Here is a 144,179-nt window from a genome sequence, read left to right as displayed (position 1 = left end):
AACTGCTCAATCAAAAGTATGGTTTAACTCTGTTAGCTGAATGCTCAGATCAGAAAGAAGTTTCACAGAATGCTTCTGTGTAGTTTATATTTGAATATATTCCTTTTTCCACTACTACTCTCTTAGCGCTCCAAATGTCCAGTTGCATTTTCTACAGAAAGAGTGTTCAGATCTGCTCAATCAAAAGTATGGTTTAACTCTGTTAGCTGAATGCACAGATCAGAAAGAAGTTTCACAGAATGATTCTGTGTAGTTTATATTTGGAGACATTCCTTTTTCTACTATTACCCTCTTAGCGCTCCGAATCTCCACTTCCATTTTCTACAGAAAGAGTGTTTCAGAACGGCTCAATCAAAACTAAGGTTCAACTCTTTTAGTTGAACAAACAGAACAGAAAGAAGTTTCACACAATTCTTCTGTGTAGTTTTTATTTGTAGACATTCCTTTTCCCAATATAGGCTTCTTAGCGCTCAGAATGTCCAATTGCAGTTTCTACAGAAAGAGTGTTTCAGAACGGCTCAATAAAAAGTAAGGTTCAACTCTGTTAGTTGAATGCACAGAACAGAAAGAAGTTTCATACAATGCTTCTGTGTAGTTTATATTTGAACATATTCTTTTTTCCACTATTACCCACTTAGCGCTACGAATGTCCAGTTGCATTTTCTACAGACAGAGTGTTTCAAAACTGCTCAATCAAAAGTATGGTTTAACTCTGTTATCTGAATGCTCAGATCAGAAAGAAGTTTCACAGAATGCTTCTGTGTAGTTTATATTTGAATATATTCCTTTTTCCACTACTACGCTCTTAGCGCTCCAAATGTCCAGTTGCATTTTCTACAGAAAGAGTGTTCAGATCTGCTCAATCAAAAGTATGGTTTAACTCTGTTAGCTGAATGCACAGATCAGAAAGAAGTTTCACCGAATGATTCTGTGTAGTTTATATTTGAAGACATTCCTTTTTCCACTATTACCCTCTTAGCGCTCCGAATCTCCACTTGCATTTTCTACAAAAAGAGAGTTTCATAACTGCTCAATCAAAAATATGTTTTATCTATGTTAACTGAATTTACAGATCAGAAATAAGTTTCACAGAATGCATCTGTGTAGTTTTTATTTGAAGATATTCTTTTTCCCAATGTAGGCCTCTTAGCGCTTAGCATGTCCAATTGCAGTTTCTACAGAAAGAGTGTTTCAGAACGGCTCAATCAAAAGTAAGGTTCAACTCTGTTAGTTGAATGCACAGAAAAGAAAGAAGTTTCACAGAATGCTACTGTGTAGTTTATATTTGCATATATTCCTTTTTCCACTATTACCCTCTTAGCGCTCCAAATGTCCACTTGCATTTTCTACAGAAAGAGTGTTCAGAACTGCGCAATCAAAAGTATGGTTTAACTCTGTTAGCTTAATGAACATATCAGAAATAAGTTTCACACAATGCTTCTGTGTAGTTTTTATTTGAAGATATTATTTTTCCCAATATAGGCCTCTTAGCGCTCAGAATGTCCAATTGCAGTTTCTACAGAAAGAGTGTTTCAGAAAGGCTCAATCAAAAGTAAGGTTCAACTCTGTTAGTTGAATGCACAGAACAGAAAGAAGTTTCATACAATGCTTCTGTGTAGTTTATATTTGAACATATTCTTTTTTCCACTATTACCCCTTAGCGCTACGAATGTCCGGTTGCATTTTCTACAGACAGAGTGTTTCAAAACTGCTCAATCAAAAGTATGGTTTAACTCTGTTAGCTGAATGCTCAGATCAGAAAGAAGTTTCACAGAATGCTTCTGTGTAGTTTATATTTGAATATATTCCTTTTTCCACTACTACTCTCTTAGCGCTCCAAATGTCCAGTTGCATTTTCTACAGAAAGAGTGTTCAGATCTGCTCAATCAAAAGTATGGTTTAACTCTGTTAGCTGAATGCACAGATCAGAAAGAAGTTTCACAGAATGATTCTGTGTAGTTTATATTTGGAGACATTCCTTTTTCCACTATTACCCTCTTAGCGCTCCGAATCTCCACTTGCATTTTCTACAGAAAGAGTGTTTCAGAACGGCTCAATCAAAACTAAGGTTCAACCCTTTTAGTTGAACAAACAGAACAGAAAGAAGTTTCACACAATTCTTCTGTGTAGTTTTTATTTGTAGACATTCCTTTTCCTAATATAGGCTTCTTAGCGCTCAGAATGTCCAATTGCAGTTTCTAGAGAAAGAGTGTTTCAGAACGGCTCAATCAAAAGTAAGGTTCAACTCTGTTAGTTGAATGCACAGAACAGAAAGTAGTTTCATACAATGCTTCTGTGTAGTTTATATTTGAACATATTCTTTTTTCCACTATTACCCACTTAGCGCTACGAATGTCCAGTTGCATTTTCTACACACAGAGTGTTTCAAAACAGCTCAATCAAAAGTATGGTTTAACTCTGTTATCTGAATGCTCAGATCAGAAAGAAGTTTCACAGAATGCTTCTGTGTAGTTTATATTTGAATATATTACTTTTTCCACTACTACGCTCTTAGCGCTCCAAATGTCCAGTTGCATTTTCTACAGAAAGAGTGTTCAGATCTGCTCAATCAAAAGTATGGTTTAACTCTGTTAGCTGAATGCACAGATCAGAAAGAAGTTTCACCGAATGATTCTGTGTAGTTTATATTTGAAGGCATTCCTTTTTCCACTATTACCCTCTTAGCGCTCCGAATCTTCACTTGCATTTTCTACAAAAAGAGTGTTTCATAACTGCTCAATCAAAAATATGTTTTATCTCTGTTAACTGAATTTACAGATCAGAAATAAGTTTCACAGAATGCATCTGTGTAGTTTTTATTTGAAGATATTCTTTTTCCCAATGTAGGCCTCTTAGCGCTTAGCATGTCCAATTGCAGTTTCTACAGAAAGAGTGTTTCAGAACGGCTCAATCAAAAGTAAGGTTCAACTCTGTTAGTTGAATGCACAGAAAAGAAAGAAGTTTCACAGAATGCTACTGTGTAGTTTATATTTGCATATATTCCTTTTTCCACTATTACCCTCTTAGCGCTCCGAATGTCCACTTGCATTTTCTACAGAAAGAGTGTTCAGAACTGCGTAATCAAAAGTATGGTTTAACTCTGTTAGCTTAATGAACATATCAGAAATAAGTTTCACACAATGCTTCTGTGTAGTTTTTATTTGAAGATATTATTTTTCCCAATATAGGCCTCTTAGCGCTCAGAATGTCCAATTGCATTTTCTACAGAAAGAGTGTTTCAGAAAGGCTCAATCAAAAGTAAGGTTCAACTCTGTTAGTTGAATGCACAGAACAGAAAGAAGTTTCATACAATGCTTCTGTGTAGTTTATATTTGAACATATTCTTTTTTCCACTATTACCCACTTAGCGCTACGAATGTCCGGTTGCATTTTCTACAGACAGAGTGTTTCAAAACTGCTCAATCAAAAGTATGGTTTAACTCTGTTAGCTGAATGCTCAGATCAGAAAGAAGTTTCACAGAATGCTTCTGTGTAGTTTATATTTGAATATATTCCTTTTTCCACTACTACTCTCTTAGCGCTCCAAATGTCCAGTTGCATTTTCTACAGAAAGAGTGTTCAGATCTGCTCAATCAAAAGTATGGTTTAACTCTGTTAGCTGAATGCACAGATCAGAAAGAAGTTTCACCGAATGATTCTGTGTAGTTTATATTTGAAGACATTCCTTTTTCCACTACTACCCTCTTAGCGCTCCGAATCTCCACTTGCATTTTCTACAAAAAGAGTGTTTCATAACTGCTCAATCAAAAATATGTTTTATCTCTGTTAACTGAATTTACAGATCACAAATAAGTTTCACAGAATGCATCTGTGTAGTTTTTATTTGAAGATATTCTTTTTCCCAATGTAGGCCTCTTAGCGCTTAGCATGTCCAATTGCAGTTTCTACAGAAAGAGTGTTTCAGAACGGCTCAATCAAAAGTAAGGTTCAACTCTGTTAGTTGAATGCACAGAAAAGAAAGAAGTTTCACAGAATGCTACTGTGTAGTTTATATTTGCATATATTCCTTTTTCCACTATTACCCTCTTAGCGCTCCGAATGTCCACTTGCATTTTCTACAGAAAGAGTGTTCAGAACTGCGCAATCAAAAGTATGGTTTAACTCTGTTAGCTTAATGAACATATCAGAAATAAGTTTCACAAAATGCTTCTGTGTAGTTTTTATTTGAAGATATTATTTTTCCCAATATAGGCCTCTTAGCGCTCAGAATGTCCAATTGCAGTTTCTACAGAAAGAGTGTTTCAGAAAGGCTCAATCAAAAGTAAGGTTCAACTCTGTTAGTTGAATGCACAGAACAGAAAGAAGTTTCATACAATGCTTCTGTGTAGTTTATATTTGAACATATTCTTTTTTCCACTATTACCCACTTAGCGCTACGAATGTCCGGTTGCATTTTCTACAGACAGAGTGTTTCAAAACTGCTCAATCAAAAGTATGGTTTAACTCTGTTAGCTGAATGCTCAGATCAGAAAGAAGTTTCACAGAATGCTTCTGTGTAGTTTATATTTGAATATATTCCTTTTTCCACTACTACTCTCTTAGCGCTCCAAATGTCCAGTTGCATTTTCTACAGAAAGAGTGTTCAGATCTGCTCAATCAAAAGTATGGTTTAACTCTGTTAGCTGAATGCACAGATCAGAAAGAAGTTTCACAGAATGATTCTGTGTAGTTTATATTTGGAGACATTCTTTTTCCACTATTACCCTCTTAGCGCTCCGAATCTCCACATGCATTTTCTACAGAAAGAGTGTTTCAGAACGGCTCAATCAAAACTAAGGTTCAACTCTTTTAGTTGAACACACAGAACAGAAAGAAGTTTCACACAATTCTTCTGTGTAGTTTTTATTTGTAGACATTCCTTTTCCCAATATAGGCTTCTTAGCGCTCAGAATGTCCAATTGCAGTTTCTACAGAAAGAGTGTTTCAGAACGGCTCAATCAAAAGTAAGGTTCAACTCTGTTAGTTGAATGCACAGAACAGAAAGAAGTTTCATACAATGCTTCTGTGTAGTTTATATTTGAACATATTATTTTTTCCACTATTACCCACTTAGCGCTACGAATGTCCAGTTGCATTTTCAACAGACAGAGTGTTTCAAAACTGCTCAATCAAAAGTATGGTTTAACTCTGTTAGCTGAATGCTGAGATCAGAAAGAAGTTTCACAGAATGCTTCTGTGTAGTTTATATTTGAATATGTTCCTTATCCACTACTACACTCTTAGAGCTCCAAATGTCCAGTTGCATTTTCTACAGAAAGAGTGTTCAGATCTGCTCAATCAAAAGTATGGTTTAACTCTGTTAGCTGAATGCACAGATCAGAAAGAAGTTTCACCGAATGATTCTGTGTAGTTTATATTTGAAGACATTCCTTTTTCCACTATTACCCACTTAGCGCTCCGAATCTCCACTTGCATTTTCTACAAAAAGAGTGTTTCATAACTGCTCAATCAAAAATATGTTTTATCTCTGTTAACTGAATTTACAGATCACAAATAAGTTTCACAGAATGCATCTGTGTAGTTTTTATTTGAAGATATTCTTTTTCCCAATGTTGGCCTCTTAGCGCTTAGCATGTCCAATTGCAGTTTCTACAGAAAGAGTGTTTCAGAACGGCTCAATCAAAAGTAAGGTTCAACTCTGTTAGTTGAATGCACAGAACAGAAAGAATTTTCACTGAATGCTACTGTGTAGTTTATATTTGAATATATTCCTTTTTCCACTATTACCCTCTTAGCGCTCCGAATGTCCACTTGCATTTTCTACAGAAAGAGTGTTCAGAACTGCGCAATCAAAAGTATGGTTTAACCCTGTTAGCTTAATGAACATATCAGAAATAAGTTTCACACAATGCTTCTGTGTAGTTTTTATTTGAAGATATTATTCTTCCCAATATAGGCCTCTTAGCGCTCAGAATGTCCAATTGCAGTTTCTACAGAAAGAGTGTTTCAGAAAGGCTCAATCAAAAGTAAGGTTCAACTCTGTTAGTTGAATGCACAGAACAGAAAGAAGTTTCATACAATGCTTCTGTGTAGTTTATATTTGAACATATTCTTTTTTCCACTATTACCCACTTAGCGCTACGAATGTCCAGTTGCATTTTCTACAGACAGAGTGTTTCAAAACTGCTCAATCAAAAGTATGGTTTAACTCTGTTAGCTGAATGCTCAGATCAGAAAGAAGTTTCACAGAATGCTTCTGTGTAGTTTATATTTGAATATATTCCTTTTTCCACTACTACGCTCTTAGCGCTCCAAATGTCCAGTTGCATTTTCTACAGAAAGATTGTTCAGATCTGCTCAATCAAAAGTATGGTTTAACTCTGTTAGCTGAATGCACAGATCAGAAAAAGTTTCACCGAATGATTCTGTGTAGTTTATATTTGAAGACATTCCTTTTTCCACTATTACCCTCTTAGCGCTCCGAATCTCCACTTGCATTTTCTACAAAAAGAGAGTTTCATAACTGCTCAATCAAAAATATGTTTTATCTATGTTAACTGAATTTACAGATCAGAAATAAGTTTCACAGAATGCATCTGTGTAGTTTTTATTTGAAGATATTCTTTTTCCCAATGTAGGCCTCTTAGCGCTTAGCATGTCCAATTGCAGTTTCTACAGAAAGAGTGTTTCAGAACGGCTCAATCAAAAGTAAGGTTCAACTCTGTTAGTTGAATGCACAGAAAAGAAAGAAGTTTCACAGAATGCTACTGTGTAGTTTATATTTGCATATATTCCTTTTTCCACTATTACCCTCTTAGCGCTCCGAATGTCCACTTGCATTTTCTACAGAAAGAGTGTTCAGAACTGCGCAATCAAAAGTATGGTTTAACTCTGTTAGCTTAATGAACATATCAGAAATAAGTTTCACGCAATGCTTCTGTGTAGTTTTTTTTTGAAGATATTATATTTCCCAATATAGGCCTCTTAGCGCTCAGAATGTCCAATTGCAGTTTCTACAGAAAGAGTGTTTCAGAAAGGCTCAATCAAAAGTAAGGTTCAACTCTGTTAGTTGAATGCACAGAACAGAAAGAAGTTTCATACAATGCTTCTGTGTAGTTTATATTTGAACATATTCTTTTTTCCACTATTACCCACTTAGCGCTACGAATATCCGGTTGCATTTTCTACAGACAGAGTGTTTCAAAACTGCTCAATCAAAAGTATGGTTTAACTCTGTTTGCTGAATGCTCAGATCAGAAAGAAGTTTCACAGAATGCTTCTGTGTAGTTTATATTTGAATATATTCCTTTTTCCACTACTACTCTCTTAGCGCTCCAAATGTCCAGTTGCATTTTCAACAGAAAGAGTGTTCAGATCTGCTCAATCAAAAGTATGGTTTAACTCTGTTAGCTGAATGCACAGATCAGAAAGAAGTTTCACAGAATGATTCTGTGTAGTTTATATTTGGAGACATTCCTTTTTCCACTATTACCCCCTTAGCGCTCCGAATCTCCACTTGCATTTTCTACAAAAAGAGTGTTTCATAACTGCTCAATCAAAAATATGTTTTTTCTCTGTTAACTGAATTTACAGATCAGAAATAAGTTTCACAGAATGCATCTGTGTAGTTTTTATTTGAAGATATTCTTTTTCCCAATGTAGGCCTCTTAGCGCTTAGCATGTCCAATTGCAGTTTCTACAGAAAGAGTGTTTCAGAACGGCTCAATCAAAAGTAAGGTTCAACTCTGTTAGTTGAATGCACAGAACAGAAAGAATTTTCACTGAATGCTACTGTGTAGTTTATATTTGAATATATTCCTTTTTCCACTATTACCCTCTTAGCGCTCCGAATGTCCACTTGCATTTTCTACAGAAAGAGTGTTCAGAACTGCGCAATCAAAAGTATGGTTTAACCCTGTTAGCTTAATGAACATATCAGAAATAAGTTTCACACAATGCTTCTGTGTAGTTTTTATTTGAAGATATTATTCTTCCCAATATAGGCCTCTTAGAGCTCAGAATGTCCAATTGCAGTTTCTACAGAAAGAGTGTTTCAGAAAGGCTCAATCAAAAGTAAGGTTCAACTCTGTTAGTTGAATGCACAGAACAGAAAGAAGTTTCATACAATGCTTCTGTGTAGGTTATATTTGAACATATTCTTTTTTCCACTATTACCCACTTAGCGCTACGAATGTCCAGTTGCATTTTCTACAGACAGAGTGTTTCAAAACTGCTCAATCAAAAGTATGGTTTAACTCTGTTAGCTGAATGCTCAGATCAGAAAGAAGTTTCACAGAATGCTTCTGTGTAGTTTATATTTGAATATATTCCTTTTTCCACTACTACTCTCTTAGCGCTCCAAATGTCCAGTTGCATTTTCTACAGAAAGAGTGTTCAGATCTGCTCAATCAAAAGTATGGTTTAACTCTGTTAGCTGAATGCACAGATCAGAAAGAAGTTTCACAGAATGATTCTGTGTAGTTTATATTTGGAGACATTCCTTTTTCCACTATTACCCTCTTAGCGCTCTGAATCTCCACTTGCATTTTCTACAGAAAGAGTGTTTCAGAACGGCTCAATCAAAACTAAGGTTCAACTCTTTTAGTTGAACAAACAGAACAGAAAGAAGTTTCACACAATTCTTCTGTGTAGTTTTTATTTGTAGACATTCCTTTTCCCAATATAGGCCTCTTAGCGCTCAGAATGTCCAATTGCAGTTTCTACAGAAAGAGTGTTTCAGAACGGCTCAATCAAAAGTAAGGTTCAACTCTGTTAGTTGAATGCACAGAACAGAAAGAAGTTTCATACAATGCTTCTGTGTAGTTTCTATTTGAACATATTCTTTTTTCCACTATTACCCACTTAGCGCTACGAATGTCCAGTTGCATTTTCTACAGACAGAGTGTTTCAAAACTGCTCAATCAAAAGTATGGTTTAACTCTGTTATCTGAATGCTCAGATCAGAAAGAAGTTTCACAGAATGCTTCTGTGTAGTTTATATTTGAATATATTCCTTTTTCCACTACTACGCTCTTAGCGCTCCAAATGTCCAGTTGCATTTTCTACAGAAAGAGTGTTCAGATCTGCTCAATCAAAAGTATGGTTTAACTCTGTTAGCTGAATGCACAGATCAGAAAGAAGTTTCACCGAATGATTCTGTGTAGTTTATATTTGAAGACATTCCTGTTTCCACTATTACCCTCTTAGCGCTCCGAATCTCCACTTGCATTTTCTACAAAAAGAGTGTTTCATAACTGCTCAATCAAAAATATGTTTTATCTCTGTTAACTGAATTTACAGATCAGAAATAAGTTTCACAGAATGCATCTGTGTAGTTTTTATTTGAAGATATTCTTTTTCCCAATGTAGGCCTCTTAGCGCTTAGCATGTCCAATTGCAGTTTCTACAGAAAGAGTGTTTCAGAACGGCTCAATCAAAAGTAAGGTTCAACTCTGTTAGTTGAATGCACAGAAAAGAAAGAAGTTTCACAGAATGCTACTGTGTAGTTTATATTTGCATATATTCCTTTTTCCACTATTACCCTCTTAGCGCTCCGAATGTCCACTTGCATTTTCTACAGAAAGAGTGTTCAGAACTGCGCAATCAAAAGTATGGTTTAACTCTGTTAGCTTAATGAACATATCAGAAATAAGTTTCACACAATGCTTCTGTGTAGTTTTTATTTGAAGATATTATTTTTCCCAATATAGGCCTCTTAGCGCTCAGAATGTCCAGTTGCAGTTTCTACAGAAAGAGTGTTTCAGAAAGGCTCAATCAAAAGTAAGGTTCAACTCTGTTAGTTGAATGCACAGAACAGAAAGAAGTTTCATACAATGCTTCTGTGTAGTTTATATTTGAACATATTCTTTTTTCCACTATTACCCACTTAGCGCTACGAATGTCCGGTTGCATTTTCTACAGACAGAGTGTTTCAAAACTGCTCAATCAAATGTATGGTTTAACTCTGTTAGCTGAATGCTCAGATCAGAAAGAAGTTTCACAGAATGCTTCTGTGTAGTTTATATTTGAATATATTCCTTTTTCCACTACTACTCTCTTAGCGCTCCAAATGTCCAGTTGCATTTTCTACAGAAAGAGTGTTCAGATCTGCTCAATCAAAAGTATGGTTTAACTCTGTTAGCTGAATGCACAGATCAGAAAGAAGTTTCACAGAATGATTCTGTGTAGTTTATATTTGGAGACATTCCTTTTTCCACTATTACCCTCTTAGCGCTCCGAATCTCCACTTGCATTTTCTACAAAAAGAGTGTTTCATAACTGCTCAATCAAAAATATGTTTTTTCTCTGTTAACTGAATTTACAGATCAGAAATAAGTTTCACAGAATGCATCTGTGTAGTTTTTATTTGAAGATATTCTTTTTCCCAATGTAGGCCTCTTAGCGCTTAGCATGTCCAATTGCAGTTTCTACAGAAAGAGTGTTTCAGAACGGCTCAATCAAAAGTAAGGTTCAACTCTGTTAGTTGAATGCACAGAACAGAAAGAATTTTCACTGAATGCTACTGTGTAGTTTATATTTGAATATATTCCTTTATCCACTATTACCCTCTTAGCGCTCCGAATGTCCACTTGCATTTTCTACAGAAAGAGTGTTCAGAACTGCGCAATCAAAAGTATGGTTTAACTCTGTTAGCTTAATGAACATATCAGAAATAAGTTTCACACAATGCTTCTGTGTAGTTTTTATTTTAAGATGTTATTTTTCCCAATATAGACCTCTTAGCGCTCAGAATGTCCAATTGCAGTTTCTACAGAAAGAGTGTTTCAGAAAGGCTCAATCAAAAGTAAGGTTCAACTCTGTTAGTTGAATGCACAGAACAGAAAGAAGTTTCATACAATGCTTCTGTGTAGTTTATATTTGAACATATTCTTTTTTCCACTATTACCCACTTAGCGCTACGAATGTCCAGTTGCATTTTCTACAGACAGAGTGTTTCAAAACTGCTCAATCAAAAGTATGGTTTAACTCTGTTAGCTGAATGCTCAGATCAGAATGAAGTTTCACAGAATGCTTCTGTGTAGTTTATATTTGAATATATTCCTTTTTCCACTACTACTCTCTTAGCGCTCCAAATGTCCAGTTGCATTTTCTACAGAAAGAGTGTTCAGATCTGCTCAATCAAAAGTATGGTTTAACTCTGTTAGCTGAATGCACAGATCAGAAAGAAGTTTCACAGAATGATTCTGTGTAGTTTATATTTAGAGACATTCCTTTTTCTACTATTACCCTCTTAGCGCTCCGAATCTCCACTTGCATTTTCTACAGAAAGAGTGTATCAGAACGGCTCAATCAAAACTAAGGTTCAACTCTTTTAGTTGAACACACAGAACAGAAAGAAGTTTCACACAATTCTTCTGTGTAGTTTTTATTTGTAGACATTCTTTTTCCCAATATAGGCCTCTTAGCGCTCAGAATGTCCAATTGCAGTTTCTACAGAAAGAGTGTTTCAGAACGGCTCAATCAAAAGTAAGGTTCAACTCTGTTAGTTGAATGCACAGAACAGAAAGAAGTTTCATACAATGCTTCTGTGTAGTTTATATTTGAACATATTCTTTTTTCCACTATTACCCACTTAGCGCTACGAATGTCCAGTTGCATTTTCTACAGACAGAGTGTTTCAAAACTGCTCAATCAAAAGTATGGTTTAACTCTGTTAGCTGAATGCTCAGATCAGAAAGAAGTTTCACAGAATGCTTCTGTGTAGTTTATATTTGAATATATTCCTTTTTCCACTACTACGCTCTTAGCGCTCCAAATGTCCAGTTGCATTTTCTACAGAAAGAGTGTTCAGATCTGCTCAATCAAAAGTATGGTTTAACTCTGTTAGCTGAATGCACAGATGAGAAAGAAGTTTCACCGAATGATTCTGTGTAGTTTATATTTGAAGACATTCCTTTTTCCACTATTACCCTCTTAGCGCTCCGAATCTCCACTTGCGTTTTCTACAAAAAGAGTGTTTCATAACTGCTCAATCAAAAATATGTTTTATCTCTGTTAACTGAATTTACAGATCAGAAATAAGTTTCACAGAATGCATCTGTGTAGTTTTTATTTGAAGATATTCTTTTTCCCAATGTAGGCCTCTTAGCGCTTAGCATGTCCAATTGCAGTTTCTACAGAAAGAGTGTTTCAGAACGGCTCAATCAAAAGTAAGGTTCCACTCTGTTAGTTGAATGCACAGAACAGAAAGAATTTTCACTGAATGCTACTGTGTAGTTTATATTTGAATATATTCCTTTTTCCACTATTACCCTCTTAGCGCTCCGAATGTCCACTTGCATTTTCTACAGAAAGAGTGTTCAGAACTGCGCAATCAAAAGTATGGTTTAACTCTGTTAGCTTAATGAACATATCAGAAATAAGTTTCACACAATGCTTCTGTGTAGTTTTTATTTGAAGGTATTATTTTTCCCAATATAGGCCTCTTAGCGCTCAGAATGTCCAATTGCAGTTTCTACAGAAAGAGTGTTTCAGAAAGGCTCAATCAAAAGTAAGGTTCAACTCTGTTAGTTGAATGCACAGAACAGAAAGAAGTTTCATACAATGCTTCTGTGTAGTTTATATTTGAACATATTCTTTTTTCCACTATTACCCACTTAGCGCTACGAATGTCCAGTTGCATTTTCTACAGACAGAGTGTTTCAAAACTGCTCAATCAAAAGTATGGTTTAACTCTGTTAGCTGAATGCTCAGATCAGAAAGAAGTTTCACAGAATGCTTCTGTGTAGTTTATATTTGAATATATTCCTTTTTCCACTACTACTCTCTTAGCGCTCCAAATGTCCAGTTGCATTTTCTACAGAAAGAGTGTTCAGATCTGCTCAATCAAAAGTATGGTTTAACTCTGTTAGCTGAATGCACAGATCAGAAAGAAGTTTCACAGAATGATTCTGTGTAGTTTATATTTGGAGACATTCCTTTTTCCACTATTACCCTCTTAGCGCTCCGAATCTCCACATGCATTTTCTACAGAAAGAGTGTTTCAGAACGGCTCAATCAAAACTAAGGTTCAACTCTTTTAGTTGAACACACAGAACAGAAAGAAGTTTCACACAATTCTTCTGTGTAGTTTTTATTTGTAGACATTCCTTTTCCCAATATAGGCTTCTTAGCGCTCAGAATGTCCAATTGCAGTTTCTACAGAAAGAGTGTTTCAGAACGGCTCAATCAAAAGTAAGGTTCAACTCTGTTAGTTGAATGCACAGAACAGAAAGAAGTTTCATACAATGCTTCTGTGTAGTTTATATTTGAACATATTATTTTTTCCACTATTACCCACTTAGCGCTACGAATGTCCAGTTGCATTTTCAACAGACAGAGTGTTTCAAAACTGCTCAATCAAAAGTATGGTTTAACTCTGTTAGCTGAATGCTGAGATCAGAAAGAAGTTTCACAGAATGCTTCTGTGTAGTTTATATTTGAATATGTTCCTTATCCACTACTACACTCTTAGAGCTCCAAATGTCCAGTTGCATTTTCTACAGAAAGAGTGTTCAGATCTGCTCAATCAAAAGTATGGTTTAACTCTGTTAGCTGAATGCACAGATCAGAAAGAAGTTTCACCGAATGATTCTGTGTAGTTTATATTTGAAGACATTCCTTTTTCCACTATTACCCACTTAGCGCTCCGAATCTCCACTTGCATTTTCTACAAAAAGAGTGTTTCATAACTGCTCAATCAAAAATATGTTTTATCTCTGTTAACTGAATTTACAGATCACAAATAAGTTTCACAGAATGCATCTGTGTAGTTTTTATTTGAAGATATTCTTTTTCCCAATGTTGGCCTCTTAGCGCTTAGCATGTCCAATTGCAGTTTCTACAGAAAGAGTGTTTCAGAACGGCTCAATCAAAAGTAAGGTTCAACTCTGTTAGTTAAATGCACAGAACAGAAAGAATTTTCACTGAATGCTACTGTGCAGTTTATATTTGAATATATTCCTTTTTCCACTATTACCCTCTTAGCGCTCCGAATGTCCACTTGCATTTTCTACAGAAAGAGTGTTCAGAACTGCGCAATCAAAAGTATGGTTTAACTCTGTTAGCTTAATGAACATATCAGAAATAAGTTTCACACAATGCTTCTGTGTAGTTTTTATTTTAAGATGTTATTTTTCCCAATATAGACCTCTTAGCGCTCAGAATGTCCAATTGCAGTTTCTACAGAAAGAGTGTTTCAGAAAGGCTCAATCAAAAGTAAGGTTCAACTCTGTTAGTTGAATGCACAGAACAGAAAGAAGTTTCATACAATGCTTCTGTGTAGTTTATATTTGAACATATTCTTTTTTCCACTATTACCCACTTAGCGCTACGAATGTCCAGTTGCATTTTCTACAGACAGAGTGTTTCAAAACTGCTCAATCAAAAGTATGGTTTAACTCTGTTAGCTGAATGCTCAGATCAGAATGAAGTTTCACAGAATGCTTCTGTGTAGTTTATATTTGAATATATTCCTTTTTCCACTACTACTCTCTTAGCGCTCCAAATGTCCAGTTGCATTTTCTACAGAAAGAGTGTTCAGATCTGCTCAATCAAAAGTATGGTTTAACTCTGTTAGCTGAATGCACAGATCAGAAAGAAGTTTCACAGAATGATTCTGTGTAGTTTATATTTAGAGACATTCCTTTTTCTACTATTACCCTCTTAGCGCTCCGAATCTCCACTTGCATTTTCTACAGAAAGAGTGTATCAGAACGGCTCAATCAAAACTAAGGTTCAACTCTTTTAGTTGAACACACAGAACAGAAAGAAGTTTCACACAATTCTTCTGTGTAGTTTTTATTTGTAGACATTCTTTTTCCCAATATAGGCCTCTTAGCGCTCAGAATGTCCAATTGCAGTTTCTACAGAAAGAGTGTTTCAGAACGGCTCAATCAAAAGTAAGGTTCAACTCTGTTAGTTGAATGCACAGAACAGAAAGAAGTTTCATACAATGCTTCTGTGTAGTTTATATTTGAACATATTCTTTTTTCCACTATTACCCACTTAGCGCTACGAATGTCCAGTTGCATTTTCTACAGACAGAGTGTTTCAAAACTGCTCAATCAAAAGTATGGTTTAACTCTGTTAGCTGAATGCTCAGATCAGAAAGAAGTTTCACAGAATGCTTCTGTGTAGTTTATATTTGAATATATTCCTTTTTCCACTACTACGCTCTTAGCGCTCCAAATGTCCAGTTGCATTTTCTACAGAAAGAGTGTTCAGATCTGCTCAATCAAAAGTATGGTTTAACTCTGTTAGCTGAATGCACAGATGAGAAAGAAGTTTCACCGAATGATTCTGTGTAGTTTATATTTGAAGACATTCCTTTTTCCACTATTACCCTCTTAGCGCTCCGAATCTCCACTTGCGTTTTCTACAAAAAGAGTGTTTCATAACTGCTCAATCAAAAATATGTTTTATCTCTGTTAACTGAATTTACAGATCAGAAATAAGTTTCACAGAATGCATCTGTGTAGTTTTTATTTGAAGATATTCTTTTTCCCAATGTAGGCCTCTTAGCGCTTAGCATGTCCAATTGCAGTTTCTACAGAAAGAGTGTTTCAGAACGGCTCAATCAAAAGTAAGGTTCCACTCTGTTAGTTGAATGCACAGAACAGAAAGAATTTTCACTGAATGCTACTGTGTAGTTTATATTTGAATATATTCCTTTTTCCACTATTACCCTCTTAGCGCTCCGAATGTCCACTTGCATTTTCTACAGAAAGAGTGTTCAGAACTGCGCAATCAAAAGTATGGTTTAACTCTGTTAGCTTAATGAACATATCAGAAATAAGTTTCACACAATGCTTCTGTGTAGTTTTTATTTGAAGGTATTATTTTTCCCAATATAGGCCTCTTAGCGCTCAGAATGTCCAATTGCAGTTTCTACAGAAAGAGTGTTTCAGAAAGGCTCAATCAAAAGTAAGGTTCAACTCTGTTAGTTGAATGCACAGAACAGAAAGAAGTTTCATACAATGCTTCTGTGTAGTTTATATTTGAACATATTCTTTTTTCCACTATTACCCACTTAGCGCTACGAATGTCCAGTTGCATTTTCTACAGACAGAGTGTTTCAAAACTGCTCAATCAAAAGTATGGTTTAACTCTGTTAGCTGAATGCTCAGATCAGAAAGAAGTTTCACAGAATGCTTCTGTGTAGTTTATATTTGAATATATTCCTTTTTCCACTACTACTCTCTTAGCGCTCCAAATGTCCAGTTGCATTTTCTACAGAAAGAGTGTTCAGATCTGCTCAATCAAAAGTATGGTTTAACTCTGTTAGCTGAATGCACAGATCAGAAAGAAGTTTCACAGAATGATTCTGTGTAGTTTATATTTGGAGACATTCCTTTTTCCACTATTACCCTCTTAGCGCTCCGAATCTCCACATGCATTTTCTACAGAAAGAGTGTTTCAGAACGGCTCAATCAAAACTAAGGTTCAACTCTTTTAGTTGAACACACAGAACAGAAAGAAGTTTCACACAATTCTTCTGTGTAGTTTTTATTTGTAGACATTCCTTTTCCCAATATAGGCTTCTTAGCGCTCAGAATGTCCAATTGCAGTTTCTACAGAAAGAGTGTTTCAGAACGGCTCAATCAAAAGTAAGGTTCAACTCTGTTAGTTGAATGCACAGAACAGAAAGAAGTTTCATACAATGCTTCTGTGTAGTTTATATTTGAACATATTATTTTTTCCACTATTACCCACTTAGCGCTACGAATGTCCAGTTGCATTTTCAACAGACAGAGTGTTTCAAAACTGCTCAATCAAAAGTATGGTTTAACTCTGTTAGCTGAATGCTGAGATCAGAAAGAAGTTTCACAGAATGCTTCTGTGTAGTTTATATTTGAATATGTTCCTTATCCACTACTACACTCTTAGAGCTCCAAATGTCCAGTTGCATTTTCTACAGAAAGAGTGTTCAGATCTGCTCAATCAAAAGTATGGTTTAACTCTGTTAGCTGAATGCACAGATCAGAAAGAAGTTTCACCGAATGATTCTGTGTAGTTTATATTTGAAGACATTCCTTTTTCCACTATTACCCACTTAGCGCTCCGAATCTCCACTTGCATTTTCTACAAAAAGAGTGTTTCATAACTGCTCAATCAAAAATATGTTTTATCTCTGTTAACTGAATTTACAGATCACAAATAAGTTTCACAGAATGCATCTGTGTAGTTTTTATTTGAAGATATTCTTTTTCCCAATGTTGGCCTCTTAGCGCTTAGCATGTCCAATTGCAGTTTCTACAGAAAGAGTGTTTCAGAACGGCTCAATCAAAAGTAAGGTTCAACTCTGTTAGTTAAATGCACAGAACAGAAAGAATTTTCACTGAATGCTACTGTGTAGTTTATATTTGAATATATTCCTTTTTCCACTATTACCCTCTTAGCGCTCCGAATGTCCACTTGCATTTTCTACAGAAAGAGTGTTCAGAACTGCGCAATCAAAAGTATGGTTTAACTCTGTTAGCTTAATGAACATATCAGAAATAAGTTTCACACAATGCTTCTGTGTAGTTTTTATTTTAAGATGTTATTTTTCCCAATATAGACCTCTTAGCGCTCAGAATGTCCAATTGCAGTTTCTACAGAAAGAGTGTTTCAGAAAGGCTCAATCAAAAGTAAGGTTCAACTCTGTTAGTTGAATGCACAGAACAGAAAGAAGTTTCATACAATGCTTCTGTGTAGTTTATATTTGAACATATTCTTTTTTCCACTATTACCCACTTAGCGCTACGAATGTCCAGTTGCATTTTCTACAGACAGAGTGTTTCAAAACTGCTCAATCAAAAGTATGGTTTAACTCTGTTAGCTGAATGCTCAGATCAGAATGAAGTTTCACAGAATGCTTCTGTGTAGTTTATATTTGAATATATTCCTTTTTCCACTACTACTCTCTTAGCGCTCCAAATGTCCAGTTGCATTTTCTACAGAAAGAGTGTTCAGATCTGCTCAATCAAAAGTATGGTTTAACTCTGTTAGCTGAATGCACAGATCAGAAAGAAGTTTCACAGAATGATTCTGTGTAGTTTATATTTAGAGACATTCCTTTTTCTACTATTACCCTCTTAGCGCTCCGAATCTCCACTTGCATTTTCTACAGAAAGAGTGTATCAGAACGGCTCAATCAAAACTAAGGTTCAACTCTTTTAGTTGAACACACAGAACAGAAAGAAGTTTCACACAATTCTTCTGTGTAGTTTTTATTTGTAGACATTCTTTTTCCCAATATAGGCCTCTTAGCGCTCAGAATGTCCAATTGCAGTTTCTACAGAAAGAGTGTTTCAGAACGGCTCAATCAAAAGTAAGGTTCAACTCTGTTAGTTGAATGCACAGAACAGAAAGAAGTTTCATACAATGCTTCTGTGTAGTTTATATTTGAACATATTCTTTTTTCCACTATTACCCACTTAGCGCTACGAATGTCCAGTTGCATTTTCTACAGACAGAGTGTTTCAAAACTGCTCAATCAAAAGTATGGTTTAACTCTGTTAGCTGAATGCTCAGATCAGAAAGAAGTTTCACAGAATGCTTCTGTGTAGTTTATATTTGAATATATTCCTTTTTCCACTACTACGCTCTTAGCGCTCCAAATGTCCAGTTGCATTTTCTACAGAAAGAGTGTTCAGATCTGCTCAATCAAAAGTATGGTTTAACTCTGTTAGCTGAATGCACAGATGAGAAAGAAGTTTCACCGAATGATTCTGTGTAGTTTATATTTGAAGACATTCCTTTTTCCACTATTACCCTCTTAGCGCTCCGAATCTCCACTTGCGTTTTCTACAAAAAGAGTGTTTCATAACTGCTCAATCAAAAATATGTTTTATCTCTGTTAACTGAATTTACAGATCAGAAATAAGTTTCACAGAATGCATCTGTGTAGTTTTTATTTGAAGATATTCTTTTTCCCAATGTAGGCCTCTTAGCGCTTAGCATGTCCAATTGCAGTTTCTACAGAAAGAGTGTTTCAGAACGGCTCAATCAAAAGTAAGGTTCCACTCTGTTAGTTGAATGCACAGAACAGAAAGAATTTTCACTGAATGCTACTGTGTAGTTTATATTTGAATATATTCCTTTTTCCACTATTACCCTCTTAGCGCTCCGAATGTCCACTTGCATTTTCTACAGAAAGAGTGTTCAGAACTGCGCAATCAAAAGTATGGTTTAACTCTGTTAGCTTAATGAACATATCAGAAATAAGTTTCACACAATGCTTCTGTGTAGTTTTTATTTGAAGGTATTATTTTTCCCAATATAGGCCTCTTAGCGCTCAGAATGTCCAATTGCAGTTTCTACAGAAAGAGTGTTTCAGAAAGGCTCAATCAAAAGTAAGGTTCAACTCTGTTAGTTGAATGCACAGAACAGAAAGAAGTTTCATACAATGCTTCTGTGTAGTTTATATTTGAACATATTCTTTTTTCCACTATTACCCACTTAGCGCTACGAATGTCCAGTTGCATTTTCTACAGACAGAGTGTTTCAAAACTGCTCAATCAAAAGTATGGTTTAACTCTGTTAGCTGAATGCTCAGATCAGAAAGAAGTTTCACAGAATGCTTCTGTGTAGTTTATATTTGAATATATTCCTTTTTCCACTACTACTCTCTTAGCGCTCCAAATGTCCAGTTGCATTTTCTACAGAAAGAGTGTTCAGATCTGCTCAATCAAAAGTATGGTTTAACTCTGTTAGCTGAATGCACAGATCAGAAAGAAGTTTCACAGAATGATTCTGTGTAGTTTATATTTGGAGACATTCCTTTTTCCACTATTACCCTCTTAGCGCTCCGAATCTCCACATGCATTTTCTACAGAAAGAGTGTTTCAGAACGGCTCAATCAAAACTAAGGTTCAACTCTTTTAGTTGAACACACAGAACAGAAAGAAGTTTCACACAATTCTTCTGTGTAGTTTTTATTTGTAGACATTCCTTTTCCCAATATAGGCTTCTTAGCGCTCAGAATGTCCAATTGCAGTTTCTACAGAAAGAGTGTTTCAGAACGGCTCAATCAAAAGTAAGGTTCAACTCTGTTAGTTGAATGCACAGAACAGAAAGAAGTTTCATACAATGCTTCTGTGTAGTTTATATTTGAACATATTATTTTTTCCACTATTACCCACTTAGCGCTACGAATGTCCAGTTGCATTTTCAACAGACAGAGTGTTTCAAAACTGCTCAATCAAAAGTATGGTTTAACTCTGTTAGCTGAATGCTGAGATCAGAAAGAAGTTTCACAGAATGCTTCTGTGTAGTTTATATTTGAATATGTTCCTTATCCACTACTACACTCTTAGAGCTCCAAATGTCCAGTTGCATTTTCTACAGAAAGAGTGTTCAGATCTGCTCAATCAAAAGTATGGTTTAACTCTGTTAGCTGAATGCACAGATCAGAAAGAAGTTTCACCGAATGATTCTGTGTAGTTTATATTTGAAGACATTCCTTTTTCCACTATTACCCACTTAGCGCTCCGAATCTCCACTTGCATTTTCTACAAAAAGAGTGTTTCATAACTGCTCAATCAAAAATATGTTTTATCTCTGTTAACTGAATTTACAGATCACAAATAAGTTTCACAGAATGCATCTGTGTAGTTTTTATTTGAAGATATTCTTTTTCCCAATGTTGGCCTCTTAGCGCTTAGCATGTCCAATTGCAGTTTCTACAGAAAGAGTGTTTCAGAACGGCTCAATCAAAAGTAAGGTTCAACTCTGTTAGTTAAATGCACAGAACAGAAAGAATTTTCACTGAATGCTACTGTGTAGTTTATATTTGAATATATTCCTTTTTCCACTATTACCCTCTTAGCGCTCCGAATGTCCACTTGCATTTTCTACAGAAAGAGTGTTCAGAACTGCGCAATCAAAAGTATGGTTTAACTCTGTTAGCTTAATGAACATATCAGAAATAAGTTTCACACAATGCTTCTGTGTAGTTTTTATTTTAAGATGTTATTTTTCCCAATATAGACCTCTTAGCGCTCAGAATGTCCAATTGCAGTTTCTACAGAAAGAGTGTTTCAGAAAGGCTCAATCAAAAGTAAGGTTCAACTCTGTTAGTTGAATGCACAGAACAGAAAGAAGTTTCATACAATGCTTCTGTGTAGTTTATATTTGAACATATTCTTTTTTCCACTATTACCCACTTAGCGCTACGAATGTCCAGTTGCATTTTCTACAGACAGAGTGTTTCAAAACTGCTCAATCAAAAGTATGGTTTAACTCTGTTAGCTGAATGCTCAGATCAGAATGAAGTTTCACAGAATGCTTCTGTGTAGTTTATATTTGAATATATTCCTTTTTCCACTACTACTCTCTTAGCGCTCCAAATGTCCAGTTGCATTTTCTACAGAAAGAGTGTTCAGATCTGCTCAATCAAAAGTATGGTTTAACTCTGTTAGCTGAATGCACAGATCAGAAAGAAGTTTCACAGAATGATTCTGTGTAGTTTATATTTAGAGACATTCCTTTTTCTACTATTACCCTCTTAGCGCTCCGAATCTCCACTTGCATTTTCTACAGAAAGAGTGTATCAGAACGGCTCAATCAAAACTAAGGTTCAACTCTTTTAGTTGAACACACAGAACAGAAAGAAGTTTCACACAATTCTTCTGTGTAGTTTTTATTTGTAGACATTCTTTTTCCCAATATAGGCCTCTTAGCGCTCAGAATGTCCAATTGCAGTTTCTACAGAAAGAGTGTTTCAGAACGGCTCAATCAAAAGTAAGGTTCAACTCTGTTAGTTGAATGCACAGAACAGAAAGAAGTTTCATACAATGCTTCTGTGTAGTTTATATTTGAACATATTCTTTTTTCCACTATTACCCACTTAGCGCTACGAATGTCCAGTTGCATTTTCAACAGACAGAGTGTTTCAAAACTGCTCAATCAAAAGTATGGTTTAACTCTGTTAGCTGAATGCTCAGATCAGAAAGAAGTTTCACAGAATGCTTCTGTGTAGTTTATATTTGAATATATTCCTTTTTCCACTACTACGCTCTTAGCGCTCCAAATGTCCAGTTGCATTTTCTACAGAAAGAGTGTTCAGATCTGCTCAATCAAAAGTATGGTTTAACTCTGTTAGCTGAATGCACAGATGAGAAAGAAGTTTCACCGAATGATTCTGTGTAGTTTATATTTGAAGACATTCCTTTTTCCACTATTACCCTCTTAGCGCTCCGAATCTCCACTTGCGTTTTCTACAAAAAGAGTGTTTCATAACTGCTCAATCAAAAATATGTTTTATCTCTGTTAACTGAATTTACAGATCAGAAATAAGTTTCACAGAATGCATCTGTGTAGTTTTTATTTGAAGATATTCTTTTTCCCAATGTAGGCCTCTTAGCGCTTAGCATGTCCAATTGCAGTTTCTACAGAAAGAGTGTTTCAGAACGGCTCAATCAAAAGTAAGGTTCCACTCTGTTAGTTGAATGCACAGAACAGAAAGAATTTTCACTGAATGCTACTGTGTAGTTTATATTTGAATATATTCCTTTTTCCACTATTACCCTCTTAGCGCTCCGAATGTCCACTTGCATTTTCTACAGAAAGAGTGTTCAGAACTGCGCAATCAAAAGTATGGTTTAACTCTGTTAGCTTAATGAACATATCAGAAATAAGTTTCACACAATGCTTCTGTGTAGTTTTTATTTGAAGGTATTATTTTTCCCAATATAGGCCTCTTAGCGCTCAGAATGTCCAATTGCAGTTTCTACAGAAAGAGTGTTTCAGAAAGGCTCAATCAAAAGTAAGGTTCAACTCTGTTAGTTGAATGCACAGAACAGAAAGAAGTTTCATACAATGCTTCTGTGTAGTTTATATTTGAACATATTCTTTTTTCCACTATTACCCACTTAGCGCTACGAATGTCCAGTTGCATTTTCTACAGACAGAGTGTTTCAAAACTGCTCAATCAAAAGTATGGTTTAACTCTGTTAGCTGAATGCTCAGATCAGAAAGAAGTTTCACAGAATGCTTCTGTGTAGTTTATATTTGAATATATTCCTTTTTCCACTACTACTCTCTTAGCGCTCCAAATGTCCAGTTGCATTTTCTACAGAAAGAGTGTTCAGATCTGCTCAATCAAAAGTATGGTTTAACTCTGTTAGCTGAATGCACAGATCAGAAAGAAGTTTCACAGAATGATTCTGTGTAGTTTATATTTGGAGACATTCCTTTTTCCACTATTACCCTCTTAGCGCTCCGAATCTCCACATGCATTTTCTACAGAAAGAGTGTTTCAAAACGGCTCAATCAAAACTAAGGTTCAACTCTTTTAGTTGAACACACAGAACAGAAAGAAGTTTCACACAATTCTTCTGTGTAGTTTTTATTTGTAGACATTCCTTTTCCCAATATAGGCTTCTTAGCGCTCAGAATGTCCAATTGCAGTTTCTACAGAAAGAGTGTTTCAGAACGGCTCAATCAAAAGTAAGGTTCAACTCTGTTAGTTGAATGCACAGAACAGAAAGAAGTTTCATACAATGCTTCTGTGTAGTTTATATTTGAACATATTATTTTTTCCACTATTACCCACTTAGCGCTACGAATGTCCAGTTGCATTTTCAACAGACAGAGTGTTTCAAAACTGCTCAATCAAAAGTATGGTTTAACTCTGTTAGCTGAATGCTGAGATCAGAAAGAAGTTTCACAGAATGCTTCTGTGTAGTTTATATTTGAATATGTTCCTTATCCACTACTACACTCTTAGAGCTCCAAATGTCCAGTTGCATTTTCTACAGAAAGAGTGTTCAGATCTGCTCAATCAAAAGTATGGTTTAACTCTGTTAGCTGAATGCACAGATGAGAAAGAAGTTTCACCGAATGATTCTGTGTAGTTTATATTTGAAGACATTCCTTTTTCCACTATTACCCTCTTAGCGCTCCGAATCTCCACTTGCGTTTTCTACAAAAAGAGTGTTTCATAACTGCTCAATCAAAAATATGTTTTATCTCTGTTAACTGAATTTACAGATCAGAAATAAGTTTCACAGAATGCATCTGTGTAGTTTTTATTTGAAGATATTCTTTTTCCCAATGTAGGCCTCTTAGCGCTTAGCATGTCCAATTGCAGTTTCTACAGAAAGAGTGTTTCAGAACGGCTCAATCAAAAGTAAGGTTCCACTCTGTTAGTTGAATGCACAGAACAGAAAGAATTTTCACTGAATGCTACTGTGTAGTTTATATTTGAATATATTCCTTTTTCCACTATTACCCTCTTAGCGCTCCGAATGTCCACTTGCATTTTCTACAGAAAGAGTGTTCAGAACTGCGCAATCAAAAGTATGGTTTAACTCTGTTAGCTTAATGAACATATCAGAAATAAGTTTCACACAATGCTTCTGTGTAGTTTTTATTTGAAGGTATTATTTTTCCCAATATAGGCCTCTTAGCGCTCAGAATGTCCAATTGCAGTTTCTACAGAAAGAGTGTTTCAGAAAGGCTCAATCAAAAGTAAGGTTCAACTCTGTTAGTTGAATGCACAGAACAGAAAGAAGTTTCATACAATGCTTCTGTGTAGTTTATATTTGAACATATTCTTTTTTCCACTATTACCCACTTAGCGCTACGAATGTCCAGTTGCATTTTCTACAGACAGAGTGTTTCAAAACTGCTCAATCAAAAGTATGGTTTAACTCTGTTAGCTGAATGCTCAGATCAGAAAGAAGTTTCACAGAATGCTTCTGTGTAGTTTATATTTGAATATATTCCTTTTTCCACTACTACTCTCTTAGCGCTCCAAATGTCCAGTTGCATTTTCTACAGAAAGAGTGTTCAGATCTGCTCAATCAAAAGTATGGTTTAACTCTGTTAGCTGAATGCACAGATCAGAAAGAAGTTTCACAGAATGATTCTGTGTAGTTTATATTTGGAGACATTCCTTTTTCCACTATTACCCTCTTAGCGCTCCGAATCTCCACATGCATTTTCTACAGAAAGAGTGTTTCAGAACGGCTCAATCAAAACTAAGGTTCAACTCTTTTAGTTGAACACACAGAACAGAAAGAAGTTTCACACAATTCTTCTGTGTAGTTTTTATTTGTAGACATTCCTTTTCCCAATATAGGCTTCTTAGCGCTCAGAATGTCCAATTGCAGTTTCTACAGAAAGAGTGTTTCAGAACGGCTCAATCAAAAGTAAGGTTCAACTCTGTTAGTTGAATGCACAGAACAGAAAGAAGTTTCATACAATGCTTCTGTGTAGTTTATATTTGAACATATTATTTTTTCCACTATTACCCACTTAGCGCTACGAATGTCCAGTTGCATTTTCAACAGACAGAGTGTTTCAAAACTGCTCAATCAAAAGTATGGTTTAACTCTGTTAGCTGAATGCTGAGATCAGAAAGAAGTTTCACAGAATGCTTCTGTGTAGTTTATATTTGAATATGTTCCGTATCCACTACTACACTCTTAGAGCTCCAAATGTCCAGTTGCATTTTCTACAGAAAGAGTGTTCAGATCTGCTCAATCAAAAGTATGGTTTAACTCTGTTAGCTGAATGCACAGATCAGAAAGAAGTTTCACCGAATGATTCTGTGTAGTTTATATTTGAAGACATTCCTTTTTCCACTATTACCCACTTAGCGCTCCGAATCTCCACTTGCATTTTCTACAAAAAGAGTGTTTCATAACTGCTCAATCAAAAATATGTTTTATCTCTGTTAACTGAATTTACAGATCACAAATAAGTTTCACAGAATGCATCTGTGTAGTTTTTATTTGAAGATATTCTTTTTCCCAATGTTGGCCTCTTAGCGCTTAGCATGTCCAATTGCAGTTTCTACAGAAAGAGTGTTTCAGAACGGCTCAATCAAAAGTAAGGTTCAACTCTGTTAGTTAAATGCACAGAACAGAAAGAATTTTCACTGAATGCTACTGTGTAGTTTATATTTGAATATATTCCTTTTTCCACTATTACCCTCTTAGCGCTCCGAATGTCCACTTGCATTTTCTACAGAAAGAGTGTTCAGAACTGCGCAATCAAAAGTATGGTTTAACTCTGTTAGCTTAATGAACATATCAGAAATAAGTTTCACACAATGCTTCTGTGTAGTTTTTATTTTAAGATGTTATTTTTCCCAATATAGACCTCTTAGCGCTCAGAATGTCCAATTGCAGTTTCTACAGAAAGAGTGTTTCAGAAAGGCTCAATCAAAAGTAAGGTTCAACTCTGTTAGTTGAATGCACAGAACAGAAAGAAGTTTCATACAATGCTTCTGTGTAGTTTATATTTGAACATATTCTTTTTTCCACTATTACCCACTTAGCGCTACGAATGTCCAGTTGCATTTTCTACAGACAGAGTGTTTCAAAACTGCTCAATCAAAAGTATGGTTTAACTCTGTTAGCTGAATGCTCAGATCAGAATGAAGTTTCACAGAATGCTTCTGTGTAGTTTATATTTGAATATATTCCTTTTTCCACTACTACTCTCTTAGCGCTCCAAATGTCCAGTTGCATTTTCTACAGAAAGAGTGTTCAGATCTGCTCAATCAAAAGTATGGTTTAACTCTGTTAGCTGAATGCACAGATCAGAAAGAAGTTTCACAGAATGATTCTGTGTAGTTTATATTTAGAGACATTCCTTTTTCTACTATTACCCTCTTAGCGCTCCGAATCTCCACTTGCATTTTCTACAGAAAGAGTGTATCAGAACGGCTCAATCAAAACTAAGGTTCAACTCTTTTAGTTGAACACACAGAACAGAAAGAAGTTTCACACAATTCTTCTGTGTAGTTTTTATTTGTAGACATTCTTTTTCCCAATATAGGCCTCTTAGCGCTCAGAATGTCCAATTGCAGTTTCTACAGAAAGAGTGTTTCAGAACGGCTCAATCAAAAGTAAGGTTCAACTCTGTTAGTTGAATGCACAGAACAGAAAGAAGTTTCATACAATGCTTCTGTGTAGTTTATATTTGAACATATTCTTTTTTCCACTATTACCCACTTAGCGCTACGAATGTCCAGTTGCATTTTCTACAGACAGAGTGTTTCAAAACTGCTCAATCAAAAGTATGGTTTAACTCTGTTAGCTGAATGCTCAGATCAGAAAGAAGTTTCACAGAATGCTTCTGTGTAGTTTATATTTGAATATATTCCTTTTTCCACTACTACGCTCTTAGCGCTCCAAATGTCCAGTTGCATTTTCTACAGAAAGAGTGTTCAGATCTGCTCAATCAAAAGTATGGTTTAACTCTGTTAGCTGAATGCACAGATGAGAAAGAAGTTTCACCGAATGATTCTGTGTAGTTTATATTTGAAGACATTCCTTTTTCCACTATTACCCTCTTAGCGCTCCGAATCTCCACTTGCGTTTTCTACAAAAAGAGTGTTTCATAACTGCTCAATCAAAAATATGTTTTATCTCTGTTAACTGAATTTACAGATCAGAAATAAGTTTCACAGAATGCATCTGTGTAGTTTTTATTTGAAGATATTCTTTTTCCCAATGTAGGCCTCTTAGCGCTTAGCATGTCCAATTGCAGTTTCTACAGAAAGAGTGTTTCAGAACGGCTCAATCAAAAGTAAGGTTCCACTCTGTTAGTTGAATGCACAGAACAGAAAGAATTTTCACTGAATGCTACTGTGTAGTTTATATTTGAATATATTCCTTTTTCCACTATTACCCTCTTAGCGCTCCGAATGTCCACTTGCATTTTCTACAGAAAGAGTGTTCAGAACTGCGCAATCAAAAGTATGGTTTAACTCTGTTAGCTTAATGAACATATCAGAAATAAGTTTCACACAATGCTTCTGTGTAGTTTTTATTTGAAGGTATTATTTTTCCCAATATAGGCCTCTTAGCGCTCAGAATGTCCAATTGCAGTTTCTACAGAAAGAGTGTTTCAGAAAGGCTCAATCAAAAGTAAGGTTCAACTCTGTTAGTTGAATGCACAGAACAGAAAGAAGTTTCATACAATGCTTCTGTGTAGTTTATATTTGAACATATTCTTTTTTCCACTATTACCCACTTAGCGCTACGAATGTCCAGTTGCATTTTCTACAGACAGAGTGTTTCAAAACTGCTCAATCAAAAGTATGGTTTAACTCTGTTAGCTGAATGCTCAGATCAGAAAGAAGTTTCACAGAATGCTTCTGTGTAGTTTATATTTGAATATATTCCTTTTTCCACTACTACTCTCTTAGCGCTCCAAATGTCCAGTTGCATTTTCTACAGAAAGAGTGTTCAGATCTGCTCAATCAAAAGTATGGTTTAACTCTGTTAGCTGAATGCACAGATCAGAAAGAAGTTTCACAGAATGATTCTGTGTAGTTTATATTTGGAGACATTCCTTTTTCCACTATTACCCTCTTAGCGCTCCGAATCTCCACATGCATTTTCTACAGAAAGAGTGTTTCAGAACGGCTCAATCAAAACTAAGGTTCAACTCTTTTAGTTGAACACACAGAACAGAAAGAAGTTTCACACAATTCTTCTGTGTAGTTTTTATTTGTAGACATTCCTTTTCCCAATATAGGCTTCTTAGCGCTCAGAATGTCCAATTGCAGTTTCTACAGAAAGAGTGTTTCAGAACGGCTCAATCAAAAGTAAGGTTCAACTCTGTTAGTTGAATGCACAGAACAGAAAGAAGTTTCATACAATGCTTCTGTGTAGTTTATATTTGAACATATTATTTTTTCCACTATTACCCACTTAGCGCTACGAATGTCCAGTTGCATTTTCAACAGACAGAGTGTTTCAAAACTGCTCAATCAAAAGTATGGTTTAACTCTGTTAGCTGAATGCTGAGATCAGAAAGAAGTTTCACAGAATGCTTCTGTGTAGTTTATATTTGAATATGTTCCTTATCCACTACTACACTCTTAGAGCTCCAAATGTCCAGTTGCATTTTCTACAGAAAGAGTGTTCAGATCTGCTCAATCAAAAGTATGGTTTAACTCTGTTAGCTGAATGCACAGATCAGAAAGAAGTTTCACCGAATGATTCTGTGTAGTTTATATTTGAAGACATTCCTTTTTCCACTATTACCCACTTAGCGCTCCGAATCTCCACTTGCATTTTCTACAAAAAGAGTGTTTCATAACTGCTCAATCAAAAATATGTTTTATCTCTGTTAACTGAATTTACAGATCACAAATAAGTTTCACAGAATGCATCTGTGTAGTTTTTATTTGAAGATATTCTTTTTCCCAATGTTGGCCTCTTAGCGCTTAGCATGTCCAATTGCAGTTTCTACAGAAAGAGTGTTTCAGAACGGCTCAATCAAAAGTAAGGTTCAACTCTGTTAGTTAAATGCACAGAACAGAAAGAATTTTCACTGAATGCTACTGTGTAGTTTATATTTGAATATATTCCTTTTTCCACTATTACCCTCTTAGCGCTCCGAATGTCCACTTGCATTTTCTACAGAAAGAGTGTTCAGAACTGCGCAATCAAAAGTATGGTTTAACTCTGTTAGCTTAATGAACATATCAGAAATAAGTTTCACACAATGCTTCTGTGTAGTTTTTATTTTAAGATGTTATTTTTCCCAATATAGACCTCTTAGCGCTCAGAATGTCCAATTGCAGTTTCTACAGAAAGAGTGTTTCAGAAAGGCTCAATCAAAAGTAAGGTTCAACTCTGTTAGTTGAATGCACAGAACAGAAAGAAGTTTCATACAATGCTTCTGTGTAGTTTATATTTGAACATATTCTTTTTTCCACTATTACCCACTTAGCGCTACGAATGTCCAGTTGCATTTTCTACAGACAGAGTGTTTCAAAACTGCTCAATCAAAAGTATGGTTTAACTCTGTTAGCTGAATGCTCAGATCAGAATGAAGTTTCACAGAATGCTTCTGTGTAGTTTATATTTGAATATATTCCTTTTTCCACTACTACTCTCTTAGCGCTCCAAATGTCCAGTTGCATTTTCTACAGAAAGAGTGTTCAGATCTGCTCAATCAAAAGTATGGTTTAACTCTGTTAGCTGAATGCACAGATCAGAAAGAAGTTTCACAGAATGATTCTGTGTAGTTTATATTTAGAGACATTCCTTTTTCTACTATTACCCTCTTAGCGCTCCGAATCTCCACTTGCATTTTCTACAGAAAGAGTGTATCAGAACGGCTCAATCAAAACTAAGGTTCAACTCTTTTAGTTGAACACACAGAACAGAAAGAAGTTTCACACAATTCTTCTGTGTAGTTTTTATTTGTAGACATTCTTTTTCCCAATATAGGCCTCTTAGCGCTCAGAATGTCCAATTGCAGTTTCTACAGAAAGAGTGTTTCAGAACGGCTCAATCAAAAGTAAGGTTCAACTCTGTTAGTTGAATGCACAGAACAGAAAGAAGTTTCATACAATGCTTCTGTGTAGTTTATATTTGAACATATTCTTTTTTCCACTATTACCCACTTAGCGCTACGAATGTCCAGTTGCATTTTCTACAGACAGAGTGTTTCAAAACTGCTCAATCAAAAGTATGGTTTAACTCTGTTAGCTGAATGCTCAGATCAGAAAGAAGTTTCACAGAATGCTTCTGTGTAGTTTATATTTGAATATATTCCTTTTTCCACTACTACGCTCTTAGCGCTCCAAATGTCCAGTTGCATTTTCTACAGAAAGAGTGTTCAGATCTGCTCAATCAAAAGTATGGTTTAACTCTGTTAGCTGAATGCACAGATGAGAAAGAAGTTTCACCGAATGATTCTGTGTAGTTTATATTTGAAGACATTCCTTTTTCCACTATTACCCTCTTAGCGCTCCGAATCTCCACTTGCGTTTTCTACAAAAAGAGTGTTTCATAACTGCTCAATCAAAAATATGTTTTATCTCTGTTAACTGAATTTACAGATCAGAAATAAGTTTCACAGAATGCATCTGTGTAGTTTTTATTTGAAGATATTCTTTTTCCCAATGTAGGCCTCTTAGCGCTTAGCATGTCCAATTGCAGTTTCTACAGAAAGAGTGTTTCAGAACGGCTCAATCAAAAGTAAGGTTCCACTCTGTTAGTTGAATGCACAGAACAGAAAGAATTTTCACTGAATGCTACTGTGTAGTTTATATTTGAATATATTCCTTTTTCCACTATTACCCTCTTAGCGCTCCGAATGTCCACTTGCATTTTCTACAGAAAGAGTGTTCAGAACTGCGCAATCAAAAGTATGGTTTAACTCTGTTAGCTTAATGAACATATCAGAAATAAGTTTCACACAATGCTTCTGTGTAGTTTTTATTTGAAGGTATTATTTTTCCCAATATAGGCCTCTTAGCGCTCAGAATGTCCAATTGCAGTTTCTACAGAAAGAGTGTTTCAGAAAGGCTCAATCAAAAGTAAGGTTCAACTCTGTTAGTTGAATGCACAGAACAGAAAGAAGTTTCATACAATGCTTCTGTGTAGTTTATATTTGAACATATTCTTTTTTCCACTATTACCCACTTAGCGCTACGAATGTCCAGTTGCATTTTCTACAGACAGAGTGTTTCAAAACTGCTCAATCAAAAGTATGGTTTATCTCTGTTAGCTGAATGCTCAGATCAGAAAGAAGTTTCACAGAATGCTTCTGTGTAGTTTATATTTGAATATATTCCTTTTTCCACTACTACTCTCTTAGCGCTCCAAATGTCCAGTTGCATTTTCTACAGAAAGAGTGTTCAGATCTGCTCAATCAAAAGTATGGTTTAACTCTGTTAGCTGAATGCACAGATCAGAAAGAAGTTTCACAGAATGATTCTGTGTAGTTTATATTTGGAGACATTCCTTTTTCCACTATTACCCTCTTAGCGCTCCGAATCTCCACATGCATTTTCTACAGAAAGAGTGTTTCAGAACGGCTCAATCAAAACTAAGGTTCAACTCTTTTAGTTGAACACACAGAACAGAAAGAAGTTTCACACAATTCTTCTGTGTAGTTTTTATTTGTAGACATTCCTTTTCCCAATATAGGCTTCTTAGCGCTCAGAATGTCCAATTGCAGTTTCTACAGAAAGAGTGTTTCAGAACGGCTCAATCAAAAGTAAGGTTCAACTCTGTTAGTTGAATGCACAGAACAGAAAGAAGTTTCATACAATGCTTCTGTGTAGTTTATATTTGAACATATTATTTTTTCCACTATTACCCACTTAGCGCTACGAATGTCCAGTTGCATTTTCAACAGACAGAGTGTTTCAAAACTGCTCAATCAAAAGTATGGTTTAACTCTGTTAGCTGAATGCTGAGATCAGAAAGAAGTTTCACAGAATGCTTCTGTGTAGTTTATATTTGAATATGTTCCTTATCCACTACTACACTCTTAGAGCTCCAAATGTCCAGTTGCATTTTCTACAGAAAGAGTGTTCAGATCTGCTCAATCAAAAGTATGGTTTAACTCTGTTAGCTGAATGCACAGATCAGAAAGAAGTTTCACCGAATGATTCTGTGTAGTTTATATTTGAAGACATTCCTTTTTCCACTATTACCCACTTAGCGCTCCGAATCTCCACTTGCATTTTCTACAAAAAGAGTGTTTCATAACTGCTCAATCAAAAATATGTTTTATCTCTGTTAACTGAATTTACAGATCACAAATAAGTTTCACAGAATGCATCTGTGTAGTTTTTATTTGAAGATATTCTTTTTCCCAATGTTGGCCTCTTAGCGCTTAGCATGTCCAATTGCAGTTTCTACAGAAAGAGTGTTTCAGAACGGCTCAATCAAAAGTAAGGTTCAACTCTGTTAGTTAAATGCACAGAACAGAAAGAATTTTCACTGAATGCTACTGTGTAGTTTATATTTGAATATATTCCTTTTTCCACTATTACCCTCTTAGCGCTCCGAATGTCCACTTGCATTTTCTACAGAAAGAGTGTTCAGAACTGCGCAATCAAAAGTATGGTTTAACTCTGTTAGCTTAATGAACATATCAGAAATAAGTTTCACACAATGCTTCTGTGTAGTTTTTATTTTAAGATGTTATTTTTCCCAATATAGACCTCTTAGCGCTCAGAATGTCCAATTGCAGTTTCTACAGAAAGAGTGTTTCAGAAAGGCTCAATCAAAAGTAAGGTTCAACTCTGTTAGTTGAATGCACAGAACAGAAAGAAGTTTCATACAATGCTTCTGTGTAGTTTATATTTGAACATATTCTTTTTTCCACTATTACCCACTTAGCGCTACGAATGTCCAGTTGCATTTTCTACAGACAGAGTGTTTCAAAACTGCTCAATCAAAAGTATGGTTTAACTCTGTTAGCTGAATGCTCAGATCAGAATGAAGTTTCACAGAATGCTTCTGTGTAGTTTATATTTGAATATATTCCTTTTTCCACTACTACTCTCTTAGCGCTCCAAATGTCCAGTTGCATTTTCTACAGAAAGAGTGTTCAGATCTGCTCAATCAAAAGTATGGTTTAACTCTGTTAGCTGAATGCACAGATCAGAAAGAAGTTTCACAGAATGATTCTGTGTAGTTTATATTTAGAGACATTCCTTTTTCTACTATTACCCTCTTAGCGCTCCGAATCTCCACTTGCATTTTCTACAGAAAGAGTGTATCAGAACGGCTCAATCAAAACTAAGGTTCAACTCTTTTAGTTGAACACACAGAACAGAAAGAAGTTTCACACAATTCTTCTGTGTAGTTTTTATTTGTAGACATTCTTTTTCCCAATATAGGCCTCTTAGCGCTCAGAATGTCCAATTGCAGTTTCTACAGAAAGAGTGTTTCAGAACGGCTCAATCAAAAGTAAGGTTCAACTCTGTTAGTTGAATGCACAGAACAGAAAGAAGTTTCATACAATGCTTCTGTGTAGTTTATATTTGAACATATTCTTTTTTCCACTATTACCCACTTAGCGCTACGAATGTCCAGTTGCATTTTCTACAGACAGAGTGTTTCAAAACTGCTCAATCAAAAGTATGGTTTAACTCTGTTAGCTGAATGCTCAGATCAGAAAGAAGTTTCACAGAATGCTTCTGTGTAGTTTATATTTGAATATATTCCTTTTTCCACTACTACGCTCTTAGCGCTCCAAATGTCCAGTTGCATTTTCTACAGAAAGAGTGTTCAGATCTGCTCAATCAAAAGTATGGTTTAACTCTGTTAGCTGAATGCACAGATGAGAAAGAAGTTTCACCGAATGATTCTGTGTAGTTTATATTTGAAGACATTCCTTTTTCCACTATTACCCTCTTAGCGCTCCGAATCTCCACTTGCGTTTTCTACAAAAAGAGTGTTTCATAACTGCTCAATCAAAAATATGTTTTATCTCTGTTAACTGAATTTACAGATCAGAAATAAGTTTCACAGAATGCATCTGTGTAGTTTTTATTTGAAGATATTCTTTTTCCCAATGTAGGCCTCTTAGCGCTTAGCATGTCCAATTGCAGTTTCTACAGAAAGAGTGTTTCAGAACGGCTCAATCAAAAGTAAGGTTCCACTCTGTTAGTTGAATGCACAGAACAGAAAGAATTTTCACTGAATGCTACTGTGTAGTTTATATTTGAATATATTCCTTTTTCCACTATTACCCTCTTAGCGCTCCGAATGTCCACTTGCATTTTCTACAGAAAGAGTGTTCAGAACTGCGCAATCAAAAGTATGGTTTAACTCTGTTAGCTTAATGAACATATCAGAAATAAGTTTCACACAATGCTTCTGTGTAGTTTTTATTTGAAGGTATTATTTTTCCCAATATAGGCCTCTTAGCGCTCAGAATGTCCAATTGCAGTTTCTACAGAAAGAGTGTTTCAGAAAGGCTCAATCAAAAGTAAGGTTCAACTCTGTTAGTTGAATGCACAGAACAGAAAGAAGTTTCATACAATGCTTCTGTGTAGTTTATATTTGAACATATTCTTTTTTCCACTATTACCCACTTAGCGCTACGAATGTCCAGTTGCATTTTCTACAGACAGAGTGTTTCAAAACTGCTCAATCAAAAGTATGGTTTAACTCTGTTAGCTGAATGCTCAGATCAGAAAGAAGTTTCACAGAATGCTTCTGTGTAGTTTATATTTGAATATATTCCTTTTTCCACTACTACTCTCTTAGCGCTCCAAATGTCCAGTTGCATTTTCTACAGAAAGAGTGTTCAGATCTGCTCAATCAAAAGTATGGTTTAACTCTGTTAGCTGAATGCACAGATCAGAAAGAAGTTTCACAGAATGATTCTGTGTAGTTTATATTTGGAGACATTCCTTTTTCCACTATTACCCTCTTAGCGCTCCGAATCTCCACATGCATTTTCTACAGAAAGAGTGTTTCAGAACGGCTCAATCAAAACTAAGGTTCAACTCTTTTAGTTGAACACACAGAACAGAAAGAAGTTTCACACAATTCTTCTGTGTAGTTTTTATTTGTAGACATTCCTTTTCCCAATATAGGCTTCTTAGCGCTCAGAATGTCCAATTGCAGTTTCTACAGAAAGAGTGTTTCAGAACGGCTCAATCAAAAGTAAGGTTCAACTCTGTTAGTTGAATGCACAGAACAGAAAGAAGTTTCATACAATGCTTCTGTGTAGTTTATATTTGAACATATTATTTTTTCCACTATTACCCACTTAGCGCTACGAATGTCCAGTTGCATTTTCAACAGACAGAGTGTTTCAAAACTGCTCAATCAAAAGTATGGTTTAACTCTGTTAGCTGAATGCTGAGATCAGAAAGAAGTTTCACAGAATGCTTCTGTGTAGTTTATATTTGAATATGTTCCGTATCCACTACTACACTCTTAGAGCTCCAAATGTCCAGTTGCATTTTCTACAGAAAGAGTGTTCAGATCTGCTCAATCAAAAGTATGGTTTAACTCTGTTAGCTGAATGCACAGATCAGAAAGAAGTTTCACCGAATGATTCTGTGTAGTTTATATTTGAAGACATTCCTTTTTCCACTATTACCCACTTAGCGCTCCGAATCTCCACTTGCATTTTCTACAAAAAGAGTGTTTCATAACTGCTCAATCAAAAATATGTTTTATCTCTGTTAACTGAATTTACAGATCACAAATAAGTTTCACAGAATGCATCTGTGTAGTTTTTATTTGAAGATATTCTTTTTCCCAATGTTGGCCTCTTAGCGCTTAGCATGTCCAATTGCAGTTTCTACAGAAAGAGTGTTTCAGAACGGCTCAATCAAAAGTAAGGTTCAACTCTGTTAGTTAAATGCACAGAACAGAAAGAATTTTCACTGAATGCTACTGTGTAGTTTATATTTGAATATATTCCTTTTTCCACTATTACCCTCTTAGCGCTCCGAATGTCCACTTGCATTTTCTACAGAAAGAGTGTTCAGAACTGCGCAATCAAAAGTATGGTTTAACTCTGTTAGCTTAATGAACATATCAGAAATAAGTTTCACACAATGCTTCTGTGTAGTTTTTATTTTAAGATGTTATTTTTCCCAATATAGACCTCTTAGCGCTCAGAATGTCCAATTGCAGTTTCTACAGAAAGAGTGTTTCAGAAAGGCTCAATCAAAAGTAAGGTTCAACTCTGTTAGTTGAATGCACAGAACAGAAAGAAGTTTCATACAATGCTTCTGTGTAGTTTATATTTGAACATATTCTTTTTTCCACTATTACCCACTTAGCGCTACGAATGTCCAGTTGCATTTTCTACAGACAGAGTGTTTCAAAACTGCTCAATCAAAAGTATGGTTTAACTCTGTTAGCTGAATGCTCAGATCAGAATGAAGTTTCACAGAATGCTTCTGTGTAGTTTATATTTGAATATATTCCTTTTTCCACTACTACTCTCTTAGCGCTCCAAATGTCCAGTTGCATTTTCTACAGAAAGAGTGTTCAGATCTGCTCAATCAAAAGTATGGTTTAACTCTGTTAGCTGAATGCACAGATCAGAAAGAAGTTTCACAGAATGATTCTGTGTAGTTTATATTTAGAGACATTCCTTTTTCTACTATTACCCTCTTAGCGCTCCGAATCTCCACTTGCATTTTCTACAGAAAGAGTGTATCAGAACGGCTCAATCAAAACTAAGGTTCAACTCTTTTAGTTGAACACACAGAACAGAAAGAAGTTTCACACAATTCTTCTGTGTAGTTTTTATTTGTAGACATTCTTTTTCCCAATATAGGCCTCTTAGCGCTCAGAATGTCCAATTGCAGTTTCTACAGAAAGAGTGTTTCAGAACGGCTCAATCAAAAGTAAGGTTCAACTCTGTTAGTTGAATGCACAGAACAGAAAGAAGTTTCATACAATGCTTCTGTGTAGTTTATATTTGAACATATTCTTTTTTCCACTATTACCCACTTAGCGCTACGAATGTCCAGTTGCATTTTCTACAGACAGAGTGTTTCAAAACTGCTCAATCAAAAGTATGGTTTAACTCTGTTAGCTGAATGCTCAGATCAGAAAGAAGTTTCACAGAATGCTTCTGTGTAGTTTATATTTGAATATATTCCTTTTTCCACTACTACGCTCTTAGCGCTCCAAATGTCCAGTTGCATTTTCTACAGAAAGAGTGTTCAGATCTGCTCAATCAAAAGTATGGTTTAACTCTGTTAGCTGAATGCACAGATGAGAAAGAAGTTTCACCGAATGATTCTGTGTAGTTTATATTTGAAGACATTCCTTTTTCCACTATTACCCTCTTAGCGCTCCGAATCTCCACTTGCGTTTTCTACAAAAAGAGTGTTTCATAACTGCTCAATCAAAAATATGTTTTATCTCTGTTAACTGAATTTACAGATCAGAAATAAGTTTCACAGAATGCATCTGTGTAGTTTTTATTTGAAGATATTCTTTTTCCCAATGTAGGCCTCTTAGCGCTTAGCATGTCCAATTGCAGTTTCTACAGAAAGAGTGTTTCAGAACGGCTCAATCAAAAGTAAGGTTCCACTCTGTTAGTTGAATGCACAGAACAGAAAGAATTTTCACTGAATGCTACTGTGTAGTTTATATTTGAATATATTCCTTTTTCCACTATTACCCTCTTAGCGCTCCGAATGTCCACTTGCATTTTCTACAGAAAGAGTGTTCAGAACTGCGCAATCAAAAGTATGGTTTAACTCTGTTAGCTTAATGAACATATCAGAAATAAGTTTCACACAATGCTTCTGTGTAGTTTTTATTTGAAGGTATTATTTTTCCCAATATAGGCCTCTTAGCGCTCAGAATGTCCAATTGCAGTTTCTACAGAAAGAGTGTTTCAGAAAGGCTCAATCAAAAGTAAGGTTCAACTCTGTTAGTTGAATGCACAGAACAGAAAGAAGTTTCATACAATGCTTCTGTGTAGTTTATATTTGAACATATTCTTTTTTCCACTATTACCCACTTAGCGCTACGAATGTCCAGTTGCATTTTCTACAGACAGAGTGTTTCAAAACTGCTCAATCAAAAGTATGGTTTAACTCTGTTAGCTGAATGCTCAGATCAGAAAGAAGTTTCACAGAATGCTTCTGTGTAGTTTATATTTGAATATATTCCTTTTTCCACTGCTACTCTCTTAGCGCTCCAAATGTCCAGTTGCATTTTCTACAGAAAGAGTGTTCAGATCTGCTCAATCAAAAGTATGGTTTAACTCTGTTAGCTGAATGCACAGATCAGAAAGAAGTTTCACAGAATGATTCTGTGTAGTTTATATTTGGAGACATTCCTTTTTCCACTATTACCCTCTTAGCGCTCCGAATCTCCACATGCATTTTCTACAGAAAGAGTGTTTCAGAACGGCTCAATCAAAACTAAGGTTCAACTCTTTTAGTTGAACACACAGAACAGAAAGAAGTTTCACACAATTCTTCTGTGTAGTTTTTATTTGTAGACATTCCTTTTCCCAATATAGGCTTCTTAGCGCTCAGAATGTCCAATTGCAGTTTCTACAGAAAGAGTGTTTCAGAACGGCTCAATCAAAAGTAAGGTTCAACTCTGTTAGTTGAATGCACAGAACAGAAAGAAGTTTCATACAATGCTTCTGTGTAGTTTATATTTGAACATATTATTTTTTCCACTATTACCCACTTAGCGCTACGAATGTCCAGTTGCATTTTCAACAGACAGAGTGTTTCAAAACTGCTCAATCAAAAGTATGGTTTAACTCTGTTAGCTGAATGCTGAGATCAGAAAGAAGTTTCACAGAATGCTTCTGTGTAGTTTATATTTGAATATGTTCCTTATCCACTACTACACTCTTAGAGCTCCAAATGTCCAGTTGCATTTTCTACAGAAAGAGTGTTCAGATCTGCTCAATCAAAAGTATGGTTTAACTCTGTTAGCTGAATGCACAGATCAGAAAGAAGTTTCACCGAATGATTCTGTGTAGTTTATATTTGAAGACATTCCTTTTTCCACTATTACCCACTTAGCGCTCCGAATCTCCACTTGCATTTTCTACAAAAAGAGTGTTTCATAACTGCTCAATCAAAAATATGTTTTATCTCTGTTAACTGAATTTACAGATCACAAATAAGTTTCACAGAATGCATCTGTGTAGTTTTTATTTGAAGATATTCTTTTTCCCAATGTTGGCCTCTTAGCGCTTAGCATGTCCAATTGCAGTTTCTACAGAAAGAGTGTTTCAGAACGGCTCAATCAAAAGTAAGGTTCAACTCTGTTAGTTAAATGCACAGAACAGAAAGAATTTTCACTGAATGCTACTGTGTAGTTTATATTTGAATATATTCCTTTTTCCACTATTACCCTCTTAGCGCTCCGAATGTCCACTTGCATTTTCTACAGAAAGAGTGTTCAGAACTGCGCAATCAAAAGTATGGTTTAACTCTGTTAGCTTAATGAACATATCAGAAATAAGTTTCACACAATGCTTCTGTGTAGTTTTTATTTTAAGATGTTATTTTTCCCAATATAGACCTCTTAGCGCTCAGAATGTCCAATTGCAGTTTCTACAGAAAGAGTGTTTCAGAAAGGCTCAATCAAAAGTAAGGTTCAACTCTGTTAGTTGAATGCACAGAACAGAAAGAAGTTTCATACAATGCTTCTGTGTAGTTTATATTTGAACATATTCTTTTTTCCACTATTACCCACTTAGCGCTACGAATGTCCAGTTGCATTTTCTACAGACAGAGTGTTTCAAAACTGCTCAATCAAAAGTATGGTTTAACTCTGTTAGCTGAATGCTCAGATCAGAATGAAGTTTCACAGAATGCTTCTGTGTAGTTTATATTTGAATATATTCCTTTTTCCACTACTACTCTCTTAGCGCTCCAAATGTCCAGTTGCATTTTCTACAGAAAGAGTGTTCAGATCTGCTCAATCAAAAGTATGGTTTAACTCTGTTAGCTGAATGCACAGATCAGAAAGAAGTTTCACAGAATGATTCTGTGTAGTTTATATTTAGAGACATTCCTTTTTCTACTATTACCCTCTTAGCGCTCCGAATCTCCACTTGCATTTTCTACAGAAAGAGTGTATCAGAACGGCTCAATCAAAACTAAGGTTCAACTCTTTTAGTTGAACACACAGAACAGAAAGAAGTTTCACACAATTCTTCTGTGTAGTTTTTATTTGTAGACATTCTTTTTCCCAATATAGGCCTCTTAGCGCTCAGAATGTCCAATTGCAGTTTCTACAGAAAGAGTGTTTCAGAACGGCTCAATCAAAAGTAAGGTTCAACTCTGTTAGTTGAATGCACAGAACAGAAAGAAGTTTCATACAATGCTTCTGTGTAGTTTATATTTGAACATATTCTTTTTTCCACTATTACCCACTTAGCGCTACGAATGTCCAGTTGCATTTTCTACAGACAGAGTGTTTCAAAACTGCTCAATCAAAAGTATGGTTTAACTCTGTTAGCTGAATGCTCAGATCAGAAAGAAGTTTCACAGAATGCTTCTGTGTAGTTTATATTTGAATATATTCCTTTTTCCACTACTACGCTCTTAGCGCTCCAAATGTCCAGTTGCATTTTCTACAGAAAGAGTGTTCAGATCTGCTCAATCAAAAGTATGGTTTAACTCTGTTAGCTGAATGCACAGATGAGAAAGAAGTTTCACCGAATGATTCTGTGTAGTTTATATTTGAAGACATTCCTTTTTCCACTATTACCCTCTTAGCGCTCCGAATCTCCACTTGCGTTTTCTACAAAAAGAGTGTTTCATAACTGCTCAATCAAAAATATGTTTTATCTCTGTTAACTGAATTTACAGATCAGAAATAAGTTTCACAGAATGCATCTGTGTAGTTTTTATTTGAAGATATTCTTTTTCCCAATGTAGGCCTCTTAGCGCTTAGCATGTCCAATTGCAGTTTCTACAGAAAGAGTGTTTCAGAACGGCTCAATCAAAAGTAAGGTTCCACTCTGTTAGTTGAATGCACAGAACAGAAAGAATTTTCACTGAATGCTACTGTGTAGTTTATATTTGAATATATTCCTTTTTCCACTATTACCCTCTTAGCGCTCCGAATGTCCACTTGCATTTTCTACAGAAAGAGTGTTCAGAACTGCGCAATCAAAAGTATGGTTTAACTCTGTTAGCTTAATGAACATATCAGAAATAAGTTTCACACAATGCTTCTGTGTAGTTTTTATTTGAAGGTATTATTTTTCCCAATATAGGCCTCTTAGCGCTCAGAATGTCCAATTGCAGTTTCTACAGAAAGAGTGTTTCAGAAAGGCTCAATCAAAAGTAAGGTTCAACTCTGTTAGTTGAATGCACAGAACAGAAAGAAGTTTCATACAATGCTTCTGTGTAGTTTATATTTGAACATATTCTTTTTTCCACTATTACCCACTTAGCGCTACGAATGTCCAGTTGCATTTTCTACAGACAGAGTGTTTCAAAACTGCTCAATCAAAAGTATGGTTTATCTCTGTTAGCTGAATGCTCAGATCAGAAAGAAGTTTCACAGAATGCTTCTGTGTAGTTTATATTTGAATATATTCCTTTTTCCACTACTACTCTCTTAGCGCTCCAAATGTCCAGTTGCATTTTCTACAGAAAGAGTGTTCAGATCTGCTCAATCAAAAGTATGGTTTAACTCTGTTAGCTGAATGCACAGATCAGAAAGAAGTTTCACAGAATGATTCTGTGTAGTTTATATTTGGAGACATTCCTTTTTCCACTATTACCCTCTTAGCGCTCCGAATCTCCACATGCATTTTCTACAGAAAGAGTGTTTCAGAACGGCTCAATCAAAACTAAGGTTCAACTCTTTTAGTTGAACACACAGAACAGAAAGAAGTTTCACACAATTCTTCTGTGTAGTTTTTATTTGTAGACATTCCTTTTCCCAATATAGGCTTCTTAGCGCTCAGAATGTCCAATTGCAGTTTCTACAGAAAGAGTGTTTCAGAACGGCTCAATCAAAAGTAAGGTTCAACTCTGTTAGTTGAATGCACAGAACAGAAAGAAGTTTCATACAATGCTTCTGTGTAGTTTATATTTGAACATATTATTTTTTCCACTATTACCCACTTAGCGCTACGAATGTCCAGTTGCATTTTCAACAGACAGAGTGTTTCAAAACTGCTCAATCAAAAGTATGGTTTAACTCTGTTAGCTGAATGCTGAGATCAGAAAGAAGTTTCACAGAATGCTTCTGTGTAGTTTATATTTGAATATGTTCCTTATCCACTACTACACTCTTAGAGCTCCAAATGTCCAGTTGCATTTTCTACAGAAAGAGTGTTCAGATCTGCTCAATCAAAAGTATGGTTTAACTCTGTTAGCTGAATGCACAGATCAGAAAGAAGTTTCACCGAATGATTCTGTGTAGTTTATATTTGAAGACATTCCTTTTTCCACTATTACCCACTTAGCGCTCCGAATCTCCACTTGCATTTTCTACAAAAAGAGTGTTTCATAACTGCTCAATCAAAAATATGTTTTATCTCTGTTAACTGAATTTACAGATCACAAATAAGTTTCACAGAATGCATCTGTGTAGTTTTTATTTGAAGATATTCTTTTTCCCAATGTTGGCCTCTTAGCGCTTAGCATGTCCAATTGCAGTTTCTACAGAAAGAGTGTTTCAGAACGGCTCAATCAAAAGTAAGGTTCAACTCTGTTAGTTAAATGCACAGAACAGAAAGAATTTTCACTGAATGCTACTGTGTAGTTTATATTTGAATATATTCCTTTTTCCACTATTACCCTCTTAGCGCTCCGAATGTCCACTTGCATTTTCTACAGAAAGAGTGTTCAGAACTGCGCAATCAAAAGTATGGTTTAACTCTGTTAGCTTAATGAACATATCAGAAATAAGTTTCACACAATGCTTCTGTGTAGTTTTTATTTTAAGATGTTATTTTTCCCAATATAGACCTCTTAGCGCTCAGAATGTCCAATTGCAGTTTCTACAGAAAGAGTGTTTCAGAAAGGCTCAATCAAAAGTAAGGTTCAACTCTGTTAGTTGAATGCACAGAACAGAAAGAAGTTTCATACAATGCTTCTGTGTAGTTTATATTTGAACATATTCTTTTTTCCACTATTACCCACTTAGCGCTACGAATGTCCAGTTGCATTTTCTACAGACAGAGTGTTTCAAAACTGCTCAATCAAAAGTATGGTTTAACTCTGTTAGCTGAATGCTCAGATCAGAATGAAGTTTCACAGAATGCTTCTGTGTAGTTTATATTTGAATATATTCCTTTTTCCACTACTACTCTCTTAGCGCTCCAAATGTCCAGTTGCATTTTCTACAGAAAGAGTGTTCAGATCTGCTCAATCAAAAGTATGGTTTAACTCTGTTAGCTGAATGCACAGATCAGAAAGAAGTTTCACAGAATGATTCTGTGTAGTTTATATTTAGAGACATTCCTTTTTCTACTATTACCCTCTTAGCGCTCCGAATCTCCACTTGCATTTTCTACAGAAAGAGTGTATCAGAACGGCTCAATCAAAACTAAGGTTCAACTCTTTTAGTTGAACACACAGAACAGAAAGAAGTTTCACACAATTCTTCTGTGTAGTTTTTATTTGTAGACATTCTTTTTCCCAATATAGGCCTCTTAGCGCTCAGAATGTCCAATTGCAGTTTCTACAGAAAGAGTGTTTCAGAACGGCTCAATCAAAAGTAAGGTTCAACTCTGTTAGTTGAATGCACAGAACAGAAAGAAGTTTCATACAATGCTTCTGTGTAGTTTATATTTGAACATATTCTTTTTTCCACTATTACCCACTTAGCGCTACGAATGTCCAGTTGCATTTTCTACAGACAGAGTGTTTCAAAACTGCTCAATCAAAAGTATGGTTTAACTCTGTTAGCTGAATGCTCAGATCAGAAAGAAGTTTCACAGAATGCTTCTGTGTAGTTTATATTTGAATATATTCCTTTTTCCACTACTACGCTCTTAGCGCTCCAAATGTCCAGTTGCATTTTCTACAGAAAGAGTGTTCAGATCTGCTCAATCAAAAGTATGGTTTAACTCTGTTAGCTGAATGCACAGATGAGAAAGAAGTTTCACCGAATGATTCTGTGTAGTTTATATTTGAAGACATTCCTTTTTCCACTATTACCCTCTTAGCGCTCCGAATCTCCACTTGCGTTTTCTACAAAAAGAGTGTTTCATAACTGCTCAATCAAAAATATGTTTTATCTCTGTTAACTGAATTTACAGATCAGAAATAAGTTTCACAGAATGCATCTGTGTAATTTTTATTTGAAGATATTCTTTTTCCCAATGTAGGCCTCTTAGCGCTTAGCATGTCCAATTGCAGTTTCTACAGAAAGAGTGTTTCAGAACGGCTCAATCAAAAGTAAGGTTCCACTCTGTTAGTTGAATGCACAGAACAGAAAGAATTTTCACTGAATGCTACTGTGTAGTTTATATTTGAATATATTCCTTTTTCCACTATTACCCTCTTAGCGCTCCGAATGTCCACTTGCATTTTCTACAGAAAGAGTGTTCAGAACTGCGCAATCAAAAGTATGGTTTAACTCTGTTAGCTTAATGAACATATCAGAAATAAGTTTCACACAATGCTTCTGTGTAGTTTTTATTTGAAGGTATTATTTTTCCCAATATAGGCCTCTTAGCGCTCAGAATGTCCAATTGCAGTTTCTACAGAAAGAGTGTTTCAGAAAGGCTCAATCAAAAGTAAGGTTCAACTCTGTTAGTTGAATGCACAGAACAGAAAGAAGTTTCATACAATGCTTCTGTGTAGTTTATATTTGAACATATTCTTTTTTCCACTATTACCCACTTAGCGCTACGAATGTCCAGTTGCATTTTCTACAGACAGAGTGTTTCAAAACTGCTCAATCAAAAGTATGGTTTAACTCTGTTAGCTGCATGCTCAGATCAGAAAGAAGTTTCACAGAATGCTTCTGTGTAGTTTATATTTGAATATATTCCTTTTTCCACTACTACTCTCTTAGCGCTCCAAATGTCCAGTTGCATTTTCTACAGAAAGAGTGTTCAGATCTGCTCAATCAAAAGTATGGTTTAACTCTGTTAGCTGAATGCACAGATCAGAAAGAAGTTTCACAGAATGATTCTGTGTAGTTTATATTTGGAGACATTCCTTTTTCCACTATTACCCTCTTAGCGCTCCAAATCTCCACATGCATTTTCTACAGAAAGAGTGTTTCAGAACGGCTCAATCAAAACTAAGGTTCAACTCTTTTAGTTGAACACACAGAACAGAAAGAAGTTTCACACAATTCTTCTGTGTAGTTTTTATTTGTAGACATTCCTTTTCCCAATATAGGCTTCTTAGCGCTCAGAATGTCCAATTGCAGTTTCTACAGAAAGAGTGTTTCAGAACGGCTCAATCAAAAGTAAGGTTCAACTCTGTTAGTTGAATGCACAGAACAGAAAGAAGTTTCATACAATGCTTCTGTGTAGTTTATATTTGAACATATTATTTTTTCCACTATTACCCACTTAGCGCTACGAATGTCCAGTTGCATTTTCAACAGACAGAGTGTTTCAAAACTGCTCAATCAAAAGTATGGTTTAACTCTGTTAGCTGAATGCTGAGATCAGAAAGAAGTTTCACAGAATGCTTCTGTGTAGTTTATATTTGAATATGTTCCTTATCCACTACTACACTCTTAGAGCTCCAAATGTCCAGTTGCATTTTCTACAGAAAGAGTGTTCAGATCTGCTCAATCAAAAGTATGGTTTAACTCTGTTAGCTGAATGCACAGATCAGAAAGAAGTTTCACCGAATGATTCTGTGTAGTTTATATTTGAAGACATTCCTTTTTCCACTATTACCCACTTAGCGCTCCGAATCTCCACTTGCATTTTCTACAAAAAGAGTGTTTCATAACTGCTCAATCAAAAATATGTTTTATCTCTGTTAACTGAATTTACAGATCACAAATAAGTTTCACAGAATGCATCTGTGTAGTTTTTATTTGAAGATATTCTTTTTCCCAATGTTGGCCTCTTAGCGCTTAGCATGTCCAATTGCAGTTTCTACAGAAAGAGTGTTTCAGAACGGCTCAATCAAAAGTAAGGTTCAACTCTGTTAGTTAAATGCACAGAACAGAAAGAATTTTCACTGAATGCTACTGTGTAGTTTATATTTGAATATATTCCTTTTTCCACTATTACCCTCTTAGCGCTCCGAATGTCCACTTGCATTTTCTACAGAAAGAGTGTTCAGAACTGCGCAATCAAAAGTATGGTTTAACTCTGTTAGCTTAATGAACATATCAGAAATAAGTTTCACACAATGCTTCTGTGTAGTTTTTATTTTAAGATGTTATTTTTCCCAATATAGACCTCTTAGCGCTCAGAATGTCCAATTGCAGTTTCTACAGAAAGAGTGTTTCAGAAAGGCTCAATCAAAAGTAAGGTTCAACTCTGTTAGTTGAATGCACAGAACAGAAAGAAGTTTCATACAATGCTTCTGTGTAGTTTATATTTGAACATATTCTTTTTTCCACTATTACCCACTTAGCGCTACGAATGTCCAGTTGCATTTTCTACAGACAGAGTGTTTCAAAACTGCTCAATCAAAAGTATGGTTTAACTCTGTTAGCTGAATGCTCAGATCAGAATGAAGTTTCACAGAATGCTTCTGTGTAGATTATATTTGAATATATTCCTTTTTCCACTACTACTCTCTTAGCGCTCCAAATGTCCAGTTGCATTTTCTACAGAAAGAGTGTTCAGATCTGCTCAATCAAAAGTATGGTTTAACTCTGTTAGCTGAATGCACAGATCAGAAAGAAGTTTCACAGAATGATTCTGTGTAGTTTATATTTAGAGACATTCCTTTTTCTACTATTACCCTCTTAGCGCTCCGAATCTCCACTTGCATTTTCTACAGAAAGAGTGTATCAGAACGGCTCAATCAAAACTAAGGTTCAACTCTTTTAGTTGAACACACAGAACAGAAAGAAGTTTCACACAATTCTTCTGTGTAGTTTTTATTTGTAGACATTCTTTTTCCCAATATAGGCCTCTTAGCGCTCAGAATGTCCAATTGCAGTTTCTACAGAAAGAGTGTTTCAGAACGGCTCAATCAAAAGTAAGGTTCAACTCTGTTAGTTGAATGCACAGAACAGAAAGAAGTTTCATACAATGCTTCTGTGTAGTTTATATTTGAACATATTCTTTTTTCCACTATTACCCACTTAGCGCTACGAATGTCCAGTTGCATTTTCTACAGACAGAGTGTTTCAAAACTGCTCAATCAAAAGTATGGTTTAACTCTGTTAGCTGAATGCTCAGATCAGAAAGAAGTTTCACAGAATGCTTCTGTGTAGTTTATATTTGAATATATTCCTTTTTCCACTACTACGCTCTTAGAGCTCCAAATGTCCAGTTGCATTTTCTACAGAAAGAGTGTTCAGATCTGCTCAATCAAAAGTATGGTTTAACTCTGTTAGCTGAATGCACAGATCAGAAAGAAGTTTCACCGAATGATTCTGTGTAGTTTATATTTGAAGACATTCCTTTTTCCACTATTACCCACTTAGCGCTCCGAATCTCCACTTGCATTTTCTACAAAAAGAGTGTTTCATAACTGCTCAATCAAAAATATGTTTTATCTCTGTTAACTGAATTTACAGATCACAAATAAGTTTCACAGAATGCATCTGTGTAGTTTTTATTTGAAGATATTCTTTTTCCCAATGTTGGCCTCTTAGCGCTTAGCATGTCCAATTGCAGTTTCTACAGAAAGAGTGTTTCAGAACGGCTCAATCAAAAGTAAGGTTCAACTCTGTTAGTTAAATGCACAGAACAGAAAGAATTTTCACTGAATGCTACTGTGTAGTTTATATTTGAATATATTCCTTTTTCCACTATTACCCTCTTAGCGCTCCGAATGTCCACTTGCATTTTCTACAGAAAGAGTGTTCAGAACTGCGCAATCAAAAGTATGGTTTAACTCTGTTAGCTTAATGAACATATCAGAAATAAGTTTCACACAATGCTTCTGTGTAGTTTTTATTTTAAGATGTTATTTTTCCCAATATAGACCTCTTAGCGCTCAGAATGTCCAATTGCAGTTTCTACAGAAAGAGTGTTTCAGAAAGGCTCAATCAAAAGTAAGGTTCAACTCTGTTAGTTGAATGCACAGAACAGAAAGAAGTTTCATACAATGCTTCTGTGTAGTTTATATTTGAACATATTCTTTTTTCCACTATTACCCACTTAGCGCTACGAATGTCCAGTTGCATTTTCTACAGACAGAGTGTTTCAAAACTGCTCAATCAAAAGTATGGTTTAACTCTGTTAGCTGAATGCTCAGATCAGAATGAAGTTTCACAGAATGCTTCTGTGTAGTTTATATTTGAATATATTCCTTTTTCCACTACTACTCTCTTAGCGCTCCAAATGTCCAGTTGCATTTTCTACAGAAAGAGTGTTCAGATCTGCTCAATCAAAAGTATGGTTTAACTCTGTTAGCTGAATGCACAGATCAGAAAGAAGTTTCACAGAATGATTCTGTGTAGTTTATATTTAGAGACATTCCTTTTTCTACTATTACCCTCTTAGCGCTCCGAATCTCCACTTGCATTTTCTACAGAAAGAGTGTATCAGAACGGCTCAATCAAAACTAAGGTTCAACTCTTTTAGTTGAACACACAGAACAGAAAGAAGTTTCACACAATTCTTCTGTGTAGTTTTTATTTGTAGACATTCTTTTTCCCAATATAGGCCTCTTAGCGCTCAGAATGTCCAATTGCAGTTTCTACAGAAAGAGTGTTTCAGAACGGCTCAATCAAAAGTAAGGTTCAACTCTGTTAGTTGAATGCACAGAACAGAAAGAAGTTTCATACAATGCTTCTGTGTAGTTTATATTTGAACATATTCTTTTTTCCACTATTACCCACTTAGCGCTACGAATGTCCAGTTGCATTTTCTACAGACAGAGTGTTTCAAAACTGCTCAATCAAAAGTATGGTTTAACTCTGTTAGCTGAATGCTCAGATCAGAAAGAAGTTTCACAGAATGCTTCTGTGTAGTTTATATTTGAATATATTCCTTTTTCCACTACTACGCTCTTAGCGCTCCAAATGTCCAGTTGCATTTTCTACAGAAAGAGTGTTCAGATCTGCTCAATCAAAAGTATGGTTTAACTCTGTTAGCTGAATGCACAGATGAGAAAGAAGTTTCACCGAATGATTCTGTGTAGTTTATATTTGAAGACATTCCTTTTTCCACTATTACCCTCTTAGCGCTCCGAATCTCCACTTGCGTTTTCTACAAAAAGAGTGTTTCATAACTGCTCAATCAAAAATATGTTTTATCTCTGTTAACTGAATTTACAGATCAGAAATAAGTTTCACAGAATGCATCTGTGTAGTTTTTATTTGAAGATATTCTTTTTCCCAATGTAGGCCTCTTAGCGCTTAGCATGTCCAATTGCAGTTTCTACAGAAAGAGTGTTTCAGAACGGCTCAATCAAAAGTAAGGTTCCACTCTGTTAGTTGAATGCACAGAACAGAAAGAATTTTCACTGAATGCTACTGTGTAGTTTATATTTGAATATATTCCTTTTTCCACTATTACCCTCTTAGCGCTCCGAATGTCCACTTGCATTTTCTACAGAAAGAGTGTTCAGAACTGCGCAATCAAAAGTATGGTTTAACTCTGTTAGCTTAATGAACATATCAGAAATAAGTTTCACACAATGCTTCTGTGTAGTTTTTATTTGAAGGTATTATTTTTCCCAATATAGGCCTCTTAGCGCTCAGAATGTCCAATTGCAGTTTCTACAGAAAGAGTGTTTCAGAAAGGCTCAATCAAAAGTAAGGTTCAACTCTGTTAGTTGAATGCACAGAACAGAAAGAAGTTTCATACAATGCTTCTGTGTAGTTTATATTTGAACATATTCTTTTTTCCACTATTACCCACTTAGCGCTACGAATGTCCAGTTGCATTTTCTACAGACAGAGTGTTTCAAAACTGCTCAATCAAAAGTATGGTTTAACTCTGTTAGCTGAATGCTCAGATCAGAAAGAAGTTTCACAGAATGCTTCTGTGTAGTTTATATTTGAATATATTCCTTTTTCCACTACTACTCTCTTAGCGCTCCAAATGTCCAGTTGCATTTTCTACAGAAAGAGTGTTCAGATCTGCTCAATCAAAAGTATGGTTTAACTCTGTTAGCTGAATGCACAGATCAGAAAGAAGTTTCACAGAATGATTCTGTGTAGTTTATATTTGGAGACATTCCTTTTTCCACTATTACCCTCTTAGCGCTCCGAATCTCCACATGCATTTTCTACAGAAAGAGTGTTTCAGAACGGCTCAATCAAAACTAAGGTTCAACTCTTTTAGTTGAACACACAGAACAGAAAGAAGTTTCACACAATTCTTCTGTGTAGTTTTTATTTGTAGACATTCCTTTTCCCAATATAGGCTTCTTAGCGCTCAGAATGTCCAATTGCAGTTTCTACAGAAAGAGTGTTTCAGAACGGCTCAATCAAAAGTAAGGTTCAACTCTGTTAGTTGAATGCACAGAACAGAAAGAAGTTTCATACAATGCTTCTGTGTAGTTTATATTTGAACATATTATTTTTTCCACTATTACCCACTTAGCGCTACGAATGTCCAGTTGCATTTTCAACAGACAGAGTGTTTCAAAACTGCTCAATCAAAAGTATGGTTTAACTCTGTTAGCTGAATGCTGAGATCAGAAAGAAGTTTCACAGAATGCTTCTGTGTAGTTTATATTTGAATATGTTCCTTATCCACTACTACACTCTTAGAGCTCCAAATGTCCAGTTGCATTTTCTACAGAAAGAGTGTTCAGATCTGCTCAATCAAAAGTATGGTTTAACTCTGTTAGCTGAATGCACAGATCAGAAAGAAGTTTCACCGAATGATTCTGTGTAGTTTATATTTGAAGACATTCCTTTTTCCACTATTACCCACTTAGCGCTCCGAATCTCCACTTGCATTTTCTACAAAAAGAGTGTTTCATAACTGCTCAATCAAAAATATGTTTTATCTCTGTTAACTGAATTTACAGATCACAAATAAGTTTCACAGAATGCATCTGTGTAGTTTTTATTTGAAGATATTCTTTTTCCCAATGTTGGCCTCTTAGCGCTTAGCATGTCCAATTGCAGTTTCTACAGAAAGAGTGTTTCAGAACGGCTCAATCAAAAGTAAGGTTCAACTCTGTTAGTTAAATGCACAGAACAGAAAGAATTTTCACTGAATGCTACTGTGTAGTTTATATTTGAATATATTCCTTTTTCCACTATTACCCTCTTAGCGCTCCGAATGTCCACTTGCATTTTCTACAGAAAGAGTGTTCAGAACTGCGCAATCAAAAGTATGGTTTAACTCTGTTAGCTTAATGAACATATCAGAAATAAGTTTCACACAATGCTTCTGTGTAGTTTTTATTTTAAGATGTTATTTTTCCCAATATAGACCTCTTAGCGCTCAGAATGTCCAATTGCAGTTTCTACAGAAAGAGTGTTTCAGAAAGGCTCAATCAAAAGTAAGGTTCAACTCTGTTAGTTGAATGCACAGAACAGAAAGAAGTTTCATACAATGCTTCTGTGTAGTTTATATTTGAACATATTCTTTTTTCCACTATTACCCACTTAGCGCTACGAATGTCCAGTTGCATTTTCTACAGACAGAGTGTTTCAAAACTGCTCAATCAAAAGTATGGTTTAACTCTGTTAGCTGAATGCTCAGATCAGAATGAAGTTTCACAGAATGCTTCTGTGTAGTTTATATTTGAATATATTCCTTTTTCCACTACTACTCTCTTAGCGCTCCAAATGTCCAGTTGCATTTTCTACAGAAAGAGTGTTCAGATCTGCTCAATCAAAAGTATGGTTTAACTCTGTTAGCTGAATGCACAGATCAGAAAGAAGTTTCACAGAATGATTCTGTGTAGTTTATATTTAGAGACATTCCTTTTTCTACTATTACCCTCTTAGCGCTCCGAATCTCCACTTGCATTTTCTACAGAAAGAGTGTATCAGAACGGCTCAATCAAAACTAAGGTTCAACTCTTTTAGTTGAACACACAGAACAGAAAGAAGTTTCACACAATTCTTCTGTGTAGTTTTTATTTGTAGACATTCTTTTTCCCAATATAGGCCTCTTAGCGCTCAGAATGTCCAATTGCAGTTTCTACAGAAAGAGTGTTTCAGAACGGCTCAATCAAAAGTAAGGTTCAACTCTGTTAGTTGAATGCACAGAACAGAAAGAAGTTTCATACAATGCTTCTGTGTAGTTTATATTTGAACATATTCTTTTTTCCACTATTACCCACTTAGCGCTACGAATGTCCAGTTGCATTTTCTACAGACAGAGTGTTTCAAAACTGCTCAATCAAAAGTATGGTTTAACTCTGTTAGCTGAATGCTCAGATCAGAAAGAAGTTTCACAGAATGCTTCTGTGTAGTTTATATTTGAATATATTCCTTTTTCCACTACTACGCTCTTAGCGCTCCAAATGTCCAGTTGCATTTTCTACAGAAAGAGTGTTCAGATCTGCTCAATCAAAAGTATGGTTTAACTCTGTTAGCTGAATGCACAGATGAGAAAGAAGTTTCACCGAATGATTCTGTGTAGTTTATATTTGAAGACATTCCTTTTTCCACTATTACCCTCTTAGCGCTCCGAATCTCCACTTGCGTTTTCTACAAAAAGAGTGTTTCATAACTGCTCAATCAAAAATATGTTTTATCTCTGTTAACTGAATTTACAGATCAGAAATAAGTTTCACAGAATGCATCTGTGTAGTTTTTATTTGAAGATATTCTTTTTCCCAATGTAGGCCTCTTAGCGCTTAGCATGTCCAATTGCAGTTTCTACAGAAAGAGTGTTTCAGAACGGCTCAATCAAAAGTAAGGTTCCACTCTGTTAGTTGAATGCACAGAACAGAAAGAATTTTCACTGAATGCTACTGTGTAGTTTATATTTGAATATATTCCTTTTTCCACTATTACCCTCTTAGCGCTCCGAATGTCCACTTGCATTTTCTACAGAAAGAGTGTTCAGAACTGCGCAATCAAAAGTATGGTTTAACTCTGTTAGCTTAATGAACATATCAGAAATAAGTTTCACACAATGCTTCTGTGTAGTTTTTATTTGAAGGTATTATTTTTCCCAATATAGGCCTCTTAGCGCTCAGAATGTCCAATTGCAGTTTCTACAGAAAGAGTGTTTCAGAAAGGCTCAATCAAAAGTAAGGTTCAACTCTGTTAGTTGAATGCACAGAACAGAAAGAAGTTTCATACAATGCTTCTGTGTAGTTTATATTTGAACATATTCTTTTTTCCACTATTACCCACTTAGCGCTACGAATGTCCAGTTGCATTTTCTACAGACAGAGTGTTTCAAAACTGCTCAATCAAAAGTATGGTTTAACTCTGTTAGCTGAATGCTCAGATCAGAAAGAAGTTTCACAGAATGCTTCTGTGTAGTTTATATTTGAATATATTCCTTTTTCCACTACTACTCTCTTAGCGCTCCAAATGTCCAGTTGCATTTTCTACAGAAAGAGTGTTCAGATCTGCTCAATCAAAAGTATGGTTTAACTCTGTTAGCTGAATGCACAGATCAGAAAGAAGTTTCACAGAATGATTCTGTGTAGTTTATATTTGGAGACATTCCTTTTTCCACTATTACCCTCTTAGCGCTCCGAATCTCCACATGCATTTTCTACAGAAAGAGTGTTTCAGAACGGCTCAATCAAAACTAAGGTTCAACTCTTTTAGTTGAACACACAGAACAGAAAGAAGTTTCACACAATTCTTCTGTGTAGTTTTTATTTGTAGACATTCCTTTTCCCAATATAGGCTTCTTAGCGCTCAGAATGTCCAATTGCAGTTTCTACAGAAAGAGTGTTTCAGAACGGCTCAATCAAAAGTAAGGTTCAACTCTGTTAGTTGAATGCACAGAACAGAAAGAAGTTTCATACAATGCTTCTGTGTAGTTTATATTTGAACATATTATTTTTTCCACTATTACCCACTTAGCGCTACGAATGTCCAGTTGCATTTTCAACAGACAGAGTGTTTCAAAACTGCTCAATCAAAAGTATGGTTTAACTCTGTTAGCTGAATGCTGAGATCAGAAAGAAGTTTCACAGAATGCTTCTGTGTAGTTTATATTTGAATATGTTCCGTATCCACTACTACACTCTTAGAGCTCCAAATGTCCAGTTGCATTTTCTACAGAAAGAGTGTTCAGATCTGCTCAATCAAAAGTATGGTTTAACTCTGTTAGCTGAATGCACAGATCAGAAAGAAGTTTCACCGAATGATTCTGTGTAGTTTATATTTGAAGACATTCCTTTTTCCACTATTACCCACTTAGCGCTCCGAATCTCCACTTGCATTTTCTACAAAAAGAGTGTTTCATAACTGCTCAATCAAAAATATGTTTTATCTCTGTTAACTGAATTTACAGATCACAAATAAGTTTCACAGAATGCATCTGTGTAGTTTTTATTTGAAGATATTCTTTTTCCCAATGTTGGCCTCTTAGCGCTTAGCATGTCCAATTGCAGTTTCTACAGAAAGAGTGTTTCAGAACGGCTCAATCAAAAGTAAGGTTCAACTCTGTTAGTTAAATGCACAGAACAGAAAGAATTTTCACTGAATGCTACTGTGTAGTTTATATTTGAATATATTCCTTTTTCCACTATTACCCTCTTAGCGCTCCGAATGTCCACTTGCATTTTCTACAGAAAGAGTGTTCAGAACTGCGCAATCAAAAGTATGGTTTAACTCTGTTAGCTTAATGAACATATCAGAAATAAGTTTCACACAATGCTTCTGTGTAGTTTTTATTTTAAGATGTTATTTTTCCCAATATAGACCTCTTAGCGCTCAGAATGTCCAATTGCAGTTTCTACAGAAAGAGTGTTTCAGAAAGGCTCAATCAAAAGTAAGGTTCAACTCTGTTAGTTGAATGCACAGAACAGAAAGAAGTTTCATACAATGCTTCTGTGTAGTTTATATTTGAACATATTCTTTTTTCCACTATTACCCACTTAGCGCTACGAATGTCCAGTTGCATTTTCTACAGACAGAGTGTTTCAAAACTGCTCAATCAAAAGTATGGTTTAACTCTGTTAGCTGAATGCTCAGATCAGAATGAAGTTTCACAGAATGCTTCTGTGTAGTTTATATTTGAATATATTCCTTTTTCCACTACTACTCTCTTAGCGCTCCAAATGTCCAGTTGCATTTTCTACAGAAAGAGTGTTCAGATCTGCTCAATCAAAAGTATGGTTTAACTCTGTTAGCTGAATGCACAGATCAGAAAGAAGTTTCACAGAATGATTCTGTGTAGTTTATATTTAGAGACATTCCTTTTTCTACTATTACCCTCTTAGCGCTCCGAATCTCCACTTGCATTTTCTACAGAAAGAGTGTATCAGAACGGCTCAATCAAAACTAAGGTTCAACTCTTTTAGTTGAACACACAGAACAGAAAGAAGTTTCACACAATTCTTCTGTGTAGTTTTTATTTGTAGACATTCTTTTTCCCAATATAGGCCTCTTAGCGCTCAGAATGTCCAATTGCAGTTTCTACAGAAAGAGTGTTTCAGAACGGCTCAATCAAAAGTAAGGTTCAACTCTGTTAGTTGAATGCACAGAACAGAAAGAAGTTTCATACAATGCTTCTGTGTAGTTTATATTTGAACATATTCTTTTTTCCACTATTACCCACTTAGCGCTACGAATGTCCAGTTGCATTTTCTACAGACAGAGTGTTTCAAAACTGCTCAATCAAAAGTATGGTTTAACTCTGTTAGCTGAATGCTCAGATCAGAAAGAAGTTTCACAGAATGCTTCTGTGTAGTTTATATTTGAATATATTCCTTTTTCCACTACTACGCTCTTAGCGCTCCAAATGTCCAGTTGCATTTTCTACAGAAAGAGTGTTCAGATCTGCTCAATCAAAAGTATGGTTTAACTCTGTTAGCTGAATGCACAGATGAGAAAGAAGTTTCACCGAATGATTCTGTGTAGTTTATATTTGAAGACATTCCTTTTTCCACTATTACCCTCTTAGCGCTCCGAATCTCCACTTGCGTTTTCTACAAAAAGAGTGTTTCATAACTGCTCAATCAAAAATATGTTTTATCTCTGTTAACTGAATTTACAGATCAGAAATAAGTTTCACAGAATGCATCTGTGTAGTTTTTATTTGAAGATATTCTTTTTCCCAATGTAGGCCTCTTAGCGCTTAGCATGTCCAATTGCAGTTTCTACAGAAAGAGTGTTTCAGAACGGCTCAATCAAAAGTAAGGTTCCACTCTGTTAGTTGAATGCACAGAACAGAAAGAATTTTCACTGAATGCTACTGTGTAGTTTATATTTGAATATATTCCTTTTTCCACTATTACCCTCTTAGCGCTCCGAATGTCCACTTGCATTTTCTACAGAAAGAGTGTTCAGAACTGCGCAATCAAAAGTATGGTTTAACTCTGTTAGCTTAATGAACATATCAGAAATAAGTTTCACACAATGCTTCTGTGTAGTTTTTATTTGAAGGTATTATTTTTCCCAATATAGGCCTCTTAGCGCTCAGAATGTCCAATTGCAGTTTCTACAGAAAGAGTGTTTCAGAAAGGCTCAATCAAAAGTAAGGTTCAACTCTGTTAGTTGAATGCACAGAACAGAAAGAAGTTTCATACAATGCTTCTGTGTAGTTTATATTTGAACATATTCTTTTTTCCACTATTACCCACTTAGCGCTACGAATGTCCAGTTGCATTTTCTACAGACAGAGTGTTTCAAAACTGCTCAATCAAAAGTATGGTTTAACTCTGTTAGCTGAATGCTCAGATCAGAAAGAAGTTTCACAGAATGCTTCTGTGTAGTTTATATTTGAATATATTCCTTTTTCCACTACTACTCTCTTAGCGCTCCAAATGTCCAGTTGCATTTTCTACAGAAAGAGTGTTCAGATCTGCTCAATCAAAAGTATGGTTTAACTCTGTTAGCTGAATGCACAGATCAGAAAGAAGTTTCACAGAATGATTCTGTGTAGTTTATATTTGGAGACATTCCTTTTTCCACTATTACCCTCTTAGCGCTCCGAATCTCCACATGCATTTTCTACAGAAAGAGTGTTTCAGAACGGCTCAATCAAAACTAAGGTTCAACTCTTTTAGTTGAACACACAGAACAGAAAGAAGTTTCACACAATTCTTCTGTGTAGTTTTTATTTGTAGACATTCCTTTTCCCAATATAGGCTTCTTAGCGCTCAGAATGTCCAATTGCAGTTTCTACAGAAAGAGTGTTTCAGAACGGCTCAATCAAAAGTAAGGTTCAACTCTGTTAGTTGAATGCACAGAACAGAAAGAAGTTTCATACAATGCTTCTGTGTAGTTTATATTTGAACATATTATTTTTTCCACTATTACCCACTTAGCGCTACGAATGTCCAGTTGCATTTTCAACAGACAGAGTGTTTCAAAACTGCTCAATCAAAAGTATGGTTTAACTCTGTTAGCTGAATGCTGAGATCAGAAAGAAGTTTCACAGAATGCTTCTGTGTAGTTTATATTTGAATATGTTCCTTATCCACTACTACACTCTTAGAGCTCCAAATGTCCAGTTGCATTTTCTACAGAAAGAGTGTTCAGATCTGCTCAATCAAAAGTATGGTTTAACTCTGTTAGCTGAATGCACAGATCAGAAAGAAGTTTCACCGAATGATTCTGTGTAGTTTATATTTGAAGACATTCCTTTTTCCACTATTACCCACTTAGCGCTCCGAATCTCCACTTGCATTTTCTACAAAAAGAGTGTTTCATAACTGCTCAATCAAAAATATGTTTTATCTCTGTTAACTGAATTTACAGATCACAAATAAGTTTCACAGAATGCATCTGTGTAGTTTTTATTTGAAGATATTCTTTTTCCCAATGTTGGCCTCTTAGCGCTTAGCATGTCCAATTGCAGTTTCTACAGAAAGAGTGTTTCAGAACGGCTCAATCAAAAGTAAGGTTCAACTCTGTTAGTTAAATGCACAGAACAGAAAGAATTTTCACTGAATGCTACTGTGTAGTTTATATTTGAATATATTCCTTTTTCCACTATTACCCTCTTAGCGCTCCGAATGTCCACTTGCATTTTCTACAGAAAGAGTGTTCAGAACTGCGCAATCAAAAGTATGGTTTAACTCTGTTAGCTTAATGAACATATCAGAAATAAGTTTCACACAATGCTTCTGTGTAGTTTTTATTTTAAGATGTTATTTTTCCCAATATAGACCTCTTAGCGCTCAGAATGTCCAATTGCAGTTTCTACAGAAAGAGTGTTTCAGAAAGGCTCAATCAAAAGTAAGGTTCAACTCTGTTAGTTGAATGCACAGAACAGAAAGAAGTTTCATACAATGCTTCTGTGTAGTTTATATTTGAACATATTCTTTTTTCCACTATTACCCACTTAGCGCTACGAATGTCCAGTTGCATTTTCTACAGACAGAGTGTTTCAAAACTGCTCAATCAAAAGTATGGTTTAACTCTGTTAGCTGAATGCTCAGATCAGAATGAAGTTTCACAGAATGCTTCTGTGTAGTTTATATTTGAATATATTCCTTTTTCCACTACTACTCTCTTAGCGCTCCAAATGTCCAGTTGCATTTTCTACAGAAAGAGTGTTCAGATCTGCTCAATCAAAAGTATGGTTTAACTCTGTTAGCTGAATGCACAGATCAGAAAGAAGTTTCACAGAATGATTCTGTGTAGTTTATATTTAGAGACATTCCTTTTTCTACTATTACCCTCTTAGCGCTCCGAATCTCCACTTGCATTTTCTACAGAAAGAGTGTATCAGAACGGCTCAATCAAAACTAAGGTTCAACTCTTTTAGTTGAACACACAGAACAGAAAGAAGTTTCACACAATTCTTCTGTGTAGTTTTTATTTGTAGACATTCTTTTTCCCAATATAGGCCTCTTAGCGCTCAGAATGTCCAATTGCAGTTTCTACAGAAAGAGTGTTTCAGAACGGCTCAATCAAAAGTAAGGTTCAACTCTGTTAGTTGAATGCACAGAACAGAAAGAAGTTTCATACAATGCTTCTGTGTAGTTTATATTTGAACATATTCTTTTTTCCACTACTACCCACTTAGCGCTACGAATGTCCAGTTGCATTTTCTACAGACAGAGTGTTTCAAAACTGCTCAATCAAAAGTATGGTTTAACTCTGTTAGCTGAATGCTCAGATCAGAAAGAAGTTTCACAGAATGCTTCTGTGTAGTTTATATTTGAATATATTCCTTTTTCCACTACTACGCTCTTAGCGCTCCAAATGTCCAGTTGCATTTTCTACAGAAAGAGTGTTCAGATCTGCTCAATCAAAAGTATGGTTTAACTCTGTTAGCTGAATGCACAGATGAGAAAGAAGTTTCACCGAATGATTCTGTGTAGTTTATATTTGAAGACATTCCTTTTTCCACTATTACCCTCTTAGCGCTCCGAATCTCCACTTGCGTTTTCTACAAAAAGAGTGTTTCATAACTGCTCAATCAAAAATATGTTTTATCTCTGTTAACTGAATTTACAGATCAGAAATAAGTTTCACAGAATGCATCTGTGTAGTTTTTATTTGAAGATATTCTTTTTCCCAATGTAGGCCTCTTAGCGCTTAGCATGTCCAATTGCAGTTTCTACAGAAAGAGTGTTTCAGAACGGCTCAATCAAAAGTAAGGTTCCACTCTGTTAGTTGAATGCACAGAACAGAAAGAATTTTCACTGAATGCTACTGTGTAGTTTATATTTGAATATATTCCTTTTTCCACTATTACCCTCTTAGCGCTCCGAATGTCCACTTGCATTTTCTACAGAAAGAGTGTTCAGAACTGCGCAATCAAAAGTATGGTTTAACTCTGTTAGCTTAATGAACATATCAGAAATAAGTTTCACACAATGCTTCTGTGTAGTTTTTATTTGAAGGTATTATTTTTCCCAATATAGGCCTCTTAGCGCTCAGAATGTCCAATTGCAGTTTCTACAGAAAGAGTGTTTCAGAAAGGCTCAATCAAAAGTAAGGTTCAACTCTGTTAGTTGAATGCACAGAACAGAAAGAAGTTTCATACAATGCTTCTGTGTAGTTTATATTTGAACATATTCTTTTTTCCACTATTACCCACTTAGCGCTACGAATGTCCAGTTGCATTTTCTACAGACAGAGTGTTTCAAAACTGCTCAATCAAAAGTATGGTTTAACTCTGTTAGCTGAATGCTCAGATCAGAAAGAAGTTTCACAGAATGCTTCTGTGTAGTTTATATTTGAATATATTCCTTTTTCCACTACTACTCTCTTAGCGCTCCAAATGTCCAGTTGCATTTTCTACAGAAAGAGTGTTCAGATCTGCTCAATCAAAAGTATGGTTTAACTCTGTTAGCTGAATGCACAGATCAGAAAGAAGTTTCACAGAATGATTCTGTGTAGTTTATATTTGGAGACATTCCTTTTTCCACTATTACCCTCTTAGCGCTCCGAATCTCCACATGCATTTTCTACAGAAAGAGTGTTTCAGAACGGCTCAATCAAAACTAAGGTTCAACTCTTTTAGTTGAACACACAGAACAGAAAGAAGTTTCACACAATTCTTCTGTGTAGTTTTTATTTGTAGACATTCCTTTTCCCAATATAGGCTTCTTAGCGCTCAGAATGTCCAATTGCAGTTTCTACAGAAAGAGTGTTTCAGAACGGCTCAATCAAAAGTAAGGTTCAACTCTGTTAGTTGAATGCACAGAACAGAAAGAAGTTTCATACAATGCTTCTGTGTAGTTTATATTTGAACATATTATTTTTTCCACTATTACCCACTTAGCGCTACGAATGTCCAGTTGCATTTTCAACAGACAGAGTGTTTCAAAACTGCTCAATCAAAAGTATGGTTTAACTCTGTTAGCTGAATGCTGAGATCAGAAAGAAGTTTCACAGAATGCTTCTGTGTAGTTTATATTTGAATATGTTCCTTATCCACTACTACACTCTTAGAGCTCCAAATGTCCAGTTGCATTTTCTACAGAAAGAGTGTTCAGATCTGCTCAATCAAAAGTATGGTTTAACTCTGTTAGCTGAATGCACAGATCAGAAAGAAGTTTCACCGAATGATTCTGTGTAGTTTATATTTGAAGACATTCCTTTTTCCACTATTACCCACTTAGCGCTCCGAATCTCCACTTGCATTTTCTACAAAAAGAGTGTTTCATAACTGCTCAATCAAAAATATGTTTTATCTCTGTTAACTGAATTTACAGATCACAAATAAGTTTCACAGAATGCATCTGTGTAGTTTTTATTTGAAGATATTCTTTTTCCCAATGTTGGCCTCTTAGCGCTTAGCATGTCCAATTGCAGTTTCTACAGAAAGAGTGTTTCAGAACGGCTCAATCAAAAGTAAGGTTCAACTCTGTTAGTTAAATGCACAGAACAGAAAGAATTTTCACTGAATGCTACTGTGTAGTTTATATTTGAATATATTCCTTTTTCCACTATTACCCTCTTAGCGCTCCGAATGTCCACTTGCATTTTCTACAGAAAGAGTGTTCAGAACTGCGCAATCAAAAGTATGGTTTAACTCTGTTAGCTTAATGAACATATCAGAAATAAGTTTCACACAATGCTTCTGTGTAGTTTTTATTTTAAGATGTTATTTTTCCCAATATAGACCTCTTAGCGCTCAGAATGTCCAATTGCAGTTTCTACAGAAAGAGTGTTTCAGAAAGGCTCAATCAAAAGTAAGGTTCAACTCTGTTAGTTGAATGCACAGAACAGAAAGAAGTTTCATACAATGCTTCTGTGTAGTTTATATTTGAACATATTCTTTTTTCCACTATTACCCACTTAGCGCTACGAATGTCCAGTTGCATTTTCTACAGACAGAGTGTTTCAAAACTGCTCAATCAAAAGTATGGTTTAACTCTGTTAGCTGAATGCTCAGATCAGAATGAAGTTTCACAGAATGCTTCTGTGTAGTTTATATTTGAATATATTCCTTTTTCCACTACTACTCTCTTAGCGCTCCAAATGTCCAGTTGCATTTTCTACAGAAAGAGTGTTCAGATCTGCTCAATCAAAAGTATGGTTTAACTCTGTTAGCTGAATGCACAGATCAGAAAGAAGTTTCACAGAATGATTCTGTGTAGTTTATATTTAGAGACATTCCTTTTTCTACTATTACCCTCTTAGCGCTCCGAATCTCCACTTGCATTTTCTACAGAAAGAGTGTATCAGAACGGCTCAATCAAAACTAAGGTTCAACTCTTTTAGTTGAACACACAGAACAGAAAGAAGTTTCACACAATTCTTCTGTGTAGTTTTTATTTGTAGACATTCTTTTTCCCAATATAGGCCTCTTAGCGCTCAGAATGTCCAATTGCAGTTTCTACAGAAAGAGTGTTTCAGAACGGCTCAATCAAAAGTAAGGTTCAACTCTGTTAGTTGAATGCACAGAACAGAAAGAAGTTTCATACAATGCTTCTGTGTAGTTTATATTTGAACATATTCTTTTTTCCACTATTACCCACTTAGCGCTACGAATGTCCAGTTGCATTTTCTACAGACAGAGTGTTTCAAAACTGCTCAATCAAAAGTATGGTTTAACTCTGTTAGCTGAATGCTCAGATCAGAAAGAAGTTTCACAGAATGCTTCTGTGTAGTTTATATTTGAATATATTCCTTTTTCCACTACTACGCTCTTAGCGCTCCAAATGTCCAGTTGCATTTTCTACAGAAAGAGTGTTCAGATCTGCTCAATCAAAAGTATGGTTTAACTCTGTTAGCTGAATGCACAGATGAGAAATAAGTTTCACCGAATGATTCTGTGTAGTTTATATTTGAAGACATTCCTTTTTCCACTATTACCCTCTTAGCGCTCCGAATCTCCACTTGCGTTTTCTACAAAAAGAGTGTTTCATAACTGCTCAATCAAAAATATGTTTTATCTCTGTTAACTGAATTTACAGATCAGAAATAAGTTTCACAGAATGCATCTGTGTAGTTTTTATTTGAAGATATTCTTTTTCCCAATGTAGGCCTCTTAGCGCTTAGCATGTCCAATTGCAGTTTCTACAGAAAGAGTGTTTCAGAACGGCTCAATCAAAAGTAAGGTTCCACTCTGTTAGTTGAATGCACAGAACAGAAAGAATTTTCACTGAATGCTACTGTGTAGTTTATATTTGAATATATTCCTTTTTCCACTATTACCCTCTTAGCGCTCCGAATGTCCACTTGCATTTTCTACAGAAAGAGTGTTCAGAACTGCGCAATCAAAAGTATGGTTTAACTCTGTTAGCTTAATGAACATATCAGAAATAAGTTTCACACAATGCTTCTGTGTAGTTTTTATTTGAAGGTATTATTTTTCCCAATATAGGCCTCTTAGCGCTCAGAATGTCCAATTGCAGTTTCTACAGAAAGAGTGTTTCAGAAAGGCTCAATCAAAAGTAAGGTTCAACTCTGTTAGTTGAATGCACAGAACAGAAAGAAGTTTCATACAATGCTTCTGTGTAGTTTATATTTGAACATATTCTTTTTTCCACTATTACCCACTTAGCGCTACGAATGTCCAGTTGCATTTTCTACAGACAGAGTGTTTCAAAACTGCTCAATCAAAAGTATGGTTTAACTCTGTTAGCTGAATGCTCAGATCAGAAAGAAGTTTCACAGAATGCTTCTGTGTAGTTTATATTTGAATATATTCCTTTTTCCACTACTACTCTCTTAGCGCTCCAAATGTCCAGTTGCATTTTCTACAGAAAGAGTGTTCAGATCTGCTCAATCAAAAGTATGGTTTAACTCTGTTAGCTGAATGCACAGATCAGAAAGAAGTTTCACAGAATGATTCTGTGTAGTTTATATTTGGAGACATTCCTTTTTCCACTATTACCCTCTTAGCGCTCCGAATCTCCACATGCATTTTCTACAGAAAGAGTGTTTCAGAACGGCTCAATCAAAACTAAGGTTCAACTCTTTTAGTTGAACACACAGAACAGAAAGAAGTTTCACACAATTCTTCTGTGTAGTTTTTATTTGTAGACATTCCTTTTCCCAATATAGGCTTCTTAGCGCTCAGAATGTCCAATTGCAGTTTCTACAGAAAGAGTGTTTCAGAACGGCTCAATCAAAAGTAAGGTTCAACTCTGTTAGTTGAATGCACAGAACAGAAAGAAGTTTCATACAATGCTTCTGTGTAGTTTATATTTGAACATATTATTTTTTCCACTATTACCCACTTAGCGCTACGAATGTCCAGTTGCATTTTCAACAGACAGAGTGTTTCAAAACTGCTCAATCAAAAGTATGGTTTAACTCTGTTAGCTGAATGCTGAGATCAGAAAGAAGTTTCACAGAATGCTTCTGTGTAGTTTATATTTGAATATGTTCCTTATCCACTACTACACTCTTAGAGCTCCAAATGTCCAGTTGCATTTTCTACAGAAAGAGTGTTCAGATCTGCTCAATCAAAAGTATGGTTTAACTCTGTTAGCTGAATGCACAGATCAGAAAGAAGTTTCACCGAATGATTCTGTGTAGTTTATATTTGAAGACATTCCTTTTTCCACTATTACCCACTTAGCGCTCCGAATCTCCACTTGCATTTTCTACAAAAAGAGTGTTTCATAACTGCTCAATCAAAAATATGTTTTATCTCTGTTAACTGAATTTACAGATCACAAATAAGTTTCACAGAATGCATCTGTGTAGTTTTTATTTGAAGATATTCTTTTTCCCAATGTTGGCCTCTTAGCGCTTAGCATGTCCAATTGCAGTTTCTACAGAAAGAGTGTTTCAGAACGGCTCAATCAAAAGTAAGGTTCAACTCTGTTAGTTAAATGCACAGAACAGAAAGAATTTTCACTGAATGCTACTGTGTAGTTTATATTTGAATATATTCCTTTTTCCACTATTACCCTCTTAGCGCTCCGAATGTCCACTTGCATTTTCTACAGAAAGAGTGTTCAGAACTGCGCAATCAAAAGTATGGTTTAACTCTGTTAGCTTAATGAACATATCAGAAATAAGTTTCACACAATGCTTCTGTGTAGTTTTTATTTTAAGATGTTATTTTTCCCAATATAGACCTCTTAGCGCTCAGAATGTCCAATTGCAGTTTCTACAGAAAGAGTGTTTCAGAAAGGCTCAATCAAAAGTAAGGTTCAACTCTGTTAGTTGAATGCACAGAACAGAAAGAAGTTTCATACAATGCTTCTGTGTAGTTTATATTTGAACATATTCTTTTTTCCACTATTACCCACTTAGCGCTACGAATGTCCAGTTGCATTTTCTACAGACAGAGTGTTTCAAAACTGCTCAATCAAAAGTATGGTTTAACTCTGTTAGCTGAATGCTCAGATCAGAATGAAGTTTCACAGAATGCTTCTGTGTAGTTTATATTTGAATATATTCCTTTTTCCACTACTACTCTCTTAGCGCTCCAAATGTCCAGTTGCATTTTCTACAGAAAGAGTGTTCAGATCTGCTCAATCAAAAGTATGGTTTAACTCTGTTAGCTGAATGCACAGATCAGAAAGAAGTTTCACAGAATGATTCTGTGTAGTTTATATTTAGAGACATTCCTTTTTCTACTATTACCCTCTTAGCGCTCCGAATCTCCACTTGCATTTTCTACAGAAAGAGTGTATCAGAACGGCTCAATCAAAACTAAGGTTCAACTCTTTTAGTTGAACACACAGAACAGAAAGAAGTTTCACACAATTCTTCTGTGTAGTTTTTATTTGTAGACATTCTTTTTCCCAATATAGGCCTCTTAGCGCTCAGAATGTCCAATTGCAGTTTCTACAGAAAGAGTGTTTCAGAACGGCTCAATCAAAAGTAAGGTTCAACTCTGTTAGTTGAATGCACAGAACAGAAAGAAGTTTCATACAATGCTTCTGTGTAGTTTATATTTGAACATATTCTTTTTTCCACTATTACCCACTTAGCGCTACGAATGTCCAGTTGCATTTTCTACAGACAGAGTGTTTCAAAACTGCTCAATCAAAAGTATGGTTTAACTCTGTTAGCTGAATGCTCAGATCAGAAAGAAGTTTCACAGAATGCTTCTGTGTAGTTTATATTTGAATATATTCCTTTTTCCACTACTACGCTCTTAGCGCTCCAAATGTCCAGTTGCATTTTCTATAGAAAGAGTGTTCAGATCTGCTCAATCAAAAGTATGGTTTAACTCTGTTAGCTGAATGCACAGATGAGAAAGAAGTTTCACCGAATGATTCTGTGTAGTTTATATTTGAAGACATTCCTTTTTCCACTATTACCCTCTTAGCGCTCCGAATCTCCACTTGCGTTTTCTACAAAAAGAGTGTTTCATAACTGCTCAATCAAAAATATGTTTTATCTCTGTTAACTGAATTTACAGATCAGAAATAAGTTTCACAGAATGCATCTGTGTAGTTTTTATTTGAAGATATTCTTTTTCCCAATGTAGGCCTCTTAGCGCTTAGCATGTCCAATTGCAGTTTCTACAGAAAGAGTGTTTCAGAACGGCTCAATCAAAAGTAAGGTTCCACTCTGTTAGTTGAATGCACAGAACAGAAAGAATTTTCACTGAATGCTACTGTGTAGTTTATATTTGAATATATTCCTTTTTCCACTATTACCCTCTTAGCGCTCCGAATGTCCACTTGCATTTTCTACAGAAAGAGTGTTCAGAACTGCGCAATCAAAAGTATGGTTTAACTCTGTTAGCTTAATGAACATATCAGAAATAAGTTTCACACAATGCTTCTGTGTAGTTTTTATTTGAAGGTATTATTTTTCCCAATATAGGCCTCTTAGCGCTCAGAATGTCCAATTGCAGTTTCTACAGAAAGAGTGTTTCAGAAAGGCTCAATCAAAAGTAAGGTTCAACTCTGTTAGTTGAATGCACAGAACAGAAAGAAGTTTCATACAATGCTTCTGTGTAGTTTATATTTGAACATATTCTTTTTTCCACTATTACCCACTTAGCGCTACGAATGTCCAGTTGCATTTTCTACAGACAGAGTGTTTCAAAACTGCTCAATCAAAAGTATGGTTTAACTCTGTTAGCTGAATGCTCAGATCAGAAAGAAGTTTCACAGAATGCTTCTGTGTAGTTTATATTTGAATATATTCCTTTTTCCACTACTACTCTCTTAGCGCTCCAAATGTCCAGTTGCATTTTCTACAGAAAGAGTGTTCAGATCTGCTCAATCAAAAGTATGGTTTAACTCTGTTAGCTGAATGCACAGATCAGAAAGAAGTTTCACAGAATGATTCTGTGTAGTTTATATTTGGAGACATTCCTTTTTCCACTATTACCCTCTTAGCGCTCCGAATCTCCACATGCATTTTCTACAGAAAGAGTGTTTCAGAACGGCTCAATCAAAACTAAGGTTCAACTCTTTTAGTTGAACACACAGAACAGAAAGAAGTTTCACACAATTCTTCTGTGTAGTTTTTATTTGTAGACATTCCTTTTCCCAATATAGGCTTCTTAGCGCTCAGAATGTCCAATTGCAGTTTCTACAGAAAGAGTGTTTCAGAACGGCTCAATCAAAAGTAAGGTTCAACTCTGTTAGTTGAATGCACAGAACAGAAAGAAGTTTCATACAATGCTTCTGTGTAGTTTATATTTGAACATATTATTTTTTCCACTATTACCCACTTAGCGCTACGAATGTCCAGTTGCATTTTCAACAGACAGAGTGTTTCAAAACTGCTCAATCAAAAGTATGGTTTAACTCTGTTAGCTGAATGCTGAGATCAGAAAGAAGTTTCACAGAATGCTTCTGTGTAGTTTATATTTGAATATGTTCCTTATCCACTACTACACTCTTAGAGCTCCAAATGTCCAGTTGCATTTTCTACAGAAAGAGTGTTCAGATCTGCTCAATCAAAAGTATGGTTTAACTCTGTTAGCTGAATGCACAGATCAGAAAGAAGTTTCACCGAATGATTCTGTGTAGTTTATATTTGAAGACATTCCTTTTTCCACTATTACCCACTTAGCGCTCCGAATCTCCACTTGCATTTTCTACAAAAAGAGTGTTTCATAACTGCTCAATCAAAAATATGTTTTATCTCTGTTAACTGAATTTACAGATCACAAATAAGTTTCACAGAATGCATCTGTGTAGTTTTTATTTGAAGATATTCTTTTTCCCAATGTTGGCCTCTTAGCGCTTAGCATGTCCAATTGCAGTTTCTACAGAAAGAGTGTTTCAGAACGGCTCAATCAAAAGTAAGGTTCAACTCTGTTAGTTAAATGCACAGAACAGAAAGAATTTTCACTGAATGCTACTGTGTAGTTTATATTTGAATATATTCCTTTTTCCACTATTACCCTCTTAGCGCTCCGAATGTCCACTTGCATTTTCTACAGAAAGAGTGTTCAGAACTGCGCAATCAAAAGTATGGTTTAACTCTGTTAGCTTAATGAACATATCAGAAATAAGTTTCACACAATGCTTCTGTGTAGTTTTTATTTTAAGATGTTATTTTTCCCAATATAGACCTCTTAGCGCTCAGAATGTCCAATTGCAGTTTCTACAGAAAGAGTGTTTCAGAAAGGCTCAATCAAAAGTAAGGTTCAACTCTGTTAGTTGAATGCACAGAACAGAAAGAAGTTTCATACAATGCTTCTGTGTAGTTTATATTTGAACATATTCTTTTTTCCACTATTACCCACTTAGCGCTACGAATGTCCAGTTGCATTTTCTACAGACAGAGTGTTTCAAAACTGCTCAATCAAAAGTATGGTTTAACTCTGTTAGCTGAATGCTCAGATCAGAATGAAGTTTCACAGAATGCTTCTGTGTAGTTTATATTTGAATATATTCCTTTTTCCACTACTACTCTCTTAGCGCTCCAAATGTCCAGTTGCATTTTCTACAGAAAGAGTGTTCAGATCTGCTCAATCAAAAGTATGGTTTAACTCTGTTAGCTGAATGCACAGATCAGAAAGAAGTTTCACAGAATGATTCTGTGTAGTTTATATTTAGAGACATTCCTTTTTCTACTATTACCCTCTTAGCGCTCCGAATCTCCACTTGCATTTTCTACAGAAAGAGTGTATCAGAACGGCTCAATCAAAACTAAGGTTCAACTCTTTTAGTTGAACACACAGAACAGAAAGAAGTTTCACACAATTCTTCTGTGTAGTTTTTATTTGTAGACATTCTTTTTCCCAATATAGGCCTCTTAGCGCTCAGAATGTCCAATTGCAGTTTCTACAGAAAGAGTGTTTCAGAACGGCTCAATCAAAAGTAAGGTTCAACTCTGTTAGTTGAATGCACAGAACAGAAAGAAGTTTCATACAATGCTTCTGTGTAGTTTATATTTGAACATATTCTTTTTTCCACTACTACCCACTTAGCGCTACGAATGTCCAGTTGCATTTTCTACAGACAGAGTGTTTCAAAACTGCTCAATCAAAAGTATGGTTTAACTCTGTTAGCTGAATGCTCAGATCAGAAAGAAGTTTCACAGAATGCTTCTGTGTAGTTTATATTTGAATATATTCCTTTTTCCACTACTACGCTCTTAGCGCTCCAAATGTCCAGTTGCATTTTCTACAGAAAGAGTGTTCAGATCTGCTCAATCAAAAGTATGGTTTAACTCTGTTAGCTGAATGCACAGATGAGAAAGAAGTTTCACCGAATGATTCTGTGTAGTTTATATTTGAAGACATTCCTTTTTCCACTATTACCCTCTTAGCGCTCCGAATCTCCACTTGCGTTTTCTACAAAAAGAGTGTTTCATAACTGCTCAATCAAAAATATGTTTTATCTCTGTTAACTGAATTTACAGATCAGAAATAAGTTTCACAGAATGCATCTGTGTAGTTTTTATTTGAAGATATTCTTTTTCCCAATGTAGGCCTCTTAGCGCTTAGCATGTCCAATTGCAGTTTCTACAGAAAGAGTGTTTCAGAACGGCTCAATCAAAAGTAAGGTTCCACTCTGTTAGTTGAATGCACAGAACAGAAAGAATTTTCACTGAATGCTACTGTGTAGTTTATATTTGAATATATTCCTTTTTCCACTATTACCCTCTTAGCGCTCCGAATGTCCACTTGCATTTTCTACAGAAAGAGTGTTCAGAACTGCGCAATCAAAAGTATGGTTTAACTCTGTTAGCTTAATGAACATATCAGAAATAAGTTTCACACAATGCTTCTGTGTAGTTTTTATTTGAAGGTATTATTTTTCCCAATATAGGCCTCTTAGCGCTCAGAATGTCCAATTGCAGTTTCTACAGAAAGAGTGTTTCAGAAAGGCTCAATCAAAAGTAAGGTTCAACTCTGTTAGTTGAATGCACAGAACAGAAAGAAGTTTCATACAATGCTTCTGTGTAGTTTATATTTGAACATATTCTTTTTTCCACTATTACCCACTTAGCGCTACGAATGTCCAGTTGCATTTTCTACAGACAGAGTGTTTCAAAACTGCTCAATCAAAAGTATGGTTTAACTCTGTTAGCTGAATGCTCAGATCAGAAAGAAGTTTCACAGAATGCTTCTGTGTAGTTTATATTTGAATATATTCCTTTTTCCACTACTACTCTCTTAGCGCTCCAAATGTCCAGTTGCATTTTCTACAGAAAGAGTGTTCAGATCTGCTCAATCAAAAGTATGGTTTAACTCTGTTAGCTGAATGCACAGATCAGAAAGAAGTTTCACAGAATGATTCTGTGTAGTTTATATTTGGAGACATTCCTTTTTCCACTATTACCCTCTTAGCGCTCCGAATCTCCACATGCATTTTCTACAGAAAGAGTGTTTCAGAACGGCTCAATCAAAACTAAGGTTCAACTCTTTTAGTTGAACACACAGAACAGAAAGAAGTTTCACACAATTCTTCTGTGTAGTTTTTATTTGTAGACATTCCTTTTCCCAATATAGGCTTCTTAGCGCTCAGAATGTCCAATTGCAGTTTCTACAGAAAGAGTGTTTCAGAACGGCTCAATCAAAAGTAAGGTTCAACTCTGTTAGTTGAATGCACAGAACAGAAAGAAGTTTCATACAATGCTTCTGTGTAGTTTATATTTGAACATATTATTTTTTCCACTATTACCCACTTAGCGCTACGAATGTCCAGTTGCATTTTCAACAGACAGAGTGTTTCAAAACTGCTCAATCAAAAGTATGGTTTAACTCTGTTAGCTGAATGCTGAGATCAGAAAGAAGTTTCACAGAATGCTTCTGTGTAGTTTATATTTGAATATGTTCCGTATCCACTACTACACTCTTAGAGCTCCAAATGTCCAGTTGCATTTTCTACAGAAAGAGTGTTCAGATCTGCTCAATCAAAAGTATGGTTTAACTCTGTTAGCTGAATGCACAGATCAGAAAGAAGTTTCACCGAATGATTCTGTGTAGTTTATATTTGAAGACATTCCTTTTTCCACTATTACCCACTTAGCGCTCCGAATCTCCACTTGCATTTTCTACAAAAAGAGTGTTTCATAACTGCTCAATCAAAAATATGTTTTATCTCTGTTAACTGAATTTACAGATCACAAATAAGTTTCACAGAATGCATCTGTATAGTTTTTATTTGAAGATATTCTTTTTCCCAATGTTGGCCTCTTAGCGCTTAGCATGTCCAATTGCAGTTTCTACAGAAAGAGTGTTTCAGAACGGCTCAATCAAAAGTAAGGTTCAACTCTGTTAGTTAAATGCACAGAACAGAAAGAATTTTCACTGAATGCTACTGTGTAGTTTATATTTGAATATATTCCTTTTTCCACTATTACCCTCTTAGCGCTCCGAATGTCCACTTGCATTTTCTACAGAAAGAGTGTTCAGAACTGCGCAATCAAAAGTATGGTTTAACTCTGTTAGCTTAATGAACATATCAGAAATAAGTTTCACACAATGCTTCTGTGTAGTTTTTATTTTAAGATGTTATTTTTCCCAATATAGACCTCTTAGCGCTCAGAATGTCCAATTGCAGTTTCTACAGAAAGAGTGTTTCAGAAAGGCTCAATCAAAAGTAAGGTTCAACTCTGTTAGTTGAATGCACAGAACAGAAAGAAGTTTCATACAATGCTTCTGTGTAGTTTATATTTGAACATATTCTTTTTTCCACTATTACCCACTTAGCGCTACGAATGTCCAGTTGCATTTTCTACAGACAGAGTGTTTCAAAACTGCTCAATCAAAAGTATGGTTTAACTCTGTTAGCTGAATGCTCAGATCAGAATGAAGTTTCACAGAATGCTTCTGTGTAGTTTATATTTGAATATATTCCTTTTTCCACTACTACTCTCTTAGCGCTCCAAATGTCCAGTTGCATTTTCTACAGAAAGAGTGTTCAGATCTGCTCAATCAAAAGTATGGTTTAACTCTGTTAGCTGAATGCACAGATCAGAAAGAAGTTTCACAGAATGATTCTGTGTAGTTTATATTTAGAGACATTCCTTTTTCTACTATTACCCTCTTAGCGCTCCGAATCTCCACTTGCATTTTCTACAGAAAGAGTGTATCAGAACGGCTCAATCAAAACTAAGGTTCAACTCTTTTAGTTGAACACACAGAACAGAAAGAAGTTTCACACAATTCTTCTGTGTAGTTTTTATTTGTAGACATTCTTTTTCCCAATATAGGCCTCTTAGCGCTCAGAATGTCCAATTGCAGTTTCTACAGAAAGAGTGTTTCAGAACGGCTCAATCAAAAGTAAGGTTCAACTCTGTTAGTTGAATGCACAGAACAGAAAGAAGTTTCATACAATGCTTCTGTGTAGTTTATATTTGAACATATTCTTTTTTCCACTATTACCCACTTAGCGCTACGAATGTCCAGTTGCATTTTCTACAGACAGAGTGTTTCAAAACTGCTCAATCAAAAGTATGGTTTAACTCTGTTAGCTGAATGCTCAGATCAGAAAGAAGTTTCACAGAATGCTTCTGTGTAGTTTATATTTGAATATATTCCTTTTTCCACTACTACGCTCTTAGCGCTCCAAATGTCCAGTTGCATTTTCTACAGAAAGAGTGTTCAGATCTGCTCAATCAAAAGTATGGTTTAACTCTGTTAGCTGAATGCACAGATGAGAAAGAAGTTTCACCGAATGATTCTGTGTAGTTTATATTTGAAGACATTCCTTTTTCCACTATTACCCTCTTAGCGCTCCGAATCTCCACTTGCGTTTTCTACAAAAAGAGTGTTTCATAACTGCTCAATCAAAAATATGTTTTATCTCTGTTAACTGAATTTACAGATCAGAAATAAGTTTCACAGAATGCATCTGTGTAGTTTTTATTTGAAGATATTCTTTTTCCCAATGTAGGCCTCTTAGCGCTTAGCATGTCCAATTGCAGTTTCTACAGAAAGAGTGTTTCAGAACGGCTCAATCAAAAGTAAGGTTCCACTCTGTTAGTTGAATGCACAGAACAGAAAGAATTTTCACTGAATGCTACTGTGTAGTTTATATTTGAATATATTCCTTTTTCCACTATTACCCTCTTAGCGCTCCGAATGTCCACTTGCATTTTCTACAGAAAGAGTGTTCAGAACTGCGCAATCAAAAGTATGGTTTAACTCTGTTAGCTTAATGAACATATCAGAAATAAGTTTCACACAATGCTTCTGTGTAGTTTTTATTTGAAGGTATTATTTTTCCCAATATAGGCCTCTTAGCGCTCAGAATGTCCAATTGCAGTTTCTACAGAAAGAGTGTTTCAGAAAGGCTCAATCAAAAGTAAGGTTCAACTCTGTTAGTTGAATGCACAGAACAGAAAGAAGTTTCATACAATGCTTCTGTGTAGTTTATATTTGAACATATTCTTTTTTCCACTATTACCCACTTAGCGCTACGAATGTCCAGTTGCATTTTCTACAGACAGAGTGTTTCAAAACTGCTCAATCAAAAGTATGGTTTAACTCTGTTAGCTGAATGCTCAGATCAGAAAGAAGTTTCACAGAATGCTTCTGTGTAGTTTATATTTGAATATATTCCTTTTTCCACTACTACTCTCTTAGCGCTCCAAATGTCCAGTTGCATTTTCTACAGAAAGAGTGTTCAGATCTGCTCAATCAAAAGTATGGTTTAACTCTGTTAGCTGAATGCACAGATCAGAAAGAAGTTTCACAGAATGATTCTGTGTAGTTTATATTTGGAGACATTCCTTTTTCCACTATTACCCTCTTAGCGCTCCGAATCTCCACATGCATTTTCTACAGAAAGAGTGTTTCAGAACGGCTCAATCAAAACTAAGGTTCAACTCTTTTAGTTGAACACACAGAACAGAAAGAAGTTTCACACAATTCTTCTGTGTAGTTTTTATTTGTAGACATTCCTTTTCCCAATATAGGCTTCTTAGCGCTCAGAATGTCCAATTGCAGTTTCTACAGAAAGAGTGTTTCAGAACGGCTCAATCAAAAGTAAGGTTCAACTCTGTTAGTTGAATGCACAGAACAGAAAGAAGTTTCATACAATGCTTCTGTGTAGTTTATATTTGAACATATTATTTTTTCCACTATTACCCACTTAGCGCTACGAATGTCCAGTTGCATTTTCAACAGACAGAGTGTTTCAAAACTGCTCAATCAAAAGTATGGTTTAACTCTGTTAGCTGAATGCTGAGATCAGAAAGAAGTTTCACAGAATGCTTCTGTGTAGTTTATATTTGAATATGTTCCTTATCCACTACTACACTCTTAGAGCTCCAAATGTCCAGTTGCATTTTCTACAGAAAGAGTGTTCAGATCTGCTCAATCAAAAGTATGGTTTAACTCTGTTAGCTGAATGCACAGATCAGAAAGAAGTTTCACCGAATGATTCTGTGTAGTTTATATTTGAAGACATTCCTTTTTCCACTATTACCCACTTAGCGCTCCGAATCTCCACTTGCATTTTCTACAAAAAGAGTGTTTCATAACTGCTCAATCAAAAATATGTTTTATCTCTGTTAACTGAATTTACAGATCACAAATAAGTTTCACAGAATGCATCTGTGTAGTTTTTATTTGAAGATATTCTTTTTCCCAATGTTGGCCTCTTAGCGCTTAGCATGTCCAATTGCAGTTTCTACAGAAAGAGTGTTTCAGAACGGCTCAATCAAAAGTAAGGTTCAACTCTGTTAGTTAAATGCACAGAACAGAAAGAATTTTCACTGAATGCTACTGTGTAGTTTATATTTGAATATATTCCTTTTTCCACTATTACCCTCTTAGCGCTCCGAATGTCCACTTGCATTTTCTACAGAAAGAGTGTTCAGAACTGCGCAATCAAAAGTATGGTTTAACTCTGTTAGCTTAATGAACATATCAGAAATAAGTTTCACACAATGCTTCTGTGTAGTTTTTATTTTAAGATGTTATTTTTCCCAATATAGACCTCTTAGCGCTCAGAATGTCCAATTGCAGTTTCTACAGAAAGAGTGTTTCAGAAAGGCTCAATCAAAAGTAAGGTTCAACTCTGTTAGTTGAATGCACAGAACAGAAAGAAGTTTCATACAATGCTTCTGTGTAGTTTATATTTGAACATATTCTTTTTTCCACTATTACCCACTTAGCGCTACGAATGTCCAGTTGCATTTTCTACAGACAGAGTGTTTCAAAACTGCTCAATCAAAAGTATGGTTTAACTCTGTTAGCTGAATGCTCAGATCAGAATGAAGTTTCACAGAATGCTTCTGTGTAGTTTATATTTGAATATATTCCTTTTTCCACTACTACTCTCTTAGCGCTCCAAATGTCCAGTTGCATTTTCTACAGAAAGAGTGTTCAGATCTGCTCAATCAAAAGTATGGTTTAACTCTGTTAGCTGAATGCACAGATCAGAAAGAAGTTTCACAGAATGATTCTGTGTAGTTTATATTTAGAGACATTCCTTTTTCTACTATTACCCTCTTAGCGCTCCGAATCTCCACTTGCATTTTCTACAGAAAGAGTGTATCAGAACGGCTCAATCAAAACTAAGGTTCAACTCTTTTAGTTGAACACACAGAACAGAAAGAAGTTTCACACAATTCTTCTGTGTAGTTTTTATTTGTAGACATTCTTTTTCCCAATATAGGCCTCTTAGCGCTCAGAATGTCCAATTGCAGTTTCTACAGAAAGAGTGTTTCAGAACGGCTCAATCAAAAGTAAGGTTCAACTCTGTTAGTTGAATGCACAGAACAGAAAGAAGTTTCATACAATGCTTCTGTGTAGTTTATATTTGAACATATTCTTTTTTCCACTACTACCCACTTAGCGCTACGAATGTCCAGTTGCATTTTCTACAGACAGAGTGTTTCAAAACTGCTCAATCAAAAGTATGGTTTAACTCTGTTAGCTGAATGCTCAGATCAGAAAGAAGTTTCACAGAATGCTTCTGTGTAGTTTATATTTGAATATATTCCTTTTTCCACTACTACGCTCTTAGCGCTCCAAATGTCCAGTTGCATTTTCTACAGAAAGAGTGTTCAGATCTGCTCAATCAAAAGTATGGTTTAACTCTGTTAGCTGAATGCACAGATGAGAAAGAAGTTTCACCGAATGATTCTGTGTAGTTTATATTTGAAGACATTCCTTTTTCCACTATTACCCTCTTAGCGCTCCGAATCTCCACTTGCGTTTTCTACAAAAAGAGTGTTTCATAACTGCTCAATCAAAAATATGTTTTATCTCTGTTAACTGAATTTACAGATCAGAAATAAGTTTCACAGAATGCATCTGTGTAGTTTTTATTTGAAGATATTCTTTTTCCCAATGTAGGCCTCTTAGCGCTTAGCATGTCCAATTGCAGTTTCTACAGAAAGAGTGTTTCAGAACGGCTCAATCAAAAGTAAGGTTCCACTCTGTTAGTTGAATGCACAGAACAGAAAGAATTTTCACTGAATGCTACTGTGTAGTTTATATTTGAATATATTCCTTTTTCCACTATTACCCTCTTAGCGCTCCGAATGTCCACTTGCATTTTCTACAGAAAGAGTGTTCAGAACTGCGCAATCAAAAGTATGGTTTAACTCTGTTAGCTTAATGAACATATCAGAAATAAGTTTCACACAATGCTTCTGTGTAGTTTTTATTTGAAGGTATTATTTTTCCCAATATAGGCCTCTTAGCGCTCAGAATGTCCAATTGCAGTTTCTACAGAAAGAGTGTTTCAGAAAGGCTCAATCAAAAGTAAGGTTCAACTCTGTTAGTTGAATGCACAGAACAGAAAGAAGTTTCATACAATGCTTCTGTGTAGTTTATATATGAACATATTCTTTTTTCCACTATTACCCACTTAGCGCTACGAATGTCCAGTTGCATTTTCTACAGACAGAGTGTTTCAAAACTGCTCAATCAAAAGTATGGTTTAACTCTGTTAGCTGAATGCTCAGATCAGAAAGAAGTTTCACAGAATGCTTCTGTGTAGTTTATATTTGAATATATTCCTTTTTCCACTACTACTCTCTTAGCGCTCCAAATGTCCAGTTGCATTTTCTACAGAAAGAGTGTTCAGATCTGCTCAATCAAAAGTATGGTTTAACTCTGTTAGCTGAATGCACAGATCAGAAAGAAGTTTCACAGAATGATTCTGTGTAGTTTATATTTGGAGACATTCCTTTTTCCACTATTACCCTCTTAGCGCTCCGAATCTCCACATGCATTTTCTACAGAAAGAGTGTTTCAGAACGGCTCAATCAAAACTAAGGTTCAACTCTTTTAGTTGAACACACAGAACAGAAAGAAGTTTCACACAATTCTTCTGTGTAGTTTTTATTTGTAGACATTCCTTTTCCCAATATAGGCTTCTTAGCGCTCAGAATGTCCAATTGCAGTTTCTACAGAAAGAGTGTTTCAGAACGGCTCAATCAAAAGTAAGGTTCAACTCTGTTAGTTGAATGCACAGAACAGAAAGAAGTTTCATACAATGCTTCTGTGTAGTTTATATTTGAACATATTATTTTTTCCACTATTACCCACTTAGCGCTACGAATGTCCAGTTGCATTTTCAACAGACAGAGTGTTTCAAAACTGCTCAATCAAAAGTATGGTTTAACTCTGTTAGCTGAATGCTGAGATCAGAAAGAAGTTTCACAGAATGCTTCTGTGTAGTTTATATTTGAATATGTTCCTTATCCACTACTACACTCTTAGAGCTCCAAATGTCCAGTTGCATTTTCTACAGAAAGAGTGTTCAGATCTGCTCAATCAAAAGTATGGTTTAACTCTGTTAGCTGAATGCACAGATCAGAAAGAAGTTTCACCGAATGATTCTGTGTAGTTTATATTTGAAGACATTCCTTTTTCCACTATTACCCACTTAGCGCTCCGAATCTCCACTTGCATTTTCTACAAAAAGAGTGTTTCATAACTGCTCAATCAAAAATATGTTTTATCTCTGTTAACTGAATTTACAGATCACAAATAAGTTTCACAGAATGCATCTGTGTAGTTTTTATTTGAAGATATTCTTTTTCCCAATGTTGGCCTCTTAGCGCTTAGCATGTCCAATTGCAGTTTCTACAGAAAGAGTGTTTCAGAACGGCTCAATCAAAAGTAAGGTTCAACTCTGTTAGTTAAATGCACAGAACAGAAAGAATTTTCACTGAATGCTACTGTGTAGTTTATATTTGAATATATTCCTTTTTCCACTATTACCCTCTTAGCGCTCCGAATGTCCACTTGCATTTTCTACAGAAAGAGTGTTCAGAACTGCGCAATCAAAAGTATGGTTTAACTCTGTTAGCTTAATGAACATATCAGAAATAAGTTTCACACAATGCTTCTGTGTAGTTTTTATTTTAAGATGTTATTTTTCCCAATATAGACCTCTTAGCGCTCAGAATGTCCAATTGCAGTTTCTACAGAAAGAGTGTTTCAGAAAGGCTCAATCAAAAGTAAGGTTCAACTCTGTTAGTTGAATGCACAGAACAGAAAGAAGTTTCATACAATGCTTCTGTGTAGTTTATATTTGAACATATTCTTTTTTCCACTATTACCCACTTAGCGCTACGAATGTCCAGTTGCATTTTCTACAGACAGAGTGTTTCAAAACTGCTCAATCAAAAGTATGGTTTAACTCTGTTAGCTGAATGCTCAGATCAGAATGAAGTTTCACAGAATGCTTCTGTGTAGTTTATATTTGAATATATTCCTTTTTCCACTACTACTCTCTTAGCGCTCCAAATGTCCAGTTGCATTTTCTACAGAAAGAGTGTTCAGATCTGCTCAATCAAAAGTATGGTTTAACTCTGTTAGCTGAATGCACAGATCAGAAAGAAGTTTCACAGAATGATTCTGTGTAGTTTATATTTAGAGACATTCCTTTTTCTACTATTACCCTCTTAGCGCTCCGAATCTCCACTTGCATTTTCTACAGAAAGAGTGTATCAGAACGGCTCAATCAAAACTAAGGTTCAACTCTTTTAGTTGAACACACAGAACAGAAAGAAGTTTCACACAATTCTTCTGTGTAGTTTTTATTTGTAGACATTCTTTTTCCCAATATAGGCCTCTTAGCGCTCAGAATGTCCAATTGCAGTTTCTACAGAAAGAGTGTTTCAGAACGGCTCAATCAAAAGTAAGGTTCAACTCTGTTAGTTGAATGCACAGAACAGAAAGAAGTTTCATACAATGCTTCTGTGTAGTTTATATTTGAACATATTCTTTTTTCCACTATTACCCACTTAGCGCTACGAATGTCCAGTTGCATTTTCTACAGACAGAGTGTTTCAAAACTGCTCAATCAAAAGTATGGTTTAACTCTGTTAGCTGAATGCTCAGATCAGAAAGAAGTTTCACAGAATGCTTCTGTGTAGTTTATATTTGAATATATTCCTTTTTCCACTACTACGCTCTTAGCGCTCCAAATGTCCAGTTGCATTTTCTACAGAAAGAGTGTTCAGATCTGCTCAATCAAAAGTATGGTTTAACTCTGTTAGCTGAATGCACAGATGAGAAAGAAGTTTCACCGAATGATTCTGTGTAGTTTATATTTGAAGACATTCCTTTTTCCACTATTACCCTCTTAGCGCTCCGAATCTCCACTTGCGTTTTCTACAAAAAGAGTGTTTCATAACTGCTCAATCAAAAATATGTTTTATCTCTGTTAACTGAATTTACAGATCAGAAATAAGTTTCACAGAATGCATCTGTGTAGTTTTTATTTGAAGATATTCTTTTTCCCAATGTAGGCCTCTTAGCGCTTAGCATGTCCAATTGCAGTTTCTACAGAAAGAGTGTTTCAGAACGGCTCAATCAAAAGTAAGGTTCCACTCTGTTAGTTGAATGCACAGAACAGAAAGAATTTTCACTGAATGCTACTGTGTAGTTTATATTTGAATATATTCCTTTTTCCACTATTACCCTCTTAGCGCTCCGAATGTCCACTTGCATTTTCTACAGAAAGAGTGTTCAGAACTGCGCAATCAAAAGTATGGTTTAACTCTGTTAGCTTAATGAACATATCAGAAATAAGTTTCACACAATGCTTCTGTGTAGTTTTTATTTGAAGGTATTATTTTTCCCAATATAGGCCTCTTAGCGCTCAGAATGTCCAATTGCAGTTTCTACAGAAAGAGTGTTTCAGAAAGGCTCAATCAAAAGTAAGGTTCAACTCTGTTAGTTGAATGCACAGAACAGAAAGAAGTTTCATACAATGCTTCTGTGTAGTTTATATTTGAACATATTCTTTTTTCCACTATTACCCACTTAGCGCTACGAATGTCCAGTTGCATTTTCTACAGACAGAGTGTTTCAAAACTGCTCAATCAAAAGTATGGTTTAACTCTGTTAGCTGAATGCTCAGATCAGAAAGAAGTTTCACAGAATGCTTCTGTGTAGTTTATATTTGAATATATTCCTTTTTCCACTACTACTCTCTTAGCGCTCCAAATGTCCAGTTGCATTTTCTACAGAAAGAGTGTTCAGATCTGCTCAATCAAAAGTATGGTTTAACTCTGTTAGCTGAATGCACAGATCAGAAAGAAGTTTCACAGAATGATTCTGTGTAGTTTATATTTGGAGACATTCCTTTTTCCACTATTACCCTCTTAGCGCTCCGAATCTCCACATGCATTTTCTACAGAAAGAGTGTTTCAGAACGGCTCAATCAAAACTAAGGTTCAACTCTTTTAGTTGAACACACAGAACAGAAAGAAGTTTCACACAATTCTTCTGTGTAGTTTTTATTTGTAGACATTCCTTTTCCCAATATAGGCTTCTTAGCGCTCAGAATGTCCAATTGCAGTTTCTACAGAAAGAGTGTTTCAGAACGGCTCAATCAAAAGTAAGGTTCAACTCTGTTAGTTGAATGCACAGAACAGAAAGAAGTTTCATACAATGCTTCTGTGTAGTTTATATTTGAACATATTATTTTTTCCACTATTACCCACTTAGCGCTACGAATGTCCAGTTGCATTTTCAACAGACAGAGTGTTTCAAAACTGCTCAATCAAAAGTATGGTTTAACTCTGTTAGCTGAATGCTGAGATCAGAAAGAAGTTTCACAGAATGCTTCTGTGTAGTTTATATTTGAATATGTTCCTTATCCACTACTACACTCTTAGAGCTCCAAATGTCCAGTTGCATTTTCTACAGAAAGAGTGTTCAGATCTGCTCAATCAAAAGTATGGTTTAACTCTGTTAGCTGAATGCACAGATGAGAAAGAAGTTTCACCGAATGATTCTGTGTAGTTTATATTTGAAGACATTCCTTTTTCCACTATTACCCACTTAGCGCTCCGAATCTCCACTTGCATTTTCTACAAAAAGAGTGTTTCATAACTGCTCAATCAAAAATATGTTTTATCTCTGTTAACTGAATTTACAGATCAGAAATAAGTTTCACAGAATGCATCTGTGTAGTTTTTATTTGAAGATATTCTTTTTCCCAATGTTGGCCTCTTAGCGCTTAGCATGTCCAATTGCAGTTTCTACAGAAAGAGTGTTTCAGAACGGCTCAATCAAAAGTAAGGTTCCACTCTGTTAGTTGAATGCACAGAACAGAAAGAATTTTCACTGAATGCTACTGTGTAGTTTATATTTGAATATATTCCTTTTTCCACTATTACCCTCTTAGCGCTCCGAATGTCCACTTGCATTTTCTACAGAAAGAGTGTTCAGAACTGCGCAATCAAAAGTATGGTTTAACTCTGTTAGCTTAATGAACATATCAGAAATAAGTTTCACACAATGCTTCTGTGTAGTTTTTATTTGAAGGTATTATTTTTCCCAATATAGGCCTCTTAGCGCTCAGAATGTCCAATTGCAGTTTCTACAGAAAGAGTGTTTCAGAAAGGCTCAATCAAAAGTAAGGTTCAACTCTGTTAGTTGAATGCACAGAACAGAAAGAAGTTTCATACAATGCTTCTGTGTAGTTTATATTTGAACATATTCTTTTTTCCACTATTACCCACTTAGCGCTACGAATGTCCAGTTGCATTTTCTACAGACAGAGTGTTTCAAAACTGCTCAATCAAAAGTATGGTTTAACTCTGTTAGCTGAATGCTCAGATCAGAAAGAAGTTTCACAGAATGCTTCTGTGTAGTTTATATTTGAATATATTCCTTTTTCCACTACTACTCTCTTAGCGCTCCAAATGTCCAGTTGCATTTTCTACAGAAAGAGTGTTCAGATCTGCTCAATCAAAAGTATGGTTTAACTCTGTTAGCTGAATGCACAGATCAGAAAGAAGTTTCACAGAATGATTCTGTGTAGTTTATATTTGGAGACATTCCTTTTTCCACTATTACCCTCTTAGCGCTCCGAATCTCCACATGCATTTTCTACAGAAAGAGTGTTTCAGAACGGCTCAATCAAAACTAAGGTTCAACTCTTTTAGTTGAACACACAGAACAGAAAGAAGTTTCACACAATTCTTCTGTGTAGTTTTTATTTGTAGACATTCCTTTTCCCAATATAGGCTTCTTAGCGCTCAGAATGTCCAATTGCAGTTTCTACAGAAAGAGTGTTTCAGAACGGCTCAATCAAAAGTAAGGTTCAACTCTGTTAGTTGAATGCACAGAACAGAAAGAAGTTTCATACAATGCTTCTGTGTAGTTTATATTTGAACATATTATTTTTTCCACTATTACCCACTTAGCGCTACGAATGTCCAGTTGCATTTTCAACAGACAGAGTGTTTCAAAACTGCTCAATCAAAAGTATGGTTTAACTCTGTTAGCTGAATGCTGAGATCAGAAAGAAGTTTCACAGAATGCTTCTGTGTAGTTTATATTTGAATATGTTCCTTATCCACTACTACACTCTTAGAGCTCCAAATGTCCAGTTGCATTTTCTACAGAAAGAGTGTTCAGATCTGCTCAATCAAAAGTATGGTTTAACTCTGTTAGCTGAATGCACAGATCAGAAAGAAGTTTCACCGAATGATTCTGTGTAGTTTATATTTGAAGACATTCCTTTTTCCACTATTACCCACTTAGCGCTCCGAATCTCCACTTGCATTTTCTACAAAAAGAGTGTTTCATAACTGCTCAATCAAAAATATGTTTTATCTCTGTTAACTGAATTTACAGATCACAAATAAGTTTCACAGAATGCATCTGTGTAGTTTTTATTTGAAGATATTCTTTTTCCCAATGTTGGCCTCTTAGCGCTTAGCATGTCCAATTGCAGTTTCTACAGAAAGAGTGTTTCAGAACGGCTCAATCAAAAGTAAGGTTCAACTCTGTTAGTTAAATGCACAGAACAGAAAGAATTTTCACTGAATGCTACTGTGTAGTTTATATTTGAATATATTCCTTTTTCCACTATTACCCTCTTAGCGCTCCGAATGTCCACTTGCATTTTCTACAGAAAGAGTGTTCAGAACTGCGCAATCAAAAGTATGGTTTAACTCTGTTAGCTTAATGAACATATCAGAAATAAGTTTCACACAATGCTTCTGTGTAGTTTTTATTTTAAGATGTTATTTTTCCCAATATAGACCTCTTAGCGCTCAGAATGTCCAATTGCAGTTTCTACAGAAAGAGTGTTTCAGAAAGGCTCAATCAAAAGTAAGGTTCAACTCTGTTAGTTGAATGCACAGAACAGAAAGAAGTTTCATACAATGCTTCTGTGTAGTTTATATTTGAACATATTCTTTTTTCCACTATTACCCACTTAGCGCTACGAATGTCCAGTTGCATTTTCTACAGACAGAGTGTTTCAAAACTGCTCAATCAAAAGTATGGTTTAACTCTGTTAGCTGAATGCTCAGATCAGAATGAAGTTTCACAGAATGCTTCTGTGTAGTTTATATTTGAATATATTCCTTTTTCCACTACTACTCTCTTAGCGCTCCAAATGTCCAGTTGCATTTTCTACAGAAAGAGTGTTCAGATCTGCTCAATCAAAAGTATGGTTTAACTCTGTTAGCTGAATGCACAGATCAGAAAGAAGTTTCACAGAATGATTCTGTGTAGTTTATATTTAGAGACATTCCTTTTTCTACTATTACCCTCTTAGCGCTCCGAATCTCCACTTGCATTTTCTACAGAAAGAGTGTATCAGAACGGCTCAATCAAAACTAAGGTTCAACTCTTTTAGTTGAACACACAGAACAGAAAGAAGTTTCACACAATTCTTCTGTGTAGTTTTTATTTGTAGACATTCTTTTTCCCAATATAGGCCTCTTAGCGCTCAGAATGTCCAATTGCAGTTTCTACAGAAAGAGTGTTTCAGAACGGCTCAATCAAAAGTAAGGTTCAACTCTGTTAGTTGAATGCACAGAACAGAAAGAAGTTTCATACAATGCTTCTGTGTAGTTTATATTTGAACATATTCTTTTTTCCACTATTACCCACTTAGCGCTACGAATGTCCAGTTGCATTTTCTACAGACAGAGTGTTTCAAAACTGCTCAATCAAAAGTATGGTTTAACTCTGTTAGCTGAATGCTCAGATCAGAAAGAAGTTTCACAGAATGCTTCTGTGTAGTTTATATTTGAATATATTCCTTTTTCCACTACTACGCTCTTAGCGCTCCAAATGTCCAGTTGCATTTTCTACAGAAAGAGTGTTCAGATCTGCTCAATCAAAAGTATGGTTTAACTCTGTTAGCTGAATGCACAGATGAGAAAGAAGTTTCACCGAATGATTCTGTGTAGTTTATATTTGAAGACATTCCTTTTTCCACTATTACCCTCTTAGCGCTCCGAATCTCCACTTGCGTTTTCTACAAAAAGAGTGTTTCATAACTGCTCAATCAAAAATATGTTTTATCTCTGTTAACTGAATTTACAGATCAGAAATAAGTTTCACAGAATGCATCTGTGTAGTTTTTATTTGAAGATATTCTTTTTCCCAATGTAGGCCTCTTAGCGCTTAGCATGTCCAATTGCAGTTTCTACAGAAAGAGTGTTTCAGAACGGCTCAATCAAAAGTAAGGTTCCACTCTGTTAGTTGAATGCACAGAACAGAAAGAATTTTCACTGAATGCTACTGTGTAGTTTATATTTGAATATATTCCTTTTTCCACTATTACCCTCTTAGCGCTCCGAATGTCCACTTGCATTTTCTACAGAAAGAGTGTTCAGAACTGCGCAATCAAAAGTATGGTTTAACTCTGTTAGCTTAATGAACATATCAGAAATAAGTTTCACACAATGCTTCTGTGTAGTTTTTATTTGAAGGTATTATTTTTCCCAATATAGGCCTCTTAGCGCTCAGAATGTCCAATTGCAGTTTCTACAGAAAGAGTGTTTCAGAAAGGCTCAATCAAAAGTAAGGTTCAACTCTGTTAGTTGAATGCACAGAACAGAAAGAAGTTTCATACAATGCTTCTGTGTAGTTTATATTTGAACATATTCTTTTTTCCACTATTACCCACTTAGCGCTACGAATGTCCAGTTGCATTTTCTACAGACAGAGTGTTTCAAAACTGCTCAATCAAAAGTATTGTTTAACTCTGTTAGCTGAATGCTCAGATCAGAAAGAAGTTTCACAGAATGCTTCTGTGTAGTTTATATTTGAATATATTCCTTTTTCCACTACTACTCTCTTAGCGCTCCAAATGTCCAGTTGCATTTTCTACAGAAAGAGTGTTCAGATCTGCTCAATCAAAAGTATGGTTTAACTCTGTTAGCTGAATGCACAGATCAGAAAGAAGTTTCACAGAATGATTCTGTGTAGTTTATATTTGGAGACATTCCTTTTTCCACTATTACCCTCTTAGCGCTCCGAATCTCCACATGCATTTTCTACAGAAAGAGTGTTTCAGAACGGCTCAATCAAAACTAAGGTTCAACTCTTTTAGTTGAACACACAGAACAGAAAGAAGTTTCACACAATTCTTCTGTGTAGTTTTTATTTGTAGACATTCCTTTTCCCAATATAGGCTTCTTAGCGCTCAGAATGTCCAATTGCAGTTTCTACAGAAAGAGTGTTTCAGAACGGCTCAATCAAAAGTAAGGTTCAACTCTGTTAGTTGAATGCACAGAACAGAAAGAAGTTTCATACAATGCTTCTGTGTAGTTTATATTTGAACATATTATTTTTTCCACTATTACCCACTTAGCGCTACGAATGTCCAGTTGCATTTTCAACAGACAGAGTGTTTCAAAACTGCTCAATCAAAAGTATGGTTTAACTCTGTTAGCTGAATGCTGAGATCAGAAAGAAGTTTCACAGAATGCTTCTGTGTAGTTTATATTTGAATATGTTCCTTATCCACTACTACACTCTTAGAGCTCCAAATGTCCAGTTGCATTTTCTACAGAAAGAGTGTTCAGATCTGCTCAATCAAAAGTATGGTTTAACTCTGTTAGCTGAATGCACAGATCAGAAAGAAGTTTCACCGAATGATTCTGTGTAGTTTATATTTGAAGACATTCCTTTTTCCACTATTACCCACTTAGCGCTCCGAATCTCCACTTGCATTTTCTACAAAAAGAGTGTTTCATAACTGCTCAATCAAAAATATGTTTTATCTCTGTTAACTGAATTTACAGATCACAAATAAGTTTCACAGAATGCATCTGTGTAGTTTTTATTTGAAGATATTCTTTTTCCCAATGTTGGCCTCTTAGCGCTTAGCATGTCCAATTGCAGTTTCTACAGAAAGAGTGTTTCAGAACGGCTCAATCAAAAGTAAGGTTCAACTCTGTTAGTTAAATGCACAGAACAGAAAGAATTTTCACTGAATGCTACTGTGTAGTTTATATTTGAATATATTCCTTTTTCCACTATTACCCTCTTAGCGCTCCGAATGTCCACTTGCATTTTCTACAGAAAGAGTGTTCAGAACTGCGCAATCAAAAGTATGGTTTAACTCTGTTAGCTTAATGAACATATCAGAAATAAGTTTCACACAATGCTTCTGTGTAGTTTTTATTTTAAGATGTTATTTTTCCCAATATAGACCTCTTAGCGCTCAGAATGTCCAATTGCAGTTTCTACAGAAAGAGTGTTTCAGAAAGGCTCAATCAAAAGTAAGGTTCAACTCTGTTAGTTGAATGCACAGAACAGAAAGAAGTTTCATACAATGCTTCTGTGTAGTTTATATTTGAACATATTCTTTTTTCCACTATTACCCACTTAGCGCTACGAATGTCCAGTTGCATTTTCTACAGACAGAGTGTTTCAAAACTGCTCAATCAAAAGTATGGTTTAACTCTGTTAGCTGAATGCTCAGATCAGAATGAAGTTTCACAGAATGCTTCTGTGTAGTTTATATTTGAATATATTCCTTTTTCCACTACTACTCTCTTAGCGCTCCAAATGTCCAGTTGCATTTTCTACAGAAAGAGTGTTCAGATCTGCTCAATCAAAAGTATGGTTTAACTCTGTTAGCTGAATGCACAGATCAGAAAGAAGTTTCACAGAATGATTCTGTGTAGTTTATATTTAGAGACATTCCTTTTTCTACTATTACCCTCTTAGCGCTCCGAATCTCCACTTGCATTTTCTACAGAAAGAGTGTATCAGAACGGCTCAATCAAAACTAAGGTTCAACTCTTTTAGTTGAACACACAGAACAGAAAGAAGTTTCACACAATTCTTCTGTGTAGTTTTTATTTGTAGACATTCTTTTTCCCAATATAGGCCTCTTAGCGCTCAGAATGTCCAATTGCAGTTTCTACAGAAAGAGTGTTTCAGAACGGCTCAATCAAAAGTAAGGTTCAACTCTGTTAGTTGAATGCACAGAACAGAAAGAAGTTTCATACAATGCTTCTGTGTAGTTTATATTTGAACATATTCTTTTTTCCACTATTACCCACTTAGCGCTACGAATGTCCAGTTGCATTTTCTACAGACAGAGTGTTTCAAAACTGCTCAATCAAAAGTATGGTTTAACTCTGTTAGCTGAATGCTCAGATCAGAAAGAAGTTTCACAGAATGCTTCTGTGTAGTTTATATTTGAATATATTCCTTTTTCCACTACTACGCTCTTAGCGCTCCAAATGTCCAGTTGCATTTTCTACAGAAAGAGTGTTCAGATCTGCTCAATCAAAAGTATGGTTTAACTCTGTTAGCTGAATGCACAGATGAGAAAGAAGTTTCACCGAATGATTCTGTGTAGTTTATATTTGAAGACATTCCTTTTTCCACTATTACCCTCTTAGCGCTCCGAATCTCCACTTGCGTTTTCTACAAAAAGAGTGTTTCATAACTGCTCAATCAAAAATATGTTTTATCTCTGTTAACTGAATTTACAGATCAGAAATAAGTTTCACAGAATGCATCTGTGTAGTTTTTATTTGAAGATATTCTTTTTCCCAATGTTGGCCTCTTAGCGCTTAGCATGTCCAATTGCAGTTTCTACAGAAAGAGTGTTTCAGAACGGCTCAATCAAAAGTAAGGTTCCACTCTGTTAGTTGAATGCACAGAACAGAAAGAATTTTCACTGAATGCTACTGTGTAGTTTATATTTGAATATATTCCTTTTTCCACTATTACCCTCTTAGCGCTCCGAATGTCCACTTGCATTTTCTACAGAAAGAGTGTTCAGAACTGCGCAATCAAAAGTATGGTTTAACTCTGTTAGCTTAATGAACATATCAGAAATAAGTTTCACACAATGCTTCTGTGTAGTTTTTATTTGAAGGTATTATTTTTCCCAATATAGGCCTCTTAGCGCTCAGAATGTCCAATTGCAGTTTCTACAGAAAGAGTGTTTCAGAAAGGCTCAATCAAAAGTAAGGTTCAACTCTGTTAGTTGAATGCACAGAACAGAAAGAAGTTTCATACAATGCTTCTGTGTAGTTTATATTTGAACATATTCTTTTTTCCACTATTACCCACTTAGCGCTACGAATGTCCAGTTGCATTTTCTACAGACAGAGTGTTTCAAAACTGCTCAATCAAAAGTATGGTTTAACTCTGTTAGCTGAATGCTCAGATCAGAAAGAAGTTTCACAGAATGCTTCTGTGTAGTTTATATTTGAATATATTCCTTTTTCCACTACTACTCTCTTAGCGCTCCAAATGTCCAGTTGCATTTTCTACAGAAAGAGTGTTCAGATCTGCTCAATCAAAAGTATGGTTTAACTCTGTTAGCTGAATGCACAGATCAGAAAGAAGTTTCACAGAATGATTCTGTGTAGTTTATATTTGGAGACATTCCTTTTTCCACTATTACCCTCTTAGCGCTCCGAATCTCCACATGCATTTTCTACAGAAAGAGTGTTTCAGAACGGCTCAATCAAAACTAAGGTTCAACTCTTTTAGTTGAACACACAGAACAGAAAGAAGTTTCACACAATTCTTCTGTGTAGTTTTTATTTGTAGACATTCCTTTTCCCAATATAGGCTTCTTAGCGCTCAGAATGTCCAATTGCAGTTTCTACAGAAAGAGTGTTTCAGAACGGCTCAATCAAAAGTAAGGTTCAACTCTGTTAGTTGAATGCACAGAACAGAAAGAAGTTTCATACAATGCTTCTGTGTAGTTTATATTTGAACATATTATTTTTTCCACTATTACCCACTTAGCGCTACGAATGTCCAGTTGCATTTTCAACAGACAGAGTGTTTCAAAACTGCTCAATCAAAAGTATGGTTTAACTCTGTTAGCTGAATGCTGAGATCAGAAAGAAGTTTCACAGAATGCTTCTGTGTAGTTTATATTTGAATATGTTCCTTATCCACTACTACACTCTTAGAGCTCCAAATGTCCAGTTGCATTTTCTACAGAAAGAGTGTTCAGATCTGCTCAATCAAAAGTATGGTTTAACTCTGTTAGCTGAATGCACAGATCAGAAAGAAGTTTCACCGAATGATTCTGTGTAGTTTATATTTGAAGACATTCCTTTTTCCACTATTACCCACTTAGCGCTCCGAATCTCCACTTGCATTTTCTACAAAAAGAGTGTTTCATAACTGCTCAATCAAAAATATGTTTTATCTCTGTTAACTGAATTTACAGATCACAAATAAGTTTCACAGAATGCATCTGTGTAGTTTTTATTTGAAGATATTCTTTTTCCCAATGTTGGCCTCTTAGCGCTTAGCATGTCCAATTGCAGTTTCTACAGAAAGAGTGTTTCAGAACGGCTCAATCAAAAGTAAGGTTCAACTCTGTTAGTTAAATGCACAGAACAGAAAGAATTTTCACTGAATGCTACTGTGTAGTTTATATTTGAATATATTCCTTTTTCCACTATTACCCTCTTAGCGCTCCGAATGTCCACTTGCATTTTCTACAGAAAGAGTGTTCAGAACTGCGCAATCAAAAGTATGGTTTAACTCTGTTAGCTTAATGAACATATCAGAAATAAGTTTCACACAATGCTTCTGTGTAGTTTTTATTTTAAGATGTTATTTTTCCCAATATAGACCTCTTAGCGCTCAGAATGTCCAATTGCAGTTTCTACAGAAAGAGTGTTTCAGAAAGGCTCAATCAAAAGTAAGGTTCAACTCTGTTAGTTGAATGCACAGAACAGAAAGAAGTTTCATACAATGCTTCTGTGTAGTTTATATTTGAACATATTCTTTTTTCCACTATTACCCACTTAGCGCTACGAATGTCCAGTTGCATTTTCTACAGACAGAGTGTTTCAAAACTGCTCAATCAAAAGTATGGTTTAACTCTGTTAGCTGAATGCTCAGATCAGAATGAAGTTTCACAGAATGCTTCTGTGTAGTTTATATTTGAATATATTCCTTTTTCCACTACTACTCTCTTAGCGCTCCAAATGTCCAGTTGCATTTTCTACAGAAAGAGTGTTCAGATCTGCTCAATCAAAAGTATGGTTTAACTCTGTTAGCTGAATGCACAGATCAGAAAGAAGTTTCACAGAATGATTCTGTGTAGTTTATATTTAGAGACATTCCTTTTTCTACTATTACCCTCTTAGCGCTCCGAATCTCCACTTGCATTTTCTACAGAAAGAGTGTATCAGAACGGCTCAATCAAAACTAAGGTTCAACTCTTTTAGTTGAACACACAGAACAGAAAGAAGTTTCACACAATTCTTCTGTGTAGTTTTTATTTGTAGACATTCTTTTTCCCAATATAGGCCTCTTAGCGCTCAGAATGTCCAATTGCAGTTTCTACAGAAAGAGTGTTTCAGAACGGCTCAATCAAAAGTAAGGTTCAACTCTGTTAGTTGAATGCACAGAACAGAAAGAAGTTTCATACAATGCTTCTGTGTAGTTTATATTTGAACATATTCTTTTTTCCACTATTACCCACTTAGCGCTACGAATGTCCAGTTGCATTTTCTACAGACAGAGTGTTTCAAAACTGCTCAATCAAAAGTATGGTTTAACTCTGTTAGCTGAATGCTCAGATCAGAAAGAAGTTTCACAGAATGCTTCTGTGTAGTTTATATTTGAATATATTCCTTTTTCCACTACTACGCTCTTAGCGCTCCAAATGTCCAGTTGCATTTTCTACAGAAAGAGTGTTCAGATCTGCTCAATCAAAAGTATGGTTTAACTCTGTTAGCTGAATGCACAGATGAGAAAGAAGTTTCACCGAATGATTCTGTGTAGTTTATATTTGAAGACATTCCTTTTTCCACTATTACCCTCTTAGCGCTCCGAATCTCCACTTGCGTTTTCTACAAAAAGAGTGTTTCATAACTGCTCAATCAAAAATATGTTTTATCTCTGTTAACTGAATTTACAGATCAGAAATAAGTTTCACAGAATGCATCTGTGTAGTTTTTATTTGAAGATATTCTTTTTCCCAATGTAGGCCTCTTAGCGCTTAGCATGTCCAATTGCAGTTTCTACAGAAAGAGTGTTTCAGAACGGCTCAATCAAAAGTAAGGTTCCACTCTGTTAGTTGAATGCACAGAACAGAAAGAATTTTCACTGAATGCTACTGTGTAGTTTATATTTGAATATATTCCTTTTTCCACTATTACCCTCTTAGCGCTCCGAATGTCCACTTGCATTTTCTACAGAAAGAGTGTTCAAAACTGCGCAATCAAAAGTATGGTTTAACTCTGTTAGCTTAATGAACATATCAGAAATAAGTTTCACACAATGCTTCTGTGTAGTTTTTATTTGAAGGTATTATTTTTCCCAATATAGGCCTCTTAGCGCTCAGAATGTCCAATTGCAGTTTCTACAGAAAGAGTGTTTCAGAAAGGCTCAATCAAAAGTAAGGTTCAACTCTGTTAGTTGAATGCACAGAACAGAAAGAAGTTTCATACAATGCTTCTGTGTAGTTTATATTTGAACATATTCTTTTTTCCACTATTACCCACTTAGCGCTACGAATGTCCAGTTGCATTTTCTACAGACAGAGTGTTTCAAAACTGCTCAATCAAAAGTATGGTTTAACTCTGTTAGCTGAATGCTCAGATCAGAAAGAAGTTTCACAGAATGCTTCTGTGTAGTTTATATTTGAATATATTCCTTTTTCCACTACTACTCTCTTAGCGCTCCAAATGTCCAGTTGCATTTTCTACAGAAAGAGTGTTCAGATCTGCTCAATCAAAAGTATGGTTTAACTCTGTTAGCTGAATGCACAGATCAGAAAGAAGTTTCACAGAATGATTCTGTGTAGTTTATATTTGGAGACATTCCTTTTTCCACTATTACCCTCTTAGCGCTCCGAATCTCCACATGCATTTTCTACAGAAAGAGTGTTTCAGAACGGCTCAATCAAAACTAAGGTTCAACTCTTTTAGTTGAACACACAGAACAGAAAGAAGTTTCACACAATTCTTCTGTGTAGTTTTTATTTGTAGACATTCCTTTTCCCAATATAGGCTTCTTAGCGCTCAGAATGTCCAATTGCAGTTTCTACAGAAAGAGTGTTTCAGAACGGCTCAATCAAAAGTAAGGTTCAACTCTGTTAGTTGAATGCACAGAACAGAAAGAAGTTTCATACAATGCTTCTGTGTAGTTTATATTTGAACATATTATTTTTTCCACTATTACCCACTTAGCGCTACGAATGTCCAGTTGCATTTTCAACAGACAGAGTGTTTCAAAACTGCTCAATCAAAAGTATGGTTTAACTCTGTTAGCTGAATGCTGAGATCAGAAAGAAGTTTCACAGAATGCTTCTGTGTAGTTTATATTTGAATATGTTCCTTATCCACTACTACACTCTTAGAGCTCCAAATGTCCAGTTGCATTTTCTACAGAAAGAGTGTTCAGATCTGCTCAATCAAAAGTATGGTTTAACTCTGTTAGCTGAATGCACAGATCAGAAAGAAGTTTCACCGAATGATTCTGTGTAGTTTATATTTGAAGACATTCCTTTTTCCACTATTACCCACTTAGCGCTCCGAATCTCCACTTGCATTTTCTACAAAAAGAGTGTTTCATAACTGCTCAATCAAAAATATGTTTTATCTCTGTTAACTGAATTTACAGATCACAAATAAGTTTCACAGAATGCATCTGTGTAGTTTTTATTTGAAGATATTCTTTTTCCCAATGTTGGCCTCTTAGCGCTTAGCATGTCCAATTGCAGTTTCTACAGAAAGAGTGTTTCAGAACGGCTCAATCAAAAGTAAGGTTCAACTCTGTTAGTTAAATGCACAGAACAGAAAGAATTTTCACTGAATGCTACTGTGTAGTTTATATTTGAATATATTCCTTTTTCCACTATTACCCTCTTAGCGCTCCGAATGTCCACTTGCATTTTCTACAGAAAGAGTGTTCAGAACTGCGCAATCAAAAGTATGGTTTAACTCTGTTAGCTTAATGAACATATCAGAAATAAGTTTCACACAATGCTTCTGTGTAGTTTTTATTTTAAGATGTTATTTTTCCCAATATAGACCTCTTAGCGCTCAGAATGTCCAATTGCAGTTTCTACAGAAAGAGTGTTTCAGAAAGGCTCAATCAAAAGTAAGGTTCAACTCTGTTAGTTGAATGCACAGAACAGAAAGAAGTTTCATACAATGCTTCTGTGTAGTTTATATTTGAACATATTCTTTTTTCCACTATTACCCACTTAGCGCTACGAATGTCCAGTTGCATTTTCTACAGACAGAGTGTTTCAAAACTGCTCAATCAAAAGTATGGTTTAACTCTGTTAGCTGAATGCTCAGATCAGAATGAAGTTTCACAGAATGCTTCTGTGTAGTTTATATTTGAATATATTCCTTTTTCCACTACTACTCTCTTAGCGCTCCAAATGTCCAGTTGCATTTTCTACAGAAAGAGTGTTCAGATCTGCTCAATCAAAAGTATGGTTTAACTCTGTTAGCTGAATGCACAGATCAGAAAGAAGTTTCACAGAATGATTCTGTGTAGTTTATATTTAGAGACATTCCTTTTTCCTCTATTACCCTCTTAGCGCTCCGAATCTCCACTTGCATTTTCTACAGAAAGAGTGTATCAGAACGGCTCAATCAAAACTAAGGTTCAACTCTTTTAGTTGAACACACAGAACAGAAAGAAGTTTCACACAATTCTTCTGTGTAGTTTTTATTTGTAGACATTCTTTTTCCCAATATAGGCCTCTTAGCGCTCAGAATGTCCAATTGCAGTTTCTACAGAAAGAGTGTTTCAGAACGGCTCAATCAAAAGTAAGGTTCAACTCTGTTAGTTGAATGCACAGAACAGAAAGAAGTTTCATACAATGCTTCTGTGTAGTTTATATTTGAACATATTCTTTTTTCCACTATTACCCACTTAGCGCTACGAATGTCCAGTTGCATTTTCTACAGACAGAGTGTTTCAAAACTGCTCAATCAAAAGTATGGTTTAACTCTGTTAGCTGAATGCTCAGATCAGAAAGAAGTTTCACAGAATGCTTCTGTGTAGTTTATATTTGAATATATTCCTTTTTCCACTACTACGCTCTTAGCGCTCCAAATGTCCAGTTGCATTTTCTACAGAAAGAGTGTTCACATCTGCTCAATCAAAAGTATGGTTTAACTCTGTTAGCTGAATGCACAGATGAGAAAGAAGTTTCACCGAATGATTCTGTGTAGTTTATATTTGAAGACATTCCTTTTTCCACTATTACCCTCTTAGCGCTCCGAATCTCCACTTGCGTTTTCTACAAAAAGAGTGTTTCATAACTGCTCAATCAAAAATATGTTTTATCTCTGTTAACTGAATTTACAGATCAGAAATAAGTTTCACAGAATGCATCTGTGTAGTTTTTATTTGAAGATATTCTTTTTCCCAATGTAGGCCTCTTAGCGCTTAGCATGTCCAATTGCAGTTTCTACAGAAAGAGTGTTTCAGAACGGCTCAATCAAAAGTAAGGTTCCACTCTGTTAGTTGAATGCACAGAACAGAAAGAATTTTCACTGAATGCTACTGTGTAGTTTATATTTGAATATATTCCTTTTTCCACTATTACCCTCTTAGCGCTCCGAATGTCCACTTGCATTTTCTACAGAAAGAGTGTTCAGAACTGCGCAATCAAAAGTATGGTTTAACTCTGTTAGCTTAATGAACATATCAGAAATAAGTTTCACACAATGCTTCTGTGTAGTTTTTATTTGAAGGTATTATTTTTCCCAATATAGGCCTCTTAGCGCTCAGAATGTCCAATTGCAGTTTCTACAGAAAGAGTGTTTCAGAAAGGCTCAATCAAAAGTAAGGTTCAACTCTGTTAGTTGAATGCACAGAACAGAAAGAAGTTTCATACAATGCTTCTGTGTAGTTTATATTTGAACATATTCTTTTTTCCACTATTACCCACTTAGCGCTACGAATGTCCGGTTGCATTTTCTACAGACAGAGTGTTTCAAAACTGCTCAATCAAAAGTATGGTTTAACTCTGTTAGCTGAATGCTCAGATCAGAAAGAAGTTTCACAGAATGCTTCTGTGTAGTTTATATTTGAATATATTCCTTTTTCCACTACTACTCTCTTAGCGCTCCAAATGTCCAGTTGCATTTTCTACAGAAAGAGTGTTCAGATCTGCTCAATCAAAAGTATGGTTTAACTCTGTTAGCTGAATGCACAGATCAGAAAGAAGTTTCACAGAATGATTCTGTGTAGTTTATATTTGGAGACATTCCTTTTTCCACTATTACCCTCTTAGCGCTCCGAATCTCCACATGCATTTTCTACAGAAAGAGTGTTTCAGAACGGCTCAATCAAAACTAAGGTTCAACTCTTTTAGTTGAACACACAGAACAGAAAGAAGTTTCACACAATTCTTCTGTGTAGTTTTTATTTGTAGACATTCCTTTTCCCAATATAGGCTTCTTAGCGCTCAGAATGTCCAATTGCAGTTTCTACAGAAAGAGTGTTTCAGAACGGCTCAATCAAAAGTAAGGTTCAACTCTGTTAGTTGAATGCACAGAACAGAAAGAAGTTTCATACAATGCTTCTGTGTAGTTTATATTTGAACATATTATTTTTTCCACTATTACCCACTTAGCGCTACGAATGTCCAGTTGCATTTTCAACAGACAGAGTGTTTCAAAACTGCTCAATCAAAAGTATGGTTTAACTCTGTTAGCTGAATGCTGAGATCAGAAAGAAGTTTCACAGAATGCTTCTGTGTAGTTTATATTTGAATATGTTCCTTATCCACTACTACACTCTTAGAGCTCCAAATGTCCAGTTGCATTTTCTACAGAAAGAGTGTTCAGATCTGCTCAATCAAAAGTATGGTTTAACTCTGTTAGCTGAATGCACAGATCAGAAAGAAGTTTCACCGAATGATTCTGTGTAGTTTATATTTGAAGACATTCCTTTTTCCACTATTACCCACTTAGCGCTCCGAATCTCCACTTGCATTTTCTACAAAAAGAGTGTTTCATAACTGCTCAATCAAAAATATGTTTTATCTCTGTTAACTGAATTTACAGATCACAGATAAGTTTCACAGAATGCATCTGTGTAGTTTTTATTTGAAGATATTCTTTTTCCCAATGTTGGCCTCTTAGCGCTTAGCATGTCCAATTGCAGTTTCTACAGAAAGAGTGTTTCAGAACGGCTCAATCAAAAGTAAGGTTCAACTCTGTTAGTTAAATGCACAGAACAGAAAGAATTTTCACTGAATGCTACTGTGTAGTTTATATTTGAATATATTCCTTTTTCCACTATTACCCTCTTAGCGCTCCGAATGTCCACTTGCATTTTCTACAGAAAGAGTGTTCAGAACTGCGCAATCAAAAGTATGGTTTAACTCTGTTAGCTTAATGAACATATCAGAAATAAGTTTCACACAATGCTTCTGTGTAGTTTTTATTTTAAGATGTTATTTTTCCCAATATAGACCTCTTAGCGCTCAGAATGTCCAATTGCAGTTTCTACAGAAAGAGTGTTTCAGAAAGGCTCAATCAAAAGTAAGGTTCAACTCTGTTAGTTGAATGCACAGAACAGAAAGAAGTTTCATACAATGCTTCTGTGTAGTTTATATTTGAACATATTCTTTTTTCCACTATTACCCACTTAGCGCTACGAATGTCCAGTTGCATTTTCTACAGACAGAGTGTTTCAAAACTGCTCAATCAAAAGTATGGTTTAACTCTGTTAGCTGAATGCTCAGATCAGAATGAAGTTTCACAGAATGCTTCTGTGTAGTTTATATTTGAATATATTCCTTTTTCCACTACTACTCTCTTAGCGCTCCAAATGTCCAGTTGCATTTTCTACAGAAAGAGTGTTCAGATCTGCTCAATCAAAAGTATGGTTTAACTCTGTTAGCTGAATGCACAGATCAGAAAGAAGTTTCACAGAATGATTCTGTGTAGTTTATATTTAGAGACATTCCTTTTTCTACTATTACCCTCTTAGCGCTCCGAATCTCCACTTGCATTTTCTACAGAAAGAGTGTATCAGAACGGCTCAATCAAAACTATGGTTCAACTCTTTTAGTTGAACACACAGAACAGAAAGAAGTTTCACACAATTCTTCTGTGTAGTTTTTATTTGTAGACATTCTTTTTCCCAATATAGGCCTCTTAGCGCTCAGAATGTCCAATTGCAGTTTCTACAGAAAGAGTGTTTCAGAACGGCTCAATCAAAAGTAAGGTTCAACTCTGTTAGTTGAATGCACAGAACAGAAAGAAGTTTCATACAATGCTTCTGTGTAGTTTATATTTGAACATATTCTTTTTTCCACTATTACCCACTTAGCGCTACGAATGTCCAGTTGCATTTTCTACAGACAGAGTGTTTCAAAACTGCTCAATCAAAAGTATGGTTTAACTCTGTTAGCTGAATGCTCAGATCAGAAAGAAGTTTCACAGAATGCTTCTGTGTAGTTTATATTTGAATATATTCCTTTTTCCACTACTACGCTCTTAGCGCTCCAAATGTCCAGTTGCATTTTCTACAGAAAGAGTGTTCAGATCTGCTCAATCAAAAGTATGGTTTAACTCTGTTAGCTGAATGCACAGATGAGAAAGAAGTTTCACCGAATGATTCTGTGTAGTTTATATTTGAAGACATTCCTTTTTCCACTATTACCCTGTTAGCGCTCCGAATCTCCACTTGCGTTTTCTACAAAAAGAGTGTTTCATAACTGCTCAATCAAAAATATGTTTTATCTCTGTTAACTGAATTTACAGATCAGAAATAAGTTTCACAGAATGCATCTGTGTAGTTTTTATTTGAAGATATTCTTTTTCCCAATGTAGGCCTCTTAGCGCTTAGCATGTCCAATTGCAGTTTCTACAGAAAGAGTGTTTCAGAACGGCTCAATCAAAAGTAAGGTTCCACTCTGTTAGTTGAATGCACAGAACAGAAAGAATTTTCACTGAATGCTACTGTGTAGTTTATATTTGAATATATTCCTTTTTCCACTATTACCCTCTTAGCGCTCCGAATGTCCACTTGCATTTTCTACAGAAAGAGTGTTCAGAACTGCGCAATCAAAAGTATGGTTTAACTCTGTTAGCTTAATGAACATATCAGAAATAAGTTTCACACAATGCTTCTGTGTAGTTTTTATTTGAAGGTATTATTTTTCCCAATATAGGCCTCTTAGCGCTCAGAATGTCCAATTGCAGTTTCTACAGAAAGAGTGTTTCAGAAAGGCTCAATCAAAAGTAAGGTTCAACTCTGTTAGTTGAATGCACAGAACAGAAAGAAGTTTCATACAATGCTTCTGTGTAGTTTATATTTGAACATATTCTTTTTTCCACTATTACCCACTTAGCGCTACGAATGTCCAGTTGCATTTTCTACAGACAGAGTGTTTCAAAACTGCTCAATCAAAAGTATGGTTTAACTCTGTTAGCTGAATGCTCAGATCAGAAAGAAGTTTCACAGAATGCTTCTGTGTAGTTTATATTTGAATATATTCCTTTTTCCACTACTACTCTCTTAGTGCTCCAAATGTCCAGTTGCATTTTCTACAGAAAGAGTGTTCAGATCTGCTCAATCAAATGTATGGTTTAACTCAGTTAGCTGAATGCACAGATCAGAAAGAAGTTTCACAGAATGATTCTGTGTAGTTTATATTTGGAGACATTCCTATTTCCACTATTACCCTCTTAGCGCTCCGAATCTCCACTTGCATTTTCTACAGAAAGAGTGTTTCAGAACGGCTCAATCAAAATTAAGGTTCAACTCTTTTAGTTGAACACACAGAACAGAAAAAGTTTCACACAATTCTTCTGTGTAGTTTTTATTTGTAGACATTCCTTTTCCCAATATAGGCCTCTTAGCGCTCAGAATGTCCAATTGCAGTTTCTACAGAAAGAGTGATTCAGAACGGCTCAATCAAAAGTAAGGTTCAACTCTGTTAGTTGAATGCACAGAACAGAAAGAAGTTTCATACAATGCTTCTGTGTAGTTTATATTTGAACATATTCTTTTTTCCACTATTACCCACTTAGCGCTACGAATGTCCAGTTGCATTTTCTACACACAGAGTGTTTCAAAACAGCTCAATCAAAAGTATGGTTTAACTCTGTTATCTGAATGCTCAGATCAGAAAGAAGTTTCACAGAATGCTTCTGTGTAGTTTATATTTGAATATATTCCTTTTTCCACTACTACGCTCTTAGCGCTCCAAATGTCCAGTTGCATTTTCTACAGAAAGAGTGTTCAGATCTGCTCAATCAAAAGTATGGTTTAACTCTGTTAGCTGAATGCACAGATCAGAAAGAAGTTTCACCGAATGATTCTGTGTAGTTTATATTTGAAGGCATTCCTTTTTCCACTATTACCCTCTTAGCGCTCCGAATCTTCACTTGCATTTTCTACAAAAAGAGTGTTTCATAACTGCTCAATCAAAAATATGTTTTATCTCTGTTAACTGAATTTACAGATCAGAAATAAGTTTCACAGAATGCATCTGTGTAGTTTTTATTTGAAGATATTCTTTTTCCCAATGTAGGCCTCTTAGCGCTTAGCATGTCCAATTGCAGTTTCTACAGAAAGAGTGTTTCAGAACGGCTCAATCAAAAGTAAGGTTCAACTCTGTTAGTTGAATGCACAGAAAAGAAAGAAGTTTCACAGAATGCTACTGTGTAGTTTATATTTGCATATACTCCTTTTTCCACTATTACCCTCTTAGCGCTCCGAATGTCCACTTGCATTTTCTACAGAAAGAGTGTTCAGAACTGCGCAATCAAAAGTATGGTTTAACTCTGTTAGCTTAATGAACATAACAGAAATAAGTTTCACACAATGCTTCTGTGTAGTTTTTATTTGAAGATATTATTTTTCCCAATATAGGCCTCTTAGCGCTCAGAATGTCCAATTGCAGTTTCTACAGAAAGAGTGTTTCAGAAAGGCTCAATCAAAAGTAAGGTTCAACTCTGTTAGTTGAATGCACAGAACAGAAAGAAGTTTCATACAATGCTTCTGTGTAGTTTATATTTGAACATATTCTTTTTTCCACTATTACCCACTTAGCGCTACGAATGTCCGGTTGCATTTTCTACAGACAGAGTGTTTCAAAACTGCTCAATGAAAAGTATGGTTTAACTCTGTTAGCTGAATGCTCAGATCAGAAAGAAGTTTCACAGAATGCTTCTGTGTAGTTTATATTTGAATATATTCCTTTTTCCACTACTACTCTCTTAGCGCTCCAAATGTCCAGTTGCATTTTCTACAGAAAGAGTGTTCAGATCTGCTCAATCAAAAGTATGGTTTAACTCTGTTAGCTGAATGCACAGATCAGAAAGAAGTTTCACAGAATGATTCTGTGTAGTTTATATTTGGAGACATTCCTTTTTCCACTATTACCCTCTTAGCGCTCCGAATCTCCACATGCATTTTCTACAGAAAGAGTGTTTCAGAACGGCTCAATCAAAACTAAGGTTCAACTCTTTTAGTTGAACACACAGAACAGAAAGAAGTTTCACACAATTCTTCTGTGTAGTTTTTATTTGTAGACATTCCTTTTCCCAATATAGGCTTCTTAGCGCTCAGAATGTCCAATTGCAGTTTCTACAGAAAGAGTGTTTCAGAACGGCTCAATCAAAAGTAAGGTTCAACTCTGTTAGTTGAATGCACAGAACAGAAAGAAGTTTCATACAATGCTTCTGTGTAGTTTATATTTGAACATATTATTTTTTCCACTATTACCCACTTAGCGCTACGAATGTCCAGTTGCATTTTCTACAGACAGAGTGTTTCAAAACTGCTCAATCAAAAGTATGGTTTAACTCTGTTAGCTGAATGCTGAGATCAGAAAGAAGTTTCACAGAATGCTTCTGTGTAGATTATATTTGAATATGTTCCTTATCCACTACTACACTCTTAGAGCTCCAAATGTCCAGTTGCATTTTCTACAGAAAGAGTGTTCAGATCTGCTCAATCAAAAGTATGGTTTAACTCTGTTAGATGAATGCACAGATCAGAAAGAAGTTTCACCGAATGATTCTGTGTAGTTTATATTTGAAGACATTCCTTTTTCCACTATTACCCACTTAGCGCTCCGAATCTCCACTTGCATTTTCTACAAAAAGAGTGTTTCATAACTGCTCAATCAAAAATATGTTTTATCTCTGTTAACTGAATTTACAGATCACAAATAAGTTTCACAGAATGCATCTGTGTAGTTTTTATTTGAAGATATTCTTTTTCCCAATGTTGGCCTCTTAGCGCTTAGCATGTCCAATTGCAGTTTCTACAGAAAGAGTGTTTCAGAACGGCTCAATCAAAAGTAAGGTTCAACTCTGTTAGTTGAATGCACAGAACAGAAAGAATTTTCACTGAATGCTACTGTGTAGTTTATATTTGAATATATTCCTTTTTCCACTATTACCCTCTTAGCGCTCCGAATGTCCACTTGCATTTTCTACAGAAAGAGTGTTCAGAACTGCGCAATCAAAAGTATGGTTTAACCCTGTTAGCTTAATGAACATATCAGAAATAAGTTTCACACAATGCTTCTGTGTAGTTTTTATTTGAAGATATTATTCTTCCCAATATAGGCCTCTTAGCGCTCAGAATGTCCAATTGCAGTTTCTACAGAAAGAGTGTTTCAGAAAGGCTCAATCAAAAGTAAGGTTCAACTCTGTTAGTTGAATGCACAGAACAGAAAGAAGTTTCATACAATGCTTCTGTGTAGTTTATATTTGAACATATTCTTTTTTCCACTATTACCCACTTAGCGCTACGAATGTCCAGTTGCATTTTCTACAGACAGAGTGTTTCAAAACTGCTCAATCAAAAGTATGGTTTAACTCTGTTAGCTGAATGCTCAGATCAGAAAGAAGTTTCACAGAATGCTTCTGTGTAGTTTATATTTGAATATATTCCTTTTTCCACTACTACTATCTTAGCGCTCCAAATGTCCAGTTGCATTTTCTACAGAAAGAGTGTTCAGATCTGCTCAATCAAAAGTATGGTTTAACTCTGTTAGCTGAATGCACAGATCAGAAAGAAGTTTCACAGAATGATTCTGTGTAGTTTATATTTGGAGACATTCCTTTTTCTACTATTACCTTCTTAGCGCTCCGAATCTCCACTTGCATTTTCTACAGAAAGAGTGTTTCAGAACGGCTCAATCAAAACTAAGGTTCAACTCTTTTAGTTGAACAAACAGAACAGAAAGAAGTTTCACACAATTCTTCTGTGTAGTTTTTATTTGTAGACATTCCTTTTCCCAATATAGGCTTCTTAGCGCTCAGAATGTCCAATTGCAGTTTCTACAGAAAGAGTGTTTCAGAACGGCTCAATAAAAAGTAAGGTTCAACTCTGTTAGTTGAATGCACAGAACAGAAAGAAGTTTCATACAATGCTTCTGTGTAGTTTATATTTGAACATATTCTTTTTTCCACTATTACCCACTTAGCGCTACGAATGTCCAGTTGCATTTTCTACAGACAGAGTGTTTCAAAACTGCTCAATCAAAAGTATGGTTTAACTCTGTTATCTGAATGCTCAGATCAGAAAGAAGTTTCACAGAATGCTTCTGTGTAGTTTATATTTGAATATATTCCTTTTTCCACTACTACGCTCTTAGCGCTCCAAATGTCCAGTTGCATTTTCTACAGAAAGAGTGTTCAGATCTGCTCAATCAAAAGTATGGTTTAACTCTGTTAGCTGAATGCACAGATCAGAAAGAAGTTTCACCGAATGATTCTGTGTAGTTTATATTTGAAGACATTCCTTTTTCCACTATTACCCTCTTAGCGCTCCGAATCTCCACTTGCATTTTCTACAAAAAGAGAGTTTCATAACTGCTCAATCAAAAATATGATTTATCTATGTTAACTGAATTTACAGATCAGAAATAAGTTTCACAGAATGCATCTGTGTAGTTTTTATTTGAAGATATTCTTTTTCCCAATGTAGGCCTCTTAGCGCTTAGCATGTCCAATTGCAGTTTCTACAGAAAGAGTGTTTCAGAACGGCTCAATCAAAAGTAAGGTTCAACTCTGTTAGTTGAATGCACAGAAAAGAAAGAAGTTTCACAGAATGCTACTGTGTAGTTTATATTTGCATATATTCCTTTTTCCACTATTACCCTCTTAGCGCTCCAAATGTCCACTTGCATTTTCTACAGAAAGAGTGTTCAGAACTGCGCAATCAAAAGTATGGTTTAACTCTGTTAGCTTAATGAACATATCAGAAATAAGTTTCACACAATGCTTCTGTGTAGTTTTTATTTGAAGATATTATTTTTCCCAATATAGGCCTCTTAGCGCTCAGAATGTCCAATTGCAGTTTCTACAGAAAGAGTGTTTCAGAAAGGCTCAATCAAAAGTAAGGTTCAACTCTGTTAGTTGAATGCACAGAACAGAAAGAAGTTTCATACAATGCTTCTGTGTAGTTTATATTTGAACATATTTTTTTTTCCACTATTACCCCTTAGCGCTACGAATGTCCGGTTGCATTTTCTACAGACAGAGTGTTTCAAAACTGCTCAATCAAAAGTATGGTTTAACTCTGTTAGCTGAATGCTCAGATCAGAAAGAAGTTTCACAGAATGCTTCTGTGTAGTTTATATTTGAATATATTCCTTTTTCCACTACTACTCTCTTAGCGCTCCAAATGTCCAGTTGCATTTTCTACAGAAAGAGTGTTCAGATCTGCTCAATCAAAAGTATGGTTTAACTCTGTTAGCTGAATGCACAGATCAGAAAGAAGTTTCACAGAATGATTCTGTGTAGTTTATATTTGGAGACATTCCTTTTTCCACTATTACCCTCTTAGCGCTGCGAATCTCCACTTGCATTTTCTACAGAAAGAGTGTTTCAGAACGGCTCAATCAAAACTAAGGTTCAACTCTTTTAGTTGAACAAACAGAACAGAAAGAAGTTTCACACAATTCTTCTGTGTAGTTTTTATTTGTAGACATTCCTTTTCCTAATATAGGCTTCTTAGCGCTCAGAATGTCCAATTGCAGTTTCTACAGAAAGAGTGTTTCAGAACGGCTCAATCAAAAGTAAGGTTCAACTCTGTTAGTTGAATGCACAGAACAGAAAGTAGTTTCATACAATGCTTCTGTGTAGTTTATATTTGAACATATTCTTTTTTCCACTATTACCCACTTAGCGCTACGAATGTCCAGTTGCATTTTCTACACACAGAGTGTTTCAAAACAGCTCAATCAAAAGTATGGTTTAACTCTGTTATCTGAATGCTCAGATCAGAAAGAAGTTTCACAGAATGCTTCTGTGTAGTTTATATTTGAATATATTCCTTTTTCCACTACTACGCTCTTAGCGCTCCAAATGTCCAGTTGCATTTTCTACAGAAAGAGTGTTCAGATCTGCTCAATCAAAAGTATGGTTTAACTCTGTTAGCTGAATGCACAGATCAGAAAGAAGTTTCACCGAATGATTCTGTGTAGTTTATATTTGAAGGCATTCCTTTTTCCACTATTACCCTCTTAGCGCTCCGAATCTTCACTTGCATTTTCTACAAAAAGAGTGTTTCATAACTGCTCAATCAAAAATATGTTTTATCTCTGTTAACTGAATTTACAGATCAGAAATAAGTTTCACAGAATGCATCTGTGTAGTTTTTATTTGAAGATATTCTTTTTCCCAATGTAGGCCTCTTAGCGCTTAGCATGTCCAATTGCAGTTTCTACAGAAAGAGTGTTTCAGAACGGCTCAATCAAAAGTAAGGTTCAACTCTGTTAGTTGAATGCACAGAAAAGAAAGAAGTTTCACAGAATGCTACTGTGTAGTTTATATTTGCATATATTCCTTTTTCCACTATTACCCTCTTAGCGCTCCGAATGTCCACTTGCATTTTCTACAGAAAGAGTGTTCAGAACTGCGCAATCAAAAGTATGGTTTAACTCTGTTAGCTTAATGAACATATCAGAAATAAGTTTCACACAATGCTTCTGTGTAGTTTTTATTTGAAGATATTATTTTTCCCAATATAGGCCTCTTAGCGCTCAGAATGTCCAATTGCAGTTTCTACAGAAAGAGTGTTTCAGAAAGGCTCAATCAAAAGTAAGGTTCAACTCTGTTAGTTGAATGCACAGAACAGAAAGAAGTTTCATACAATGCTTCTGTGTAGTTTATATTTGAACATATTCTTTTTTCCACTATTACCCACTTAGCGCTACGAATGTCCGGTTGCATTTTCTACAGACAGAGTGTTTCAAAACTGCTCAATCAAAAGTATGGTTTAACTCTGTTAGCTGAATGCTCAGATCAGAAAGAAGTTTCACAGAATGCTTCTGTGTAGTTTATATTTGAATATATTCCTTTTTCCACTACTACTCTCTTAGCGCTCCAAATGTCCAGTTGCATTTTCTACAGAAAGAGTGTTCAGATCTGCTCAATCAAAAGTATGGTTTAACTCTGTTAGCTGAATGCACAGATCAGAAAGAAGTTTCACCGAATGATTCTGTGTAGTTTATATTTGAAGACATTCCTTTTTCCACTATTACCCTCTTAGCGCTCCGAATCTCCACTTGCATTTTCTACAAAAAGAGTGTTTCATAACTGCTCAATCAAAAATATGTTTTATCTCTGTTAACTGAATTTACAGATCACAAATAAGTTTCACAGATTGCATCTGTGTAGTTTTTATTTGAAGATATTCTTTTTCCCAATGTAGGCCTCTTAGCGCTTAGCATGTCCAATTGCAGTTTCTACAGAAAGAGTGTTTCAGAACGGCTCAATCAAAAGTAAGGTTCAACTCTGTTAGTTGAATGCACAGAAAAGAAAGAAGTTTCACAGAATGCTACTGTGTAGTTTATATTTGCATATATTCCTTTTTCCACTATTACCCTCTTAGCGCTCCGAATGTCCACTTGCATTTTCTACAGAAAGAGTGTTCAGAACTGCGCAATCAAAAGTATGGTTTAACTCTGTTAGCTTAATGAACATATCAGAAATAAGTTTCACACAATGCTTCTGTGTAGTTTTTATTTGAAGATATTATTTTTCCCAATATAGGCCTCTTAGCGCTCAGAATGTCCAATTGCAGTTTCTACAGAAAGAGTGTTTCAGAAAGGCTCAATCAAAAGTAAGGTTCAACTCTGTTAGTTGAATGCACAGAACAGAAAGAAGTTTCATACAATGCTTCTGTGTAGTTTATATTTGAACATATTCTTTTTTCCACTATTACCCACTTAGCGCTACGAATGTCCGGTTGCATTTTCTACAGACAGAGTGTTTCAAAACTGCTCAATCAAAAGTATGGTTTAACTCTGTTAGCTGAATGCTCAGATCAGAAAGAAGTTTCACAGAATGCTTCTGTGTAGTTTATATTTGAATATATTCCTTTTTCCACTACTACTCTCTTAGCGCTCCAAATGTCCAGTTGCATTTTCTACAGAAAGAGTGTTCAGATCTGCTCAATCAAAAGTATGGTTTAACTCTGTTAGCTGAATGCACAGATCAGAAAGAAGTTTCACAGAATGATTCTGTGTAGTTTATATTTGGAGACATTCCTTTTTCCACTATTACCCTCTTAGCGCTCCGAATCTCCACTTGCATTTTCTACAAAAAGAGTGTTTCATAACTGCTCAATCAAAAATATGTTTTTTCTCTGTTAACTGAATTTACAGATCAGAAATAAGTTTCACAGAATGCATCTGTGTAGTTTTTATTTGAAGATATTCTTTTTCCCAATGTAGGCCTCTTAGCGCTTAGCATGTCCAATTGCAGTTTCTACAGAAAGAGTGTTTCAGAACGGCTCAATCAAAAGTAAGGTTCAACTCTGTTAGTTGAATGCACAGAACAGAAAGAATTTTCACTGAATGCTACTGTGTAGTTTATATTTGAATATATTCCTTTTTCCACTATTACCCTCTTAGCGCTCCGAATGTCCACTTGCATTTTCTACAGAAAGAGTGTTCAGAACTGCGCAATCAAAAGTATGGTTTAACCCTGTTAGCTTAATGAACATATCAGAAATAAGTTTCACACAATGCTTCTGTGTAGTTTTTATTTGAAGATATTATTCTTCCCAATATAGGACTCTTAGCGCTCAGAATGTCCAATTGCAGTTTCTACAGAAAGAGTGTTTCAGAAAGGCTCAATCAAAAGTAAGGTTCAACTCTGTTAGTTGAATGCACAGAACAGAAAGAAGTTTCATACAATGCTTCTGTGTAGGTTATATTTGAACATATTCTTTTTTCCACTATTACCCACTTAGCGCTACGAATGTCCAGTTGCATTTTCTACAGACAGAGTGTTTCAAAACTGCTCAATCAAAAGTATGGTTTAACTCTGTTAGCTGAATGCTCAGATCAGAAAGAAGTTTCACAGAATGCTTCTGTGTAGTTTATATTTGAATATATTCCTTTTTCCACTACTACTCTCTTAGCGCTCCAAATGTCCAGTTGCATTTTCTACAGAAAGAGTGTTCAGATCTGCTCAATCAAAAGTATGGTTTAACTCTGTTAGCTGAATGCACAGATCAGAAAGAAGTTTCACAGAATGATTCTGTGTAGTTTATATTTGGAGACATTCCTTTTTCCACTATTACCCTCTTAGCGCTCCGAATCTCCACTTGCATTTTCTACAAAAAGAGTGTTTCATAACTGCTCAATCAAAAATATGTTTTATCTCTGTTAACTGAATTTACAGATCACAAATAAGTTTCACAGAATGCATCTGTGTAGTTTTTATTTGAAGATATTTTTTTTCCCAATGTTGGCCTCTTAGCGCTTTGCATGTCCAATTGCAGTTTCTACAGAAAGAGTGTTTCAGAACGGCTCAATCAAAAGTAAGGTTCAACTCTGTTAGTTAAATGCACAGAACAGAAAGAATTTTCACTGAATGCTACTGTGTAGTTTATATTTGAATATATTCCTTTTTCCACTATTACCCTCTTAGCGCTCCGAATGTCCACTTGCATTTTCTACAGAAAGAGTGTTCAGAACTGCGCAATCAAAAGTATGGTTTAACTCTGTTAGCTTAATGAACATATCAGAAATAAGTTTCACACAATGCTTCTGTGTAGTTTTTATTTTAAGATGTTATTTTTCCCAATATAGACCTCTTAGCGCTCAGAATGTCCAATTGCAGTTTCTACAGAAAGAGTGTTTCAGAAAGGCTCAATCAAAAGTAAGGTTCAACTCTGTTAGTTGAATGCACAGAACAGAAAGAAGTTTCATACAATGCTTCTGTGTAGTTTATATTTGAACGTATTCTTTTTTCCACTATTACCCACTTAGCGCTACGAATGTCCAGTTGCATTTTCTACAGACAGAGTGTTTCAAAACTGCTCAATCAAAAGTATGGTTTAACTCTGTTAGCTGAATGCTCAGATCAGAATGAAGTTTCACAGAATGCTTCTGTGTAGTTTATATTTGAATATATTCCTTTTTCCACTACTACTCTCTTAGCGCTCCAAATGTCCAGTTGCATTTTCTACAGAAAGAGTGTTCAGATCTGCTCAATCAAAAGTATGGTTTAACTCTGTTAGCTGAATGCACAGATCAGAAAGAAGTTTCACAGAATGATTCTGTGTAGTTTATATTTAGAGACATTCCTTTTTCTACTATTACCCTCTTAGCGCTCCGAATCTCCACTTGCATTTTCTACAGAAAGAGTGTATCAGAACGGCTCAATCAAAACTAAGGTTCAACTCTTTTAGTTGAACACACAGAACAGAAAGAAGTTTCACACAATTCTTCTGTGTAGTTTTTATTTGTAGACATTCTTTTTCCCAATATAGGCCTCTTAGCGCTCAGAATGTCCAATTGCAGTTTCTACAGAAAGAGTGTTTCAGAACGGCTCAATCAAAAGTAAGGTTCAACTCTGTTAGTTGAATGCACAGAACAGAAAGAAGTTTCATACAATGCTTCTGTGTAGTTTATATTTGAACATATTCTTTTTTCCACTATTACCCACTTAGCGCTACGAATGTCCAGTTGCATTTTCTACAGACAGAGTGTTTCAAAACTGCTCAATCAAAAGTATGGTTTAACTCTGTTAGCTGAATGCTCAGATCAGAAAGAAGTTTCACAGAATGCTTCTGTGTAGTTTATATTTGAATATATTCCTTTTTCCACTACTACGCTCTTAGCGCTCCAAATGTCCAGTTGCATTTTCTACAGAAAGAGTGTTCAGATCTGCTCAATCAAAAGTATGGTTTAACTCTGTTAGCTGAATGCACAGATCAGAAAGAAGTTTCACCGAATGATTCTGTGTAGTTTATATTTGAAGACATTCCTTTTTCCACTATTACCCTCTTAGCGCTCCGAATCTCCACTTGCGTTTTCTACAAAAAGAGTGTTTCATAACTGCTCAATCAAAAATATGTTTTATCTCTGTTAACTGAATTTACAGATTAGAAATAAGTTTCACAGAATGCATCTGTGTAGTTTTTATTTGAAGATATTCTTTTTCCCAATGTAGGCCTCTTAGCGCTTAGCATGTCCAATTGCAGTTTCTACAGAAAGAGTGTTTCAGAACGGCTCAATCAAAAGTAAGGTTCCACTCTGTTAGTTGAATGCACAGAACAGAAAGAATTTTCACTGAATGCTACTGTGTAGTTTATATTTGAATATATTCCTTTTTCCACTATTACCCTCTTAGCGCTCCGAATGTCCACTTGCATTTTCTACAGAAAGAGTGTTCAGAACTGCGCAATCAAAAGTATGGTTTAACTCTGTTAGCTTAATGAACATATCAGAAATAAGTTTCACACAATGCTTCTGTGTAGTTTTTATTTGAAGGTATTATTTTTCCCAATATAGGCCTCTTAGCGCTCAGAATGTCCAATTGCAGTTTCTACAGAAAGAGTGTTTCAGAAAGGCTCAATCAAAAGTAAGGTTCAACTCTGTTAGTTGAATGCACAGAACAGAAAGAAGTTTCATACAATGCTTCTGTGTAGTTTATATTTGAACATATTCTTTTTTCCACTATTACCCACTTAGCGCTACGAATGTCCAGTTGCATTTTCTACAGACAGAGTGTTTCAAAACTGCTCAATCAAAAGTATGGTTTAACTCTGTTAGCTGAATGCTCAGATCAGAAAGAAGTTTCACAGAATGCTTCTGTGTAGTTTATATTTGAATATATTCCTTTTTCCACTACTACTCTCTTAGTGCTCCAAATGTCCAGTTGCATTTTCTACAGAAAGAGTGTTCAGATCTGCTCAATCAAATGTATGGTTTAACTCAGTTAGCTGAATGCACAGATCAGAAAGAAGTTTCACAGAATGATTCTGTGTAGTTTATATTTGGAGACATTCCTATTTCCACTATTACCCTCTTAGCGCTCTGAATCTCCACTTGCATTTTCTACAGAAAGAGTGTTTCAGAACGGCTCAATCAAAATTAAGGTTCAACTCTTTTAGTTGAACACACAGAACAGAAAATGTTTCACACAATTCTTCTGTGTAGTTTTTATTTGTAGACATTCCTTTTCCCAATATAGGCCTCTTAGCGCTCAGAATGTCCAATTGCAGTTTCTACAGAAAGAGTGATTCAGAACGGCTCAATCAAAAGTAAGGTTCAACTCTGTTAGTTGAATGCACAGAACAGAAAGAAGTTTCATACAATGCTTCTGTGTAGTTTATATTTGAACATATTCTTTTTTCCACTATTACCCACTTAGCGCTACGAATGTCCAGTTGCATTTTCTACAGACAGAGTGTTTCAAAACTGCTCAATCAAAAGTATGGTTTAACTCTGTTAGCTGAATGCTCAGATCAGAAAGAAGTTTCACAGAATGCTTCTGTGTAGTTTATATTTGAATATATTCCTTTTTCCACTACTACGCTCTTAGCGCTCAAAATGTCCAGTTGCATTTTCTACAGAAAGAATGTTCAGATCTGCTCAATCAAAAGTATGGTTTAACTCTGTTAGCTGAATGCACAGATCAGAAAGAAGTTTCACCGAATGATTCTGTGTAGTTTATATTTGAAGACATTCCTTTTTCCACTATTACCCTCTTAGCGCTCCGAATCTCCACTTGCGTTTTCTACAAAAAGAGTGTTTCATAACTGCTCAATCAAAAATATGTTTTATCTCTGTTAACTGAATTTACAGATCAGAAATAAGTTTCACAGAATGCATCTGTGTAGTTTTTATTTGAAGATATTCTTTTTCCCAATGTAGGCCTCTTAGCGCTTAGCATGTCCAATTGCAGTTTCTACAGAAAGAGTGTTTCAGAACGGCTCAATCAAAAGTAAGGTTCCACTCTGTTAGTTGAATGCACAGAACAGAAAGAATTTTCACTGAATGCTACTGTGTAGTTTATATTTGAATATATTCCTTTTTCCACTATTACCCTCTTAGCGCTCCGAATCTCCACTTGCATTTTCTACAGAAAGAGTGTTCAGAACTGCGCAATCAAAAGTATGGTTTAACTCTGTTAGCTTAATGAACATATCAGAAATAAGTTTCACACAATGCTTCTGTGTAGTTTTTATTTGAAGGTATTATTTTTCCCAATATAGGCCTCTTAGCGCTCAGAATGTCCAATTGCAGTTTCTACAGAAAGAGTGTTTCAGAAAGGCTCAATCAAAAGTAAGGTTCAACTCTGTTAGTTGAATGCACAGAACAGAAAGAAGTTTCATACAATGCTTCTGTGTAGTTTATATTTGAACATATTCTTTTTTCCACTATTACCCACTTAGCGCTACGAATGTCCAGTTGCATTTTCTACAGACAGAGTGTTTCAAAACTGCTCAATCAAAAGTATGGTTTAACTCTGTTAGCTGAATGCTCAGATCAGAAAGAAGTTTCACAGAATGCTTCTGTGTAGTTTATATTTGAATATATTCCTTTTTCCACTACTACTCTCTTAGTGCTCCAAATGTCCAGTTGCATTTTCTACAGAAAGAGTGTTCAGATCTGCTCAATCAAATGTATGGTTTAACTCAGTTAGCTGAATGCACAGATCAGAAAGAAGTTTCACAGAATGATTCTGTGTAGTTTATATTTGGAGACATTCCTATTTCCACTATTACCCTCTTAGCGCTCCGAATCTCCACTTGCATTTTCTACAGAAAGAGTGTTTCAGAACGGCTCAATCAAAATTAAGGTTCAACTCTTTTAGTTGAACACACAGAACAGAAAATGTTTCACACAATTCTTCTGTGTAGTTTTTATTTGTAGACATTCCTTTTCCCAATATAGGCCTCTTAGCGCTCAGAATGTCCAATTGCAGTTTCTACAGAAAGAGTGATTCAGAACGGCTCAATCAAAAGTAAGGTTCAACTCTGTTAGTTGAATGCACAGAACAGAAAGAAGTTTCATACAATGCTTCTGTGTAGTTTATATTTGAACATATTCTTTTTTCCACTATTACCCACTTAGCGCTACGAATGTCCAGTTGCATTTTCTACAGACAGAGTGTTTCAAAACTGCTCAATCAAAAGTATGGTTTAACTCTGTTAGCTGAATGCTCAGATCAGAAAGAAGTTTCACAGAATGCTTCTGTGTAGTTTATATTTGAATATATTCCTTTTTCCACTACTACGCTCTTAGCGCTCAAAATGTCCAGTTGCATTTTCTACAGAAAGAGTGTTCAGATCTGCTCAATCAAAAGTATGGTTTAACTCTGTTAGCTGAATGCACAGATCAGAAAGAAGTTTCACCGAATGATTCTGTGTAGTTTATATTTGAAGACATTCCTTTTTCCACTATTACCCTCTTAGCGCTCCGAATCTCCACTTGCATTTTCTACAAAAAGAGTGTTTCATAACTGCTCAATCAAAAATATGTTTTATCTCTGTTAACTGAATTTACAGATCAGAAATAAGTTTCACAGAATGCATCTGTGTAATTTTTATTTGAAGATATTATTTTTCCAAATGTAGGCCTCTTAGCGCTTAGCATGTCCAATTGCAGTTTCTACAGAAAGAGTGTTTCAGAACGGCTCAATCAAAAGTAAGGTTCAACTCTGTTAGTTGAATGCACAGAACAGAAAGAATTTTCACAGAATGCTACTGTGTAGTTTATATTTGAATATATTCCTTTTTCCACTATTACCCTCTTAGCGCTCCGAATGTCCACTTGCATTTTCTACAGAAAGTGTGTTCAGAACTGCGCAATCAAAAGTATGGTTTAACTCTGTTAGCTTAATGAACATATCAGAAATAAGTTTCACACAATGCTTCTGTGTAGTTTTTATTTGAAGATATTATTTTTCCCAATAGAGGCCTCTTAGCACTCAGAATGTCCAATTGCAGTTTCTACAGAAAGAGTGTTTCAGAAAGGCTCAATCAAAAGTAAGGTTCAACTCTGTTAGTTGAATGCACAGAACAGAAAGAAGTTTCATACAATGCTTCTGTGTAGTTTATATTTGAACATATTCTTTTTTCCAGTATTACCCACTTAGCGCTACGAATGTCCAGTTGCATTTTCTACAGACAGAGTGTTTCAAAACTGCTCAATCAAAAGTATGGTTTAACTCTGTTAGCTGAATGCTCAGATCAGAAAAAAGTTTCACAGAATGCTTCTGTGTAGTTTATATTTGAATATATTCCTTTTTCCACTACTACTCTCTTAGCGCTCCAAATGTCCAGTTGCATTTTCTACAGAAAGAATGTTCAGATCTGCTCAATCAAAAGTATGGTTTAACTCTGTTAGCTGAATGCACAGATCAGAAAGAAGTTTCACAGAATGATTCTGTGTAGCTTATATTTGGAGACATTCCTTTTTCCACTATTACCCTCTTAGCGCTCCGAATCTCCACTTGCACTTTCTACACAAAGAGTGTTTCAGAACGGCTCAATCAAAACTAAGGTTCAACTCTTTTAGTTGAACAAACAGATAAGAAAGAAGTTTCACACAATTCTTCTGTGTAGTTTTTATTTGTAGACATTCTTTTTCCCAATATAGGCCTCTTAGCGTTCAGAATGTCCAATTGCAGTTTCTACAGAAAGAGTGTTTCAGAACGGCTCAATCAAAAGTAAGGTTCAACTCTGTTAGTTGAATGCACAGAACAGAAAGAAGTTTCATACAATGCTTCTGTGTAGTTTATATTTGAACATATTCTTTTTTCCACTATTACCCACTTAGCGCTACGAATGTCCAGTTGCATTTTCTACAGACAGAGTGTTTCAAAACTGCTCAATCAAAAGTATGGTTTAACTCTGTTAGCTGAATGCTCAGATCAGAAAGAAGTTTCACAGAATGCTTCTGTGTATTTATATTTGAATATGTTCCTTTTTCCACTACTACGCTCTTAGCGCTCCAAATGTCCAGTTGCATTTTCTACAGAAAGAGTGTTCAAATCTGCTCAATCAAAAGTATGCTTTAACTCTGTTACCTGAATGCACAGATCAGAAAGAAGTTTCACCGAATGATTCTGTGTACTTTATATTTGAAGACATTCCTTTTTCCACTATTACCCTCTCAGCGCTCCGAATCTCCACTTGCATTTTCTACAAAAAGAGTGTTTCATAACTGCTCAATCAAAAATATGTTTTATCTCTGTTAACTGAATTTACAGATCAGAAATAAGTTTCACAGAATGCATCTGTGTAGTTTTTATTTGAAGATATTCTTTTTTCCAATGTAGGCCTCTTAGCGCTTAGCATGTCCAATTGCAGTTTCTACAGAAAGAGTGTTTCAGAACGGCTCAATCAAAAGTAAGGTTCAACTCTGTTAGTTGAATGCACAGAACAGAAAGAATTTTCACAGAATGCTACTGTGTAGTTTATATTTGAATATATTCCTTTTTCCACTATTACCCTCTTAGCGCTCCGAATGTCCGCTTGCATTTTCTACAGAAAGAGTGTTCAGAACTGCGCAATCAAAAGTATGTTTTAACTCTGTTAGCTTAATGAACATATCAGAAATAAGTTTCACACAATGCTTCTGTGAAATTTTTATTTGAAGATATTATTTTTCCCAATATAGGCCTCATAGCGCTCAGAATGTCCAATTGCAGTTTCTACAGAACGAGTGTTTCAGAAAGGCTCAATCAAAAGTAAGGTTCAACTCTGTTAGTTGAATGCACAGAACAGAAAGGAGTTTCATACAATGCTTCTGTGTAGTTTATATTTGAACATATTCTTTTTTCCACTATTACCCACTTAGCGTTACGAATGTCCAGTTGCATTTTCTACAGACAGAGTGTTTCAAAACTGCTCAATCAAAAGTATGGTTTAACTCTGTTATCTGAATGCTCAGATCGGAAAGAAGTTTCACAGAATGCTTCTGTGTAGTTTATATTTGAATATATTCCTTTTTCCACTACTACTATCTTAGCGCTCCAAATGTCCAGTTGCATTTTCTACAGAAAGAGTGTTCAGATCTGCTCAATCAAAAGTATGGTTTAACTCTGTTAGCTGAATGCACAGATCAGAAAGAAGTTTCACAGAATGATTCTGTGTAGTTTATATTTGGAGACATTCCTTCTTCCACTATTACCATCTTAGCGCTCCGAATCTCCACTTGCATTTTCTACACAAAGAGTGTTTCAGAACGGCTCAATCAAAACTAAGGTTCAACTCTTTTAGTTGAACAAAGAGAACAGAAAGAAGTTTCACACAATTCTTCTGTGTAGTTTTTATTTGTAGACATTCTTTTTCCCAATATAGGCCTCTTAGCGCTCAGAATGTCCAATTGCAGTTTCTACAGAAAGAGTGTTTCAGAACGGCTCAATCAAAAGTAAGGTTCAACTCTGTTAGTTGAATGCACAGAACAGAAAGAAGTTTCATACAATGCTTCTGTGTAGTTTATATTTGAACATATTCTTTTTTCCACTATTACCCACGTAGCGCTACGAATGTCCAGTTGCATTTTCTACAGACAGAGTGTTTCAAAACTGCACAATCATAAGTATGGTTTAACTCTGTTAGCTGAATGCTCAGATCAGAAAGAAGTTTCACAGAATGCTTCTGTGTAGTTTATATTTGAATATATTACTTTTTCCACTACTACGCTCTTAGCGCTCCAAATGTCCAGTTGCATTTACTACAGAAAGAGTGTTCAGATCTGCTCAATCAAAAGTATGGTTTAAATCTGTTAGCTGAATGCACAGATCAGAAAGAAGTTTCACCGAATGATTCCGTGTAGTTTATATTTGAAGACATTCCTTTTTCCACTATTACCCTCTTAGCGCTCCGAATCTCCACTTGCATTTTCTACAAAAAGAGAGTTTCATAACTGCTCAATCTAAAATATGTTTTATCTCTGTTAACTGAATTTACAGATCAGAAATAAGTTTCACAGAATGCATCTGTGTAGTTTTTATTTGAAGATATTCTTTTTCCCAATGTAGGCCTCTTAGCGCTTAGCATGTCCAATTGCAGTTTCTACAGAAAGAGTGTTTCAGAACGGCTCAATCAAAAGTAAGGTTCAACTCTGTTAGTTGAACGCACAGAACAGTAAGAATTTTCACAGAATGCTACTGTGTAGTTTATATTTGAATATATTCCTTTTTCCACTATTACCCTCTTAGCGCTCCGAATGTCCGCTTGCATTTTCTACAGAAAGAGTGTTCAGAACTGCGCAGTCAAAAGTATGGTTTAACTCTGTTAGCTTAATGAACATATCAGAAATAAGTTTCACACAATGCTTCTGTGTAGTTTTTATTTGAAGGTATTATTTTTCCCAATATAGGCCTCTTAGCGCTCAGAATGTCCAATTGCAGTTTCTACAGAAAGAGTGTTTCAGAAAGGCTCAATCAAAAGTAAGGTTCAACTCTGTTAGTTGAATGCACAGAACAGAAAGAAGTTTCATACAATGCTTCTGTGTAGTTTATATTTGAACATATTCTTTTTTCCACTATTACCCACTTAGCGCTACGAATGTCCAGTTGCATTTTCTACAGACAGAGTGTTTCAAAACTGCTCAATCAAAAGTATGGTTTAACTCTGTTAGCTGAATGCTCAGATCAGAAAGAAGTTTCACAGAATGCTTCTGTGTAGTTTATATTTGAATATATTCCTTTTTCCACTACTACTCTCTTAGCGCTCCAAATGTCCAGTTGCATTTTCTACAGAAAGAGTGTTCAGATCTGCTCAATCAAAAGTATAGTTTAACTCTGTTAGCTGAATGCACAGATCAGAAAGAAGTTTCACAGAATTATTCTGTGTAGTTTATATTTGGAGACATTCCTTTTTCCACTATTACCCTCTTAGCGCTCCGAATCTCCACTTGCATTTTCTACAGAAAGAGTGTTTCAGAACGGCTCAATCAAAACTAAGGTTCAACTCTTTTAGTTGAACACACAGAACAGAAAGAAGTTTCACACAATTCTTCTGTGTAGTTTTTATTTGTAGACATTCCTTTTCCCAATATAGGCCTCTTAGCGCTCAGAATGTCCAATTGCAGTTTCTACAGAAAGAGTGTTTCAGAACGGCTCAATCAAAAGTAAGGTTCAACTCTGTTAGTTGAATGCACAGAACAGAAAGAAGTTTCATACAATGCTTCTGTGTAGTTTATATTTGAACATATTCTTTTTTCCACTATTACCCACTTAGCGCTACGAATGTCCAGTTGCATTTTCTACAGACAGAGTGTTTCAAAACTGCTCAATCAAAAGTATGGTTTAACTCTGTTAGCTGAATGCTCAGAACAGAAAGAAGTTTCACAGAATGCTTCTGTGTAGTTTATATTTGAATATATTCCTTTTTTCACTACTACGCTCTTAGCGCTCCAAATGTCCAGTTGCATTTTCTACAGAAAGAGTGTTCAGATCTGCTCAATCAAAAGTATGGTTTAACTCTGTTAACTGAATGCACAGATCAGAAAGAAGTTTCACCGAATGATTCTGTGTAGTTTATATTTGAAGACATTCCTTTTTCCACTATTACCCTCTTAGCGCTCCGAATCTCCACTTGCATTTTCTACAAAAAGAGTGTTTCATAACTGCTCAATCAAAAATATGTTTTATCTCTGTTAACTGAATTTACAGATCAGAAATAAGTTTCACAGAATGCATCTGTGTAGTTTTTATTTGAAGATATTATTTTTCCCAATGGAGGCCTCTTAGCGCTTAGCATATCCAATTGCAGTTTCTACAGAAAGAGTGTTTCAGAACGGCTCAATCAAAACTAAGGTTCAACTCTGTTAGTTGAATGCACAGAACAGAAAGAATTTTCACAGAATGCTACTGTGTAGTTTATATTTGAATATATTCCTTTTTCCACTATTACCCTCTTAGCGCTCCGACTGTCCACTTGCATTTTCTACAGAAAGTGTGTTCAGAACTGCACAATCAAAAGTATGGTTTAACTCTGTTAGCTTAATGAACATATCAGAAATAAGTTTCACACAATGCTTCTGTGTAGTTTTTATTTGAAGATATTATTTTTCCCAATAGAGGCCTCTTAGCGCTCAGAATGTCCAATTGCAGTTTCTACAGAAAGAGTGTTTCAGAAAGGCTCAATCAAAAGTAAGGTTCAACTCTGTTAGTTGAATGCACAGAACAGAAAGAAGTTTCATACAATGCTTCTGTGTAGTTTATATTTGAACATATTCTTTTTTCCAGTATTACCCACTTAGCGCTACGAATGTCCAGTTGCATTTTCTACAGACAGAGTGTTTCAAAACTGCTCAATCAAAAGTATGGTTTAACTCTGTTAGCTGAATGCTCAGATCAGAAAGAAGTTTCACAGAATGCTTCTGTGTAGTTTATATTTGAATATATTCCTTTTTCCACTACTACTCTATTAGCGCTCCAAATGTCCAGTTGCATTTTCTACAGAAAGAATGTTCAGATCAGCTCAATCAAAAGTATGGTTTAAATCTGTTAGCTGAATGCACAGATCAGAAAGAAGTTTCACAGAATGATTCTGTGTAGCTTATATTTGGAGACATTCCTTTTTCCACTATTACCCTCTTAGCGCTCCGAATCTCCACTTGCACTTTCTACACAAAGAGTGTTTCAGAACGGCTCAATCAAAACTAAGGTTCAACTCTTTTAGTTGAACAAACAGATAAGAAAGAAGTTTCACACAATACTTCTGTGTAGTTTTTATTTGTAGACATTCTTTTTCCCAATATAGGCCTCTTAGCGTTCAGAATGTCCAATTGCAGTTTCTACAGAAAGAGTGTTTCAGAACGGCTCAATCAAAAGTAAGGTTCAACTCTGTTAGTTGAATGCACAGAACAGAAAGGAGTTTCATACAATGCTTCTGTGTAGTTTATATTTGAACATATTCTTTTTTCCACTATTACCCACTTAGCGCTACGAATGTCCAGTTGCATTTTCTACAGACAGAGTGTTTCAAAACTGCTCAATCAAAAGTATGGTTTAACTCTGTTAGCTGAATGCTCAGATCAGAAAGAAGTTTCACAGAATGCTTCTGTGTAGTTTATATTTGAATATGTTCCTTTTTCCACTACTACGCTCTTAGCGCTCCAAATGTCCAGTTGCATTTTCTACAGAAAGAGTGTTCAAATCTGCTCAATCAAAAGTATGGTTTAACTCTGTTACCTGAATGCACAGATCAGAAAGAAGTTTCACCGAATGATTCTGTGTACTTTATATTTGAAGACATTCCTTTTTCCACTATTACCCTCTTAGCGCTCCGAATCTCCACTTGCATTTTCTACAAAAAGAGTGTTTCATAACTGCTCAATCAAAAATATGTTTTATCTCTGTTAACTGAATTTACAGATCAGAAATAAGTTTCACAGAATGCATCTGTGTAGTTTTTATTTGAAGATATTCTTTTTTCCAATGTAGGCCTCTTAGCGCTTAGCATGTCCAATTGCAGTTTCTACAGAAAGAGTGTTTCAGAACGGCTCAATCAAAAGTAAGGTTCAACTCTGTTAGTTGAATGCACAGAACAGAAAGAATTTTCACAGAATGCTACTGTGTAGTTTATATTTGAATATATTCCTTTTTCCACTATTACCCTCTTAGCGCTCCGAATGTCCGCTTGCATTTTCTACAGAAAGAGTGTTCAGAACTGCGCAATCAAAAGTATGTTTTAACTCTGTTAGCTTAATGAACATATCAGAAATAAGTTTCACACAATGCTTCTGTGAAATTTTTATTTGAAGATATTATTTTTCCCAATATAGGCCTCATAGCGCTCAGAATGTCCAATTGCAGTTTCTACAGAAAGAGTGTTTCAGAAAGGCTCAATCAAAAGTAAGGTTCAACTCTGTTAGTTGAATGCACAGAACAGAAAGGAGTTTCATACAATGCTTCTGTGTAGTTTATATTTGAACATATTCTTTTTTCCACTATTACCCACTTAGCGTTACGAATGTCCAGTTGCATTTTCTACAGACAGAGTGTTTCAAAACTGCTCAATCAAAAGTATGGTTTAACTCTGTTATCTGAATGCTCAGATCGGAAAGAAGTTTCACAGAATGCTTCTGTGTAGTTTATATTTGAATATATTCCTTTTTCCACTACTACTATCTTAGCGCTCCAAATGTCCAGTTGCATTTTCTACAGAAAGAGTGTTCAGATCTGCTCAATCAAAAGTATGGTTTAATTCTGTTAGCTGAATGCACAGATCAGAAAGAAGTTTCACAGAATGATTCTGTGTAGTTTATATTTGGAGACATTCCTTCTTCCACTATTACCCTCTTAGCGCTCCGAATCTCCACTTGCATTTTCTACACAAAGAGTGTTTCAGAACGGCTCAATCAAAACTAAGGTTCAACTCTTTTAGTTGAACAAAGAGAACAGAAAGAAGTTTCACACAATTCTTCTGTGTAGTTTTTATTTGTAGACATTCTTTTTCCCAATATAGGCCTCTTAGCGCTCAGAATGTCCAATTGCAGTTTCTACAGAAAGAGTGTTTCAGAACGGCTCAATCAAAAGTAAGGTTCAACTCTGTTAGTTGAATGCACAGAACAGAAAGAAGTTTCATACAATGCTTCTGTGTAGTTTATATTTGAACATATTCTTTTTTCCACTATTACCCACGTAGCGCTACGAATGTCCAGTTGCATTTTCTACAGACAGAGTGTTTCAAAACTGCACAATCATAAGTATGGTTTAACTCTGTTAGCTGAATGCTCAGATCAGAAAGAAGTTTCACAGAATGCTTCTGTGTAGTTTATATTTGAATATATTCCTTTTTCCACTACTACGCTCTTAGCGCTCCAAATGTCCAGTTGCATTTTCTACAGAAAGAGTGTTCAGATCTGCTCAATCAAAAGTATGGTTTAAATCTGTTAGCTGAATGCACAGATCAGAAAGAAGTTTCACCGAATGATTCCGTGTAGTTTATATTTGAAGACATTCCTTTTTCCACTATTACCCTCTTAGCGCTCCGAATCTCCACTTGCATTTTCTACAAAAAGAGTGTTTCATAACTGCTCAATCTAAAATATGTTTTATCTCTGTTAACTGAATTTACAGATCAGAAATAAGTTTCACAGAATGCATCTGTGTAGTTTTTATTTGAAGATATTCTTTTTCCCAATGTAGACCTCTTAGCGCTTAGCATGTCCAATTGCAGTTTCTACAGAAAGAGTGTTTCAGAACGGCTCAATCAAAATAAGGTTCAACTCTGTTAGTTGAACGCACAGAACAGTAAGAATTTTCACAGAATGCTACTGTGTAGTTTGTATTTGAATATATTCCCTTTTCCACTATTACCCTCTTAGCGCTCCGAATGTCCGCTTGCATTTTCTACAGAAAGAGTGTTCAGAACTGCGCAATCAAAAGTATGTTTTAACTCTGTTAGCTTAATGAACATATCAGAAATAAGTTTCACACAATGCTTCTGTGTAGTTTTTATTTGAAGGTATTATTTTTCCCAATATAGGCCTCTTAGCGCTCAGAATGTCCAATTGCAGTTTCTACAGAAAGAGTGTTTCAGAAAGGCTCAATCAAAAGTAAGGTTCAACTCTGTTAGTTGAATGCACAGAACAGAAAGAAGTTTCATACAATTCTTCTGTGTAGTTTATATTTGAACATATTCTTTTTTCCACTATTATCCTCTTAGCGCTACGAATGTCCAGTTGCATTTTCTACAGACAGAGTGTTTCAAAACTGCTCAATCAAAAGTATGGTTTAACTCTGTTAGCTGAATGCTCAGATCAGAACGAAGTTTCACAGAATGCTTCTGTGTAGTTTATATTTGAATATATTCCTTTTTCCACTACTACGCTCTTAGCGCTCAAATATCCAGTTGCATTTTCTACAGAAAGAGTGTTCAGATCTGCTCAATCAAAAGTATGGTTTAACTCTGTTAGCTGAATGCACAGATCAGAAAAAAGTTTCACCGAATGATTCTGTGTAGTTTATATTTGAAGACATTCCTTTTTCCACTATTACCCTCTTAGCGCTCCGAATCTCCACTTGCATTTTCTACAAAAAGAGTGTTTCATAACTGCTCAATCAAAAATATGTTTTATCTCTGTTAACTGAATTTACAGATCAGAAATAAGTTTCACAGAATGCATCTGTGTAGTTTTTATTTGAAGATATTCTTTTTTCCAATGTAGGCCTCTTAGCGCTTAGCATGTCCAATTGCAGTTTCTACAGAAAGAGTGTTTCAGAACGGCTCAATCAAAAGTAAGGTTCAACTCTGTTAGTTGAATGCACAGAACAGAAAGAATTTTCACAGAATGCTACTGTGTAGTTTATATTTGAATATATTCCTTTTTCCACTATTACCCTCTTAGCGCTCCGAATGTCCGCTTGCATTTTCTACAGAAAGAGTGTTCAGAACTGCGCAATCAAAAGTATGGTTTAACTCTGTTAGCTTAATGAACATATCAGAAATAAGTTTCACACAATGCTTCTGTGAAATTTTTATTTGAAGATATTATTTTTCCCAATATAGGCCTCTTAGCGCTCAGAATGTCCAATTGCAGTTTCTACAGAAAGAGTGTTTCAGAACGGCTCAATCAAAAGTAAGGTTCAACTCTGTTAGTTGAATGCACAGAACAGAAAGAAGTTTCATACAATGCTTCTGTGTAGTTTATATTTGAACATATTCTTTTTTCCACTATTACCCACGTAGCGCTACGAATGTCCAGTTGCATTTTCTACAGACAGAGTGTTTCAAAACTGCTCAATCAAAAGTATGGTTTAACTCTGTTAGCTGAATGCTCAGATCAGAAAGAAGTTTCACAGAATGCTTCTGTGTAGTTTATATTTGAATATATTCCTTTTTCCACTACTACGCTCTTAGCGCTCCAAATGTCCAGTTGCATTTTCTACAGAAAGAGTGTTCAGATCTGCTCAATCAAAAGTATGGTTTAACTCTGTTAGCTGAATGCACAGATCAGAAAGAAGTTTCACCGAATGATTCTGTGTAGTTTATATTTGAAGACATTCCTTTTTCCACTATTAACCTCTTAGCGCTCCGAATCTCCACTTGCATTTTCTACAAAAAGAGTGTTTCATAACTGCTCAATCAAAAATATGTTTTATCTCTGTTAACTGAATTTACAGATCAGAAATAAGTTTCACAGAATGCATCTGTGTAGTTTTTATTTGAAGATATTCTTTTTTCCAATGTAGGCCTCTTAGCGCTTAGCATGTCCAATTGCAGTTTCTACAGAAAGAGTGTTTCAGAACGGCTCAATCAAAAGTAAGGTTCAACTCTGTTAGTTGAATGCACAGAACAGAAAGAATTTTCACAGAATGCTACTGTGTAGTTTATATTTGAATATATTCCTTTTTCCACTATTACCCTCTTAGCGCTCCGAATGTCCGCTTGCATTTTCTACAGAAAGAGTGTTCAGAACTGCGCAATCAAAAGTATGGTTTAACTCTGTTAGCTTAATGAACATATCAGAAATAAGTTTCACACAATGCTTCTGTGAAGTTTTTATTTCAAGATATTATTTTTCCCAATATAGGCCTCTTAGCGCTCAGAATGTCCAATTGCAGTTTCTACAGAAAGAGTGTTTCAGAACGGCTCAATCAAAAGTAAGGTTCAACTCTGTTAGTTGAATGCACAGAACAGAAAGAAGTTTCATACAATGCTTCTGTGTAGTTTATATTTGAACATATTCTTTTTTCCACTATTACCCACGTAGCGCTACGAATGTCCAGTTGCATTTTCTACAGACAGAGTGTTTCAAAACTGCTCAATCAAAAGTATGGTTTAACTCTGTTAGCTGAATGCTCAGATCAGAAAGAAGTTTCACAGAATGCTTCTGTGTAGTTTATATTTGAATATATTCCTTTTTCCACTACTACGCTCTTAGCGCTCCAAATGTCCAGTTGCATTTTCTACAGAAAGAGTGTTCAGATCTGCTCAATCAAAAGTATGGTTTAACTCTGTTAGCTGAATGCACAGATCAGAAAGAAGTTTCACCGAATGATTCTGTGTAGTTTATATTTGAAGACATTCCTTTTTCCACTATTACCCTCTTAGCGCTCCGAATCTCCACTTGCATTTTCTACAAAAAGAGTGTTTCATAACTACTCAATCAAAAATATGTTTTATCTCTGTTAACTGAATTTACAGATCAGAAATAAGTTTCACAGAATGCATCTGTGTAGTTTTTATTTGAAGATATTCTTTTTTCCAATGTAGGCCTCTTAGCGCTTAGCATGTCCAATTGCAGTTTCTACAGAAAGAGTGTTTCAGAACGGCTCAATCAAAAGTAAGGTTCAACTCTGTTAGTTGAATGCACAGAACAGAAAGAATTTTCACAGAATGCTACTGTGTAGTTTATATTTGAATATATTCCTTTTTCCACTATTACCCTCTTAACGCTCCGAATGTCCACTTGCATTTTCTACAGAAAGAGTGTTAAGAACTGCGCAATCAAAAGTATGGTTTAACTCTGTTAGCTTAATGAACATATCAGAAATCAGTTTCACACAATGCTTCTGTGAAGTTTTTATTTGAAGATATTTCTTTTCCCAATATAGGCCTCTTAGCACTCAGAATGTCCAATTGCAGTTTCTACAGAAAGAGTGTTTCAGAAAGGCTCAATCAAAAGTAAGGTTCAACTCTGTTAGTTGAATGCACAGAACAGAAAGAAGTTTCATACAATGCTTCTGTGTAGTTTATATTTGAACATATTCTTTTTTCCAGTGTTACCCACTTAGCGCTACGAATGTCCAGATGCATTTTCTACAGACAGAGTGTTTCAAAACTGCTCAATCAAAAGTATGGTTTAACTCTGTTAGCTGAATGCTCAGATCGGAAAGAAGTTTCACAGAATGCTTCTGTGTAGTTTATATTTGAATATATTCCTTTTTCCACTACTACTCTCTTAGCGCTCCAAATGTCCAGTTGCATTTTCTACAGAAAGAGTGTTCAGATCTGCTCAATCAAAAGTATGGTTTAACACTGTTAGCTGAATGCACAGATCAGAAAGAAGTTTCACAGAATGATTCTGTGTAGTTTATATTTGGAGACATTCCTTTTTCCACTATTACCCTCTTAGCGCTCCGAATCTCCACTTGCATTTTCTACAGAAAGAGTGTTTCAGAACGGCTCAATCAAAACTAAGGTTCAACTCTTTTAGTTGAACAAACAGAACAGAAAGTCGTTTCACACAATTCTTCTGTGTAGTTTTTATTTGTAGACATTCTTTTTCCCAATATAGGCCTCTTAGCGCTCAGAATGTCCAATTGCAGTTTCTACAGAAAGAGTGTTTCAGAACGGCTCAATCAAAAGTAAGGTTCAACTCTGTTAGTTGAATGCACAGAACAGAAAGAAGTTTCATACAATGCTTCTGTGTAGTTTATATTTGAACATATTCTTTTTTCCACTATTACCCACGTAGCGCTACGAATGTCCAGTTGCATTTTCTACAGACAGAGTGTTTCAAAACTGCTCAATCAAAAGTATGGTTTAACTCTGTTAGCTGAATGCTCAGATCAGAAAGAAGTTTCACAGAATGCTTCTGTGTAGTTTATATTTGAATATATTCCTTTTTCCACTACTACGCTCTTAGCGCTCCAAATGTCCAGTTGCATTTTCTACAGAAAATTGTTCAGATCTGCTCAATCAAAAGTATGGTTTAACTCTGTTAGCTGAATGCACAGATCAGAAAGAAGTTTCACAGAATGATTCTGTGTAGTTTATATTTGGAGACATTCCCTTTTCCACTATTACCCTCTTAGCGCTCCGAATCTCCACTTGCATTTTCTACAGAAAGAGTGTTTCAGAACGGCTCAATCAAAACTAAGGTTCAACTCTTTTAGTTGAACAAACAGAACAGAAAGAAGTTTCACACAATTCTTCTGTGTAGTTTTTATTTGTAGACATTCTTTTTCCCAATATAGGCCTCTTAGCGCTCAGAATGTCCAATTGCAGTTTCTACAGAAAGAGTGTTTCAGAACGGCTCAATCAAAAGTAAGGTTCAACTCTGTTAGTTGAATGCACAGAACAGAAAGAAGTTTCATACAATGCTTCTGTGTAGTTTATATTTGAACATATTTTTTTTCCACTATTACCCACTTAGCGCTACGAATATCCAGTTGCGTTTTCTACAGACAGAGTGTTTCAAAACTGCTCAATCAAAAGTATGGTTTAACTCTGTTAGCTGAATGCTCAGATCAGAAAGAAGTTTCACAGAATGCTTCTGTGCAGTTTATATTTGAATATATTCCTTTTTCCACTACTACGCTCTTAGCGCTCCAAATGTCCAGTTGCATTTTCTACAGAAAGAGTGTTCAGATCTGCTCAATCAAAAGTATGGTTTAACTCTGTTAGCTGAATGCACAGATCAGAAAGAAGTTTCACCGAATGATTCTGTGTAGTTTATATTTGAATATATTCCTTTTTCCACTATTACCCTCTTAGCGCTCCGAATCTCCACTTGCATTTTCTACAAAAAGAGTGTTTCATAACTGCTCAATCAAAAATATGTTTTATCTCTGCTAACTGAATTTACAGATCAGAAATAAGTTTCACAGAATGCATCTGTGTAGTTTTTATTTGAAGATATTCTTTTTCCCAATGTAGGCCTCTTAGCGCTTAGCATGTCCAATTGCAGTTTCTACAGAAAGTGTGTTTCAGAACGGCTCAATCAAAAGTAAGGTTCAACTCTTTTAGTTGAATGCACAGAACAGAAAGAATTTTCACAGAATGCTACTGTGTAGTTTATATTTGAATATATTCCTTTTTCCACTATTACCCTCTTAGCGCTCCGAATGTCCACTTGCATTTTCTACAGAAAGAGTGTTCAGAACTGCGCAATGAAAAGTATGGTTTAACTCTGTTAGCTTAATGAACATATCAGAAATAAGTTTCACACAATGCTTCTGTGTAGTTTTTATTTGAAGATATTATTTTTCCCAATATAGGAATCTTAGCACTCAGAATGTCCAATTGCAGTTTCTACAGAAAGATTGTTTCAGAAAGGCTCAATCAAAAGTAAGGTTCAACTCTGTTAGTTGAATGCACAGAACAGAAACTAGTTTCATACAATGCTTCTGTGTAGTTTATATTTGAACATATTCTTTTTTCCACTATTACCCACTTAGCGCTACGAATGTCCAGTTGCATTTTCTACAGACAGAGTGTTTCAAAACTGCTCAATCAAAAGTATGGTTTAACTCTGTTAGCTGAATGCTCAGATCAGAAAGAAGTTTCACAGAATGCTTCTGTGTAGTTTATATTTGAATATATTCCTTTTTCCACTACTACTCTCTTAGCGCTCCAAATGTCCAGTTGCATTTTCTACAGAAAGAGTGTTCAGATCTGCTCAATCAAAAGTATGGTTTAACTCTCTTAGCTGAATGCACAGATCAGAAAGAAGCTTCACCGAATGATTCTGTGTAGTTTATATTTGAAGACATTCCTTTTTCCACTATTACCCTCTTAGCGCTCCTAATCTCCACTTGCATTTTCTACAAAAAGAGTGTTTCATAACTGCTCAATCAAAAATATGTTTTATCTCTGTTAACAGAATTTACAGATCAGAAATAAGTTTCACAGAATGCATCTGTGTAGTTTTTATTTGAAGATATTCTTTTTCCCAATGTAGGCCTCTTAGCGCTTAGCATGTCCAATTGCAGTTTCTACAGAAAGAGTGTTTCAGAACGGCTCAATCAAAAGTAAGGTTCAACTCTGTTAGTTGAATGCACAGAACAGAAAGCATTTTCACAGAATGCTACTGTGTAGTTTATATTTGAATATATTCCTTTTTCCACTATTACCCTCTTAGCGCTCCGAATGTCCACTTGCATTTTCTACAGAAAGAGTGTTCAGAACTGCGCAATCAAAAGTATGGTTTAACTCTGTTAGCTTAATGAACATATCAGAAATAAGTTTCACACAATGCTTCTGTGTAGTTTTTATTTGAAGATATTATTTTTCCCAATATAGGCCTCTTAGCGCTGAGAATGTCCAATTGCAGTTTCTACAGAAAGAGTGTTTCAGAAAGGCTCAATCAAAAGTAAGGTTCAACTCTGTTAGTTGAATGCACAGAACAGAAAGAAGTTTCATACAATGCTTCTGTGTAGTTTATATTTGAACATATTCTTTTTTCCACTATTACCCACTTAGCGCTACGAATGTCCAGTTGCATTTGCTACAGAAAGAGTGTTTCAAAACTGCTCAATCAAATATATGGTTTAACTCTGTTAGCTGAATGCTCAGATCAGAAAGAAGTTTCACAGAATGCTTCTGTGTAGTTTATATTTGAATATATTCCTTTTTCCACTACTACTCTCTTAGCGCTCCAAATGTCCAGTTGCATTTTCTACAGAAAGAGTGTTCAGATCTGCTCAATCAAAAGTATGGTTTAACTCTGTTAGCTGAATGCACAGATCAGAAAGAAGTTTCACAGAATGATTCTGTGTAGTTTATATTTGGAGACATTCCTTTTTCCACTACTACCCTCTTAGCGCTCCGAATCTCCACTTGCATTTTCTACAGAAATAGTGTTTCAGAACGGCTCAATCAAAACTAAGGTTCAACTCTTTTAGTTGAACAAACAGAACAGAAAGAAGTTTCACACAATTCTTCTGTGTAGTTTTTATTTGTAGACATTCTTTTTCCCAATATAGGCCTCTTAGCGCTGAGAATGTCCAATTGCAGTTTCTACAGAAAGAGTGTTTCAGAACGGCTCAATCAAAAGTAAGGTTCAACTCTGTTAGTTGAATGCACAGAACAGAAAGAAGTTTCATACAATGCTTCTGTGTAGTTTATATTTGAACATATTCTTTTTTCCACTATTACCCACTTAGCGCTACGAATGTCCAGTTGCATTATCTACAGACAGAGTGTTTCAAAACTGATCAATCAAAAGTATGGTTTAACTCTGTTAGCTGAATGCTCAGATCAGAAAGAAGTTTCACAGAATGCTTCTGTGTAGTTTATATTTGAATATATTCCTTTTTCCACTACTACGCTCTTAGCGCTCCAAATGTCCAGTTGCATTTTCTACAGAAAGAGTATTCAGATCTGCTCAATCAAAAGTATGGTTTAACTCTGTTAGCTGAATGCACAGATCAGAAAGAAGTTTCACCGAATGATTCTGTGTAGTTTATATTTGAAGACATTCCTTTTTCCACCATTACCCTCTTAGTGCTCCGAATCTCCACTTGCATTTTCTACAAAAAGAGTGTTTCATAACTGCTCAATCAAAAATATGTTTTATCTCTGTTAACTGAATTTACAGATCAGAAATAAGTTTCACAGAATGCATCTGTGTAGTTTTTATTTGAAGATATTCTTTTTCCCAATGTAGGCCTCTTAGCGCTTAGCAAGTCCAATTGCAGTTTCTACAGAAAGAGTGTTTCAGAACGGCTCAATCAAAAGTAAGGTTCAACTCTGTTAGTTGAATGCACAGAACAGAAAGTATTTTCACAGAATGCTACTGTGTAGTTTATATTTGAATATAATCCTTTTTCCACTATTACCCTCTTTGCGCTCCGAATGTGCACTTGCATTTTCTACAGAAAGAGTGTTCAGAACTGCGCAATCAAAAGTATGGTTTAACTCTGTTAGCTTAATGAACATATCAGAAATAAGTTTCACACAATGCTTCTGAGTAGTTTTTATTTGAAGATATTATTTTTCCCAATAGAGGCCTCTTAGCGCTCAGAATGTCCAATTGCAGTTTCTACAGAAAGAGTGTTTCAGAAAGGCTCAATCAAAAGTAAGGTTCAACTCTGTTAGTTGAATGCACAGAACAGAAAGAAGTTTCATACAATGCTTCTGTGTAGTTTATATTTGAACATATTCTTTTTTCCAGTATTACCCACTTAGCGCTACGAATGTCCAGTTGCATTTTCTACAGACAGAGTGTTTCAAAACTGCTCAATCAAAAGTATGGTTTAACTCTGTTAGCTGAATGCTCAGATCAGAAAGAAGTTTCACAGAATGCTTCTGTGTAGTTTATATTTGAATATATTCCTTTTTCCACTACTACTCTATTAGCGCTCCAAATGTCCAGTTGCATTTTCTACAGAAAGAATGTTCAGATCTGCTCAATCAAAAGTATGGTTTAACTCTGTTAGCTGAATGCACAGATCAGAAAGAAGTTTCACAGAATGATTCTGTGTAGCTTATATTTGGAGACATTCCTTTTTCCACTATTACCCTCTTAGCGCTCCGAATCTCCACTTGCACTTTCTACACAAAGAGTGTTTCAGAACGGCTCAATCAAAACTAAGGTTCAACTCTTTTAGTTGAACAAACAGATAAGAAAGAAGTTTCACACAATTCTTCTGTGTAGTTTTTATTTGTAGACATTCTTTCTCCCAATATAGGCCTCTTAGCGTTCAGAATGTCCAATTGCAGTTTCTACAGAAAGAGTGTTTCAGAACGGCTCAATCAAAAGTAAGGTTCAACTCTGTTAGTTGAATGCACAGAACAGAAAGAAGTTTCATACAATGCTTCTGTGTAGTTTATATTTGAACATATTCTTTTTTCCACTATTACCCACTTAGCGCTACGAATGTCCAGTTGCATTTTCTACAGACAGAGTGTTTCAAAACTGCTCAATCAAAAGTATGGTTTAACTCTGTTAGCTGAATGCTCAGATCAGAAAGAAGTTTCACAGAATGCTTCTGTGTAGTTTATATTTGAATATGTTCCTTTTTCCACTACTACGCTCTTAGCGCTCCAAATGTCCAGTTGCATTTTCTACAGAAAGAGTGTTCAAATCTGCTCAATCAAAAGTATGGTTTAACTCTGTTACCTGAATGCACAGATCAGAAAGAAGTTTCACCGAATGATTCTGTGTACTTTATATTTGAAGACATTCCTTTTTCCACTATTAACCTCTTAGCGCTCCGAATCTCCACTTGCATTTTCTACAAAAAGAGTGTTTCATAACTGCTCAATCAAAAATATGTTTTATCTCTGTTAACTGAATTTACAGATCAGAAATAAGTTTCACAGAATGCATCTGTGTAGTTTTTATTTGAAGATATTCTTTTTTCCAATGTAGGCCTCTTAGCGCTTAGCATGTCCAATTGCAGTTTCTACAGAAAGAGTGTTTCAGAACGGCTCAATCAAAAGTAAGGTTCAACTCTGTTAGTTGAATGCACAGAACAGAAAGAATTTTCACAGAATGCTACTGTGTAGTTTATATTTGAATATATTCCTTTTTCCACTATTACCCTCTTAGCGCTCCGAATGTCCGCTTGCATTTTCTACAGAAAGAGTGTTCAGAACTGCGCAATCAAAAGTATGTTTTAACTCTGTTAGCTTAATGAACATATCAGAAATAAGTTTCACACAATGCTTCTGTGAAATTTTTATTTGAAGATATTATTTTTCCCAATATAGGCCTCATAGCGCTCAGAATGTCCAATTGCAGTTTCTACAGAAAGAGTGATTCAGAAAGGCTCAATCAAAAGTAAGGTTCAACTCTGTTAGTTGAATGCACAGAACAGAAAGGAGTTTCATACAATGCTTCTGTGTAGTTTATATTTGAACATATTCTTTTTTCCACTATTACCCACTTAGCGTTACGAATGTCCAGTTGCATTTTCTACAGACAGAGTGTTTCAAAACTGCTCAATCAAAAGTATGGTTTAACTCTGTTATCTGAATGCTCAGATCGGAAAGAAGTTTCACAGAATGCTTCTGTGTAGTTTATATTTGAATATATTCCTTTTTCCACTACTACTATCTTAGCGCTCCAAATGTCCAGTTGCATTTTCTACAGAAAGAGTGTTCAGATCTGCTCAATCAAAAGTATGGTTTAATTCTGTTAGCTGAATGCACAGATCAGAAAGAAGTTTCACAGAATGATTCTGTGTAGTTTATATTTGGAGACATTCCTTCTTCCACTATTACCCTCTTAGCGCTCCGAATCTCCACTTGCATTTTCTACACAAAGAGTGTTTCAGAACGGCTCAATCAAAACTAAGGTTCAACTCTTTTAGTTGAACAAAGAGAACAGAAAGAAGTTTCACACAATTCTTCTGTGTAGTTTTTATTTGTAGACATTCTTTTTCCCAATATAGGCCTCTTAGCGCTCAGAATGTCCAATTGCAGTTTCTACAGAAAGAGTGTTTCAGAACGGCTCAATCAAAAGTAAGGTTCAACTCTGTTAGTTGAATGCACAGAACAGAAAGAAGTTTCATACAATGCTTCTGTGTAGTTTATATTTGAACATATTCTTTTTTCCACTATTACCCACGTAGCGCTACGAATGTCCAGTTGCATTTTCTACAGACAGAGTGTTTCAAAACTGCACAATCATAAGTATGGTTTAACTCTGTTAGCTGAATGCTCAGATCAGAAAGAAGTTTCACAGAATGCTTCTGTGTAGTTTATATTTGAATATATTACTTTTTCCACTACTACGCTCTTAGCGCTCCAAATGTCCAGTTGCATTTTCTACAGAAAGTGTGTTCAGATCTGCTCAATCAAAAGTATGGTTTAAATCTGTTAGCTGAATGCACAGATCAGAAAGAAGTTTCACCGAATGATTCCGTGTAGTTTATATTTGAAGACATTCCTTTTTCCACTATTACCCTCTTAGCGCTCCGAATCTCCACTTGCATTTTCTACAAAAAGAGTGTTTCATAACTGCTCAATCTAAAATATGTTTTATCTCTGTTAACTGAATTTACAGATCAGAAATAAGTTTCACAGAATGCATCTGTGTAGTTTTTATTTGAAGATATTCTTTTTCCCAATGTAGACCTCTTAGCGCTTAGCATGTCCAATTGCAGTTTCTACAGAAAGAGTGTTTCAGAACGGCTCAATCAAAATAAGGTTCAACTCTGTTAGTTGAACGCACAGAACAGTAAGAATTTTCACAGAATGCTACTGTGTAGTTTATATTTGAATATATTCCTTTTTCCACTATTACCCTCTTAGCGCTCCGAATGTCCGCTTGCATTTTCTACAGAAAGAGTGTTCAGAACTGCGCAATCAAAAGTATGTTTTAACTCTGTTAGCTTAATGAACATATCAGAAATAAGTTTCACACAATGCTTCTGTGTAGTTTTTATTTGAAGGTATTATTTTTCCCAATATAGGCCTCTTAGCGCTCAGAATGTCCAATTGCAGTTTCTACAGAAAGAGTGTTTCAGAAATGCTCAATCAAAAGTAAGGTTCAACTCTGTTAGTTGAATGCACAGAACAGAAAGAAGTTTCATACAATTCTTCTGTGTAGTTTATATTTGAACATATTCTTTTTTCCACTATTATCCACTTAGCGCTACGAATGTCCAGTTGCATTTTCTACAGACAGAGTGTTTCAAAACTGCTCAATCAAAAGTATGGTTTAACTCTGTTAGCTGAATGCTCAGATCAGAACGAAGTTTCACAGAATGCTTCTGTGTAGTTTATATTTGAATATATTCCTTTTTCCACTACTACGCTCTTAGCGCTCAAATGTCCAGTTGCATTTTCTACAGAAAGAGTGTTCAGATCTGCTCAATCAAAAGTATGGTTTAACTCTGTTAGCTGAATGCACAGATCAGAAAAAAGTTTCACCGAATGATTCTGTGTAGTTTATATTTGAAGACATTCCTTTTTCCACTATTACCCTCTTAGCGCTCCGAATCTCCACTTGCATTTTCTACAAAAAGAGTGTTTCATAACTGCTCAATCAAAAATATGTTTTATCTCTGTTAACTGAATTTACAGATCAGAAATAAGTTTCACAGAATGCATCTGTGTAGTTTTTATTTGAAGATATTCTTTTTTCCAATGTAGGCCTCTTAGCGCTTAGCATGTCCAATTGCAGTTTCTACAGAAAGAGTGTTTCAGAACGGCTCAATCAAAAGTAAGGTTCAACTCTGTTAGTTGAATGCACAGAACAGAAAGAATTTTCACAGAATGCTACTGTGTAGTTTATATTTGAATATATTCCTTTTTCCACTATTACCCTCTTAGCGCTCCGAATGTCCGCTTGCATTTTCTACAGAAAGAGTGTTCAGAACTGCGCAATCAAAAGTATGGTTTAACTCTGTTAGCTTAATGAACATATCAGAAATAAGTTTCACACAATGCTTCTGTGAAATTTTTATTTGAAGATATTATTTTTCCCAATATAGGCCTCTTAGCGCTCAGAATGTCCAATTGCAGTTTCTACAGAAAGAGTGTTTCAGAACGGCTCAATCAAAAGTAAGGTTCAACTCTGTTAGTTGAATGCACAGAACAGAAAGAAGTTTCATACAATGCTTCTGTGTAGTTTATATTTGAACATATTCTTCTTTCCACTATTACCCACGTAGCGCTACGAATGTCCAGTTGCATTTTCTACAGACAGAGTGTTTCAAAACTGCTCAATCAAAAGTATGGTTTAACTCTGTTAGCTGAATGCTCAGATCAGAAAGAAGTTTCACAGAATGCTTCTGTGTAGTTTATATTTGAATATATTCCTTTTTCCACTACTACGCTCTTAGCGCTCCAAATGTCCAGTTGCATTTTCTACAGAAAGAGTGTTCAGATCTGCTCAATCAAAAGTATGGTTTAACTCTGTTAGCTGAATGCACAGATCAGAAAGAAGTTTCACCGAATGATTCTGTGTAGTTTATATTTGAAGACATTCCTTTTTCCACTATTAACCTCTTAGCGCTCCGAATCTCCACTTGCATTTTCTACAAAAAGAGTGTTTCATAACTGCTCAATCAAAAATATGTTTTATCTCTGTTAACTGAATTTACAGATCAGAAATAAGTTTCACAGAATGCATCTGTGTAGTTTTTATTTGAAGATATTCTTTTTTCCAATGTAGGCCTCTTAGCGCTTAGCATGTCCAATTGCAGTTTCTACAGAAAGAGTGTTTCAGAACGGCTCAATCAAAAGTAAGGTTCAACTCTGTTAGTTGAATGCACAGAACAGAAAGAATTTTCACAGAATGCTACTGTGTAGTTTATATTTGAATATATTCCTTTATCCACTATTACCCTCTTAGCGCTCCGAATGTCCGCTTGCATTTTCTACAGAAAGAGTGTTCAGAACTGCGCAATCAAAAGTATGGTTTAACTCTGTTAGCTTAATGAACATATCAGAAATAAGTTTCACACAATGCTTCTGTGAAGTTTTTATTTCAAGATATTATTTTTCCCAATATAGGCCTCTTAGCGCTCAGAATGTCCAATTGCAGTTTCTACAGAAAGAGTGTTTCAGAACGGCTCAATCCAAAGTAAGGTTCAACTCTGTTAGTTGAATGCACAGAACAGAAAGAAGTTTCATACAATGCTTCTGTGTAGTTTATATTTGAACATATTCTTTTTTCCACTATTACCCACGTAGCGCTACGAATGTCCAGTTGCATTTTCTACAGACAGAGTGTTTCAAAACTGCTCAATCAAAAGTATGGTTTAACTCTGTTAGCTGAATGCTCAGATCAGAAAGAAGTTTCACAGAATGCTTCTGTGTAGTTTATATTTGAATATATTCCTTTTTCCACTACTACGCTCTTAGCGCTCCAAATGTCCAGTTGCATTTTCTACAGAAAGAGTGTTCAGATCTGCTCAATCAAAAGTATGGTTTAACTCTGTTAGCTGAATGCACAGATCAGAAAGAAGTTTCACCGAATGATTCTGTGTAGTTTATATTTGAAGACATTCCTTTTTCCACTATTACCCTCTTAGCGCTCCGAATCTCCACTTGCATTTTCTACAAAAAGAGTGTTTCATAACTACTCAATCAAAAATATGTTTTATCTCTGTTAACTGAATTTACAGATCAGAAATAAGTTTCACAGAATGCATCTGTGTAGTTTTTATTTGAAGATATTCTTTTTTCCAATGTAGGCCTCTTAGCGCTTAGCATGTCCAATTGCAGTTTCTACAGAAAGAGTGTTTCAGAACGGCTCAATCAAAAGTAAGGTTCAACTCTGTTAGTTGAATGCACAGAACAGAAAGAATTTTCACAGAATGCTACTGTGTAGTTTATATTTGAATATATTCCTTTTTCCACTATTACCCTCTTAGCGCTCCGAATGTCCGCTTGCATTTTCTACAGAAAGAGTGTTCAGAACTGCGCAATCAAAAGTATGGTTTAACTCTGTTAGCTTAATGAACATATCAGAAATAAGTTTCACACAATGCTTCTGTGAAGTTTTTATTTGAAGATATTATTTTTCCCAATATAGGCCTCTTAGGGCTCAGAATGTCCAATTGCAGTTTCTACAGAAAGAGTGTTTCAGAACGGCTCAATCAAAAGTAAGGTTCAACTCTGTTAGTTGAATGCACAGAACAGAAAGAAGTTTCATACAATGCTTCTGTGTAGTTTATATTTGAACATATTCTTTTTTCCACTATTACCCACGTAGCGCTACGAATGTCCAGTTGCATTTTCTACAGACAGAGTGTTTCAAAACTGCTCAATCAAAAGTATGGTTTAACTCTGTTAGCTGAATGCTCAGATCAGAAAGAAGTTTCACAGAATGCTTCTGTGTAGTTTATATTTGAATATATTCCTTTTTCCACTACTACGCTCTTAGCGCTCCAAATGTCCAGTTGCATTTTCTACAGAAAGAGTGTTCAGATCTGCTCAATCAAAAGTATGGTTTAACTCTGTTAGCTGAATGCACAGATCAGAAAGAAGTTTCACAGAATGATTCTGTGTAGTTTATATTTGGAAACATTCCCTTTTCCACTATTACCCTCTTAGCGCTCCGAATCTCCACTTGCACTTTCTACAGAAAGAGTGTTTCAGAACGGCTCAATCAAAACTAAGGTTCAACTCTTTTAGTTGAACAAACAGAACAGAAAGAAGTTTCACACAATTCTTCTGTGTAGTTTTTATTTGTAGACATTCTTTTTCCCAATATAGGCCTCTTAGCGCTCAGAATGTCCAATTGCAGTTTCTACAGAAAGAGTGTTTCAGAACGGCTCAATCAAAAGTAAGGTTCAACTCTGTTAGTTGAATGCACAGAACAGAAAGAAGTTTCATACAATGCTTCTGTGTAGTTTATATTTGAACATATTTTTTTTCCACTATTACCCACTTAGCGCTACGAATGTCCAGTTGCGTTTTCTACAGACAGAGTGTTTCAAAACTGCTCAATCAAAAGTATGGTTTAACTCTGTTAGCTGAATGCTCAGATCAGAAAGAAGTTTCACAGAATGCTTCTGTGTAGTTTATATTTGAATATATTACTTTTTCCACTACTACGCTCTTAGCGCTCCAAATGTCCAGTTGCATTTTATACAGAAAGAGTGTTCAGATCTGCCCAATCAAAAGTATGGTTTAACTCTGTTAGCTGAATGCACAGATCAGAAATAAGTTTCACAGAATGCTTCTGTGTAGTTTATATTTGAATATATTCCTTTTTCCACTACTACGCTCTTAGCGCTCCAAATGTCCAGTTGCATTTTCTACAGAAAGAGTGTTCAGATCTGCTCAATCAAAAGTATGGTTTAACTCTGTTAGCTGAATGCACAGATCAGAAAGAAGTTTCACCAAATGATTCTGTGTAGTTTATATTTGAAGACATTCCTTTTTCCACTATTACCCTCTTAGCGCTCCGAATCTCCACTTGCATTTTCTACAAAAAGAGTGTTTCATAAGTGCTCAATCAAAAATATGTTTTATCTCTGTTAACTGAATTTACAGATCAGAAATAAGTTTCACAGAATGCATCTGTGTAATTTTTATTTGAAGATATTCTTTTTCCCAATGTAGGCCTCTTAGCGCTTTGCATGTCCAATTGCATTTTCTACAGAAAGAGTGTTTAAGAACGGCTCAATCAAAAGTAAGGTTCAACTCTGTTAGTTGAATGCACAGAACAGAAAGAATTTTCACAGAATGCTACTGTGTAGTTTATATTTGAATATATTCCTTTTTCCACTATTACCCTCTTAACGCTCCGAATGTCCACTTGCATTTTCTACAGAAAGAGTGTTAAGAACTGCGCAATCAAAAGTATGGTTTAACTCTGTTAGCTTAATGAACATATCAGAAATCAGTTTCACACAATGCTTCTGTGAAGTTTTTATTTGAAGATATTTTTTTTCCCAATATAGGCCTCTTAGCACTCAGAATGTCCAATTGCAGTTTCTACAGAAAGAGTGTTTCAGAAAGGCTCAATCAAAAGTAAGGTTCAACTCTGTTAGTTGAATGCACAGAACAGAAAGAAGTTTCATACAATGCTTCTGTGTAGTTTATATTTGAACATATTCTTTTTTCCAGTGTTACCCACTTAGCGCTACGAATGTCCAGATGCATTTTCTACAGACAGAGTGTTTCAAAACTGCTCAATCAAAAGTATGGTTTAACTCTGTTAGCTGAATGCTCAGATCGGAAAGAAGTTTCACAGAATGCTTCTGTGTAGTTTATATTTGAATATATTCCTTTTTCCACTACTACTCTCTTAGCGCTCCAAATGTCCAGTTGCATTTTCTACAGAAAGAGTGTTCAGATCTGCTCAATCAAAAGTATGGTTTAACACTGTTAGCTGAATGCACAGATCAGAAAGAAGTTTCACAGAATGATTCTGTGTAGTTTATATTTGGAGACATTCCTTTTTCCACTATTACCCTCTTAGCGCTCCGAATCTCCACTTGCATTTTCTACAGAAAGAGTGTTTCAGAACGGCTCAATCAAAACTAAGGTTCAACTCTTTTAGTTGAACAAACAGAACAGAAAGTCGTTTCACACAATTCTTCTGTGTAGTTTTTATTTGTAGACATTCTTTTTCCCAATATAGGCCTCTTAGCGCTCAGAATGTCCAATTGCAGTTTCTACAGAAAGAGTGTTTCAGAACGGCTCAATCAAAAGTAAGGTTCAACTCTGTTAGTTGAATGCACAGAACAGAAAGAAGTTTCATACAATGCTTCTGTGTAGTTTATATTTGAACATATTCTTTTTTCCACTATTACCCACGTAGCGCTACGAATGTCCAGTTGCATTTTCTACAGACAGAGTGTTTCAAAACTGCTCAATCAAAAGTATGGTTTAACTCTGTTAGCTGAATGCTCAGATCAGAAAGAAGTTTCACAGAATGCTTCTGTGTAGTTTATATTTGAATATATTCCTTTTTCCACTACTACGCTCTTAGCGCTCCAAATGTCCAGTTGCATTTTCTACAGAAAGATTGTTCAGATCTGCTCAATCAAAAGTATGGTTTAACTCTGTTAGCTGAATGCACAGATCAGAAAGAAGTTTCACAGAATGATTCTGTGTAGTTTATATTTGGAGACATTCCCTTTTCCACTATTACCCTCTTAGCGCTCCGAATCTCCACTTGCATTTTCTACAGAAAGAGTGTTTCAGAACGGCTCAATCAAAACTAAGGTTCAACTCTTTTAGTTGAACAAACAGAACAGAAAGAAGTTTCACACAATTCTTCTGTGTAGTTTTTATTTGTAGACATTCTTTTTCCCAATATAGGCCTCTTAGCGCTCAGAATGTCCAATTGCAGTTTCTACAGAAAGAGTGTTTCAGAACGGCTCAATCAAAAGTAAGGTTCAACTCTGTTAGTTGAATGCACAGAACAGAAAGAAGTTTCATACAATGCTTCTGTGTAGTTTATATTTGAACATATTTTTTTTCCACTATTACCCACTTAGCGCTACGAATGTCCAGTTGCGTTTTCTACAGACAGAGTGTTTCAAAACTGCTCAATCAAAAGTATGGTTTAACTCTGTTAGCTGAATGCTCAGATCAGAAAGAAGTTTCACAGAATGCTTCTGTGCAGTTTATATTTGAATATATTCCTTTTTCCACTACTACGCTCTTAGCGCTCCAAATGTCCAGTTGCATTTTCTACAGAAAGAGTGTTCAGATCTGCTCAATCAAAAGTATGGTTTAACTCTGTTAGCTGAATGCACAGATCAGAAAGAAGTTTCACAGAATGCTTCTGTGTAGTTTATATTTGAATATATTCCTTTTTCCACTACTACGCTCTTAGCGCTCCAAATGTCCAGTTGCATTTTCTACAGAAAGAGTGTTCAGATCTGCTCAATCAAAAGTATGGTTTAACTCTGTTAGCTGAATGCACAGATCAGAAAGAAGTTTCAGCGAATGATTCTGTGTAGTTTATATTTGAAGACATTCCTTTTTCCACTATTACCCTCTTAGCGCTCCGAATCTCCACTTGCATTTTCTACAAAAAGAGTGTTTCATAACTGCTCAATCAAAAATATGTTTTATCTCTGTTAACTGAATTTACAGATCAGAAATAAGTTTCACAGAATGCATCTGTTTAGTTTTTATTTGAAGATATTCTTTTTCCCAATGTAGGCCTCTTAGTGCTTTGCATGTCCAATTGCAGTTTCTACAGAAAGAGTGTTTAAGAACGGCTCAATCAAAAGTAAGGTTCAACTCTGTTAGTTGAATGCACAGAACAGAAAGAATTTTCACAGAATGCTACTGTGTAGTTTATATTTGAATATATTCCTTTTTCCACTATTACCCTCTTAGCGCTCCGAATGTCCACTTGCATTTTCTACAGAAAGAGTGTTCAGAACTGCGCAATCAAAAGTATGGTTTAATTCTGTTAGCTTAATGAACATATCAGAAATCAGTTTCACACAATGCTTCTGTGAAGTTTTTATTTGAAGATATTATTTTTCCCAATATAGGCCTCTTAGCGCTCAGAATATCCAATTGCAGTTTCTACAGAAAGAGTGTTTCAGAAAGGCTCAATCAAAAGTAAGGTTCAACTCTGTTAGTTGAATGCACAGAACAGAAAGAAGTTTCATACAATGCTTCTGTGTAGTTTATATTTGAACATATTCTTTTTTCCAGTATTACCCACTTAGCGCTACGAATGTCCAGTTGCATTTTCTACAGACAGAGTGTTTCAAAACTGCTCAATCAAAAGTATGGTTTAACTCTGTTAGCTGAATGCTCAGATCGGAAAGAAGTTTCACAGAATGCTTCTGTGTAGTTTATAGTTGAATATATTCCTTTTTCCACTACTACTCTCTTAGCGCTCCAAATGTCCAGTTGCATTTTCTACAGAAAGAGTGTTCAGATCTGCTCAATCAAAAGTATGGTTTAACTCTGTTAGCTGAATGCACAGATCAGAAAAATGTTTCAGAGAATGATTCTGTGTAGTTTATATTTGGAGACATTCCTTTTTCCACTATTACCCTCTTAGCGCTCCGAATCTCCACTTGCATTTTCTACAGAAAGAGTGTTTCAGAACGGCTCAATCAAAACTAAGGTTCAACTCTTTTAGTTGAACAAACAGAACAGAAAGAAGTTTCACACAATTCTTCTGTGTAGTTTTTATTTGTAGACATTCATTTTCCCAATATAGGCCTCTTAGCGCTCAGAATGTCCAATTGCAGTTTCTACAGAAAGAGTGTTTCTGAACGGCTCAATCAAAAGTAAGGTTCAACTCTGTTAGTTGAATGCACAGAACAGAAAAGTTTCATACAATGCTTCTGTGTAGTTTATATTTGAACGTATTTTTTCTCCACTATTACCCACTTAGCGCTACGAATGTCCAATTGCATTTTCTACAGACAGAGTGTTTCAAAACTGCTCAATCAAAAGTATGGTTTAACTCAGTTAGCTGAATGCTCAGATCAGAAAGAAGTTTCACAGAATGCTTCTGTGTAGTTTATATTTGCATATATTCCTTTTTCCACTACTACGCTCTTAGCGCTCCAAATGTCCAGTTGCATTTTCTACAGAAAGAGTGTTCAGATCTGCTCAATCAAAAGTATGGTTTAACTCTGTTAGCTGAATGCACAGATCAGAAAGAAGTTTCACCGAATGATTCTGTGTAGTTTATATTTGAAGACATTCCTTTTTCCACTATTACCCTCTTAGCGCTCCGAATCTCCACTTGCATTTTCTACAAAAAGAATGTTTCATAACTGCTCAATCAAAAATATGTTTTATCTCTGTTAACTGAATTTACAGATCAGAAATAAGTTTCACAGAATGCATCTGTGTATTTTTTATTTGAAGATATTCTTTTTTCCAATGTAGGCCTCTTAGCGCTTAGCATGTCCAATTGCAGTTTCTACAGAAAGAGTGTTTCAGAACGGCTCAATCAAAAGTAAGGTTCAACTCTGTTAGTTGAATGCACAGAACAGAAAGAATTTTCACAGAATGCTACTGTGTAGTTTATATTTGAATATATTCCTTTTTCCACTATTACCCTCTTAGCGCTCCGAATGTCCGCTTGCATTTTCTACAGAAAGAGTGTTCAGAACTGCGCAATCAAAAGTATGGTTTAACTCTGTTAGCTTAATGAACATATCAGAAATAAGTTTCACACAATGCTTCTGTGAAGTTTTTATTTGAAGATATTTTTTTTCCCAATATAGGCCTCATAGCGCTCAGAATGTCCAATTGCAGTTTCTACAGAAAGAGTGTTCAGAACTGCGCAATGAAAAGTATGGTTTAACTCTGTTAGCTTAATGAACATATCAGAAATAAGTTTCACACAATGCTTCTGTGTAGTTTTTATTTGAAGATATTATTTTTCCCAATATAGGAATCTTAGCACTCAGAATGTCCAATTGCAGTTTCTACAGAAAGATTGTTTCAGAAAGGCTCAATCAAAAGTAAGGTTCAACTCTGTTAGTTGAATGCACAGAACAGAAACTAGTTTCATACAATGCTTCTGTGTAGTTTATATTTGAACATATTCTTTTTTCCACTATTACCCACTTAGCGCTACGAATGTCCAGTTGCATTTTCTACAGACA

Source organism: Symphalangus syndactylus, chromosome 2 (genome assembly GCF_028878055.3).
Source record: "Symphalangus syndactylus isolate Jambi chromosome 2, NHGRI_mSymSyn1-v2.1_pri, whole genome shotgun sequence".
NCBI classification, from domain to species: domain Eukaryota; kingdom Metazoa; phylum Chordata; class Mammalia; order Primates; family Hylobatidae; genus Symphalangus; species Symphalangus syndactylus.
Note: the sequence above shows the minus strand (reverse complement) of the source record.